The sequence below is a fragment of the Hyperolius riggenbachi genome, chromosome 1 (assembly GCF_040937935.1).
Source record: "Hyperolius riggenbachi isolate aHypRig1 chromosome 1, aHypRig1.pri, whole genome shotgun sequence".
In the NCBI taxonomy this organism is placed as follows: Eukaryota; Metazoa; Chordata; class Amphibia; order Anura; family Hyperoliidae; genus Hyperolius; species Hyperolius riggenbachi.
In genome coordinates, this window is record NC_090646.1 from 12,735,583 (window position 1) to 12,873,750 (window position 138,168).

At 48.8% G+C, this 138,168-nt stretch overlaps 1 protein-coding gene across 1 annotated transcript; it reads left to right on the forward strand.

Annotated features, from left to right (window-relative positions):
- The first annotated feature begins 48,211 nt into the window (after nt 1-48,211).
- On the forward strand, nt 48,212-103,579 carry LOC137544939 (uncharacterized). Its single transcript, XM_068266036.1, has 8 exons — nt 48,212-48,284; nt 67,661-68,461; nt 69,605-70,405; nt 72,089-72,889; nt 75,389-76,189; nt 96,296-97,151; nt 100,862-101,042; nt 102,929-103,579. Exons 1-8 carry the CDS (start codon nt 48,272-48,274, stop codon nt 103,130-103,132), a joined length of 4,458 nt encoding a protein of 1,485 aa, XP_068122137.1. The 5' UTR covers nt 48,212-48,271; the 3' UTR covers nt 103,133-103,579.
- The last annotated feature ends 34,589 nt before the right edge of the window (nt 103,580-138,168 follow it).

Here is a 138,168-nt window from a genome sequence, read left to right on the forward strand (position 1 = left end):
GTATTATTGGTGATACTGCAGATCACCAATAATCTGAAAATCTGTTCTTGCTGACACCAATCGTTACAAAGGATTTCCTCTTTTTTTACTGTAGAAAAATCACTAAAATCAAACCGCGGACAGTGCAATACACATGTTATGTAAGTAGAGCAAGTATTTATCTACTTACATATGTGTTTTTTTTCTGAGACAGTGTAAGAATGGCTGCAGTTTACATTTTCCCAGTGAAATTTGTATTTGTCTCCGCCCCTCTTTTTGGTTATGGGAATAAAAAGTATCCTATACTTTATTCCAGGTAATGTACTATGTGTGTGCCAAATTTCATTCAAATCCGTTCAGCCATTTTTGCATGATCGAGTAACAAACATCCAAACATCCAAACATCCGAACTTTCCCAACCTACTAATATAATAAATGGGAAAGTTCGGATGTTTGGATGTTTGTTACTCGATCACCCAAAAATGGCTGAACGGATTTGAATGAAATTTGGCACACACATAGTACATTACCTGGAATAAAGTATAGGATACTTTTTATTCCCATAACCAAAAAGTGGGTGGAGACAAATACAAATTTCACTGGAAAATGTAAACTGCAGCCATTCTTACACTGTTAATGGCAGGGTTCTCCAACTTTGCACAGTTGGTCGATAAGTGACTAGGAGTACCATTCAGAAAAGTGGGTGGAGACTATAAAAGCCAATCAAAATTTACCTATTGATTTTCAAGGGGAATATTTATGTTGCTGCCATTCTTGCACTGCTAATGGCACAAGCCTCAAACCTGGTACAGTTGATCATTGGGTGACTAGGGTTCAAATTGAGAAAGGGGGGTGGAGCCACAAACAGATTTGTTTTACTCCAATGCAAATTATTGATGCCAAACACTGCAAAGCTCACAAACTTGGTCATTGAGTAATTGATTAATTGAGTGTTAGGGTTAGGAAAGTGGGCACAGCCAACACCAGCCAAATGCATAAGCGGGCAATGCCGGGTCATCAGTGGGTGGAGACTAATACAAATTTTACTGGGAAAATGTAAGCTGCAGCCATTCTTACACTGTTAATTGTAGGGTTCTCAAACTTTGCACAGTTGGTTACTGGCTGACTGGGATTAATATTCAGAAAAGTGGGTGGAGCCTAAAAAAGCCAATCAAAATTCACTTATTGATTTTCAAGGGGAATATGTAATTGCTGCCATTCTTGCACTGTTAATGGCCCCAGCCTTAAACCTGGTACAGTTGGTCATTGGGTGACTGGGGTTTAAATTCAGAAAAAGGGGTGGAGCTACAATTAGCCAATCAGATTTGTTTCATTTTGATGCAAATTATTGACGCCAAAGATCGCCAAGCTCGCAAACTTGGTCATTGAGTAATTGTGTGTTATGGTTATAAAAAGTGCTAAAAGCCAACACCAGCCAAATAGATACCCGACCAATGTCGAGACATCAATGAGTGGAGATAAATACAAATTTCACTGGGAAAATGTAAACTGCAGCCATTCTTACACTGTTAGTGGCAGGGTTCTCAAACTTTGCAGTCTCTGTAGAGCTACAGGTCCCAGCATACACCACAGTCCAGTCTGTCCAGTCTCTGTAGTGCTACAGGTCCCAGCATACACCGCAGTGCTGTCTCTCCAGTCTCTGTAGAGCTACAGGTCCCAGCATACACCGCAGTGCTGCCTATCCAGTCTCTGTAGTGCTACAGGTCCCAGCATACACCGCAGTGCTGTCTCTCCAGTCTCTGTAGAGCTACAGGTCCCAGCATACACTGCAGTGCTGTCTCTCCAGTCTCTGTAGTGCTACAGGTCCCAGCATACACCACAGTCCAGTCTGTCCAGTCTCTGTAGTGCTACAGGTCCCAGCATACACCGCAGTGCTGTCTCTCCAGTCTCTGTAGAGCTACAGGTCCCAGCATACACCGCAGTGCTGCCTATCCAGTCTCTGTAGAGCTACAGGTCCCAGCATACACCACAGTGCTGTCTGTCCAGTCTCTGTAGAACTACAGGTCCCAGCATACACCGCAGTGCTGTCTCTCCAGTCTCTGTAGAGCTGCAGGTCCCAGCATACACCACAGTGCTGTCTCTCCAGTCTCTGTAGAGCTACAGGTCCCAGCATACACCACAGTGCTGTCTGTCCAGTCTCTGTAGAGCTACAGGTCCCAGCATACACCACAGTACTGTCTCTCCAGTCTCTGTAGTGCTACAGGTCCCAGCATACACCGCAGTGCTGTCTCTCCAGTCTCTGTAGAGCTACAGGTCCCAGCATACACCGCAGTGCTGCCTATCCAGTCTCTGTAGAGCTACAGGTCCCAGCATACACCACAGTGCTGTCTGTCCAGTCTCTGTAGAACTACAGGTCCCAGCATACACCGCAGTGCTGTCTCTCCAGTCTCTGTAGAGCTGCAGGTCCCAGCATACACCACAGTGCTGTCTCTCCAGTCTCTGTAGAGCTACAGGTCCCAGCATACACCGCAGTGCTGTCTGTCCAGTCTCTGTAGAGCTACAGGTCCCAGCATACACCACAGTACTGTCTCTCCAGTCTCTGTAGTGCTACAGGTCCCAGCATACACCGCAGTGCTGTCTCTCCAGTCTCTGTAGAGCTACAGGTCCCAGCATACACCGCAGTGCTGGCTGTCCAGTCTCTGTAGTGCTACAGATCCCAGCATATACCACAGTGCTGTCTCTCCAGTCTCTGTAGAGTGGCAGGTCCCAGCATACACCGCAGTGCCATCTCTCCAGTCTCTGTAGAGCTACAGGTCCCAGCATACACCACAGTGCTGTCTGTCCAGTCTCTGTAGAGCTACAGGTCCCAGCATACACCACAGTGCTGTCTCTCCAGTCTCTGTAGAGCTACAGGTCCCAGCATACACCACAGTGCTGTCTGTCCAGTCTCTGTAGAACTACAGGTCCCAGCATACACCACAGTGCTGTCTCTCCAGTCTCTGTAGAGTGGCAGGTCCCAGCATACACCGCAGTGCCATCTCTCCAGTCTCTGTAGAGCTACAGGTCCCAGCATACACCACAGTGCTGTCTGTCCAGTCTCTGTAGTGCTACAGGTCCCAGCATACACCGCAGTGCTGTCTCTCCAGTCTCTGTAGAACTACAGGTCCCAGCATACACCACAGTGCTGTCTCTCCAGTCTCTGTAGAGCTACAGGTCCCAGCATACACCACAGTGCTGTCCCTCCAGTCTCTGTAGAGCTACAGGTCCCAGCATACACCGCAGTGCTGTCTCTCCAGTCTCTGTAGAGCTACAGGTCCCAGCATACACCACAGTCCAGTCTGTCCAGTCTCTGTAGAACTACAGGTCCCAGCATACACCGCAGTGCTGTCTCTCCAGTCTCTGTAGAGCTGCAGGTCCCAGCATACACCACAGTGCTGTCTCTCCAGTCTCTGTAGAGCTACAGGTCCCAGCATACACCGCAGTGCTGTCTGTCCAGTCTCTGTAGAGCTACAGGTCCCAGCATACACCGCAGTGCTGTCTCTCCAGTCTCTGTAGAGCTACAGGTCCCAGCATACACCACAGTGCTGTCTCTCCAGTCTCTGTAGAACTACAGGTCCCAGCATACACCGCAGTGCTGTCTGTCCAGTCTCTGTAGTGCTACAGGTCCCAGCATACACCGCAGTGCTGTCTCTCCAGTCTCTGTAGAACTACAGGTCCCAGCATACACCACAGTGCTGTCTGTCAAGTCTCTGTAGAACTACAGGTCCCAGCATACACCACAGTGCTGTCTCTCCAGTCTCTGTAGAGTGGCAGGTCCCAGCATACACCGCAGTGCCATCTCTCCAGTCTCTGTAGAGCTACAGGTCCCAGCATACACCACAGTGCTGTCTGTCCAGTCTCTGTAGTGCTACAGGTCCCAGCATACACCGCAGTGCTGTCTCTCCAGTCTCTGTAGAACTACAGGTCCCAGCATACACCACAGTGCTGTCTCTCCAGTCTCTGTAGAGCTACAGGTCCCAGCATACACCACAGTGCTGTCCCTCCAGTCTCTGTAGAGCTACAGGTCCCAGCATACACCGCAGTGCTGTCTCTCCAGTCTCTGTAGAGCTACAGGTCCCAGCATACACCGCAGTGCTGTCTCTCCAGTCTCTGTAGAGCTACAGGTCCCAGCATACACCGCAGTGCTGTCTGTCCAGTCTCTGTAGTGCTACAGGTCCCAGCATACACCGCAGTGCTGTCTCTCCAGTCTCTGTAGAACTACAGGTCCCAGCATACACCACAGTGCTGTCTGTCCAGTCTCTGTAGTGCTACAGGTCCCAGCATACACCGCAGTGCTGTCTCTCCAGTCTCTGTAGAACTACAGGTCCCAGCATACACCACAGTGCTGTCTCTCCAGTCTCTGTAGAGCTACAGGTCCCAGCATACACCGCAGTGCTGTCTGTCCAGTCTCTGTAGTGCTACAGGTCCCAGCATACACCACAGTGCTGTCTCTCCAGTCTCTGTAGTGCTACAGGTCCCAGCATACACCGCAGTACTGTCTCTCCAGTCTCTGTAGAGCTACAGGTCCCAGCATACACCACAGTGCTGTCTGTCCAGTCTCTGTAGTGCTACAGGTCCCAGCATACACCGCAGTGCTGTCTGTCCAGTCTCTGTAGTGCTACAGGTCCCAGCATACATCGCAGTGCTGTCTCTCCAGTCTCTGTAGAACTACAGGTCCCAGCATACACCGCAGTGCTGTCTCTCCAGTCTCTGTAGAACTACAGGTCCCAGCATACACCACAGTGCTGTCTCTCCAGTCTCTGTAGAGTGGCAGGTCCCAGCATACACCGCAGTGCCATCTCTCCAGTCTCTGTAGAGCTACAGGTCCCAGCATACACCACAGTGCTGTCTGTCCAGTCTCTGTAGTGCTACAGGTCCCAGCATACACCGCAGTGCTGTCTGTCCAGTCTCTGTAGTGCTACAGGTCCCAGCATACACCGCAGTGCTGTCTCTCCAGTCTCTGTAGAACTACAGGTCCCAGCATACACCACAGTGCTGTCTCTCCAGTCTCTGTAGAACTACAGGTCCCAGCATACACCACAGTGCTGTCTCTCCAGTCTCTGTAGAGCTACAGGTCCCAGCATACACCACAGTGCTGTCCCTCCAGTCTCTGTAGAGCTACAGGTCCCAGCATACACCGCAGTGCTGTCTCTCCAGTTTCTGTAGAGCTACAGGTCCCAGCATACACCGCAGTGCTGTCTCTCCAGTCTCTGTAGAGCTACAGGTCCCAGCATACACCGCAGTGCTGTCTGTCCAGTCTCTGTAGTGCTACAGGTCCCAGCATACACCGCAGTGCTGTCTCTCCAGTCTCTGTAGAACTACAGGTCCCAGCATACACCACAGTGCTGTCTGTCCAGTCTCTGTAGTGCTACAGGTCCCAGCATACACCGCAGTGCTGTCTCTCCAGTCTCTGTAGAACTACAGGTCCCAGCATACACCACAGTGCTGTCTCTCCAGTCTCTGTAGAGCTACAGGTCCCAGCATACACCGCAGTGCTGTCTGTCCAGTCTCTGTAGTGCTACAGGTCCCAGCATACACCACAGTGCTGTCTCTCCAGTCTCTGTAGTGCTACAGGTCCCAGCATACACCGCAGTACTGTCTCTCCAGTCTCTGTAGAGCTACAGGTCCCAGCATACACCACAGTGCTGTCTGTCCAGTCTCTGTAGTGCTACAGGTCCCAGCATACACCGCAGTGCTGTCTGTCCAGTCTCTGTAGTGCTACAGGTCCCAGCATACACCGCAGTGCTGTCTCTCCAGTCTCTGTAGAACTACAGGTCCCAGCATACACCGCAGTGCTGTCTCTCCAGTCTCTGTAGAACTACAGGTCCCAGCATACACCACAGTGCTGTCTCTCCAGTCTCTGTAGAGTGGCAGGTCCCAGCATACACCGCAGTGCCATCTCTCCAGTCTCTGTAGAGATACAGGTCCCAGGATACACCACAGTGCTGTCTGTCCAGTCTCTGTAGTGCTACAGGTCCCAGCATACACCGCAGTGCTGTCTGTCCAGTCTCTGTAGTGCTACAGGTCCCAGCATACACCGCAGTGCTGTCTCTCCAGTCTCTGTAGAACTACAGGTCCCAGCATACACCACAGTGCTTTCTCTCCAGTCTCTGTAGTGCTACAGGTCCCAGCATACACTGCAGTGCCATCTCTCCAGTCTCTGTAGAGCTACAGGTCCCAGCATACACCGCAGTGCTGTCTGTCCAGTCTCTGTAGTGCTACAGGTCCCAGCATACACCGCAGTGCTGTCTCTCCAGTCTCTGTAGAACTACAGATCCCAGCATACACCACAGTGCTGTCTCTCCAGTCTCTGTAGAGCTACAGGTCCCAGCATACACCGCAGTGCTGTCTGTCCAGTCTCTGTAGTGCTACAGGTCCCAGCATACACTGCAGTGCTGTCTCTCCAGTCTCTGTAGAGCTACAGGTCCCAGCATACACCACAGTGCTGTCTCTCCAGTCTCTGTAGTGCTACAGGTCCCAGCATACACCACAGTGCTGTCTGTCCAGTCTCTGTAGTGCTACAGGTCCCAGCATACACCGCAGTGCTGTCTCTCCAGTCTCTGTAGAACTACAGGTCCCAGCATACACTGCAGTGCTGTCTCTCCAGTCTCTGTAGTGCTACAGGTCCCAGCATACACCACAGTGCTGTCTCTCCAGTCTCTGTAGAGCTACAGGTCCCAGCATACACCACAGTGCTGTCTGTCCACTTTCTGTGGAGCTTCAGGTCCCAGCATACACCACAGTGCTGTCTCTCCAGTCTCTGTAGTGCTACAGGTCCCAGCATACACCGCAGTGCCATCTCTCCAGTCTCTGTAGAGCTACAGGTCCCAGCATACACCGCAGTGCTGTCTGTCCAGTCTCTGTAGTGCTACAGGTCCCAGCATACACCACAGTGCTGTCCCTGCAGTATCTGTAGAGCTACAGGTCCCAGCATACACCGCAGTGCTGTCTCTCCAGTCTCTGTAGAGCTACAGGTCCCAGCATACACCACAGTGCTGTCTCTCCAGTCTCTGTAGAACTACAGGTCCCAGCATACACCGCAGTGCTGCCTGTCCAGTCTCTGTAGTGCTACAGATCCCAGCATATACCACAGTCCAGTCTGTCCAGTCTCTGTAGAGCTACAGGACCCAGCATACACCTCAGTGCTGTCTCTCCAGTCTCTGTAGAGCTACAGGTCCCAGCATACACCACAGTGCTGTCTCTCCAGTCTCTGTAGAGCTACAGGTCCCAGCATACACCGCAGTGCTGTCTCTCCAGTCTCTGTAGAGCTACAGGTCCCAGCATACACCACAGTGCTGTCTCTCCAGTCTCTGTAGAACTACAGGTCCCAGCATACACCGCAGTGCTGTCTGTCCAGTCTCTGTAGTGCTACAGGTCCCAGCATACACCGCAGTGCTGTCTCTCCAGTCTCTGTAGAACTACAGGTCCCAGCATACACCACAGTGCTGTCTGTCCAGTCTCTGTAGAACTACAGGTCCCAGCATACACCACAGTGCTGTCTCTCCAGTCTCTGTAGAGTGGCAGGTCCCAGCATACACCGCAGTGCCATCTCTCCAGTCTCTGTAGAGCTACAGGTCCCAGCATACACCACAGTGCTGTCTGTCCAGTCTCTGTAGTGCTACAGGTCCCAGCATACACCGCAGTGCTGTCTCTCCAGTCTCTGTAGAACTACAGGTCCCAGCATACACCACAGTGCTGTCTCTCCAGTCTCTGTAGAGCTACAGGTCCCAGCATACACCACAGTGCTGTCGCTCCAGTCTCTGTAGAGCTACAGGTCCCAGCATACACCGCAGTGCTGTCTCTCCAGTCTCTGTAGAGCTACAGGTCCCAGCATACACCGCAGTGCTGTCTCTCCAGTCTCTGTAGAGCTACAGGTCCCAGCATACACCGCAGTGCTGTCTGTCCAGTCTCTGTAGTGCTACAGGTCCCAGCATACACCGCAGTGCTGTCTCTCCAGTCTCTGTAGAACTACAGGTCCCAGCATACACCACAGTGCTGTCTGTCCAGTCTCTGTAGTGCTACAGGTCCCAGCATACACCGCAGTGCTGTCTCTCCAGTCTCTGTAGAACTACAGGTCCCAGCATACACCACAGTGCTGTCTCTCCAGTCTCTGTAGAGCTACAGGTCCCAGCATACACCGCAGTGCTGTCTGTCCAGTCTCTGTAGTGCTACAGGTCCCAGCATACACCACAGTGCTGTCTCTCCAGTCTCTGTAGTGCTACAGGTCCCAGCATACACCGCAGTACTGTCTCTCCAGTCTCTGTAGAGCTACAGGTCCCAGCATACACCACAGTGCTGTCTGTCCAGTCTCTGTAGTGCTACAGGTCCCAGCATACACCGCAGTGCTGTCTGTCCAGTCTCTGTAGTGCTACAGGTCCCAGCATACATCGCAGTGCTGTCTCTCCAGTCTCTGTAGAACTACAGGTCCCAGCATACACCGCAGTGCTGTCTCTCCAGTCTCTGTAGAACTACAGGTCCCAGCATACACCACAGTGCTGTCTCTCCAGTCTCTGTAGAGTGGCAGGTCCCAGCATACACCGCAGTGCCATCTCTCCAGTCTCTGTAGAGCTACAGGTCCCAGCATACACCACAGTGCTGTCTGTCCAGTCTCTGTAGTGCTACAGGTCCCAGCATACACCGCAGTGCTGTCTGTCCAGTCTCTGTAGTGCTACAGGTCCCAGCATACACCGCAGTGCTGTCTCTCCAGTCTCTGTAGAACTACAGGTCCCAGCATACACCACAGTGCTGTCTCTCCAGTCTCTGTAGAACTACAGGTCCCAGCATACACCACAGTGCTGTCTCTCCAGTCTCTGTAGAGCTACAGGTCCCAGCATACACCACAGTGCTGTCCCTCCAGTCTCTGTAGAGCTACAGGTCCCAGCATACACCGCAGTGCTGTCTCTCCAGTCTCTGTAGAGCTACAGGTCCCAGCATACACCGCAGTGCTGTCTCTCCAGTCTCTGTAGAGCTACAGGTCCCAGCATACACCGCAGTGCTGTCTGTCCAGTCTCTGTAGTGCTACAGGTCCCAGCATACACCGCAGTGCTGTCTCTCCAGTCTCTGTAGAACTACAGGTCCCAGCATACACCACAGTGCTGTCTGTCCAGTCTCTGTAGTGCTACAGGTCCCAGCATACACCGCAGTGCTGTCTCTCCAGTCTCTGTAGAACTACAGGTCCCAGCATACACCACAGTGCTGTCTCTCCAGTCTCTGTAGAGCTACAGGTCCCAGCATACACCGCAGTGCTGTCTGTCCAGTCTCTGTAGTGCTACAGGTCCCAGCATACACCACAGTGCTGTCTCTCCAGTCTCTGTAGTGCTACAGGTCCCAGCATACACCGCAGTACTGTCTCTCCAGTCTCTGTAGAGCTACAGGTCCCAGCATACACCACAGTGCTGTCTGTCCAGTCTCTGTAGTGCTACAGGTCCCAGCATACACCGCAGTGCTGTCTGTCCAGTCTCTGTAGTGCTACAGGTCCCAGCATACACCGCAGTGCTGTCTCTCCAGTCTCTGTAGAACTACAGGTCCCAGCATACACCGCAGTGCTGTCTCTCCAGTCTCTGTAGAACTACAGGTCCCAGCATACACCACAGTGCTGTCTCTCCAGTCTCTGTAGAGTGGCAGGTCCCAGCATACACCGCAGTGCCATCTCTCCAGTCTCTGTAGAGCTACAGGTCCCAGCATACACCACAGTGCTGTCTGTCCAGTCTCTGTAGTGCTACAGGTCCCAGCATACACCGCAGTGCTGTCTGTCCAGTCTCTGTAGTGCTACAGGTCCCAGCATACACCGCAGTGCTGTCTCTCCAGTCTCTGTAGAACTACAGGTCCCAGCATACACCACAGTGCTTTCTCTCCAGTCTCTGTAGTGCTACAGGTCCCAGCATACACCGCAGTGCCATCTCTCCAGTCTCTGTAGAGCTACAGGTCCCAGCATACACCGCAGTGCTGTCTGTCCAGTCTCTGTAGTGCTACAGGTCCCAGCATACACCGCAGTGCTGTCTCTCCAGTCTCTGTAGAACTACAGATCCCAGCATACACCACAGTGCTGTCTCTCCAGTCTCTGTAGAGCTACAGGTCCCAGCATACACCGCAGTGCTGTCTGTCCAGTCTCTGTAGTGCTACAGGTCCCAGCATACACTGCAGTGCTGTCTCTCCAGTCTCTGTAGAGCTACAGGTCCCAGCATACACCACAGTGCTGTCTCTCCAGTCTCTGTAGTGCTACAGGTCCCAGCATACACCACAGTGCTGTCTGTCCAGTCTCTGTAGTGCTACAGGTCCCAGCATACACCGCAGTGCTGTCTCTCCAGTCTCTGTAGAACTACAGGTCCCAGCATACACTGCAGTGCTGTCTCTCCAGTCTCTGTAGTGCTACAGGTCCCAGCATACACCACAGTGCTGTCTCTCCAGTCTCTGTAGAGCTACAGGTCCCAGCATACACCACAGTGCTGTCTGTCCACTTTCTGTGGAGCTTCAGGTCCCAGCATACACCACAGTGCTGTCTCTCCAGTCTCTGTAGTGCTACAGGTCCCAGCATACACCGCAGTGCCATCTCTCCAGTCTCTGTAGAGCTACAGGTCCCAGCATACACCGCAGTGCTGTCTGTCCAGTCTCTGTAGTGCTACAGGTCCCAGCATACACCACAGTGCTGTCCCTGCAGTATCTGTAGAGCTACAGGTCCCAGCATACACTGCAGTGCTGCCTGTCCAGTCTCTGTAGAGCTACAGGTCCCAGCATACACCGCAGTGCTGCCTGTCCAGTCTCTGTAGAGCTACAGGTCCCAGCATACACCGCAGTGCTGCCTGTCCAGTCTCTGTAGTGCTACAGATCCCAGCATATACCACAGTCCAGTCTGTCCAGTCTCTGTAGAGCTACAGGACCCAGCATACACCGCAGTGCTGTCTCTCCAGTCTCTGTAGAGCTACAGGTCCCAGCATACACCACAGTGCTGTCTCTCCAGTCTCTGTAGAGCTACAGGTCCCAGCATACACCGCAGTGCTGTCTCTCCAGTCTCTGTAGAGCTACAGGTCCCAGCATACACCACAGTGCTGTCTCTCCAGTCTCTGTAGAACTACAGGTCCCAGCATACACCGCAGTGCTGTCTGTCTAGTCTCTGTAGTGCTACAGGTCCCAGCATACACCGCAGTGCTGTCTCTCCAGTCTCTGTAGAACTACAGGTCCCAGCATACACCACAGTGCTGTCTGTCCAGTCTCTGTAGAACTACAGGTCCCAGCATACACCACAGTGCTGTCTCTCCAGTCTCTGTAGAGTGGCAGGTCCCAGCATACACCGCAGTGCCATCTCTCCAGTCTCTGTAGAGCTACAGGTCCCAGCATACACCACAGTGCTGTCTGTCCAGTCTCTGTAGTGCTACAGGTCCCAGCATACACCGCAGTGCTGTCTCTCCAGTCTCTGTAGAACTACAGGTCCCAGCATACACCACAGTGCTGTCTCTCCAGTCTCTGTAGAGCTACAGGTCCCAGCATACACCACAGTGCTGTCCCTCCAGTCTCTGTAGAGCTACAGGTCCCAGCATACACCGCAGTGCTGTCTCTCCAGTCTCTGTAGAGCTACAGGTCCCAGCATACACCGCAGTGCTGTCTCTCCAGTCTCTGTAGAGCTACAGGTCCCAGCATACACCGCAGTGCTGTCTGTCCAGTCTCTTTAGTGCTACAGGTCCCAGCATACACCGCAGTGCTGTTTCTCCAGTCTCTGTAGAACTACAGGTCCCAGCATACACGACAGTGCTGTCTCTCCAGTCTCTGTAGAGCTACAGGTCCCAGCATACACCGCAGTGCTGTCTGTCCAGTCTCTGTAGTGCTACAGGTCCCAGCATACACCACAGTGCTGTCTCTCCAGTCTCTGTAGTGCTACAGGTCCCAGCATACACCGCAGTACTGTCTCTCCAGTCTCTGTAGAGCTACAGGTCCCAGCATACACCACAGTGCTGTCTGTCCAGTCTCTGTAGTGCTACAGGTCCCAGCATACACCGCAGTGCTGTCTGTCCAGTCTCTGTAGTGCTACAGGTCCCAGCATACACCGCAGTGCTGTCTCTCCAGTCTCTGTAGAACTACAGGTCCCAGCATACACCGCAGTGCTGTCTCTCCAGTCTCTGTAGAACTACAGGTCCCAGCATACACCACAGTGCTGTCTCTCCAGTCTCTGTAGAGTGGCAGGTCCCAGCATACACCGCAGTGCCATCTCTCCAGTCTCTGTAGAGCTACAGGTCCCAGCATACACCACAGTGCTGTCTGTCCAGTCTCTGTAGTGCTACAGGTCCCAGCATACACCGCAGTGCTGTCTGTCCAGTCTCTGTAGTGCTACAGGTCCCAGCATACACCGCAGTGCTGTCTCTCCAGTCTCTGTAGAACTACAGGTCCCAGCATACACCACAGTGCTTTCTCTCCAGTCTCTGTAGTGCTACAGGTCCCAGCATACACCGCAGTGCCATCTCTCCAGTCTCTGTAGAGCTACAGGTCCCAGCATACACCGCAGTGCTGTCTGTCCAGTCTCTGTAGTGCTACAGGTCCCAGCATACACCGCAGTGCTGTCTCTCCAGTCTCTGTAGAACTACAGGTCCCAGCATACACCACAGTGCTGTCTCTCCAGTCTCTGTAGAGCTACAGGTCCCAGCATACACCGCAGTGCTGTCTGTCCAGTCTCTGTAGTGCTACAGGTCCCAGCATACACTGCAGTGCTGTCTCTCCAGTCTCTGTAGAGCTACAGGTCCCAGCATACACCACAGTGCTGTCTCTCCAGTCTCTGTAGTGCTACAGGTCCCAGCATACACCACAGTGCTGTCTGTCCAGTCTCTGTAGTGCTACAGGTCCCAGCATACACCACAGTGCTGTCTCTCCAGTCTCTGTAGAGCTACAGGTCCCAGCATACACCACAGTGCTGTCCCTCCAGTCTCTGTAGAGCTACAGGTCCCAGCATACACCGCAGTGCTGTCTCTCCAGTCTCTGTAGAGCTACAGGTCCCAGCATACACCGCAGTGCTGTCTCTCCAGTCTCTGTGGAGCTACAGGTCCCAGCATACACCGCAGTGCTGTCTGTCCAGTCTCTGTAGTGCTACAGGTCCCAGCATACACCGCAGTGCTGTCTCTCCAGTCTCTGTAGAACTACAGGTCCCAGCATACACCACAGTGCTGTCTGTCCAGTCTCTGTAGTGCTACAGGTCCCAGCATACACCGCAGTGCTGTCTCTCCAGTCTCTGTAGAACTACAGGTCCCAGCATACACCACAGTGCTGTCTCTCCAGTCTCTGTAGAGCTACAGGTCCCAGCATACACCGCAGTGCTGTCTGTCCAGTCTCTGTAGTGCTACAGGTCCCAGCATACACCACAGTGCTGTCTCTCCAGTCTCTGTAGTGCTACAGGTCCCAGCATACACCGCAGTACTGTCTCTCCAGTCTCTGTAGAGCTACAGGTCCCAGCATACACCACAGTGCTGTCTGTCCAGTCTCTGTAGTGCTACAGGTCCCAGCATACACCGCAGTGCTGTCTGTCCAGTCTCTGTAGTGCTACAGGTCCCAGCATACACCGCAGTGCTGTCTCTCCAGTCTCTGTAGAACTACAGGTCCCAGCATACACCGCAGTGCTGTCTCTCCAGTCTCTGTAGAACTACAGGTCCCAGCATACACCACAGTGCTGTCTCTCCAGTCTCTGTAGAGTGGCAGGTCCCAGCATACACCGCAGTGCCATCTCTCCAGTCTCTGTAGAGCTACAGGTCCCAGCATACACCACAGTGCTGTCTGTCCAGTCTCTGTAGTGCTACAGGTCCCAGCATACACCGCAGTGCTGTCTGTCCAGTCTCTGTAGTGCTACAGGTCCCAGCATACACCGCAGTGCTGTCTCTCCAGTCTCTGTAGAACTACAGGTCCCAGCATACACCACAGTGCTTTCTCTCCAGTCTCTGTAGTGCTACAGGTCCCAGCATACACCGCAGTGCCATCTCTCCAGTCTCTGTAGAGCTACAGGTCCCAGCATACACCGCAGTGCTGTCTGTCCAGTCTCTGTAGTGCTACAGGTCCCAGCATACACCGCAGTGCTGTCTCTCCAGTCTCTGTAGAACTACAGGTCCCAGCATACACCACAGTGCTGTCTGTCCAGTCTCTGTAGAACTACAGGTCCCAGCATACACCACAGTGCTGTCTCTCCAGTCTCTGTAGAGTGGCAGGTCCCAGCATACACCGCAGTGCCATCTCTCCAGTCTCTGTAGAGCTACAGGTCCCAGCATACACCACAGTGCTGTCTGTCCAGTCTCTGTAGTGCTACAGGTCCCAGCATACACCGCAGTGCTGTCTCTCCAGTCTCTGTAGAACTACAGGTCCCAGCATACACCACAGTGCTGTCTCTCCAGTCTCTGTAGAGCTACAGGTCCCAGCATACACCACAGTGCTGTCCCTCCAGTCTCTGTAGAGCTACAGGTCCCAGCATACACCGCAGTGCTGTCTCTCCAGTCTCTGTAGAGCTACAGGTCCCAGCATACACCGCAGTGCTGTCTCTCCAGTCTCTGTAGAGCTACAGGTCCCAGCATACACCGCAGTGCTGTCTGTCCAGTCTCTGTAGTGCTACAGGTCCCAGCATACACCGCAGTGCTGTCTCTCCAGTCTCTGTAGAACTACAGGTCCCAGCATACACCACAGTGCTGTCTGTCCAGTCTCTGTAGTGCTACAGGTCCCAGCATACACCGCAGTGCTGTCTCTCCAGTCTCTGTAGAACTACAGGTCCCAGCATACACCACAGTGCTGTCTCTCCAGTCTCTGTAGAGCTACAGGTCCCAGCATACACCGCAGTGCTGTCTGTCCAGTCTCTGTAGTGCTACAGGTCCCAGCATACACCACAGTGCTGTCTCTCCAGTCTCTGTAGTGCTACAGGTCCCAGCATACACCGCAGTACTGTCTCTCCAGTCTCTGTAGAGCTACAGGTCCCAGCATACACCACAGTGCTGTCTGTCCAGTCTCTGTAGTGCTACAGGTCCCAGCATACACCGCAGTGCTGTCTGTCCAGTCTCTGTAGTGCTACAGGTCCCAGCATACATCGCAGTGCTGTCTCTCCAGTCTCTGTAGAACTACAGGTCCCAGCATACACCGCAGTGCTGTCTCTCCAGTCTCTGTAGAACTACAGGTCCCAGCATACACCACAGTGCTGTCTCTCCAGTCTCTGTAGAGTGGCAGGTCCCAGCATACACCGCAGTGCCATCTCTCCAGTCTCTGTAGAGCTACAGGTCCCAGCATACACCACAGTGCTGTCTGTCCAGTCTCTGTAGTGCTACAGGTCCCAGCATACACCGCAGTGCTGTCTGTCCAGTCTCTGTAGTGCTACAGGTCCCAGCATACACCGCAGTGCTGTCTCTCCAGTCTCTGTAGAACTACAGGTCCCAGCATACACCACAGTGCTGTCTCTCCAGTCTCTGTAGAACTACAGGTCCCAGCATACACCACAGTGCTGTCTCTCCAGTCTCTGTAGAGCTACAGGTCCCAGCATACACCACAGTGCTGTCCCTCCAGTCTCTGTAGAGCTACAGGTCCCAGCATACACCGCAGTGCTGTCTCTCCAGTCTCTGTAGAGCTACAGGTCCCAGCATACACCGCAGTGCTGTCTCTCCAGTCTCTGTAGAGCTACAGGTCCCAGCATACACCGCAGTGCTGTCTGTCCAGTCTCTGTAGTGCTACAGGTCCCAGCATACACCACAGTGCTGTCTCTCCAGTCTCTGTAGAACTACAGGTCCCAGCATACACCACAGTGCTGTCTGTCCAGTCTCTGTAGTGCTACAGGTCCCAGCATACACCGCAGTGCTGTCTCTCCAGTCTCTGTAGAACTACAGGTCCCAGCATACACCACAGTGCTGTCTCTCCAGTCTCTGTAGAGCTACAGGTCCCAGCATACACCGCAGTGCTGTCTGTCCAGTCTCTGTAGTGCTACAGGTCCCAGCATACACCACAGTGCTGTCTCTCCAGTCTCTGTAGTGCTACAGGTCCCAGCATACACCGCAGTACTGTCTCTCCAGTCTCTGTAGAGCTACAGGTCCCAGCATACACCACAGTGCTGTCTGTCCAGTCTCTGTAGTGCTACAGGTCCCAGCATACACCGCAGTGCTGTCTGTCCAGTCTCTGTAGTGCTACAGGTCCCAGCATACACCGCAGTGCTGTCTCTCCAGTCTCTGTAGAACTACAGGTCCCAGCATACACCGCAGTGCTGTCTCTCCAGTCTCTGTAGAACTACAGGTCCCAGCATACACCACAGTGCTGTCTCTCCAGTCTCTGTAGAGTGGCAGGTCCCAGCATACACCGCAGTGCCATCTCTCCAGTCTCTGTAGAGCTACAGGTCCCAGCATACACCACAGTGCTGTCTGTCCAGTCTCTGTAGTGCTACAGGTCCCAGCATACACCGCAGTGCTGTCTGTCCAGTCTCTGTAGTGCTACAGGTCCCAGCATACACCGCAGTGCTGTCTCTCCAGTCTCTGTAGAACTACAGGTCCCAGCATACACCACAGTGCTTTCTCTCCAGTCTCTGTAGTGCTACAGGTCCCAGCATACACCGCAGTGCCATCTCTCCAGTCTCTGTAGAGCTACAGGTCCCAGCATACACCGCAGTGCTGTCTGTCCAGTCTCTGTAGTGCTACAGGTCCCAGCATACACCGCAGTGCTGTCTCTCCAGTCTCTGTAGAACTACAGATCCCAGCATACACCACAGTGCTGTCTCTCCAGTCTCTGTAGAGCTACAGGTCCCAGCATACACTGCAGTGCTGTCTGTCCAGTCTCTGTAGTGCTACAGGTCCCAGCATACACTGCAGTGCTGTCTCTCCAGTCTCTGTAGAGCTACAGGTCCCAGCATACACCACAGTGCTGTCTCTCCAGTCTCTGTAGTGCTACAGGTCCCAGCATACACCACAGTGCTGTCTGTCCAGTCTCTGTAGTGCTACAGGTCCCAGCATACACCGCAGTGCTGTCTCTCCAGTCTCTGTAGAACTACAGGTCCCAGCATACACTGCAGTGCTGTCTCTCCAGTCTCTGTAGTGCTACAGGTCCCAGCATACACCACAGTGCTGTCTCTCCAGTCTCTGTAGAGCTACAGGTCCCAGCATACACCACAGTGCTGTCTGTCCACTTTCTGTGGAGCTTCAGGTCCCAGCATACACCACAGTGCTGTCTCTCCAGTCTCTGTAGTGCTACAGGTCCCAGCATACACCGCAGTGCCATCTCTCCAGTCTCTGTAGAGCTACAGGTCCCAGCATACACCGCAGTGCTGTCTGTCCAGTCTCTGTAGTGCTACAGGTCCCAGCATACACCACAGTGCTGTCCCTGCAGTATCTGTAGAGCTACAGGTCCCAGCATACACTGCAGTGCTGCCTGTCCAGTCTCTGTAGAGCTACAGGTCCCAGCATACACCGCAGTGCTGCCTGTCCAGTCTCTGTAGAGCTACAGGTCCCAGCATACACCGCAGTGCTGCCTGTCCAGTCTCTGTAGTGCTACAGATCCCAGCATATACCACAGTCCAGTCTGTCCAGTCTCTGTAGAGCTACAGGACCCAGCATACACCGCAGTGCTGTCTCTCCAGTCTCTGTAGAGCTACAGGTCCCAGCATACACCACAGTGCTGTCTCTCCAGTCTCTGTAGAGCTACAGGTCCCAGCATACACCGCAGTGCTGTCTCTCCAGTCTCTGTAGAGCTACAGGTCCCAGCATACACCACAGTGCTGTCTCTCCAGTCTCTGTAGAACTACAGGTCCCAGCATACACCGCAGTGCTGTCTGTCTAGTCTCTGTAGTGCTACAGGTCCCAGCATACACCGCAGTGCTGTCTCTCCAGTCTCTGTAGAACTACAGGTCCCAGCATACACCACAGTGCTGTCTGTCCAGTCTCTGTAGAACTACAGGTCCCAGCATACACCACAGTGCTGTCTCTCCAGTCTCTGTAGAGTGGCAGGTCCCAGCATACACCGCAGTGCCATCTCTCCAGTCTCTGTAGAGCTACAGGTCCCAGCATACACCACAGTGCTGTCTGTCCAGTCTCTGTAGTGCTACAGGTCCCAGCATACACCGCAGTGCTGTCTCTCCAGTCTCTGTAGAACTACAGGTCCCAGCATACACCACAGTGCTGTCTCTCCAGTCTCTGTAGAGCTACAGGTCCCAGCATACACCACAGTGCTGTCCCTCCAGTCTCTGTAGAGCTACAGGTCCCAGCATACACCGCAGTGCTGTCTCTCCAGTCTCTGTAGAGCTACAGGTCCCAGCATACACCGCAGTGCTGTCTCTCCAGTCTCTGTAGAGCTACAGGTCCCAGCATACACCGCAGTGCTGTCTGTCCAGTCTCTTTAGTGCTACAGGTCCCAGCATACACCGCAGTGCTGTTTCTCCAGTCTCTGTAGAACTACAGGTCCCAGCATACACGACAGTGCTGTCTCTCCAGTCTCTGTAGAGCTACAGGTCCCAGCATACACCGCAGTGCTGTCTGTCCAGTCTCTGTAGTGCTACAGGTCCCAGCATACACCACAGTGCTGTCTCTCCAGTCTCTGTAGTGCTACAGGTCCCAGCATACACCGCAGTACTGTCTCTCCAGTCTCTGTAGAGCTACAGGTCCCAGCATACACCACAGTGCTGTCTGTCCAGTCTCTGTAGTGCTACAGGTCCCAGCATACACCGCAGTGCTGTCTGTCCAGTCTCTGTAGTGCTACAGGTCCCAGCATACACCGCAGTGCTGTCTCTCCAGTCTCTGTAGAACTACAGGTCCCAGCATACACCGCAGTGCTGTCTCTCCAGTCTCTGTAGAACTACAGGTCCCAGCATACACCACAGTGCTGTCTCTCCAGTCTCTGTAGAGTGGCAGGTCCCAGCATACACCGCAGTGCCATCTCTCCAGTCTCTGTAGAGCTACAGGTCCCAGCATACACCACAGTGCTGTCTGTCCAGTCTCTGTAGTGCTACAGGTCCCAGCATACACCGCAGTGCTGTCTGTCCAGTCTCTGTAGTGCTACAGGTCCCAGCATACACCGCAGTGCTGTCTCTCCAGTCTCTGTAGAACTACAGGTCCCAGCATACACCACAGTGCTTTCTCTCCAGTCTCTGTAGTGCTACAGGTCCCAGCATACACCGCAGTGCCATCTCTCCAGTCTCTGTAGAGCTACAGGTCCCAGCATACACCGCAGTGCTGTCTGTCCAGTCTCTGTAGTGCTACAGGTCCCAGCATACACCGCAGTGCTGTCTCTCCAGTCTCTGTAGAACTACAGGTCCCAGCATACACCACAGTGCTGTCTCTCCAGTCTCTGTAGAGCTACAGGTCCCAGCATACACCGCAGTGCTGTCTGTCCAGTCTCTGTAGTGCTACAGGTCCCAGCATACACTGCAGTGCTGTCTCTCCAGTCTCTGTAGAGCTACAGGTCCCAGCATACACCACAGTGCTGTCTCTCCAGTCTCTGTAGTGCTACAGGTCCCAGCATACACCACAGTGCTGTCTGTCCAGTCTCTGTAGTGCTACAGGTCCCAGCATACACCACAGTGCTGTCTCTCCAGTCTCTGTAGAGCTACAGGTCCCAGCATACACCACAGTGCTGTCCCTCCAGTCTCTGTAGAGCTACAGGTCCCAGCATACACCGCAGTGCTGTCTCTCCAGTCTCTGTAGAGCTACAGGTCCCAGCATACACCGCAGTGCTGTCTCTCCAGTCTCTGTGGAGCTACAGGTCCCAGCATACACCGCAGTGCTGTCTGTCCAGTCTCTGTAGTGCTACAGGTCCCAGCATACACCGCAGTGCTGTCTCTCCAGTCTCTGTAGAACTACAGGTCCCAGCATACACCACAGTGCTGTCTGTCCAGTCTCTGTAGTGCTACAGGTCCCAGCATACACCGCAGTGCTGTCTCTCCAGTCTCTGTAGAACTACAGGTCCCAGCATACACCACAGTGCTGTCTCTCCAGTCTCTGTAGAGCTACAGGTCCCAGCATACACCGCAGTGCTGTCTGTCCAGTCTCTGTAGTGCTACAGGTCCCAGCATACACCACAGTGCTGTCTCTCCAGTCTCTGTAGTGCTACAGGTCCCAGCATACACCGCAGTACTGTCTCTCCAGTCTCTGTAGAGCTACAGGTCCCAGCATACACCACAGTGCTGTCTGTCCAGTCTCTGTAGTGCTACAGGTCCCAGCATACACCGCAGTGCTGTCTGTCCAGTCTCTGTAGTGCTACAGGTCCCAGCATACACCGCAGTGCTGTCTCTCCAGTCTCTGTAGAACTACAGGTCCCAGCATACACCGCAGTGCTGTCTCTCCAGTCTCTGTAGAACTACAGGTCCCAGCATACACCACAGTGCTGTCTCTCCAGTCTCTGTAGAGTGGCAGGTCCCAGCATACACCGCAGTGCCATCTCTCCAGTCTCTGTAGAGCTACAGGTCCCAGCATACACCACAGTGCTGTCTGTCCAGTCTCTGTAGTGCTACAGGTCCCAGCATACACCGCAGTGCTGTCTGTCCAGTCTCTGTAGTGCTACAGGTCCCAGCATACACCGCAGTGCTGTCTCTCCAGTCTCTGTAGAACTACAGGTCCCAGCATACACCACAGTGCTTTCTCTCCAGTCTCTGTAGTGCTACAGGTCCCAGCATACACCGCAGTGCCATCTCTCCAGTCTCTGTAGAGCTACAGGTCCCAGCATACACCGCAGTGCTGTCTGTCCAGTCTCTGTAGTGCTACAGGTCCCAGCATACACCGCAGTGCTGTCTCTCCAGTCTCTGTAGAACTACAGGTCCCAGCATACACCACAGTGCTGTCTGTCCAGTCTCTGTAGAACTACAGGTCCCAGCATACACCACAGTGCTGTCTCTCCAGTCTCTGTAGAGTGGCAGGTCCCAGCATACACCGCAGTGCCATCTCTCCAGTCTCTGTAGAGCTACAGGTCCCAGCATACACCACAGTGCTGTCTGTCCAGTCTCTGTAGTGCTACAGGTCCCAGCATACACCGCAGTGCTGTCTCTCCAGTCTCTGTAGAACTACAGGTCCCAGCATACACCACAGTGCTGTCTCTCCAGTCTCTGTAGAGCTACAGGTCCCAGCATACACCACAGTGCTGTCCCTCCAGTCTCTGTAGAGCTACAGGTCCCAGCATACACCGCAGTGCTGTCTCTCCAGTCTCTGTAGAGCTACAGGTCCCAGCATACACCGCAGTGCTGTCTCTCCAGTCTCTGTAGAGCTACAGGTCCCAGCATACACCGCAGTGCTGTCTGTCCAGTCTCTGTAGTGCTACAGGTCCCAGCATACACCGCAGTGCTGTCTCTCCAGTCTCTGTAGAACTACAGGTCCCAGCATACACCACAGTGCTGTCTGTCCAGTCTCTGTAGTGCTACAGGTCCCAGCATACACCGCAGTGCTGTCTCTCCAGTCTCTGTAGAACTACAGGTCCCAGCATACACCACAGTGCTGTCTCTCCAGTCTCTGTAGAGCTACAGGTCCCAGCATACACCGCAGTGCTGTCTGTCCAGTCTCTGTAGTGCTACAGGTCCCAGCATACACCACAGTGCTGTCTCTCCAGTCTCTGTAGTGCTACAGGTCCCAGCATACACCGCAGTACTGTCTCTCCAGTCTCTGTAGAGCTACAGGTCCCAGCATACACCACAGTGCTGTCTGTCCAGTCTCTGTAGTGCTACAGGTCCCAGCATACACCGCAGTGCTGTCTGTCCAGTCTCTGTAGTGCTACAGGTCCCAGCATACATCGCAGTGCTGTCTCTCCAGTCTCTGTAGAACTACAGGTCCCAGCATACACCGCAGTGCTGTCTCTCCAGTCTCTGTAGAACTACAGGTCCCAGCATACACCACAGTGCTGTCTCTCCAGTCTCTGTAGAGTGGCAGGTCCCAGCATACACCGCAGTGCCATCTCTCCAGTCTCTGTAGAGCTACAGGTCCCAGCATACACCACAGTGCTGTCTGTCCAGTCTCTGTAGTGCTACAGGTCCCAGCATACACCGCAGTGCTGTCTGTCCAGTCTCTGTAGTGCTACAGGTCCCAGCATACACCGCAGTGCTGTCTCTCCAGTCTCTGTAGAACTACAGGTCCCAGCATACACCACAGTGCTGTCTCTCCAGTCTCTGTAGAACTACAGGTCCCAGCATACACCACAGTGCTGTCTCTCCAGTCTCTGTAGAGCTACAGGTCCCAGCATACACCACAGTGCTGTCCCTCCAGTCTCTGTAGAGCTACAGGTCCCAGCATACACCGCAGTGCTGTCTCTCCAGTCTCTGTAGAGCTACAGGTCCCAGCATACACCGCAGTGCTGTCTCTCCAGTCTCTGTAGAGCTACAGGTCCCAGCATACACCGCAGTGCTGTCTGTCCAGTCTCTGTAGTGCTACAGGTCCCAGCATACACCACAGTGCTGTCTCTCCAGTCTCTGTAGAACTACAGGTCCCAGCATACACCACAGTGCTGTCTGTCCAGTCTCTGTAGTGCTACAGGTCCCAGCATACACCGCAGTGCTGTCTCTCCAGTCTCTGTAGAACTACAGGTCCCAGCATACACCACAGTGCTGTCTCTCCAGTCTCTGTAGAGCTACAGGTCCCAGCATACACCGCAGTGCTGTCTGTCCAGTCTCTGTAGTGCTACAGGTCCCAGCATACACCACAGTGCTGTCTCTCCAGTCTCTGTAGTGCTACAGGTCCCAGCATACACCGCAGTACTGTCTCTCCAGTCTCTGTAGAGCTACAGGTCCCAGCATACACCACAGTGCTGTCTGTCCAGTCTCTGTAGTGCTACAGGTCCCAGCATACACCGCAGTGCTGTCTGTCCAGTCTCTGTAGTGCTACAGGTCCCAGCATACACCGCAGTGCTGTCTCTCCAGTCTCTGTAGAACTACAGGTCCCAGCATACACCGCAGTGCTGTCTCTCCAGTCTCTGTAGAACTACAGGTCCCAGCATACACCACAGTGCTGTCTCTCCAGTCTCTGTAGAGTGGCAGGTCCCAGCATACACCGCAGTGCCATCTCTCCAGTCTCTGTAGAGCTACAGGTCCCAGCATACACCACAGTGCTGTCTGTCCAGTCTCTGTAGTGCTACAGGTCCCAGCATACACCGCAGTGCTGTCTGTCCAGTCTCTGTAGTGCTACAGGTCCCAGCATACACCGCAGTGCTGTCTCTCCAGTCTCTGTAGAACTACAGGTCCCAGCATACACCACAGTGCTTTCTCTCCAGTCTCTGTAGTGCTACAGGTCCCAGCATACACCGCAGTGCCATCTCTCCAGTCTCTGTAGAGCTACAGGTCCCAGCATACACCGCAGTGCTGTCTGTCCAGTCTCTGTAGTGCTACAGGTCCCAGCATACACCGCAGTGCTGTCTCTCCAGTCTCTGTAGAACTACAGATCCCAGCATACACCACAGTGCTGTCTCTCCAGTCTCTGTAGAGCTACAGGTCCCAGCATACACTGCAGTGCTGTCTGTCCAGTCTCTGTAGTGCTACAGGTCCCAGCATACACTGCAGTGCTGTCTCTCCAGTCTCTGTAGAGCTACAGGTCCCAGCATACACCACAGTGCTGTCTCTCCAGTCTCTGTAGTGCTACAGGTCCCAGCATACACCACAGTGCTGTCTGTCCAGTCTCTGTAGTGCTACAGGTCCCAGCATACACCGCAGTGCTGTCTCTCCAGTCTCTGTAGAACTACAGGTCCCAGCATACACTGCAGTGCTGTCTCTCCAGTCTCTGTAGTGCTACAGGTCCCAGCATACACCACAGTGCTGTCTCTCCAGTCTCTGTAGAGCTACAGGTCCCAGCATACACCACAGTGCTGTCTGTCCACTTTCTGTGGAGCTTCAGGTCCCAGCATACACCACAGTGCTGTCTCTCCAGTCTCTGTAGTGCTACAGGTCCCAGCATACACCGCAGTGCCATCTCTCCAGTCTCTGTAGAGCTACAGGTCCCAGCATACACCGCAGTGCTGTCTGTCCAGTCTCTGTAGTGCTACAGGTCCCAGCATACACCACAGTGCTGTCCCTGCAGTATCTGTAGAGCTACAGGTCCCAGCATACACTGCAGTGCTGCCTGTCCAGTCTCTGTAGAGCTACAGGTCCCAGCATACACCGCAGTGCTGCCTGTCCAGTCTCTGTAGAGCTACAGGTCCCAGCATACACCACAGTGCTGTCTCTCCAGTCTCTGTAGAGCTACAGGTCCCAGCATACACCGCAGTGCTGTCTCTCCAGTCTCTGTAGAGCTACAGGTCCCAGCATACACCACAGTGCTGTCTCTCCAGTCTCTGTAGAACTACAGGTCCCAGCATACACCGCAGTGCTGTCTGTCCAGTCTCTGAAGTGCTACAGGTCCCAGCATACACCGCAGTGCTGTCTCTCCAGTCTCTGTAGAACTACAGGTCCCAGCATACACCACAGTGCTGTCTGTCCAGTCTCTGTAGAACTACAGGTCCCAGCATACACCACAGTGCTGTCTCTCCAGTCTCTGTAGAGTGGCAGGTCCCAGCATACACCGCAGTGCCATCTCTCCAGTCTCTGTAGAGCTACAGGTCCCAGCATACACCACAGTGCTGTCTGTCCAGTCTCTGTAGTGCTACAGGTCCCAGCATACACCGCAGTGCTGTCTCTCCAGTCTCTGTAGAACTACAGGTCCCAGCATACACCACAGTGCTGTCTCTCCAGTCTCTGTAGAGCTACAGGTCCCAGCATACACCACAGTGCTGTCCCTCCAGTCTCTGTAGAGCTACAGGTCCCAGCATACACCGCAGTGCTGTCTCTCCAGTCTCTGTAGAGCTACAGGTCCCAGCATACACCGCAGTGCTGTCTCTCCAGTCTCTGTAGAGCTACAGGTCCCAGCATACACCGCAGTGCTGTCTGTCCAGTCTCTGTAGTGCTACAGGTCCCAGCATACACCACAGTGCTGTCTGTCCAGTCTCTTTAGTGCTACAGGTCCCAGCATACACCGCAGTGCTGTTTCTCCAGTCTCTGTAGAACTACAGGTCCCAGCATACACGACAGTGCTGTCTCTCCAGTCTCTGTAGAGCTACAGGTCCCAGCATACACCGCAGTGCTGTCTGTCCAGTCTCTGTAGTGCTACAGGTCCCAGCATACACCACAGTGCTGTCTCTCCAGTCTCTGTAGTGCTACAGGTCCCAGCATACACCGCAGTACTGTCTCTCCAGTCTCTGTAGAGCTACAGGTCCCAGCATACACCACAGTGCTGTCTGTCCAGTCTCTGTAGTGCTACAGGTCCCAGCATACACCGCAGTGCTGTCTGTCCAGTCTCTGTAGTGCTACAGGTCCCAGCATACACCGCAGTGCTGTCTCTCCAGTCTCTGTAGAACTACAGGTCCCAGCATACACCGCAGTGCTGTCTCTCCAGTCTCTGTAGAACTACAGGTCCCAGCATACACCACAGTGCTGTCTCTCCAGTCTCTGTAGAGTGGCAGGTCCCAGCATACACCGCAGTGCCATCTCTCCAGTCTCTGTAGAGCTACAGGTCCCAGCATACACCACAGTGCTGTCTGTCCAGTCTCTGTAGTGCTACAGGTCCCAGCATACACCGCAGTGCTGTCTGTCCAGTCTCTGTAGTGCTACAGGTCCCAGCATACACCGCAGTGCTGTCTCTCCAGTCTCTGTAGAACTACAGGTCCCAGCATACACCACAGTGCTTTCTCTCCAGTCTCTGTAGTGCTACAGGTCCCAGCATACACCGCAGTGCCATCTCTCCAGTCTCTGTAGAGCTACAGGTCCCAGCATACACCGCAGTGCTGTCTGTCCAGTCTCTGTAGTGCTACAGGTCCCAGCATACACCGCAGTGCTGTCTCTCCAGTCTCTGTAGAACTACAGGTCCCAGCATACACCACAGTGCTGTCTCTCCAGTCTCTGTAGAGCTACAGGTCCCAGCATACACCACAGTGCTGTCCCTCCAGTCTCTGTAGAGCTACAGGTCCCAGCATACACCGCAGTGCTGTCTCTCCAGTCTCTGTAGAGCTACAGGTCCCAGCATACACCGCAGTGCTGTCTCTCCAGTCTCTGTAGAGCTACAGGTCCCAGCATACACCGCAGTGCTGTCTGTCCAGTCTCTGTAGTGCTACAGGTCCCAGCATACACCGCAGTGCTGTCTCTCCAGTCTCTGTAGAACTACAGGTCCCAGCATACACCACAGTGCTGTCTGTCCAGTCTCTGTAGTGCTACAGGTCCCAGCATACACCGCAGTGCTGTCTCTCCAGTCTCTGTAGAACTACAGGTCCCAGCATACACCACAGTGCTGTCTCTCCAGTCTCTGTAGAGCTACAGGTCCCAGCATACACCGCAGTGCTGTCTGTCCAGTCTCTGTAGTGCTACAGGTCCCAGCATACACCACAGTGCTGTCTCTCCAGTCTCTGTAGTGCTACAGGTCCCAGCATACACCGCAGTACTGTCTCTCCAGTCTCTGTAGAGCTACAGGTCCCAGCATACACCACAGTGCTGTCTGTCCAGTCTCTGTAGTGCTACAGGTCCCAGCATACACCGCAGTGCTGTCTGTCCAGTCTCTGTAGTGCTACAGGTCCCAGCATACATCGCAGTGCTGTCTCTCCAGTCTCTGTAGAACTACAGGTCCCAGCATACACCGCAGTGCTGTCTCTCCAGTCTCTGTAGAACTACAGGTCCCAGCATACACCACAGTGCTGTCTCTCCAGTCTCTGTAGAGTGGCAGGTCCCAGCATACACCGCAGTGCCATCTCTCCAGTCTCTGTAGAGCTACAGGTCCCAGCATACACCACAGTGCTGTCTGTCCAGTCTCTGTAGTGCTACAGGTCCCAGCATACACCGCAGTGCTGTCTGTCCAGTCTCTGTAGTGCTACAGGTCCCAGCATACACCGCAGTGCTGTCTCTCCAGTCTCTGTAGAACTACAGGTCCCAGCATACACCACAGTGCTGTCTCTCCAGTCTCTGTAGAACTACAGGTCCCAGCATACACCACAGTGCTGTCTCTCCAGTCTCTGTAGAGCTACAGGTCCCAGCATACACCACAGTGCTGTCCCTCCAGTCTCTGTAGAGCTACAGGTCCCAGCATACACCGCAGTGCTGTCTCTCCAGTCTCTGTAGAGCTACAGGTCCCAGCATACACCGCAGTGCTGTCTCTCCAGTCTCTGTAGAGCTACAGGTCCCAGCATACACCGCAGTGCTGTCTGTCCAGTCTCTGTAGTGCTACAGGTCCCAGCATACACCACAGTGCTGTCTCTCCAGTCTCTGTAGAACTACAGGTCCCAGCATACACCACAGTGCTGTCTGTCCAGTCTCTGTAGTGCTACAGGTCCCAGCATACACCGCAGTGCTGTCTCTCCAGTCTCTGTAGAACTACAGGTCCCAGCATACACCACAGTGCTGTCTCTCCAGTCTCTGTAGAGCTACAGGTCCCAGCATACACCGCAGTGCTGTCTGTCCAGTCTCTGTAGTGCTACAGGTCCCAGCATACACCACAGTGCTGTCTCTCCAGTCTCTGTAGTGCTACAGGTCCCAGCATACACCGCAGTACTGTCTCTCCAGTCTCTGTAGAGCTACAGGTCCCAGCATACACCACAGTGCTGTCTGTCCAGTCTCTGTAGTGCTACAGGTCCCAGCATACACCGCAGTGCTGTCTGTCCAGTCTCTGTAGTGCTACAGGTCCCAGCATACACCGCAGTGCTGTCTCTCCAGTCTCTGTAGAACTACAGGTCCCAGCATACACCGCAGTGCTGTCTCTCCAGTCTCTGTAGAACTACAGGTCCCAGCATACACCACAGTGCTGTCTCTCCAGTCTCTGTAGAGTGGCAGGTCCCAGCATACACCGCAGTGCCATCTCTCCAGTCTCTGTAGAGCTACAGGTCCCAGCATACACCACAGTGCTGTCTGTCCAGTCTCTGTAGTGCTACAGGTCCCAGCATACACCGCAGTGCTGTCTGTCCAGTCTCTGTAGTGCTACAGGTCCCAGCATACACCGCAGTGCTGTCTCTCCAGTCTCTGTAGAACTACAGGTCCCAGCATACACCACAGTGCTTTCTCTCCAGTCTCTGTAGTGCTACAGGTCCCAGCATACACCGCAGTGCCATCTCTCCAGTCTCTGTAGAGCTACAGGTCCCAGCATACACCGCAGTGCTGTCTGTCCAGTCTCTGTAGTGCTACAGGTCCCAGCATACACCGCAGTGCTGTCTCTCCAGTCTCTGTAGAACTACAGATCCCAGCATACACCACAGTGCTGTCTCTCCAGTCTCTGTAGAGCTACAGGTCCCAGCATACACTGCAGTGCTGTCTGTCCAGTCTCTGTAGTGCTACAGGTCCCAGCATACACTGCAGTGCTGTCTCTCCAGTCTCTGTAGAGCTACAGGTCCCAGCATACACCACAGTGCTGTCTCTCCAGTCTCTGTAGTGCTACAGGTCCCAGCATACACCACAGTGCTGTCTGTCCAGTCTCTGTAGTGCTACAGGTCCCAGCATACACCGCAGTGCTGTCTCTCCAGTCTCTGTAGAACTACAGGTCCCAGCATACACTGCAGTGCTGTCTCTCCAGTCTCTGTAGTGCTACAGGTCCCAGCATACACCACAGTGCTGTCTCTCCAGTCTCTGTAGAGCTACAGGTCCCAGCATACACCACAGTGCTGTCTGTCCACTTTCTGTGGAGCTTCAGGTCCCAGCATACACCACAGTGCTGTCTCTCCAGTCTCTGTAGTGCTACAGGTCCCAGCATACACCGCAGTGCCATCTCTCCAGTCTCTGTAGAGCTACAGGTCCCAGCATACACCGCAGTGCTGTCTGTCCAGTCTCTGTAGTGCTACAGGTCCCAGCATACACCACAGTGCTGTCCCTGCAGTATCTGTAGAGCTACAGGTCCCAGCATACACTGCAGTGCTGCCTGTCCAGTCTCTGTAGAGCTACAGGTCCCAGCATACACCGCAGTGCTGCCTGTCCAGTCTCTGTAGAGCTACAGGTCCCAGCATACACCACAGTGCTGTCTCTCCAGTCTCTGTAGAGCTACAGGTCCCAGCATACACCGCAGTGCTGTCTCTCCAGTCTCTGTAGAGCTACAGGTCCCAGCATACACCACAGTGCTGTCTCTCCAGTCTCTGTAGAACTACAGGTCCCAGCATACACCGCAGTGCTGTCTGTCCAGTCTCTGAAGTGCTACAGGTCCCAGCATACACCGCAGTGCTGTCTCTCCAGTCTCTGTAGAACTACAGGTCCCAGCATACACCACAGTGCTGTCTGTCCAGTCTCTGTAGAACTACAGGTCCCAGCATACACCACAGTGCTGTCTCTCCAGTCTCTGTAGAGTGGCAGGTCCCAGCATACACCGCAGTGCCATCTCTCCAGTCTCTGTAGAGCTACAGGTCCCAGCATACACCACAGTGCTGTCTGTCCAGTCTCTGTAGTGCTACAGGTCCCAGCATACACCGCAGTGCTGTCTCTCCAGTCTCTGTAGAACTACAGGTCCCAGCATACACCACAGTGCTGTCTCTCCAGTCTCTGTAGAGCTACAGGTCCCAGCATACACCACAGTGCTGTCCCTCCAGTCTCTGTAGAGCTACAGGTCCCAGCATACACCGCAGTGCTGTCTCTCCAGTCTCTGTAGAGCTACAGGTCCCAGCATACACCGCAGTGCTGTCTCTCCAGTCTCTGTAGAGCTACAGGTCCCAGCATACACCGCAGTGCTGTCTGTCCAGTCTCTGTAGTGCTACAGGTCCCAGCATACACCACAGTGCTGTCTGTCCAGTCTCTTTAGTGCTACAGGTCCCAGCATACACCGCAGTGCTGTTTCTCCAGTCTCTGTAGAACTACAGGTCCCAGCATACACGACAGTGCTGTCTCTCCAGTCTCTGTAGAGCTACAGGTCCCAGCATACACCGCAGTGCTGTCTGTCCAGTCTCTGTAGTGCTACAGGTCCCAGCATACACCACAGTGCTGTCTCTCCAGTCTCTGTAGTGCTACAGGTCCCAGCATACACCGCAGTACTGTCTCTCCAGTCTCTGTAGAGCTACAGGTCCCAGCATACACCACAGTGCTGTCTGTCCAGTCTCTGTAGTGCTACAGGTCCCAGCATACACCGCAGTGCTGTCTGTCCAGTCTCTGTAGTGCTACAGGTCCCAGCATACACCGCAGTGCTGTCTCTCCAGTCTCTGTAGAACTACAGGTCCCAGCATACACCGCAGTGCTGTCTCTCCAGTCTCTGTAGAACTACAGGTCCCAGCATACACCACAGTGCTGTCTCTCCAGTCTCTGTAGAGTGGCAGGTCCCAGCATACACCGCAGTGCCATCTCTCCAGTCTCTGTAGAGCTACAGGTCCCAGCATACACCACAGTGCTGTCTGTCCAGTCTCTGTAGTGCTACAGGTCCCAGCATACACCGCAGTGCTGTCTGTCCAGTCTCTGTAGTGCTACAGGTCCCAGCATACACCGCAGTGCTGTCTCTCCAGTCTCTGTAGAACTACAGGTCCCAGCATACACCACAGTGCTTTCTCTCCAGTCTCTGTAGTGCTACAGGTCCCAGCATACACCGCAGTGCCATCTCTCCAGTCTCTGTAGAGCTACAGGTCCCAGCATACACCGCAGTGCTGTCTGTCCAGTCTCTGTAGTGCTACAGGTCCCAGCATACACCGCAGTGCTGTCTCTCCAGTCTCTGTAGAACTACAGGTCCCAGCATACACCACAGTGCTGTCTCTCCAGTCTCTGTAGAGCTACAGGTCCCAGCATACACCGCAGTGCTGTCTGTCCAGTCTCTGTAGTGCTACAGGTCCCAGCATACACTGCAGTGCTGTCTCTCCAGTCTCTGTAGAGCTACAGGTCCCAGCATACACCACAGTGCTGTCTCTCCAGTCTCTGTAGTGCTACAGGTCCCAGCATACACCACAGTGCTGTCTGTCCAGTCTCTGTAGTGCTACAGGTCCCAGCATACACCACAGTGCTGTCTCTCCAGTCTCTGTAGAGCTACAGGTCCCAGCATACACCACAGTGCTGTCCCTCCAGTCTCTGTAGAGCTACAGGTCCCAGCATACACCGCAGTGCTGTCTCTCCAGTCTCTGTAGAGCTACAGGTCCCAGCATACACCGCAGTGCTGTCTCTCCAGTCTCTGTAGAGCTACAGGTCCCAGCATACACCGCAGTGCTGTCTGTCCAGTCTCTGTAGTGCTACAGGTCCCAGCATACACCGCAGTGCTGTCTCTCCAGTCTCTGTAGAACTACAGGTCCCAGCATACACCACAGTGCTGTCTGTCCAGTCTCTGTAGTGCTACAGGTCCCAGCATACACCGCAGTGCTGTCTCTCCAGTCTCTGTAGAACTACAGGTCCCAGCATACACCACAGTGCTGTCTCTCCAGTCTCTGTAGAGCTACAGGTCCCAGCATACACCGCAGTGCTGTCTGTCCAGTCTCTGTAGTGCTACAGGTCCCAGCATACACCACAGTGCTGTCTCTCCAGTCTCTGTAGTGCTACAGGTCCCAGCATACACCGCAGTACTGTCTCTCCAGTCTCTGTAGAGCTACAGGTCCCAGCATACACCACAGTGCTGTCTGTCCAGTCTCTGTAGTGCTACAGGTCCCAGCATACACCGCAGTGCTGTCTGTCCAGTCTCTGTAGTGCTACAGGTCCCAGCATACACCGCAGTGCTGTCTCTCCAGTCTCTGTAGAACTACAGGTCCCAGCATACACCGCAGTGCTGTCTCTCCAGTCTCTGTAGAACTACAGGTCCCAGCATACACCACAGTGCTGTCTCTCCAGTCTCTGTAGAGTGGCAGGTCCCAGCATACACCGCAGTGCCATCTCTCCAGTCTCTGTAGAGCTACAGGTCCCAGCATACACCACAGTGCTGTCTGTCCAGTCTCTGTAGTGCTACAGGTCCCAGCATACACCGCAGTGCTGTCTGTCCAGTCTCTGTAGTGCTACAGGTCCCAGCATACACCGCAGTGCTGTCTCTCCAGTCTCTGTAGAACTACAGGTCCCAGCATACACCACAGTGCTTTCTCTCCAGTCTCTGTAGTGCTACAGGTCCCAGCATACACCGCAGTGCCATCTCTCCAGTCTCTGTAGAGCTACAGGTCCCAGCATACACCGCAGTGCTGTCTGTCCAGTCTCTGTAGTGCTACAGGTCCCAGCATACACCGCAGTGCTGTCTCTCCAGTCTCTGTAGAACTACAGGTCCCAGCATACACCACAGTGCTGTCTCTCCAGTCTCTGTAGAGCTACAGGTCCCAGCATACACCGCAGTGCTGTCTGTCCAGTCTCTGTAGTGCTACAGGTCCCAGCATACACTGCAGTGCTGTCTCTCCAGTCTCTGTAGAGCTACAGGTCCCAGCATACACCACAGTGCTGTCTCTCCAGACTCTGTAGTGCTACAGGTCCCAGCATACACCACAGTGCTGTCTGTCCAGTCTCTGTAGTGCTACAGGTCCCAGCATACACCGCAGTGCTGTCTCTCCAGTCTCTGTAGAACTACAGGTCCCAGCATACACTGCAGTGCTGTCTCTCCAGTCTCTGTAGTGCTACAGGTCCCAGCATACACCACAGTGCTGTCTCTCCAGTCTCTGTAGAGCTACAGGTCCCAGCATACACCACAGTGCTGTCTGTCCACTTTCTGTGGAGCTTCAGGTCCCAGCATACACCACAGTGCTGTCTCTCCAGTCTCTGTAGTGCTACAGGTCCCAGCATACACCGCAGTGCCATCTCTCCAGTCTCTGTAGAGCTACAGGTCCCAGCATACACCGCAGTGCTGTCTGTCCAGTCTCTGTAGTGCTACAGGTCCCAGCATACACCACAGTGCTGTCCCTGCAGTATCTGTAGAGCTACAGGTCCCAGCATACACTGCAGTGCTGCCTGTCCAGTCTCTGTAGAGCTACAGGTCCCAGCATACACCGCAGTGCTGCCTGTCCAGTCTCTGTAGAGCTACAGGTCCCAGCATACACCGCAGTGCTGCCTGTCCAGTCTCTGTAGTGCTACAGATCCCAGCATATACCACAGTCCAGTCTGTCCAGTCTCTGTAGAGCTACAGGACCCAGCATACACCGCAGTGCTGTCTCTCCAGTCTCTGTAGAGCTACAGGTCCCAGCATACACCACAGTGCTGTCTCTCCAGTCTCTGTAGAGCTACAGGTCCCAGCATACACCGCAGTGCTGTCTCTCCAGTCTCTGTAGAGCTACAGGTCCCAGCATACACCACAGTGCTGTCTCTCCAGTCTCTGTAGAACTACAGGTCCCAGCATACACCGCAGTGCTGTCTGTCCAGTCTCTGTAGTGCTACAGGTCCCAGCATACACTGCAGTGCTGTCTCTCCAGTCTCTGTAGAACTACAGGTCCCAGCATACACCACAGTGCTGTCTGTCCAGTCTCTGTAGAACTACAGGTCCCAGCATACACCACAGTGCTGTCTCTCCAGTCTCTGTAGAGTGGCAGGTCCCAGCATACACCGCAGTGCCATCTCTCCAGTCTCTGTAGAGCTACAGGTCCCAGCATACACCACAGTGCTGTCTGTCCAGTCTCTGTAGTGCAACAGGTCCCAGCATACACCGCAGTGCTGTCTCTCCAGTCTCTGTAGAACTACAGGTCCCAGCATACACCACAGTGCTGTCTCTCCAGTCTCTGTAGAGCTACAGGTCCCAGCATACACCACAGTGCTGTCCCTCCAGTCTCTGTAGAGCTACAGGTCCCAGCATACACCGCAGTGCTGTCTCTCCAGTCTCTGTAGAGCTACAGGTCCCAGCATACACCGCAGTGCTGTCTCTCCAGTCTCTGTAGAGCTACAGGTCCCAGCATACACCGCAGTGCTGTCTGTCCAGTCTCTGTAGTGCTACAGGTCCCAGCATACACCACAGTGCTGTCTGTCCAGTCTCTTTAGTGCTACAGGTCCCAGCATACACCGCAGTGCTGTCTCTCCAGTCTCTGTAGAACTACAGGTCCCAGCATACACGACAGTGCTGTCTCTCCAGTCTCTGTAGAGCTACAGGTCCCAGCATACACCGCAGTGCTGTCTGTCCAGTCTCTGTAGTGCTACAGGTCCCAGCATACACCACAGTGCTGTCTCTCCAGTCTCTGTAGTGCTACAGGTCCCAGCATACACCGCAGTACTGTCTCTCCAGTCTCTGTAGTGCTACAGGTCCCAGCATACACCGCAGTGCTGTCTGTCCAGTCTCTGTAGTGCTACAGGTCCCAGCATACACCGCAGTGCTGTCTCTCCAGTCTCTGTAGAACTACAGGTCCCAGCATACACCGCAGTGCTGTCTCTCCAGTCTCTGTAGAACTACAGGTCCCAGCATACACCACAGTGCTGTCTCTCCAGTCTCTGTAGAGTGGCAGGTCCCAGCATACACCGCAGTGCCATCTCTCCAGTCTCTGTAGAGCTACAGGTCCCAGCATACACCACAGTGCTGTCTGTCCAGTCTCTGTAGTGCTACAGGTCCCAGCATACACCGCAGTGCTGTCTGTCCAGTCTCTGTAGTGCTACAGGTCCCAGCATACACTGCAGTGCTGTCTCTCCAGTCTCTGTAGAACTACAGGTCCCAGCATACACCACAGTGCTTTCTCTCCAGTCTCTGTAGTGCTACAGGTCCCAGCATACACCGCAGTGCCATCTCTCCAGTCTCTGTAGAGCTACAGGTCCCAGCATACACCGCAGTGCTGTCTGTCCAGTCTCTGTAGTGCTACAGGTCCCAGCATACACCGCAGTGCTGTCTCTCCAGTCTCTGTAGAACTACAGGTCCCAGCATACACCACAGTGCTGTCTCTCCAGTCTCTGTAGAGCTACAGGTCCCAGCATACACCGCAGTGCTGTCTGTCCAGTCTCTGTAGTGCTACAGGTCCCAGCATACACTGCAGTGCTGTCTCTCCAGTCTCTGTAGAGCTACAGGTCCCAGCATACACCACAGTGCTGTCTCTCCAGTCTCTGTAGTGCTACAGGTCCCAGCATACACCACAGTGCTGTCTGTCCAGTCTCTGTAGTGCTACAGGTCCCAGCATACACCGCAGTGCTGTCTCTCCAGTCTCTGTAGAACTACAGGTCCCAGCATACACTGCAGTGCTGTCTCTCCAGTCTCTGTAGTGCTACAGGTCCCAGCATACACCACAGTGCTGTCTCTCCAGTCTCTGTAGAGCTGCAGGTCCCAGCATACACCACAGTGCTGTCTGTCCACTTTCTGTGGAGCTTCAGGTCCCAGCATACACCACAGTGCTGTCTCTCCAGTCTCTGTAGTGCTACAGGTCCCAGCATACACCGCAGTGCCATCTCTCCAGTCTCTGTAGAGCTACAGGTCCCAGCATACACCGCAGTGCTGTCTGTCCAGTCTCTGTAGTGCTACAGGTCCCAGCATACACCGCAGTGCTGTCTCTCCAGTCTCTGTAGTGCTACAGGTCCCAGCATACACCGCAGTGCCATCTCTCCAGTCTCTGTAGAGCTACAGGTCCCAGCATACACCGCAGTGCTGTCTGTCCAGTCTCTGTAGAGCTACAGGTCCCAGCATACACCGCAGTGCTGTCTGTCCAGTCTCTGTAGAGCTACAGGTCCCAGCATACACCGCAGTGCTGTCTGTCCAGTCCCTGTAGAGCTACAGGTCCCAGCATACACCACAGTGCTTTCTCTCCAGTCTCTGTAGAGCTACAGGTCCCAGCATACACCGCTGTGCTGTCTCTCCAGTCTCTGTAGAGCTACAGGTCCCAGCATACACCACAGTGCTGTCTCTCCAGTCTCTGTAGAGCTACAGGTCCCAGCATACACCACAGTGCTTTCTCTCCAGTCTCTGTAGAGCTACAGGTCCGAGCATACACTGCAGTGCTGTCTCTCTAGTCTCTGTAGAGCTACAGGTCCCAGCATACACCGCAGTGCTGTCTCTCCAGTCTCTGTAGAACTACAGGTCCCAGCATACACCACAGTGCTGTCTCTCCAGTCTCTGTAGAGCTACAGGTCCCAGCATACACCGCAGTGCTGTCTCTCCAGTCTCTGTAGAGCTACAGGTCCCAGCATACACCACAGTGCTGTCTCTCCAGTCTCTGTAGAGCTACAGGTCCCAGCATACACCGCAGTGCTGTCTCTCCAGTCTCTGTAGAGCTACACATCCCAGCATACACCGCAGTGCTGTCTCTCCAGTCTCTGTAGTGCTACAGGTCCCAGCATACACCGCAGTGCTGTCTCTCCAGTCTCTGTAGAGCTACAGGTCCCAGCATACACCACAGTGCTGTCTGTCCAGTCTCTGTAGTGCTACAGGTCCCAGCATACACCGCAGTGCTGTCTGTCCAGTCTCTGTAGTGCTACAGGTCCCAGCATACACTGCAGTGCTGTCTCTCCAGTCTCTGTAGAACTACAGGTCCCAGCATACACCACAGTGCTTTCTCTCCAGTCTCTGTAGTGCTACAGGTCCCAGCATACACCGCAGTGCCATCTCTCCAGTCTCTGTAGAGCTACAGGTCCCAGCATACACCGCAGTGCTGTCTGTCCAGTCTCTGTAGTGCTACAGGTCCCAGCATACACCGCAGTGCTGTCTCTCCAGTCTCTGTAGAACTACAGGTCCCAGCATACACCACAGTGCTGTCTCTCCAGTCTCTGTAGAGCTACAGGTCCCAGCATACACCGCAGTGCTGTCTGTCCAGTCTCTGTAGTGCTACAGGTCCCAGCATACACTGCAGTGCTGTCTCTCCAGTCTCTGTAGAGCTACAGGTCCCAGCATACACCACAGTGCTGTCTCTCCAGTCTCTGTAGTGCTACAGGTCCCAGCATACACCACAGTGCTGTCTGTCCAGTCTCTGTAGTGCTACAGGTCCCAGCATACACCGCAGTGCTGTCTCTCCAGTCTCTGTAGAACTACAGGTCCCAGCATACACTGCAGTGCTGTCTCTCCAGTCTCTGTAGTGCTACAGGTCCCAGCATACACCACAGTGCTGTCTCTCCAGTCTCTGTAGAGCTACAGGTCCCAGCATACACCACAGTGCTGTCTCTCCAGTCTCTGTAGTGCTACAGGTCCCAGCATACACCACAGTGCTGTCTGTCCAGTCTCTGTAGTGCTACAGGTCCCAGCATACACCACAGTGCTGTCTCTCCAGTCTCTGTAGTGCTACAGGTCCCAGCATACACCGCAGTACTGTCTCTCCAGTCTCTGTAGTGCTACAGGTCCCAGCATACACCGCAGTGCTGTCTGTCCAGTCTCTGTAGTGCTACAGGTCCCAGCATACACCGCAGTGCTGTCTCTCCAGTCTCTGTAGAACTACAGGTCCCAGCATACACCGCAGTGCTGTCTCTCCAGTCTCTGTAGAACTACAGGTCCCAGCATACACCACAGTGCTGTCTCTCCAGTCTCTGTAGAGTGGCAGGTCCCAGCATACACCGCAGTGCCATCTCTCCAGTCTCTGTAGAGCTACAGGTCCCAGCATACACCACAGTGCTGTCTGTCCAGTCTCTGTAGTGCTACAGGTCCCAGCATACACCGCAGTGCTGTCTGTCCAGTCTCTGTAGTGCTACAGGTCCCAGCATACACTGCAGTGCTGTCTCTCCAGTCTCTGTAGAACTACAGGTCCCAGCATACACCACAGTGCTTTCTCTCCAGTCTCTGTAGTGCTACAGGTCCCAGCATACACCGCAGTGCCATCTCTCCAGTCTCTGTAGAGCTACAGGTCCCAGCATACACCGCAGTGCTGTCTGTCCAGTCTCTGTAGTGCTACAGGTCCCAGCATACACCGCAGTGCTGTCTCTCCAGTCTCTGTAGAACTACAGGTCCCAGCATACACCACAGTGCTGTCTCTCCAGTCTCTGTAGAGCTACAGGTCCCAGCATACACCGCAGTGCTGTCTGTCCAGTCTCTGTAGTGCTACAGGTCCCAGCATACACTGCAGTGCTGTCTCTCCAGTCTCTGTAGAGCTACAGGTCCCAGCATACACCACAGTGCTGTCTCTCCAGTCTCTGTAGTGCTACAGGTCCCAGCATACACCACAGTGCTGTCTGTCCAGTCTCTGTAGTGCTACAGGTCCCAGCATACACCGCAGTGCTGTCTCTCCAGTCTCTGTAGAACTACAGGTCCCAGCATACACTGCAGTGCTGTCTCTCCAGTCTCTGTAGTGCTACAGGTCCCAGCATACACCACAGTGCTGTCTCTCCAGTCTCTGTAGAGCTGCAGGTCCCAGCATACACCACAGTGCTGTCTGTCCACTTTCTGTGGAGCTTCAGGTCCCAGCATACACCACAGTGCTGTCTCTCCAGTCTCTGTAGTGCTACAGGTCCCAGCATACACCGCAGTGCCATCTCTCCAGTCTCTGTAGAGCTACAGGTCCCAGCATACACCGCAGTGCTGTCTGTCCAGTCTCTGTAGTGCTACAGGTCCCAGCATACACCGCAGTGCTGTCTCTCCAGTCTCTGTAGTGCTACAGGTCCCAGCATACACCGCAGTGCCATCTCTCCAGTCTCTGTAGAGCTACAGGTCCCAGCATACACCGCAGTGCTGTCTGTCCAGTCTCTGTAGAGCTACAGGTCCCAGCATACACCGCAGTGCTGTCTGTCCAGTCTCTGTAGAGCTACAGGTCCCAGCATACACCGCAGTGCTGTCTGTCCAGTCCCTGTAGAGCTACAGGTCCCAGCATACACCACAGTGCTTTCTCTCCAGTCTCTGTAGAGCTACAGGTCCCAGCATACACCGCTGTGCTGTCTCTCCAGTCTCTGTAGAGCTACAGGTCCCAGCATACACCACAGTGCTGTCTCTCCAGTCTCTGTAGAGCTACAGGTCCCAGCATACACCACAGTGCTTTCTCTCCAGTCTCTGTAGAGCTACAGGTCCGAGCATACACTGCAGTGCTGTCTCTCTAGTCTCTGTAGAGCTACAGGTCCCAGCATACACCGCAGTGCTGTCTCTCCAGTCTCTGTAGAACTACAGGTCCCAGCATACACCACAGTGCTGTCTCTCCAGTCTCTGTAGAGCTACAGGTCCCAGCATACACCGCAGTGCTGTCTCTCCAGTCTCTGTAGAGCTACAGGTCCCAGCATACACCACAGTGCTGTCTCTCCAGTCTCTGTAGAGCTACAGGTCCCAGCATACACCGCAGTGCTGTCTCTCCAGTCTCTGTAGAGCTACACATCCCAGCATACACCGCAGTGCTGTCTCTCCAGTCTCTGTAGTGCTACAGGTCCCAGCATACACCGCAGTGCTGTCTCTCCAGTCTCTGTAGAGCTACAGGTCCCAGCATACACCACAGTGCTGTCTCTCCAGTCTCTGTAGAGCTACAGGTCCCAGCATACACCGCAGTGCTGTCTCTCCAGTCTCTGTAGAGCTACACATCCCAGCATACACCGCAGTGCTGTCTCTCCAGTCTCTGTAGTGCTACAGGTCCCAGCATACACCGCAGTGCTGTCTCTCCAGTCTCTGTGGAGCTACAGGTCCCAGCATACACCACAGTGCTGTCCAGGGCCGCCATCAGAAATTTTGGGGCCCCTCACAAATCATCAGTCCGGCCCCCCCCCCCCCCCCCCCCCAAAGTGAGAAATGTGCGTAGCCATTACATGTTGGCAGAGCTAGTTGGATGCTTGCTGTCCACAAATTTATCACGAATAACCACGGTGGATACTCGTGATTCAAGTTAGCTCTAATTGCCACAGCTGAGCGGCTAGATGCGGCGGGGTTAATTACCCAGAACGTCGCTCTCCGCCCAGCGTTTCAACGAGGTGCAAGTGTCCGAATGGACGCGTTGCAAGCCTCGATATCGAGCACTTCCTCCTTCAAGCCGGAAGGAGGAAGTGCTCCATCATTTTTTTAGAACCTCCCAGTTTTATTTTCTGTTTAAAAAAGCTAAAAAAGTAGGTTTAATGCTATTGTCTCATATGGTAATGATTCAGCTTTTCCCATAGTCTCGCAGTTAGCAATCATGTGACCCCCAACAAGACAAATTCAGCAATCATGAGGCCCCCAACAAACCATGAGGCCCCCAACAAGACAAATTCAGCAATCATGAGGCCCCCAACAAGACAAATTCAGCAATCTTGAGGCTCCCAACAAATCATGAGGCCCCCAACAAGTAAAAATTCAATCATTGGGCCCCCAACAAGACAAATTCAGCAGTCATGAGGCACATAAATAGACAGCATTTCACATAAATAGGCAGAATGCCCCCTTATTATGGTAGACACCTCTCACCTGGATTCTGACAGGGACCCCCAGGTTAGGTAGTAAGTGACATGGAGCCCTTTTAGGTAGTGAGTGAGTGACAGGGAGCCCCTTTGGGGAGTGAGTGAGTGACAGGGAGCCCCTTTAGGGAGTGAGTGAGTGACAGGGAGCCCCTTTAGGGAGTGAGTGACAGGGAACCCTTTAGGGAGTGAGTGAGTGACAGGGAGCCCCTTTAAGGAGTGAGTGAGTGAGTGACAGGGAGCCCCTTTAGGGAGTGAGTGAGTGACAGGGAGCCCCTTTAGGGAGTGAGTGACAGTGAGGCCCTTTAGGCAGTGAGTGAGTGACAGGGAGCCCCTTTAGGCAGTGAATGAGTGCCAGGGAGCCCCTTTAGCTAGTGAGTGAGTGACAGGGAGCCCCTTTAGGGAGTGAGTGAGTGACAGGGAGCCCCTTTAGGGAGTGAGTGACAGGGAGCCCCTTTAGGGAGTGAGTGACAGGAAGCCCCTTTAGGCAGTGAGTGAGTGCCAGGGAGCCCCTTTAGCTAGTGAGTGAGTGCCAGGGAGCCCCTTTAGCTAGTGAGTGAGTGACAGGGAGCCCCTTTAGGGAGTGAGTGAGTGACAGGGAGCCCCTTTAGGGAGTGAGTGAGTGACAGGGAGCCCCTTTAGGGAGTGAGTGAGTGACAGGGAGCCCCTTTAGGAAGTGAGTGAGTGACAAGGAGCCCCTTTAGGGAGTGAGTGAGTGAGTGACAGGGAGGCCCTTTAGCTAGTGAGTGAGTGCCAGGGAGCCCCTTTAGGAAGTGAGTGACAGGGAGGCCCTTTAGCTAGTGAGTGAGTGACAGGGAGGCCCTTTAGCTAGTGAGTGACAGGGAGGCCTTTTAGCTAGTGAGTGAGTGACAGGGAGGCCCCCCCCAGCCGCCGCCGCTGCTTCCCCTACCTTGCCAGGCTGCCAGCAGCGTCAGACCTCAAGATCAGCGGCGACCCGACCAGTAAGAGCGGCCGCTGGACGCACCTGCTCTATATGCGGAAGTGACGTCACTTCCGCATATCAGTGCGGGCGCTGGGTCCTAGCGCCCGCACTATTGTCGCTGCCTGATCGGGGTCTGATGGGCGGCGGAGGCGGCGGCTAGAGGGATGGAGGGAGGGAGCAGCGGCCAGGGGAGGTTGAGCGGCGGCCGGGCGGCACCCGCCAGGGCCGCGGCGGGGATGGGGCCCCCCTGCAGGCCCTGGGCCCGTGACGGGAGTCACGGATGTACCCCCCTGATGGCGGGCCTGGTGCTGTCTCTCCAGTCTCTGTAGAGCTACAGGTCCCAGCATACACTGCACTAGTACTGTCTCTCCAGTCTCTGTAGAGCTACAGGTCCCAGCATACACCACAGTGCTGTCTCTCCAGTCTCTGTAGTGCTACAGGTCCCGGCATACACCGCAGTGCTGTCTCTCCAGTCTCTGTAGAGCTACAGGTCCCAGCATACACCACAGTGCTGTCTCTCCAGTCTCTGTAGAGCTACAGGTCCCAGCATACACTGCACTAGTACTGTCTCTCCAGTCTCTGTAGAGCTAGAGGTCCCAGCATACACCACAGTGCTGTCTCTCCAGTCTCTGTAGAGCTACAGGTCCCAGCATACACTGCACTAGTACTGTCTCTCCAGTCTCTGTAGAGCTACAGGTCCCAGCATACACCACAGTGCTGTCTCTCCAGTCTCTGTAGAGCTACAGGTCCCAGCATACACTGCACTAGTACTGTCTCTCCAGTCTCTGTAGAGCTACAGGTCCCAGCATACACTGCACTAGTGCTGTCTCTCCAGTCTCTGTAGTGCTACAGGTCCCAGCATATACCACAGTGCTGTCTCTCCAGTCTCTGTAGAGCTACATGTCCCAGCATGCACTGCACTAGTACTGTCTCTCCAGTCTCTGTGGAGCTACAGGTTCCAGCATACACCACAGTGCCGTCTCTCCAGTCTCTGTAGAGCTACAGGTTCCAGCATACACCACAGTGCTGTCTCTCCAGTCTCTGTAGAGCTACAGGTCCCAGCATACACTGCACTAGTACTGTCTCTCCAGTCTCTGTAGAGCTACAGGTCCCAGCATACACTGCACTAGTGCTGTCTCTCCAGTCTCTGTAGTGCTACAGGTCCCAGCATATACCACAGTGCTGTCTCTCCAGTCTCTGTAGAGCTACAGGTCCCAGCATACACTGCACTAGTACTGTCTCTCCAGTCTCTGTGGAGCTACAGGTTCCAGCATACACCACAGTGCTGTCTCTCCAGTCTCTGTAGAGCTACAGGTCCCAGCATACACTGCACTAGTACTGTCTCTCCAGTCTCTGTAGAGCTTCAGGTCCCAGCATACACCGCAGTGCTGTCTCTCCAGTCTGTGTAGAGCTACAGGTCCCAGCATACACCACAGTGCTGTCCGTCCAGTCTCTGTAGAGCTACAGGTCCAAGCATACACCGCAGTACTGTCTGTTCAGTCTTTGTAGAGCTACAGGTCCCAGCATACACCGCAGTACTGCATGTTCACTCTCTGTAGAGCTACAGGTCCTAGCATACACTGCAGTGCTGTCCCTCCAGTCTCTGTGGTGCTACAGGTCAAAGCATACACCACAGTGCTGTCTCTCCAGTCTCTGTAGTGCTACAGGTCCCTGCATACACCGCAGTGCTGTCTCTCCAGTCTCTGTAGAGCTACAGGTCCCAGCATACACTGCACTAGTACTGTCTCTCCAGTCTCTGTGGAGCTACAGGTTCCAGCATACACCACAGTGCCGTCTCTCCAGTCTCTGTAGAGCTTCAGGTCCCAGCATACACCGCAGTGCTGTCTCTCCAGTCTGTGTAGAGCTACAGGTCCCAGCATACACCACAGTGCTGTCCGTCCAGTCTCTGTAGAGCTACAGGTCCCAGCATACACCGCAGTACTGTCTGTTCAGTCTTTGTAGAGCTACAGGTCCCAGCATACACCGTAGTACTGCATGTTCACTCTCTGTAGAGCTACAGGTCCTAGCATACACTGCAGTGCTGTCCCTCCAGTCTCTGTGGTGCTACAGGTCACAGCATACACCACAGTGCTGTCTCTCCAGTCTCTGTAGTGCTACAGGTCCCTGCATACACCACAGTGCTGTCTCTCCAGTCTCTGTAGTGCTACAGGTCCCAGCATATACCACAGTGCTGTCTGTCCAGTCTCTGCAGAGCTACAGGTCCCAGTATACACCGCAGTGCTGTCTCTCCAGTCTCTGTAGTGCTAAAGGTCCCAGCATACACCACAGTGCTGTCTGTACAGTCTCTGTAGTGCTACAGGTCCCAGCATACACTGCAGTGCAGTCTGTCCAGTCTCTGTAGAGCTACAGGTCCCAGCATACACCACAGTACTGTATGTTCAGTCTCTGTAGAGCTACAGGTCCCAGCATACACCGCAGTGCTGTCTGTCCACTCCCTGTAGTGCTACAGGTCCCAGCATACACCACAGTGCTGTCCTTCCACTCCCTGTAGTACTGCAGGTCCCAGCATACACCACAGTGCTGTCTGTCCAGTCTCTGTAGAGCTACAGGTCCTAGCATACACCGTAGTGCTGTCCCTCCAGTCTCTGTAGAGCTACAGGTCCCAGCATACACCACAGTGCTTTCTCTCCAGTCTCTGTAGAACTGCATGTCCCAGCATACACTGCAGTGGTGTCTCTCCAGTCTCTGTAAAACTGCATGTCCCAGCATACACTGCAGTGCTGCCCCTCAAGTCTCTGTAGAGCTACAGGTCCCAGCATACACCACAGACACAGTGCTGTCTCTCCAGCCTCTGTAGTGCTATAGGTCCCAGCATACACCGCAGTGCTGTCTCTCCAGTCTCTGTAGTGCTACAGGTCCCAGCATACACTGCAGTGCTGTCTCTCCAGTCTCTTTAGAGCTACAGGTCCCAGCATACACCACAGTGCTGTCCCTGCAGTATCTGTAGAGCTACAGGTCCCAGCATACACTGCAGTGCTGCCTGTCCAGTCTCTGTAGAGCTACAGGTCCCAGCATACACCGCAGTGCTGTCTCTCCAGTCTCTGTAGAGCTACAGGTCCCAGCATACACCACAGTGCTGTCCCTCCAGTCTCTGTAGAGCTACAGGTCCCAGCATACACCGCAGTGCTTCTCTCCAGTCTCTGTAGAGCTACAGGTCCCAGCATACACTGCAGTGCTGTCTTTCCAGTCTCTGTAGAACTACTGGTCCCAGCATACACCGCAGTGCTGTTTCTCCAGTCACTGTAAAGCTACAGGTCCCAGCATACACCCCAGTGTTGTCTGTCCAGTCTCTGTAGAGCTACATGTCTCAGCATACACCACAGCACTGTCTGTCCAGTCTCTGTAGAGCTACAGGTCCCAGCATACTACACAGTACTGTCTGTCCACTCCCTGTAGTGCTACAGGTCCCAGCATACACTGCAGTGCTGTCTCTCCAGTCTCTGTAGAGCTAACGGTCCCAGCATACACTGCAGTGCTGTCTCTCCAGTCTCTGTAGAACTACAGGTCCCAGCATACACTGCAGTGCTGTCTGTCCAGTCTCTGTAGAACTACAGGTCCCAGCATACACCACAGTGCTGTCTCTCCAGTCTCTGTAGAGCTACAGGTCCCAGCATACACCGCAGTGCTGTCTCTCCAGTCTCTGTAGAGCTACAGGTCCCAGCATACACCGCAGTGCTGTCTGTCCAGTCTCTGTAGAACTACAGGTCCCAGCATACACCGCAGTGCTGTCTCTCCAGTCTCTGTAGAGCTACAGGTCCCAGCATACACCGCAGTGCTGTCTCTCCAGTCTCTGTAGAACTACAGGTCCCAGCATACACCACAGTGCTTTCTCTCCAGTCTCTGTAGAGCTACAGGTCCCAGCATACACCGCAGTGCTGTCTCTCCAGTCTCTGTAGAGCTACAGGTCCCAGCATACACCGCAGTGCTGTCTGTCCAGTCTCCGTAGAACTACAGGTCCCAGCATACACCACAGTGCTGTCTCTCCAGTCTCTGTAGAGCTACAGGTCCCAGCATACACCGCAGTGCTGTCATTCCAGTCTCTGTAGAGCTACAGGTCCCAGCATACACCGCAATGCTGTCTCTCCAGTCTCTGTAGAGCTACAGGTCCCAGCATACACCGCAGTGCTGTCTCTCCAGTCTCTGTAGAACTACAGGTCCCAGCATACACCACAGTGCTTTCTCTCCAGTCTCTGTAGAGCTACAGGTCCCAGCATACACCGCAGTGCTGTCTGTCCAGTCTCTGTAGAGCTACAGGTCCCAGCATACACTGCAGTGCTGTCTCTCCAGTCTCTGTAGAACTACAGGTCCCAGCATACACTGCAGTGCTGTCTGTCCAGTCTCTGTAGAACTACAGGTCCCAGCATACACCACAGTGCTGTCTCTCCAGTCTCTGTAGAGCTACAGGTCCCAGCATACACCGCAGTGCTGTCTCTCCAGTCTCTGTAGAGCTACAGGTCCCAGCATACACCGCAGTGCTGTCTCTCCAGTCTCTGTAGAACTACAGGTCCCAGCATACACCACAGTGTTTTCTCTCCAGTCTCTGTAGAGCTACAGGTCCCAGCATACACCGCAGTGCTGTCTCTCCAGTCTCTGTAGAGCTACAGGTCCCAGCATACACCACAGTGCTGTCTGTCCAGTCTCTGTAGAACTACAGGTCCCAGCATACACCGCAGTGCTGTCTCTCCAGTCTCTGTAGATAGAGTGACCAGACGTCCCGGATTGCCCGGGACACGTCCCGGATTCGGGGTCCGCTGTCCCAGGCTTAATGAGGTCCCGGGAAACGTCCCGCTTTCAGCAGCGGGACGTCCCGGCCTCGGGACTCTGGCCACTCTCTCCTCAATGAACTGGCAGCGGCGTCCATAGACGCCGTGCCAGTTCATTGCCCGCAGCCCCGCTCCAGCCTCCTCTTCCGGTGTCTGTTTCCGACACCGGCAGGCGAGCAGGGCTACGGCAAGATGGCTGCCGAAGCCCTGTACTGGAGACCTATTTGTGTCACTAGTACAGGGCTTCGGGCGCCATCTTGCCGTAGCCCTGTCAGCGCGGGAGAGAAGAGCAGGAGGAGGAAGACGGTCCCGGGACGGAGCAGCGCGCCAGAGGCCGGACACTTCTGCCAGGTGAGTAAATGCTTTCTTTTCCAGGTGAAATGTTTGCCCGCATTGTTTCTTTTCCAGGTGAAATGTTTGCCCGCATTGTTTCTTTTCCAGGTGAAATGTTTGCCCGCATTGTTTCTTTTCCAGGTGAAATGTTTGCCCGCATTGTTTCTTTTCCAGGTGAAATGTTTGCCCGCATTGTTTCTTTTCCAGGTGAAATGTTTGCCCGCATTGTTTCTTTTCCAGGTGAAATGTTTGCCCGCATTGTTTCTTTTCCAGGTGAAATGTTTGCCCGCATTGTTTCTTTTCTGGCGAAATGTTTGCCCGCAGTGCGTTTCTTTTCTGGCGAAATGTTTGCCGCATTGCGTTTCTTTTCTGGTGAAATGTTTGGCCGCAGTGCGTTTCTTTTCTGGTGAAATGTTTGCCCGCAGTGCGTTTCTTTTCTGGCGAAATGTTTGCCCGCATTGCGTTTCTTTTCTGGCGAAATGTTTGCCCGCAGTGCGTTTCTTTTCTGGCGAAATGTTTGCCCGCATTGCGTTTCTTTTCTGGTGAAATGTTTGGCCGCAGTGCGTTTCTTTTCTGGTGAAATGTTTGCCCGCAGTGCGTTTCTTTTCTGGTGAAATGTTTGGCCGCAGTGCGTTTCTTTTCTGGTGAAATGTTTGCCCGCAGTGCGTTTATTTTGTACTGACATGTTGCCCGCATTGTGTTTATTTTGTACTGACATGTTTGCCCGCATTGCATTTATTTTATACTGACATGTTGCCTATTGCGTTTATTTTCTGGTGTCCGGGGTAACTGTTACTGCATTTATTATTTAATGGTCATAGATGGCTATGTTTGCTGCTTTGTGGTTACGGTATACTATTAGCATCACACAGTTTCTGCACACCCATGATACAAAGTCTCGTTTGTCCACATCATGGCGTAAACACTGCTTTCTTATGCCTCGCTGTTACATCATTACCTTAGCTCCGCCCACACAATGTCATGGCCACGCCCATTTTTTCGGCGCGGCGCAGCCCCCCTCCCCCAGTCTTCGCCGCTGCGTGCTCCTCACTCCTTCCCACTTTTCGCCGCGGCGCGCTGCGCGCGCCGCCCCCCCCCCCCCGCGCCCCCCCCCCCCGTCCCAGGTTGGACCCACAAAAATATGGTCACTCTACTGTAGAGCTACTGGTCCCAGCATACACTGCAGTGCTGTCTCTCCAGTCTCTGTAGAACTACAGGTCCCAGCATACACCGCAGTGCTGTCTCTCCAGTCTCTGTAGAGCTACAGGTCCCAGCATACACCGCAGTGCTGTCTCTCCAGTCTCTGTAGAACTACAGGTCCCAGCATACACCCCAGTGCTGTCTCTCCAGTCTCTGTAGAGCTACAGGTCCTAGCATACACCGCAGTGCTGTCATTCCAGTCTCTGTAGAGCTATAGGTCCCAGCATACACCGCAATGCTGTCTCTCCAGTCTCTGTAGAGCTACAGGTCCCAGCATACACCGCAGTGCTGTCTCTCCAGTCTCTGTAGAGCTACAGGTCCCAGCATACACTGCAGTGCTGTCTCTCCAGTCTCTGTAGAGCTACAGATCCCAGCATACACCACAGTGCTGTTTCTCCAGTCTCTGTAGAGCTACAGGTCCCAGCATACACCGCAGAGCTCTCTCTCCAGTCTCTGTAGAGCTACAGGTCCCAGCATACCACGCAAAGCTGTCTCTCCAGTCTCTGTAGAGCTACAGGTCCCAGCATACACCGCAGTGCTGTCTCTCCAGTCTCTGTAGAGCTACAGGTCCCAGCATACACTGCTGTGCTGTCTCTCCAGTCTCTGTAGAGCTACAGGTTCCAGCATACACCGCAGTGCTGTTTGTCCAGTCTCTGTAGAGCTACAGGTCCCAGCATACACCGCAGTGCTGTCTCTCCAGTCTCTGTAGAGCTACAGGTTCCAGCATACACCAAAGTGCTGTCTCTACAGTCTCAGTAACATGTGCTACCATGGAGCCTCTGTGTTTCTGTTCTAAAGTGAGATTCACATTACACCTGAGTGACATTGTCATTGTCACCGCACCCAGCAGACCTGCACTCTGCACCTTGGCTGATCCTGCAGACTCCGCCCCCTGCCCTTTCTTGGTTTTAGTTTGTCAGACCAGCGCGCGGAGTGTGAAGAGGGCAGCGGAGTGCGAGAAGAAGGGACAGCGCTGTCCCCAGCAGTGCAGCTGAGGGGCTGCAGACCTGCAGTATGTGCACAGCAGGTGTGTATTACGGACACTGTGCAGTCACTATAACCTTTTCAGCAGTTGTTTCTGTGTCCTCAGAAGAGTTGTGCTGTGTGTGGCTGCTGCCTCTGTGACATTGTATGCCTCTCTTAATATTGTCAGGACGTCTCGTGAGAAACGCTATGTCTGATTGGGACACATATCTCTCACTAGCTGTCAGTTGTAGCTGAGGAGATTGTGAGGCGGAGATCACCTGCTGTAACAGGAAGCAGCCAGCTCCTCCGACATCTCACCACAGCTGTCAGTGCTGCATTCGTGAATGGCGGGCGTGGCGGTAATTTGAGGCACTATGAGACATGACACAATTCAAGTACCTATAGGTGGAACTCGAAAAATTAGAATAGCGTGCAAAATTACATTTATTTCAGTTATTCAACTTAAAAGGGGAAACTAATATATGAAATAGACTCATTACACACAAAGCGAGATATTTCAAGCCTTTATTTGTTATGATACACGTAAAATGTTGGTGTAATTTAAAAAAACATTTATTAAATGTTGATGATTGTGGCTTACAACTTATGAAAACCCCCAAATCTCAGACCATTGTGAAAATAGTCAATATTGGGCTCTATTGGGCTCTATTCACAAAGGTAAAATATCTCATCCAGTATTTTTTTTTTCCAAATTCACGAAAGATTTCCCCATGAGGCAGAAGTTCGGTAATTTCCTGAACAAACTGCCTCAATCCACTAATCCCTGCTCGGTAAGGGTCTGTTCACACTAGGGGCTCGACTCAGTAAACAGTGCTAACCCAGTTAGCATGCCTAAAGGCTTTGGGCGTGCTAACTAGGGTGCTAAGTAGTTAGCACATACAAACTACTTAGCACCGTAGTTAGCACATGCAAACTTAGCACCATAGTTAGCACATGCAAACTTAGCACCATAGCTAGCACATGCAAACTACCTAGCACCGTAGTTAACACATGCAAACTACTACTTAGCACTGTGCTAACTAGGGTACTAAGCTCCATGGTTAGATACCCCTGGTCTTGCTGATTATGATCTTGTAAAAGATAGAATATTTGGAAATTTAAATTCAATCTGAGCTCTATATATTATGTGATGATCATTATATTATTGTTAACAATACCTCTCATCTTCCACAGTGATAATTGATGCTGAAGCTACTGTTGGACAAGTTAGGAGGCGCACTGCTACACTGCATATTCTGTCATATGGTCCTTTTGTTTGTTGAATAAACACTGATTTTTTTTTTTAAACTAGAGTGCTAAGTAGTTTACATGTGCTAACTACGGTGCTAAGTAGTTTACATGTGCTAACTACGGTGCTAAGTAGTTTGCATGTGCTAACTACTTAGCACGTGCAAAGCATGTTAGCACATGCAAAGTGGCTCTTCACTGGCGTGCTAACACTTAGCACCCTTTTCTGAATCAAGCCCTAGGCGTTTTCTGTCTTTTTTCAAGCGCAGGCGATTTTCAAAATCCCCCACAAAACGCTTGTGCAATGATTCCCTGTGAGAAAGTTCACAGCTGAGCAGTTTGTTTCCAATCCGCTCAGCAAACCGCTGCCTGTACCATTTGTGAGGCGTTTTTGCTACAATGGAAGAGATAGGAAAAACGCAAAACGCTCACAAAATCGCTTTGTGCAGCGATTGCGTTCACATTTTTAAGAATAAATACATTGTATTTATTCATTTCCAGGTCAAAGAGTTCACTTCCTGACTTGCGTCACAGAGCGAATGAAAAAAACCCTCTGAAAAAGTGCTTTTTACAAAAAAACGCAGCACTAAGTGGAGTGTCGGGAGGGGAAAAAAACATCGCACAAAAACGCTAAATGTTTGCGTTTCCGGTTTTAGGAGTGAATGGGGCCTAAGTGGGACTTACCAGCATGTAGCAGGGCTGCAGGCAGGCAGGGGAGCTGTGTATAGGTCTCGGAGGTTTTCCCTGCAGTGCATCCCTGTCATCCCTTTAGATGTGCTGCAGCCACCAGGGGAGTTCTTCTGTATGCTACAATACAAATGAGCACATCTACAGGGATGCAGGGATGCCTTTTGAAAAGTTTCCTCTGCTTTGCTACACTGAAAGTCCCACCCGATTACCCTTCGCTTCAAATCAGCGTGAGAAGCAGGGCTGTGTGGCTCTCTCCCTATTGGCTGTCTGTCTCTCCCCAAAGGCTGGCTATCAAATCCACCACACAGAGACAGCAGGGGGAGAGCCAGTTATTGGCTGCTATGAGCTGGAGAAAATTACCGAACACTTTTGGCCGGTAATCTTTTGGCGGAAATCTTTGTGAATTGACATTTCTTGACATTTGAGGCAATTACTGCACAAGTCGGTAATTTACCTCACTAGTCAGTAATGTTTATTTTCTGTGCGGTGATGGGTTTAGTGAATTGGAATGTGGGAAAGTGATCGGTAAAATCAGCTATTTTCAGCATTACCGAATGCTGTAATGCTTTGTGAATAAAGTCCATTGTAGGCTCAAAGTGTCAGACTCTAATCAGCTACCATAATTAATCCAAAACACCTGCAAAGGCTTCCTATTTCATGTATTGGTTTCACCTTTTAGGCTACTTACACACCAGGACGTTGCGTTTAGGGGATGTTATAGGGCACATATATATAACGTGCCCCTAACGCAAGGCCTGGTGCTCTCTGATGTGGACGTCAGAGTGAGCCGCGTTGTGCAGCTCACTCTGGCGTCCGTGATGCCGTGATGCGTACTCTTGGACGCATGCGGCATCACGTGGTCCCGCCCGGCCAATCGACACACAGAACGGCCGCTCCAGGAAGTAAACACTGCACAAGTCACACCGTGCAGTGAATATTAATTAGCCATGTGCCTGGCCGCTCTCCACTCCTCCTCAACACTACTGAGCATGTGCGCACTGAGCATGTGCGCTTAGCCGCGCATAACGCACAGCATGCAGCATTCTCAACGGATGTGCTGCGTTACAATGTAACGTAACGTGGGCACTGTGAACAGCCCATTGATTTTTCATTACTGTGCGGTGGGGCTGCGTTACAGGCTGCTCTAACGTGCGCCTGTAACGTCTTACTGTGAAAGCAGCCTTAGGCTTCTTTCCCACCAGGACGTTGCGTTTTAGGGGACGTTATAGGTTGTATAACGTGCCCCTAATGCAACGCCTGGTGGTGTTGTAGGAGGACGCTACCAAGAGCCGCGTTATGCAGCCTTTTTTGTGCCATGTGATGCGGAGTCCACGTGATCCGCATCACGTGGTCCCGCCGGCCAATCGCTGCACAGAGCTGCCGCTCCAGGAAGTAAACACTACACGCCACACAGTGCAGTGAATATTAATTAGCCATCTGCCTGGCCGCAGGGGGAGGAGGGGAGACCTCCTCCTCCAACATTACTGAGCATGTGCAAACAGTCTAACGCGGCTTAGCCCAGTATAACGTACAGCATGCTGCACTTTGTTTGAATGTGCTGCGTTACAATGTAACGCAACGTGGGCACTGTGAACAGCCCATTGATTTTTCATTACTGTGAGTTGGGCTGTGTTACAGGCTGCACTAACGTGCGCCTGTAACGTCTCACTGTGAAAGCAGCCTTAAGTTGAATTACTGAAATAAATTGACTTTTGCATGATATTCAAAATTTTTGAGTTTCACCTGTAAACTATGGCTTAACCATTCTAGCCGCTTGGACAATCCCGTCCAAGCGGCTGCTGTTGCGCGCTCCCGTGGACGCCCGCACGCTCCTGTATTGCCCCCCATTAGCCCGGAGATCAATGAATGGGAACATAGTTCCCATTCATTGGTCTAAGTCCCTGGTAGAAAGACCGACAGTAGAGATGGGCCGAACCTTTTAGGTTCGCGAACCGGGTTCGCGAACTTCCGCGGAAGGTTCGGTTCGCGTTAAAGTTCGCAAACCGCAATAGACTTCAATGGGGATGCGAACTTTGAAAAAAAAAATAATTATGCTGGCCACAAAAGTGATGGAAACGATGTTTCAAGGGGTCTAACACCTGGAGGGGGGCATGGCGGAGTGGGATACACGCCAAAAGTCCCCAGGAAAAATCTGGATTTGACGCAAAGCAGCGTTTTAAGGGCAGAAATCATATTGAATGCTAAATGACAGGCCTAAAGTGCTTTAAAACATCTTGCATGTGTATACATCAATCAGGTAGTGTAATTAAGGTACTGCTTCACACTGACACACCAAACTGTTCACTGAACAGAACAGGTATGCAGTGGCGGGTTCACTAAACAGGTATACAGTGGCGGGTCCACTGAACAGAACAGGTATGCAGTGGCGGGTCCACTGAACAGAACTGGTATGCAGTGGTGGGTTCACAGAACAGGTATGCAGTGGTGGGTTCACAGAACAGGTATGCAGTGGCAGGATCACTGAACAGGTATGCAGAGGTGGGTGGGTTCACAGAACAGGTATGCAGTGGCAGGATCACTGAACAGGTATGCAGTGGTGGGTGGGTTCACAGAACAGGTATGCAGTGGTGGGTGGGTTCACAGAACAGGTATGCAGTGGCAGGATCACTGAACAGGTATGCAGTGGTGGGTGGGTTCACAGAACAGGAATGCAGTGGCAGGATCACTGAACAGGTATGCAGTGGTGGGTGGGTTCACAGAACAGGTATGCAGTGGCAGGATCACTGAACAGGTATGCAGTGGTGGGTGGGTTCACAGAACAGGTATGCAGTGGCACAATCACTGAACAGGTATGCAGTGGTGGGTGGGTTCACAGAACAGGTATGCAGTGGCAGGATCACTGAACAGGTATGCAGTGGTGGGTGGGTTCACAGAACAGGTATGCAGTGGCAGGATCACTGAACAGGTATGCAGTGGTGGGTGGGTTCACAGTACAGGTATGCAGTGACAGGATCACTGAACAGGTATGCAGTGGTGAGTTCACAGTACAGGTATGCAGTGGCAGGATCACTGAACAGGTATGCAGTGGTGGGTGGGTTCACAGAACAGGTATGCAGTGGTGGTTTCACAGAACAGGTATGCAGTGGCAGGATCACTGAACAGGTATGCAGTGGTGGGTTCACAGAACAGGTATGCAGTGGCAGGATCACTGAACAGGTATGCAGCCAGGAAAAGCTAAGCCTAACTAATCTTTCCCTATGAGAGACAGACAGCAGCTCGCCCTACTCTCTCTAATGCAGGCACACGAGTGGCCGTAATGGCCGCCGCTGCCTGCCTTATATAAGGGGGGTGGGGCTCCAGGGGCTAGTGTAGCCTAATTGGCTACACTGGGCCTGCTGACTGTGATGTAGAGGGTCAAAGTTGACCCTCATAGAGCATTATGGGGCGAACCGAACTTCCGGAAACGTTCGCCTGCGGGACGCGAACGCGAACCACCGAAGTTCGCCGGGAACCGTTCGGCCCATCTCTAACCGACAGCTTCTTATGAGAAGCCGTGTCTTTCTGAGCAAAAAAAAAAAAGTCCTCCTTATACTTTCAGTAAGCGAGAGTACTTGGATGGAATTAAAAAAAAGATTACTGTGGCCATCTTGTTACCAAATAGTAAAACTACATGTACATACATTTTTTTTCACATAAAACACAATACATTACATTTAAAATTAACTGTTTACCCTCCACACCCAAAAAATACCCAAATAAAATTGTAACTAAAAAAATAAATAAATTACAATTTGAAAAAAACATAAACATAAATAGTTACCTACGGGTCTAAACTATTTTTTTTATGTGTATGTCAAGATATTATATTACTAATGTTTTTTAAATTATAAAATTGTAAATAGTGATGGACGCAAAACTGAAAAAAATGCACCTTTATTTCCAAATAAAATATTGGTGTTATACATTGTGATAGGAACATAATTTAAATGGTGTAATAACCGGGACAAATGGGCAAATAAAATGTGTGGGTTTTAATTATGGCAGCATGTATTATTTTAAAACTATAATGGCCGATAACTGAGAAACAATGAATTTTTTCAATTTTTTTTCTTAATTTTACTGTTAAATTGCATTTAGAAAAAAAACACTTCAGTCAGAGCACCTGATCTGCATGCTTGTTGAGGGGCTGTGGCTAAAAGCATTAGCGATACAGGATCAGTAGTAGAGCCAGGCAACTGGTATTATTTTAAAAGGAAAAATCCATATCCTGCTCAGTTTATGTTCCCTTTAGGGCTCGTTCCCACTATCGCGAATCCGCATGCGTCCAACGCATGCGGATTCGCACATGTAATGCAAGTGGATGGGCCTGTTTCCACTGTAGCGTTGTTGAGGTGCGTTTTTTTCAGCGGTAAAAAAACGCACAAAAGAGCCAACGAATTCGCCTGCGAGTGGAATGCATGCGAATCGCCGCTAATGTATTTAATAGTAAAAATGCATGCGTTTGTTACATGCGTTTTTACCCGCGATTTCGCGTGCGATTTCGCACCTTTTTCAATTTTATTTTGCCCTGGCAGTGTCATGGTTAATTTCGCATGGCACCCTGCCATGCGAAATCGCACGCGAAATCGCGGGTAAAAACGCATGTGGAAACGCATCCGCATGCGTTTTTACAAGCGTCGGAATGCCGGCGAAATCGCGTCGCAACAGTGGAAACAAGCCCTAAAGGTGGCCACACGCCATACCATTCTTTTGTATTCCTTTTCTATTTGAGAAATAGAATAGATTTTTCTGACCCCCAGGTGGTCTTTCTGACTGCTCCCATATGCCTGCATGTTCTGCTCAGCTGCAGTGGCAGGTAGGCCCAGGGGCGTAGCTAGAAATGACTGGGCCCCATAGCAAATTTTTTGTATGGGCCCTCGCCCCGCCGTCCCCACCCCCCATTTCACCAGAAAATAATCGTAAAGTGGGCAGCATTTCACCATAAATTAATCCAGGGCTGTGGAGTCGGTACAAAAATCTTCCGACTGAAACCATGACTCCAACTCCGACTCCAGGTACCCAAAATGGCTCCGACTCCTCGACTCCAACTCCTTAGTCTAATACTTACCAGGGCTGTGGATTTTGTACAGAAATCATCCGACTTCGACGTTTATGAAATCAACGACTCCGACTCCAACTCCGACTCCGGTTGCCCAAAATTGCCCCGACTCAGACTCCTCAGTCCTGAATTAATCGCAAAGAGAGCAGCATTTCACCATAAATTAATCGTAAAGAGAGCAGCATTTCACCCGAAAATAAGCGTTATGCGGGCAGCATTTCACCAGAAATCGTAAAGTGGGCAGTATTTTGCCATAAAATAATCGTAAAGAGAGCAGCATTTCACCAGAAAATAAGCGTTATTAGGGCAGCATTTCACCAGAAATCATAAAGTGGGCAGCATTTCTCCAGAAAATAATCGTCATGCGGGCAGCATTCACCAGAAAATAATCGCTATGTGGGGGGAGCATTCAGCAGACAATAATCGCTATGTGGGGGAGCATCCACCAGACAATAATCGCTATGTGGGGGGAGCATTCACCAGACAATAATTGCTATGTGGGGAGCTTTCACCAGACAAAAAGCGTTTTATGGGGAGCTATCACCAGACAATAATCGCTATGTGGGGGGAACATTCACCAGACAATAATCGCTATGTGGGGGGAACATTCACCAGACAATAATCGCTATGTGGGGGGAGCATTCACCAGACGATAATCGCTATGTGGGGGAAGCATTCACCAGACAATAATCGCTATGTGGGGGAGCATTCACCAGACGATAATCGCTATGTGGGGGGAGCATTCACCAGATGATAATCGCTATGTGGGGAGAGCATTCACCAGACAATAATCGCTATGTGGGGGGAGCATTCACCAGACAATATTCGCTATGTAGGGGGAGCATTCACCAGACAATAATCGCTATGAGGGGGAGCATTCACCAGACAATAATCGCTATGTGGGGAAGCATCCACCAGACAATAATCGCTATGTGGGGGGAGCATTCACCAGACAAAAAGCGTTATATGGGGAGATATCACCAGACAATAATCGCTATGTGGGGGGAGCATTCACCAGACAATAATCGCTATGTGGGGGGAGCATTCACCAGACAATAATCGCTATGTGGGTGGAGCATTCACCAGACAATAATCGCTATGTGGGGGAGCATTCACCAGACAATAATCGCTATGTGGGGGGAGCATTCACCAGACGATAATCGCTATGTGGGGGAGCATTAACCAGACGATAAGCGCTATGTGGGGGAGCATTCACCAGACTATAATCGCTACGTGGGGGAGCATTCACCAGACAATAATCGCTACGTGGGGGAGCATTCACCAGACAATAATCGCTATGTGAATGGAGCATTCACCAGACAATAATTGCTATGTGGGGAACATTCACCAGACAAAAAGCGTTTTATGGGGAGCATTCACCAGAAAATAATCGCTATGTGGGGGGAACATTCACCAGACAATAATCGCTATGTGGGGGGAGCATTCACCAGACGATAATCGCTATGTGGAGGGAGCATTCACCAGACAATAATCGCTATGTGGGGGAGCATTCACCAGAAGATAATCGCTATGTGGGGGGGAGCATTCACCAGACGATAATCGCTATGTGGGGGGGAGCATTCACCAGACAATAATCGCTATGTGGGGGGAGCATTCACCAGAAAATAATCACTATGTGGGGGGAGCATTCACCAGACAATAATCGCTATGAGGGGGAGCATTCACCAGACAATAATCGCTATGTGGGGGAGCATCCACCAGACAATAATCGCTATGTGGGGGGAGCATTCACCAGACAAAAAGCGTTATATGGGGAGCTATCACCAGACAATAATCGCTATGTGGGGGGAGCATTCACCAGACAATAATCGCTATGTGGGGGGAGCATTCACCAGACAATAATCGCTATGTGGGGGGAGCATTCACCAGACGATAATCGCTATGTGGGGGGAGCATTCACCAGACAATAATCGCTATGTGGGGGGAGCATTCACCAGACAATAATCGCTATGTGGGGGGGAGCATTCACCAGACGATAATCGCTATGTGGGGGGAGCATTCACCAGACAATAATCGCTATGTGGGGGGAGCATTCACCAGACAATAATCGCTATGTGGGGGGAGCATTCACCAGACAATAATCGCTATGTGGGGGGAGCATTCACCAGACAATAATCGCTATGTGGGGGAGCATCCACCAGACAATAATCGCTATGTGAGGGGAGCATTCACCAGACAAAAAGCGTTATATGGGGAGCTATCACCAGACAATAATCGCTATGTGGGGGGAGCATTCACCAGACAATAATCGCTATGTGGGGGGAGCATTCACCAGACAATAATCGCTATGTGGGGGGGAGCATTCACCAGACAATAATCGCTATGTGGGGGAGCATTCACCAGACAATATTCGCTATGTGGGGGGAGAATTCACCAGACAATCGCTATGTGGGGAAACATTCACCAGACGATAAGCGCTATGTGTGGGAGCATTCACCAGACTATAATCGCTATGTGGGGGAGCATTCACCAGACAATAATCGCTACGTGGGGGAGCATTCACCAGACAATAATCGCTATGTGAATGGAGCATTCACCAGACGATAATCGCTATGTGGGGGAGCATTCACCAGACGATAAGCGCTATGCGGGGGAGCATTCACCAGACTATAATCGATACGCCGTGGAGCATTCACCAGACAATAATCGCTATGTGAATGGAGCATTCACCAGACGATAATCGCTACGTGGGGGGGGGGGAGCAATCACCAGACCATTATCGCTACGTGGGGGAGCATTCACCAGACAATAATCGCTACGTGGGGGAACATCCACCAGACAATAATCGTTATGTGGGGGAGCATCCACCAGACAATAATCGCTATGTAGGGGAGCATTCACCAGACAATAATCGCTACGTGGGGGAGCATTCACCAGACAATAATCGCTACGTGGGGGAACATCCACCAGACAATAATCGTTATGTGGGGAGCATTCACCAGACAATAATCGCTATGTGGGGGAGCATCCACCAGACAATAATCGCTACGTGGGGGAGCATTCACCAGACAATCATCGCTATGTGGGGGAGCATTCACCAGACAATAATCGCTATGTGGAGGGAGCATTCACCAGACAATAATCGCTATGTGGGGGAGCATCCACCAGAAAATAATCGCTATGTGGGGGTAGCATTCACCAGACAATAATCGCTACGTGGGGGAACATCCACCAGACAATAATCGTTATGTGGGGAGCATTCACCAGAAAATAATCGCTATGTGGGGGGAGCATTCACCAGACAAAAAGCGTTATATGGGGAGCTATCACCAGACAATAATCGCTATGTGGGGGGAGCATTCACCAGAGAATAATCGCTATGTGGGGGGAGCATTCACCAGACAATAATCGCTATGTGGGGGGGAGCATTCACCAGACAATAATCGCTATGTGGGGGAGCATTCACCAGACAATATTCGCTATGTGGGGGGAGAATTCACCAGACAATCGCTATGTGGGGAAACATTCACCAGACGATAAGCGCTATGTGTGGGAGCATTCACCAGACTATAATCGCTATGTGGGGGAGCATTCACCAGACAATAATCGCTACGTGGGGGAGCATTCACCAGACAATAATCGCTATGTGAATGGAGCATTCACCAGACGATAATCGCTATGTGGGGGAGCATTCACCAGACGATAAGCGCTATGCGGGGGAGCATTCACCAGACTATAATCGCTACGCCGTGGAGCATTCACCAGACAATAATCGCTATGTGAATGGAGCATTCACCAGACGATAATCACTACGTGGGGGGGGGGAGCAATCACCAGACCATTATCGCTACGTGGGGGAGCATTCACCAGACAATAATCGCTACGTGGGGGAACATCCACCAGACAATAATCGTTATGTGGGGGAGCATTCACCAGACAATAATCGCTATGTAGGGGAGCATCCACCAGACAATAATCGCTACGTGGGGGAGCATTCACCAGACAATAATCGCTATGTGGGGGAGCATTCACAAGACAATCGCTATGTGGAGGAGCATTCCCCAGATGATAAGCGCTATGTGGGGGAGCATTCACCAGACTATAATCGCTACGTGGGGGAGCATTCACCAGACAGTAATCGCTACGTGGGGGAACATCCACCAGACAATAATCGTTATGTGGAGAGCATTCACCAGACAATAATCGCTATGTGGGGGAGCATTCACCAGAGAATAATCGCTACGTGGGGGAGCATTCACCAGACAATAATCGCTACGTGGGGGAACATCCACCAGACAATAATCGTTATGTGGGGAGCATTCACCAGACAATAATCGCTATGTGGGGGAGCATCCACCAGACAATAATCGCTACGTGGGGGAGCATTCACCAGACAATCATCGCTATGTGGGGGAGCATTCACCAGACAATAATCGCTATGTGGGGGGAGCATTCACCAGACAATAATCGCTATGTGGGGGAGCATCCACCAGAAAATAATCGCTATGTGGGGGGAGCATTCACCATACGATAATCGCTATGTGGGGGAGCATTCACCAGACAATAATCGCTATGTGGGGGTAGCATTCACCAGACAATCGCTATGTGGGGGAGCATTCACCAGACGATAATCGCTATGTGGGGGGAGCATCCACCAGACAATAATCGCTATGTGGGGGGAGCATTCACCAGACGATAATCGCTATGTGGGGGAGCATTCACCAGACGATAATAGCTACGTGGGGGAGCATTCACCAGACAATAATCGCTACGTGAGGAAACATCCACCAGACAATAATCGCTATGTGGGGGAGCATCCACCAGACAATAATCGCTACGTGGGGGAGCATTCACCAGAAAATAAACGTTATGCGGAGAGCAGTCACCAGACAATAATCGCTATGTGGGGGAGCATTCACAAGACAATAATCGCTGTGTGGGGGAGCATCCACCAGACAATAATCGCTATGTGGGGGGAGCATTCACCAGACAAAAAGCGTTATATGGGGAGCTATCACCAGACAATAATCGCTATGTGGGGGGAGCATTCACCAGACAATAATCGCTATGTGGGGGGAGCATTCACCAGACAATAATCGCTATGTGGGGGGAGCATTCACCAGACGATAATCGCTATGTGGGGGGAGCATTCACCAGACAATAATCGCTATGTGGGGGGAGCATTCACCAGACAATAATCGCTATGTGGGGGGGAGCATTCACCAGACGATAATCGCTATGTGGGGGGAGCATTCACCAGACAATAATCGCTATGTGGGGGGAGCATTCACCAGACAATAATCGCTATGTGGGGGGAGCATTCACCAGACAATAATCGCTATGTGGGGGGAGCATTCACCAGACAATAATCGCTATGTGTGGGAGCTATCACCAGACAATAATCGCTATGTGGGGGGAGCATTCACCAGACAAAAAGCGTTATATGGGGAGCTATCACCAGACAATAATCGCTATGTGGGGGGAGCATTCACCAGACAATAATCGCTATGTGGGGGGAGCATTCACCAGACAATAATCGCTATGTGGGGGGGAGCATTCACCAGACAATAATCGCTATGTGGGGGAGCATTCACCAGACAATATTCGCTATGTGGGGGAGAATTCACCAGACAATCGCTATGTGGGGAAACATTCACCAGACGATAAGCACTATGTGTGGGCGCATTCACCAGACTATAATCGCTATGTGGGGGAGCATTTACCAGACAATAATCGCTACGTGGGGGAGCATTCACCAGACAATAATCGCTATGTGAATGGAGCATTCACCAGACGATAATCGCTATGTGGGGGAGCATTCACCAGACGATAAGCGCTATGCGGGGGAGCATTCACCAGACTATAATCGCTACGCCGTGGAGCATTCACCAGACAATAATCGCTATGTGAATGGAGCATTCACCAGACGATAATCGCTACGTGGGGGGGGGGGGGAGCAATCACCAGACCATTATCGCTACGTGGGGGAGCATTCACCAGACAATAATCGCTACGTGGGGGAACATCCACCAGACAATAATCGTTATGTGGGGGAGCATTCACCAGACAATAATCGCTATGTAAGGGAGCATCCACCAGACAATAATCGCTACGTGGGGGAGCATTCACCAGACAATAATCGCTATGTGGGGGAGCATTCACAAGACAATCGCTATGTGGGGGAGCATTCCCCAGATGATAAGCGCTATGTGGGGGAGCATTCACCAGACTTTAATCGCTACGTGGGGGAGCATTCACCAGACAATAATCGCTACGTGGGGGAACATCCACCAGACAATAATCGTTATGTGGGGAGCATTCACCAGACAATAATCGCTATGTGGGGGAGCATTCACCAGACAATAATCGCTACGTGGGGGAGCATTCACCAGACAATAATCGCTACGTGGGGGAACATCCACCAGACAATAATCGTTATGTGGGGAGCATTCACCAGACAATAATCGCTATGTGGGGAAGCATCCACCAGACAATAATCGCTACGTGGGGGAGCATTCACCAGACAATCATCGCTATGTGGGGGAGCATTCACCAGACAATAATCGCTATGTGGGGGGAGCATTCACCAGACAATAATCGCTATGTGGGGGAGCATCCACCAGAAAATAATCGCTATGTGGGGGCAGCATTCACCATACGATAATCGCTATGTGGGGGAGCATTCACCAGACAATAATCGCTATGTGGGGGTAGCATTCACCAGACAATCGCTATGTGGGGGAGCATTCACCAGACGATAATCGCTATGTGGGGGGAGCATCCACCAGACAATAATCGCTATGTGGGGGGAGCATTCACCAGACGATAATCGCTATGTGGGGGAGCATTCACCAGACGATAATAGCTACGTGGGGGAGCATTCACCAGACAATAATCGCTACGTGAGGAAACATCCACCAGACAATAATCGCTATGTGGGGGAGCATCCACCAGACAATAATCGCTACGTGGGGGAGCATTCACCAGAAAATAAACGTTATGCGGAGAGCAGTCACCAGACAATAATCGCTATGTGGGGGAGCATTCACAAGACAATAATCGCTGTGTGGGGGGAGCATCCACCAGACAATCGCTATGTGGGGGGAGCATTCACCAGACGATAATCGCTATGTTGGGGAGCATTCACCAGACAATAATCGCTATGTGGGGGGAGCATTCACCAGACAATCTCTCTGTGGGGGGAGCATTCACCAGACAATAATCGCTATGTGGGGGGAGCATTCACCAGACAATCGCTATGTGGGGAGCATTCACCAGACGATAATCGCTATGTGGGGGAGCATTCACCAGACAATAATCGCTATGTGGGGGGAGCATTCACCAGACAATCGCTATGTGGGGGGAGCATTCACCAGACAATCGCTATGTGGGGGAGCATTCACCAGACAATAATCGCTACGTGGGGGGAGCATTCACCAGACGATAATCGCTACGTGGGGGAGCATTCACCAGACAATAATCGCTATGTGGGGGGGAGCATTCACCAGACAATAATCGCTATGTGGGGGAGCATTCACCAGACGATAATCGCTACGTGGGAGAGCATTCACCAGACAATAATCGCCACGTGGGGGAGCATTCACCAGACAATAATCGCCACGTGCGGGAGCATTCACCAGACAATAATCGCTATGTGGATGGAGCATTCACCAGACGATAATCGCTACGTGGGGGGGAGCATTCACCAGACAATAATCGCTATGTGGGGGAGCATTCACCAGGCGATAATCGCTACGTGGGGGAGCATTCACCAGACGATAATCGCTACGTGTACAGCATTCACCAGACGATAATCGCTACGTGGGGGAACATCCACCAGACAATAATCGCTACGTGGGGGAGCATTCACCAGACAATAATCGCTATGTGGGGGAGCAGTCACCAGACAATAATCGCTATGTGGGGGAGCATCCACCAGACAAGAATCGCTATGGGGGGGAGCATCCACCAGACAATAATCGCTATGTGGGGGAGCATTCACCAGACGATAATCGCTATGTGGGGGAGCATTCACCAGACAATAATCGCTATGTGGGGCGGGGGAGCATTCACCTATGCTGCCTGCAGCTTGCGTGGTGTCAGGATGGGTAACTGGTCGGGTCCGGTCGGTGCTCCGCTCTCCTCGAGTGACGCGCCTCCAGGGCAGCTCCGCCTCCTCCGATCCGGTCCACTGGCTGAGCTGAGGACAGGCAGTGCGGGCAACGGCACGGTGACTATAGCCAGTCCGCGGTCCGCTGACGCTCCCTCCTGGTCGCAAGTCACTCCTCCAACTATTTCTTCCTCCCTGGCTGGCCGGAACTATAGAGTAAGTATCGGGCCCGGCTGCCAGGGAAGATCAATGCGCCGCCAAGTAGTCCCCCTCCTCACTAGCCACCTTATCAGAGGAGGGGGGGCTGGGGAGGGCCTGGGAGAGCCCCGCTCTTCTAAAATTATCAGGGGGGGGGGGGGGCGGACCGGACCATACCATACCGGCATCATTGGTAATAAAAAAAAAGTCCTCTGAGAGGCACGGGCCCCTTGCGGCGTAGGGCTACTAAGGGCCCCATAGCAACGCTATGGTTGCTATACCTAATGCTACGCCACTGGGTAGGCCCACACTGGCCAGGGGGGAAGGGGGGCAATCTCCCCCTAGGCTGCCTTTCATCCAGTGATTTAGGGCTGGTTCAGTGTCTGGTGTATTCAGGTTTGTTGTTGTAAGGCAATGTGAAACTCTAGGCTACCTGATAAAAGTGCAATTAGATGGCAGGCAAGCTGGTAAATATACACAGCATGATGCAGAGCTTGCCTGGAGGGTCTGTGGGCAAACATCTGTCTGGTCTCTCCCTATTGTTATAATGACTGCATGTGTGGATAAGGTGTTATACAAGTTGAAAAGTTTTTGACAGTCCCTAGACTCCAGGAGGGAGTATGAGAGTATGAGAGACTGGCAGGGACAGGAGTCATATTATAGGCAAGTAGCCTCTGGGTAATGTGGGACTGCAATACAGATAAGCTCTCTGCTCCATCTCAGGCTATTCTCAGTCTCTCTCCACTCCTCCTCTCTCCTCCTCTCCTGTACTCCCTCTTCATCCACGCTGCCTGCCTCTATGACCCTGTGCATGTTATTTACACGTAACGTGTGCCGGATGGAGGAGACACAGGCAGCAGGGCTGAAGGCAAAGCACAGGAGGAGGCAGCTGATACAGGTGAGTTATTACAAGGCAGCTGAACTACACATTGGGAGAAGTCTATGCGAGACCACAAGGGGCAGCAGTCGGTTCGGGGGCTGACTTTGCTGGGGGGGGGATGTAGGGGAGCCCCAAGTTACTTTTGCCCCAGGGCCCCCGTGAGGCTTAAACTGGCCGTGGTGTACGGATAGCCGCCCGGAGGCTCCAGAAACCATGCGGAGGCTGCTACAGGACAGGTAATGTACAAATGCACATTGGGGGGGGGGGCACATTTATACATTGCAGCTCGTTCGGAAATCGGCCGCCGTACTGCCGCACACCAGACCAACCAACTTCGGCCCGACATCTTGCGACTTGTGCGATTGACCATGCGACCAATTTTCTTCCCGAAATGGGTCGATTTGTTAATCGGGCATGCACTTGGCAGCGCCAATTTTCATCCAATTCGATTATAATAATCAAATTGGATGGTCGATTGGCTGCCAAGTCGCCTGATGTATGGGCACCTTTACATGAATCAGCCTGTATGAGTGTAACTAAAACAATGTGAGCCTGTGTATGTGCTTGTGTTTACATTTACGTGTGTGCCTGTTCACGTGCATTGTGTGATTGTTAGCTCCTCAGGGCAGCCCAGCTCCCCAGTGCCACACCTTAGGCCCCTTTTACACTGGGGCATTTTCATTGCGTTGTGTTACCCTACAGTACGTTAAGGCAATGAAAAGTCTATAGGGGCACCTTAGAATAGATCCAGGGCACGTGCCACTGATCTTTGGGGCTAGCAACGCCCGTGCCCTGGCTCTATTCTGGGGTGCCCGTATGTCCCCCAGGCAGAGTCAGGCAGTGGGCAGCAGTACTCATCTCTGGCTGCTTGGTCTCCAGATTCTGCAGATATCTCTTCTCCTAGGCTTCTACCCTTAGTGTCTGAGAAGGAATCAGAAGCTAGAGAACATAGCGCCTGATTCTCTGAATCTAGGGGTAGAATCTCCAGCTACAGAAAGGATGTCTCCAGACCTAAAGAGACTCTGTAACAAAATTTTTAGCCTTATTCCTTCTATCCTATATGTTCCTATAGCTGTTCTAATGTGGTCTGTCTTACTGCAGCCTTTCCTACTTGCACAGTGGCTGTATTATCTCTGTTATATGATGTAATCTTCTCTCCTCTTTGAACTCTGTCAGGCTGAGGCAGTCAGGCTGGAATGGGCTGTGCTGCTTGTGATTGGATAGAAGCTATACACACCCTCTCCAGGCCCCCTGCACACTCTGTATGACTCACACATTGAGCTACTCTCAGCCTATCACTTGCTATGTCTTTTGTTTGTAAACACTGCCTAAAACTGGCAATTACAAGCCAGGATTGCAGCAGGGAGTGGCAGAAACAGCACAGGGGGGCCCAGGAGAACATAATGAATAGAATGGTATGCTTTTTGTTGTAAGAATTTTACAGTACAGGCCTTTCACACCCATACAGTGCGATACAATGCCCCGGAAGTGAATTTTTTTGACGCACTGCTGACGCAAGGTAAACAGCGTGCAGAGGGCCGGCCTGCGCGGCGATGTGCAGCAGACCGAAAGTCAATGTCGACGAGTATATTTTAAACAATTGTGTGGTAGTGTTGTGCCGGCGCGCATGCTCGGAACAGTATTTTTTAAATACACTTTTGTACAATTCATTTCTTCAGCCACAGGAAGTGAGTGCTATTGTGCCTTGCTTCTTGCTTAGCTTACGGCCAGAAAGGGGATTACCACGTATTAACGCAGAAATCCCTGAAGATCTTTTTTTTAGTGTTGCGGTGCAATCATCTGATTGCACCGCACCAGCTACTAAGGTCGGCAGTGTGAAACCGGCCTTGAAGAGCCGCCAGTGTTATCAGGAAATGCTACAACTGTTTATATGTTCATGGCTTGGAACTCTATGCCTAAATTAGGAAAGACCTTTTCTGCACTTTGGGCTCAATTCTGGTAGCTGTGCGAGGCGAAGTAATCAGCAGTCAGGAAAATACCTCACTCGTTATTTTTTTTTGCTTTGCCTAATTCTGGTACATTTTCCCACCTGCTGCTTACGGTCGCTAAATTACTGACATGCAGGGGGAAAACAATGAGGTATTTTCCCGACTGCTGGAAGTCCTGGCCAGCCCGCCTCCTGAGGGTCCCAGAGCTGAGGAGGGGGGAACAGCGCTGGAAGGGGGGAAATTGTGCACAGAGCCTAGGGCCCCCCCCCCTTCTGCGCTCCCCCCTCCCTCCAAAAGTGCAGCCAGCCAGCGGCAGCAGTGAGAAATCACTTACCGGCAATGATCAGAGCAATAGTGCTGCGTGCCGCTGGGCTGGTCTCCGTCTCCTGCACTGACCAATCACGCTCTAACAGGAAGTACTGTGAGCGCGTGATAGGTCAGTGCAGGAGACGGAGACCAGCCCAGCGGCACGCAGCACAATTGCTCTGATCATTGCCGGTAAGTGATTTCTCGCTGCTGCCGCTGGCTGCACTTTTGGAGGGAAGGGGGAGCGCAGAAGGGGGGGGGGCCCTAGGCTCTGTGCACAATTTCCCCCCTTCCAGCGCTGTTCCCCCCTCCTCAGCTCTGGGACCCCCACTAACTGGGGAGCTGCCTTTGTAGGGAAATCTGCTGCCAATCTCGTCACATTTGTGGGGAATTCTGCTGCCAATAAGATTGTATTTGTGGGAATATCTGCTGCCAATCTGATTGCATTTTTTGGAGAATCTGCTATCACTTTAATTGCATTTTGTGGTGAAACTGCTGCTAAATTTTTTTTGGGAGTGGGGGTGGGGGGGGGGAGGCCGGCCCTCTGTGCCCGCAAAAGTTGGACAGCACTGCTTCAGAGGATGGGGGTCGTGGGGGGTGGTAGGTCGGAGCACTTTTAGAGGCTGGGGGTCGGGAGGGGGGGGGGGGGTTGGAACACAGAACAAGCTGAAAAGGCTCCATGTTATGTGACAGATATCACAATTCTGTCACAGCACTGCATTTATCATGTGGTAGAGGTAGGTCTAATTATGTGAGGTAAAAGACATGCAAACACGCACCTTATTTCTCTTCAGAATTCAAGTGTGAGGTATTTCACTACTAAATACCACACATTTTTAGTAGAAAATTACCACATGAATTACGTCATGAAATTACAGGAGGTAAAACTTTACCTAAACTACCAGAATTCAAAAGTTGATTTTCCTCATGAGGTAAACCCAATCCCATGAGGTAATTATTTACTAAACGCTACCAGAATTGAGCCCATTGAGTCTGCCAAATTAGAGGTAATTTTTTATCTTAACTTATTTTTCAGGTGGTCTGCTGCTGACCGTAGCGAAGGATTTCACTGCAAGGATTGGTTTACCTCCAGCAGATCCTGATGATAATTACAGCAAAAGGGCTTTAGATTTGGGTAAAGTAAACAATGTCACCAAAGTCACCTGCAGTCCTGATGGAGACCTTTACTGTGTCCGTAATGGGGACCTCTATGTTGGACCAATCTCCCCATCCAGCAATGCTACGGACTGGTTCTCTCAAGCCAGAAGAGTTGGCAAAAATGATTGGGGTAGATTTAAATGTATTTTTTTCCATCCCAACGGAGATCTGTATGTAGCGACTAATGATGGACTCCTCTACAAGGGTCCAAAACCAGAAGATGAAAACATACCCTGGTTGTACAAGCAAACAACAAAGATAGGAAACTGCCGATGGCAATATTTTGAGGCCCTGTTCTTCAGCCCAGATGGCATTCTATATGCAGTGGACAGAAGTGGTAAGCTTGTAAAGGCTCCTCCACCAACAGGGCCAGAAGTAAATTGGATGGGCGAAATCACAACTTGTGAAGCAGGAGGATGGCTTCCACTCACCCACTTCATATCTTTCAGTCCAGATGGGAAACTGTGGTGTGTCGACAAAAACACGGGAACCATCTACAGAGGGGCACCTCCAGATCCAAAACAACAAAAATACCTGGAGACCGCTGAAAAGTTGGGAAGGGATTATAACGTATATAAATTCCTCTGCTTGACCCAGGACAGGATAATTCAAAGAATTACGCCTGAACTGGACAAGAAGATTTCTGACACTCCTGTGGTCGCACAAGAGATCGTAGAAGGTATATTCCGATTAGTCATTAGCCCTTTAAACCATTGTTCATTGACATTACCATGTTGTTCTCCTGGTTTTTGTAATGGTGAGGAAATGCCTGGTTTTAGCACCACTGTGGACCCAGTCTAATTTAGTTTTTGCTTAAAATTTACATGAAAGGGAAAAAAATGGGTACCTTTCTAAGTAGAGGGAAGCCTCTGGCAGCGGGACCATGATATGCATATCTGGGAGGGGCAGGAAGAACAGGAGCTCTGTTTTGTCCAGATATAGCATCAGGAATCTGGCGTACAGCCAGGAGGAGATGGTTGACAGGCAGGAGCAAGGTGATGGTGGTGGTGGAGAGATGCGAGGTGTGGAGGTAGATCTGAATGACCTTTTTATGTATATACTAGCTGATGACCTGGCGTTGCCCGGGTATGTATTTGGCTGCAGTTGGCACTGCCCACTTTTTCTAACCCTAACACACAAACACTCAATGTCCAAGTTTTGGAAAGTTGGGGTCTTTGGCATCAATAAATTGTATATTCCCACAGAAATTAAACAAAACTGATTGGCTGTTTGTGAAAATGGCCAACTGCGAGACCGGTAAAAAGGGCGCCGGATATTTGGGCGCCGCCAAAGACTGTAATGGGAATTATGGCTATAGCGGCGCTCAGTTGGTAACTTGAGTGCCCGCAAGAGGCGGAGCCCAAGGAAACACGGAGCACCGGGAAATTGGCAATAGCAGGGTGAGTCGTTTTTTGGCTTCACCCCACGCCCAAATTTCCCGGGGTCCTTTTTACGTGTATGCAGACACCTCTTCCTAAAAAAAACAGCTTCATGGCAAATTTGAGCGCCATGTTCACAAAAACTGTGCCTTACATGAATCAGCCTGTATGAGTGTAACTAAAACAATCTGTGCCTGTATCGGTGAATACGTTTACATTTGTGTGTGCGTCTGTTCACGCACGTGCCTGATTGTTTGCGATCTTCTTATTGCAGCTCAGTTCCCCAGTGCCACGCCTTACAAAGCCGCCAGTGTTACCAGGAAATGCTACCACTGTTTAAATGTTAATGGCTTGGACCACTAAGGCTAAATTAGGGCTGCCCTTTTCTGCACATTGTGTCTGCCAAATTAGAAATTGATTTATAATCTTAACTTGTTTTTCAGGTGGTCTGCTGCTGACCGTAGCGAAGGATTTCACTGCAAGGATTGGATTACCCCCAGCAGATCCTGGAGATGATTACAGGAAAAGGGCTTTAGGTTTGGGTAAAGTAAGCAATGTCACCAATGTCACCTGCAGTCCTGATGGAGACCTGTACTGTGTCCGTGGTGGGGACCTCTATGTTGGACCAATCTCCCCATCCAGCAATGCTACGGACTGGTTCTCTCAAGCCAGAAGAGTTGGCAAAAATGATTGGGGTAGATTTAAATTTATTTTTTTCCATCCCAACGGAGATCTGTATGTAGCAACTAATGATGGACTCCTCTACAAGGGCCCAAAACCAGAAAATGAAAACATATCGTGGCTGTACAAGCAAGCAACAAAGATTGGAAATTGTCTATGGCAATGTTTTGAGGCCCTGTTCTTCAGTCCAGATGGCATTCTATATGCAGTGAACAGTAGTGGTAGGCTTGTGAAGGCTCCACCACCAACAGGGCCAGAAGTAAATTGGCTGGGCGAGATCACAATTTGTGACACAGAAGAATGGCTTCCGCTCACCCACTTCATATCATTCAGTCCAGATGGAAAACTGTGGTGTGTCGACAAAAACACAGGAACCATCTACAGAGGGTCACCTCCAGATCCAAAACAACAAAAATACCTGGAGACTGCTGAAAAGTTGGGAAAGGATTATAACATATATAAATTCATCTGCTTGACCCAGGACAAGACAGCTCTAAGAATTATGCCTGAACTGGACAAGATGTTTTCTGACATTCCCGTTGTCACAGAAGAGATCGTAGAAGGTAGATTCCCATTAGTCATTAGCCCTGTAAACCAAAGTGCTTATTGACGTTACTGTGTTATCTCCCGGTTTTGGTAATGGTGAGGAAATGCCAGGTTTTAGCACCACTGTGGACCAGGCCTAATCTAGTTTTTGCTTAAAGGATACCCGAAATGACATGTGACATGATGAGATAGACATGTGTTTGTACACTGCCTAGCACACAAATAACTATGCTGTGTTCCTTTTTTTCTTTCTCTGTCTGAAAGAGATAACTATCAGGTATGTAAGTGGCTGACTCAGTCCTGACTCAGACAGGAAGTGACTACAGTGAGACTCTCACTGATACGAAATTCCAACTATAAAGCACTTTCCTAGCAGAAAATGTCTTCTGAGAGCAAGAAAGAGATACAAAGAGGAATTTCTTATCAGTGAAGGTCATACTGTAGTCAATTCCTGTCTGAATAAGGACTGAGTCAGCCACTTACATACCTGATATTTAACTCTTTCGGGCAGAGAAGGAAAAAAGGAACACAGCATAGTTATTTGTGTGGTAGGCACTGTACATACCCATGTCTATCTCATCATGTCACATGTCACTTCAGGTATCCTTTAAAATTAGCATGAAAGGAAAAAAATGTGTACTTTCCTAAGTAGAGGGAAGCCTTTTGGCAGCAGGACCATGATATGCATATCTGGGAGGAGGGCAGATGTGTGGGGCAGGAAGAATAGGAACTCTGTTTTGACCAGATTTAGCATCAGGAATCTGGCAGACAGCCAGGAGGAGACCTTGTCCATGGTGGTGGTGGTGGAGAAATGTGTGTGAAGGTAGATCTGAATGACCTTTTTATGTATATATTTACTAATTTAAACTATTGAAAATAATTTCAGTAACAAGAAGGCCAAATTATATCAACCTTAGCAATAACAGAAGTAACCTTCAATTATGTGCAAATCTGCACGATATCAACATCAATGATAAGAGTGGAAACGCTCAATTATCTGCACTATGTTTATTCTTAGAATGAGAAAACTATTCCATTCCTCCCTTTATAAAGAAGTGAGGATGTACTAATTACAATTGGTTGCTATTGGTGGGCTCCATAAAGTCTGATTGCTTGGCATGGAAACCTGGGAACACTCTATCGGATGTAAAAATAAAATGGCCAACTGCGAGACCGGTAAAAAGGGCGCCGGATATGGCTATAGCGGTGCTCAGAGGGTAACTTGAGTGCCCGCAAGAGGCGGAGCCCAAGGAAACACGGAAATTGGCAATAACAGGGTGAGTCGTTTTTTGGCTTCACGCTGCACCCACATTTCCCAGGGCCCTTTTTACGTGTAAGCAGACACCTCTTCCGTAAACAAATCAGCCTCATGGCAAATTTGAGCGCCATGTTCACAAAAACTGTGCCTTACATGAATCAGCCTGTATGAGTGTAACTAAAACAATCTGTGCCTGTATCGGTGAATACGTTTACATTTGTGTGTGCGTCTGTTCACGCACGTCCCTGATTGTTTGCGATCTTCTTATTGCAGCTCAGTTCCCCAGTGCCACGCCTTACAAAGCCGCCAGTGTTACCAGGAAATGCTACAACTGTTCAAATATTAATGGCTTGGACCACTAAGGCTAAATTAGGGCTGCCCTTTTCTGCACATTGCGTCTGCCAAATTAGAAATTGATTTATAATCTTAACTTGTTTTTCAGGTGGTCTGCTGCTGACCGTAGCGAAGGATTTCACTGCAAGGATTGGGTTACCCCCAGCAGATCCTGATGATGATTACAGCAAAAGGGCTTTAGGTTTGGGTAAAGTAAGCAATGCCACCAATGTCACCTGCAGTCCTGATGGAGACCTGTACTGTGTCCGTGGTGGGGACCTCTATGTTGGACCAATCTCCCCATCCAGCAATGCTACGGACTGGTTCTCTCAAGCCAGAAGGGTTGGCAAAAATGATTGGGATAGATTTAAATTTACTTTTTTCCATCCCAACGGGGATCTGTATGCAGCGACTAATGATGGACTCCTCTACAAGGGTCCAAAACCAGAAAATGAAAACATATCATGGCTGTACAAGCAAGCAACAAAGATCGGAAATTGCGGATGGCAATATTTTGAGGCCCTGTTCTTCAGTCCAGATGGCATTCTATACGCAGTGGACAGTAGTGGTGGGCTTGTGAAGGCTCCTCCACCAACAGGGCCAGAAGTAAATTGGATGGGCGAGATCACAACTTGTGATGCAGGAGAGTGGCGTCCGCTTATCCACTTCATATCTTTCAGTCCAGATGGAAAACTGTGGTGTGTCGACAAAAACACAGGAACCATCTACAGAGGGGCACGTCCAGATCCTAAACAACACAGATACCTGGAGACCGCTGATAGGTTGGGAAAGGATTATAATGTATATAAATTCCTCTGCTTGACCCAGGACAAGACAATTCAAATAATTACGCCTGAACTGGACAAGAAGCTTTCTGACATTCCCGTGGCCACAGAAGAGATCATAGAAGGTAGATTCCCATTAGTCATAAGCCCTGTATACAAAAACACTTTACCGTGCTATCTCCCGGTGTTGGTAATGGTGAGGAAATGCCTGGTTTTAGCACGACTGTGGACGCAGCCTAATCTAGTTTTTGCTCAAAGTTTTCATGAAAGAGAAAAAAGGGTACTGAGGGAAGCCCGTGACAGTGAGACCATGATATGCATGCAGATCTGCAAAGAGGGCAGATGTGTTGGGCAGGAAGAACAGGAGCTCTTTTTTTGTCCAGATTTAGCTTCAGGAACCTGGCGGACATCTAGGAGGAGATGGATAGGAGGCAGGAGACCTTGTCCATGGTGGTGGTGGAGGTAGATCTGAATTACCTCTTTATTATGTATATACTAGCTGATGGCCCGGCGTTGCCCGGGTATGTATTTGGCTGGTGTTGGATCCGCTAACTTTTTCTAATCCTAACACACAATTACTCACTTGCTCAATAACCTAGTTTGTGAGCTTTGTGGTCTTTGGCATTAATAATTTGCATTGAGATTGGCTGTGGCTCCATCCCCTTTTCTGAATTTGAACCCCAGTCACCCAATGTCCAACTGTACCAAGTTTGAGGCTTGTGCCATTAACAGTGCAAGAATGGCAGCAATTACATATTCTGCTTAAAAATCAATAGGTGAATTTTGATTGCCTTTTGTTGGCTCCACCCACTTTTCTGAATATTACCCCTAGTCTTCCAGTGACCAACTGTGCAAAGTTTGAGAACCCTGCCATTAACAGTGTAAGAATGGCTGCAGTTTACATTTTCCTAGTAAAATTTGTATTTATCTCCGCCCACTGATGACCTGGCATTGCCCGGGTATGTATTTGGCTGGTGTTGGCTGTGCCCACTTTTTCTAACCCTAACACACAATTACTCAATGACCAAGTTTGTGAGCTTTGAGGTCTTTGTCATCAATAATTTGCATTGAAATGAAACAAATCTGATTGAATGTTTGTGGCTCCACCCCCTTTTCTGAATTTGAACCCTTGTCACCCAATGATCAACTGTACCAGGTTTGAGCCTTGTGCTATTAACAGTGCAAGAATGGAAGCAATGAAATATTCCCCTTGGAAATCAATAGGTGAATTTTGATTGGATTTTGTAAGCTCCTCCCACCTTTCTGAATATTAATCCCAGTCACCCAGCGACCAACTGTGCAAAGTTTGAGAACCCTACCATTAACTGTGTAAGAATGGCTGCAGTTTACATTTTCCAGTGAAATTTGTATTTGTCTCCGACCCCTTTTTGGTTATGGGAATAAAAAGTATCCTATACTTTATTCCAGGTAATGTACTATGTGTGTGCCAAATTTCATTCAAATCCGTTCAGCCATTTTTGCGTGATCGAGTAACAAACATCCAAACATACAAACATCCAAACATCCGAACTTTCCCATTTATAATATTAGTAGGATTTACTCATTTAAACTTTTGAATATAATTTTAGTAACAAAAAGGCCAAATTATATCAACCTTAACAATAACAGTAGTAACGCTCAATTATGTACAAATCTGCACAATATCAACATTAATTATGAGTAGTAAAACTCAATTATGTGCACAATGTTAAGAAGGAGATGAGAAAAAAGAGGATGAGAAAACCATTCCATTCTTATTTCTTCCCTTCATAAAGAAGTGAGGATGTACTGATTCCAATTGGTTGCTAAGGGTGGGTTCCATATAGTCTGATTGCTTTGCATGGAAACCTGGAAAAACACCATTGGATATAAAGAGGGTCATTTGGGCGCCGCCATAGACTGTTATGGCTAAAGCAACACTCAGAGGGTAATTAAAGCGCTGGCAAGAGGTGGACCCCAAGGAAACACAGAGCATCAGGAAATTGGCAATAGCAGTGTTAGTTGTTTTTGGGCTACACCCTGTGCCCAGATTTCCAGTCACCTTTTTTACATGTATGCGGCCAACTCTTCCTCCCAAAAAATCAACATCATGGCACATTTTGGGCTCTACGTTCATGAAAATTGTTCCTTAGATGAATCGGCCTGAATGAGTGTAATGAAGATAATGTGTGCCTGTGTTTAAATTTACAGTTACGTGTGTGTCTGCTCAGGTGCATGCGTGATTTTGGTCTTCATATTGCAGCTCAGCTCCCCAGTGCCACACCTAACAGAGCTTCTAGTGTTATCAGGAAATGCTACAACTGTTTAAATGTAATTGGCTTGGACCCTTTATGGCTAAATTAGGAATAGGGTTGCCCTGTTTAGGAGAACTCATGGAGAAGCATGTGATCAGTTTGATCAGCTGATAGATTTGTAAGGTTCTGATTCGCTGGTCCTGATCATGTGTTAAACCAGGAAGTCATCACAGCAAATCAGGACCTTACAAATCTATCAGCTGATCAAACTGATCACATGCTTCTCCGTGAGTTCTTCTAAGCAGAGCCATCCCTAATTAGGAATGTCGTTTTCTGCACATTGCATCTGCCAAATTACAAATGGATTTATTATCTTAACTTGTTTTTCAGGTGCTTTGCTGCTGACCATAGCGGAGGATTTCACTGCAAGGATTGGTTTACCCCCAGCAGATCCTGATGATGATTACCGCAAGAGGGCTTTAGATTTGGGTAAATTAAGCAATGTCACCAATGTCACCTGCAGTCCTGATGGAGACCTGTACTGTGTCCGTGGTGGGGACCTCTATGTTGGACCAATCTCCCCATCCAGCAATGCTACGGACTGGTTCTCTCAAGCCAGAAGAGTTGGCAAAAATGATTGGGGTATATTTAAATTTATTTTTTTCCATCCCAACGGAGATCTGTATGTAGCAACTAATGATGGACTCCTCTACAAGGGTCCAAAACCAGAAAATGAACACATACCCTGGCTGTACAAGCAAGCAACAAAGATCGGAAACTGTCTATGGCAATATTTTGAGGCCCTGTTCTTCAGTCCAGATGGCATTCTATACGCAGTGGACAGTAGTGGTGGGCTTGTGAAGGCTCCTCCACCAAAAGGGCCGGAAGTAAATTGGATGGGCGAGATCACAACTTGTGAAGCAGGAGGATGGCTTCCGCTCAACCACTTCATATCTTTCAGTCCAGATGGAAAACTGTGGTGTGTTGACAAAACCACAGGAACCATCTACAGAGGGTTACCTCCAGATCCAAAACAACAAAGATACCTGGAGACCGCTGATAAGTTGGGAAAGGATTATAATGTATATAAATTCCTCTGCTTGACCCAGGACAAGACAGCTCAAAGAATTACGCCTGAACTGGACAAGAAGTTTTCTGACACTCCCGTGGTCACAGAAGAGATCATAGAAGGTATTCACATTAGTCATTAGCCCTGTATGCAAAAGTGCTCATTGGCATTACCGTGCTAGCTCCCGGTGTTGGTAATAGTGAGGAAATGCCCGTTTTTAGCACCACTGTGGACGCAGCCTAATCTAGTTTTTGTTTCTTTTCAATTGCTTGAAGTGCACATGCATATTTGGGAGGGGTGCACATGTGCGGGGCAGGAAAAACAGAAGCTCTGTTTTGTCCAGATTAGACATGCCTCAAACCTCTGATTTTCAGTTCGCGAATTTCCGTGGAAGGTTCGGTTCGCGGAAAAGCTTACGAACTGCAATAGACTTCAATGGGGAGGCGAACTTAAAAATTTAGAATAATTTCTACCGGCTGGAAAAATGATAGAAAACCTGTTTCAAGGGATCTAATACCTGGAGGAAGACATGATTGAGTGAAATACACATCAAAAGTCCCAGGCAAAAATCTAGAATTTACATAAACCCCTATTTTAAGGTCACAAATCTCATTCAATGTTTAATTACAGGCCTACACTGCTTTACAACATCAGACAGTGCATCCCTCTCCTCCCTCCTCCCGGAGGGAGGAGAGTCTCATCTTCCAGGGAATTGTAGAATTTCAAAAGCCAGCTTATATACCTTGGCCGGGAATTGAACCCAGGTCTTGGCCAGGAATTGAACCCAGGTCTGAGTGCTTGGTAGATAGCTCGCTTAACCGCTATACCACCACCAACACTACATGCTGAAGGCAGCCGAGCATGTACCATTATGATATACCCAAGAGAAAAATGAGCTTGCTTAAAGATTTGTAGGCTTTCAAAATCCAGCTTACATACCTACATGCTGAAGTCAGCCTAGCATGTACCATTTGTCACAGGAGCCCTGGTGGCTGGAAGGCGAAATGCCTTCCAAACGGTTCTAGCGCACAGATCGTGCAAACTGTGGTCGCAGTCAATGCGCAGAAACCGTTGGGAATTGGCCGCAGACAAACCAGAAGGGAGCCTTGTGGGTTACGGAAATACATTTTACACACTATTTCAGGGTATATCTGCCACCACCACTGGTATGGGCCAGTAGTCCCTACCGACTGACTGATCCTGCAAATAAAATGGTTAAAACACGCTGTATCCTATCTAGATATCAATAATAGTAGCGACTCCTCAGAGACCTGAGTTCAGTTTCTGTGTATGGCTGTATAGCAGGTGTAGCGGAACAGTAAACGACTTTGATAAAGTCTTTATTTATGTGCAATATAAATAATTAATATATTCAGAAAATTATTAAAATCAACAATTATGGAAACATTTATAGCCAGTATGAAATAAAAAAGGAGAAAATACTTAGATTTGTGGAAAGATGCCCTTTTGTGGGAAAAACTTGTAGAGTTCCTTTTGTTTCAGTTCAAAGTTCAGAGTTCAGACCAGGTGGATGCCAGCATATCCTCAAGCTGGCACAGATGTGATCAAGATGGTGTTTCAAGGTGGAGGACACTTGCGTTTTAGCCTGTCAATAGTTTTATCACCCATCGCTGCGGGGAGTGGCTATGACAGGCACAAGTCCAGCCTCGGGAGGAGGGATCTGGGGCTGTCCCATCCTTACAGACCCTCAGACTGGCAGAATTCTAGTTCGGCCCATCTTGGGGTGCACGTGGGGGCAGTTAAAACCTATACCGCATATTCACACGCAGCATGATTGTACGAATCCTAGGACATGAAATATGACAGGTCTATCATGAGAAACCCATATTGCTATGAGAATTTAGGGGACAGAGTTCTGGGAATTTCACAGAACCAGCACCAGGACTCATGCTACACTTTCCCCATGTTTGACGAAGTTGCCATCTCAGGAACCCCAGAAATATGACAGATATGGGAAGTTATGGATTGTGCTATGAGCCTCAGGTCTAGTGTTGGGCGAACAGTGTTTGCCACTGTTCAAGTTCTGCAGAACATCACCCTGTTCGGGTGATGTTCGAGTTCGGCCGAACACCTTATGGTGTTCGGCCTTTTAGTTCGGGTTCGCCCGAACTGCTCAATGCCCGGCCGAACAGGGCCCTGTTCGGCCGAATACGGCCCCCTTATGGGGTCGCAGGCATAAGGGGGGAGCATGCCCCGATCTCGGGGGGGGGGGGAGGGTCGGAAATTCCCCCCACCCCCTCCGCTAGCGCTCCCCCCTCTGCCCGCTTCCCCATAAAAAAGTTTGCGTAAAGTTAAATAGTACCGGTGGTGGCTGCTGCAGTGGCTGGCTGGCAGTGGTGTGAGTGAGGAGGAGGAGTCCGAGTAGGACGCGTTGAGGCCGGGCAGCGGGCGGTTCAGCGGTAGTACCCTTGTGGTACTTCCGCCCATTCTCTGACCTCACGTCCTCTACGTGATGACGCATACGAGGGTACGCGTCACGCGTACCCTCGTATGCGTCATCACGTAGAGGACGTGAGGTCAGAGAAAGGGCGGAAGTACCACAAGGGTACTACCGCTGATCCGCCCGCTGCCCGGCCTCAACGCGTCCTACTCGGACTCCTCCTCCTCACTCACACCACTGCCAGGCCAGCCAGCCACTGCAGCAGCCACCACCGGTACTATTTAACTTTACGCAAACTTTTTTATGGGGTCACGCGTACCCTCGTATGCGTCATCACGTAGAGGATGTGAGGTCAGAGAAAGGGCGGAAGTACCACAAGGGTACTACCACAATGGTACTACCGCTGAACCGCCCGCTGCCCGGCCTCAACGCGTCCTACTCGGACTCCTCCTCCTCACTCACACCACTGCCAGGCCAGCCAGCCACTGCAGCAGCCACCACCGGTACTATTTAATTTTACGCAAACTTTTTTATGGGGAAGCGGGCAGAGGGGGAGCGCTAGCGGAGGGGGTGGGGGGAATTTCCGACCCCCCCCCGCGATCGGGGCATGGTCCCCCCTTATGCCTTCGACCCCATAGGGGGGCCGTATTGCGGCATGTTCGGGTCCCCATTGACTTGCATTGAGTTCGGGGTTTGGGTCGAACATGCCGAACATCTGGCCCATGTTCGGCCTGTTCGGCTCGAACCCGAACATCCAGGTGTTCGCCCAACACTACTCAGGTCATTCAGGGTGTGTGCTGGCAGCTGGCTTCCCTTTGATCCTCACCAGTGAGCAAGGTGTCAAGATCTCCCGGGGATTCGTAGCCTGCCTGGCTGAATCTAGGCCTCCTTATCAGAGTGGAACAGCTGGCATATCCTCTGAAAGGGACCATTAGCTCTCCTGGGGGCCGGGGAACCAGCTTGTTACAGCTATGTGCTAAACGCAATTAACTACCTTTCCCAGAACTGTCTATCTTAAAACCAAAGTTTGTCATTCTGAGCCCTGCAATAGATGTGCGATCGATTGCGGTGATCAGAAACGACTGCTGGATCTGCGATTTTTGTGCGTTTTGGACGACTGGGCGTCGCCTGGTGTCACACCATTGTGATATATCCAAGAGAAAAATGAGCTTGCTCTCTCTCTCTCTCTAGGACTTGATGGTTTTAAGCTGAAAATTCACTTCAATGGCATCAACGGATACCAGCAGAATTTCACAGGCAATTTCGGAATTCTGCCGGATTGAAAAAGCAATTCCGTCCCGAGCAAACGGAATGGAATGACCAATTTCCCCCCAAAATTGCGGAAAATACAATTCCGTGGAAAGCGGTGACCATCCCTACTAGAGAGAGAGAGAGAGAGAGAGAGAGAGAGAGAGATGAATCTACCTGGCTATCTGGAGTTCTCTTTGGACAACTGTTGAACACAAAAGGCAAGGCCATGCCTGGGTGGGGTTGAACCACCAACCTTTTAGTTAACAGCCAAACACGTTAACCAATTGTGCCACAGAGACTGTGTTCTATTCCTGGCCAATGTAAGCTGGATTTTGAAAGCCTACAAATCTTTAACCCATTCAGGTTCCGTCGTTTTCACTTGAGAAATGTTCACCTCCCATTCATTAGCCTATAACTTTATCACTACTTATCACAATGAACTGATCTATATCTTGTTTTTTCCGCCACCAATTAGGCTTTCTTTGAGGGGTACATTTTGCTAAGAGCCACTTTACTGTAAATGCATTTTAACAGGAAGAATAAGAAAAAAACGGAAAAAATCATTATTTCACAGTTTTCAGCCATTATAGTTTTAAAATAATACATGCCTTCATAATTAAAACTCACGTTTTGTATTTGCCCATATGTACCGGTTATTACACCGTTAAAATTATGTCCCTATCACAATGTATGGCGACAATATTTTATTTGGAAATAAAGGTGCATTTTTTCCGTTTTGCATCCATCACTATTAACAAGTTTAAAATAAAAAAAATAAAGAAATATTTCATCTTTACATTGATATTTAAAAAGTTTAGACCCTTAGGTAAATATTTACATGTTTTTTTTTTTATTGTAATGTTTTTTTTTTTATATTAAACATTTTATTTGGGTATTTTTGGGAGGGTGGGATGTAATGTATAGTTTTATAATGTAATTGTGTGTTATGTTTAACTTTTTTTTAATTTTAGTTGTAGTTTTACTTTTTGGCCACAAGATGGCGGCCATGAGTTTGTTTACATGACGTCACTCTAAGCGTAACACACGCTTAGAGTGGCGCATCGGGGAGGGAACGGCCAGAAAAGGCGCAGCTTCCGAGAGAAGCTGCCGCTTTTTCAGCGGGGGAGAGAAATCAGTGATCGGGCACCATAGCCCGATACATTGATTCCTTGGCTACCGAATCCGCGGCCGGGAGTGCGCGTGCACGCACGCGATCGGCCGCGGGAGTGCGCGGTAGCGCGCATGGTTCCTGGACGTAGTTTCTACGTCCAGGAACCAAAATAGGTTAAGCAAGCTCATTTTTCTCTAGGATATATCATAATGGTACATGCTAGGCTGCCTTCAGCATGTAGTGTTGGTGCTGGTATAGCGGTTCAGAGAGCTATCTACCAAGCACTCCGACCTTTCAGGCCAAGACCTGGGTTCAATTCCCGGCCAAGCTGGCTTTTGAAATTCTACAATTCCCTGGAAGATAAGACCCTTCTCCCTCCGGGAGGAGGGAGGAGGAGGGAGTGAGGAAAGTAATAACAATTAGCTAGGAACAAGCCTATAAGAGCCTAACTAAACTCTCCCTAGCAGAGTCTGTCAGCAGCTGTCCCTTAACTAATTAGTGCAGACAGACTAGTGAGTAAAACAGCACAAGGACCTTGCCTTTTATAAGGGGGTGTGGGGCTCCAGGAGTGAGTGCAGTCTGATCGGCAACAATGTGCCTACTGACTGTGATGTAGAGGGTCAAAGTTCTGCTCAATAGAGCATTATGGGGCGAATCGAACTTCTGGGAAAGTTTGCCTTCGCAGGCGAACGCGAACCACCCGAAGTTCGCCTGGAACCATTCGCCGGCGAACAGTTCGCGACATTTCTAGTCCAGATGTAGCTTCAGGAATCTGGTGGACATTCAGGAGGAGATGGTTGAGAGGCAGGAGAAGACCTTGTCCATGGTGGTGGTGGAGAGATCTGAGGTGTGGAGGTAGATCTGGGTGTCGTCAGCATACAGGTAGTATTTGAATGTCATGGAGAATCCAAATTAAGGAGGTGTATAGGAGGTGTATAGTGATTGTAGTGAATTGTAGCGCCAAGAAAAGTGCTTTGGGAAACACCAGCGGAGAGGGGGGTGATGGTAGTGGAGGAGGCATTGAAGGAGGTTGTTAAGGAGTGATTGAAGAGGTAAGAGGAAAGCCAGGCTAAGGCTAGGCCCAAGACAGCATGCTACAGGTTCCAGCATATAGTCTCAGACATGTTTCCTGTGAATTTTGAATTAGTTTGTAAATTTTGAAATTGAGTTTGGAGGTTCCAAAGACACGACAAGAAAAGTTGTTTAGGTGATAACTGTAATGACTAGCTGTACAGGATATCTTTGCAAGCTTTCGAAACTTTAAGTTTCTTCTTCAGGCATGTTTCAGAACTGGACCAGAACAACACCGAAAAAACTTAAAGTTTTGAAATCTTGCAAAGAAATCTTGTACAGTTAGTTATTAACTACCTGCGGACCGCCGCAGTATAAATCTACGGCGGGCAGGGGGCGCTGCGGTTCTGACCAGACGTAAACGCTACGTCCCATTCACCGCGCGCCCCCGCCCATCCCCGCCGCTGTCGCCGCTCTGTCCCCGCCGCTCATTGCTGCCCTGCCGCCTCTATGACAGCAGAGCACTGTGAGCCGGGCAGGAGCCGTTTTCATTGGCTCCTGGCCCTGTCATTCCTGTAAGCCGTTCCCATTGGCTTACATGGAGTGACAGGGTCAGGAGCCAATGAAAGCGGCTCCTGCCCGGCTCACAGTGCTCTGCTGTCATAGAGGAGGCAGAGAGAGCAGCCTGCGTTGGGGACAGAGCGACGTGACCGGCGGATTTTAGCGGCGATTCGTCTGGAAGCGGCGGTTTTCTGAACCAGCACCCTCTGGTCCTTAAGGGGGCAGAGGGCGCTGGTCCCAAAGTGGTTATAGGCATCGCCTAAACAGCTTTTGTTGTTACGTTTTCAAAATCTCTCCATGACTAATACCGGACCATGTGCAACTGGGTGGAGGTTCGTGAGCTCCTGTTCGTCTTTGGATTTGAAGGGGGTGCCTTTTGAACTATCTTTTTATGTATATAGCTGATGGCCCGGTGTTGCCCGGATATGTATTTGGTTGGTGTTGGCTGCGTCCACTTTTTCTAACCCTAACACACAATTACTCAATGACCAAGTTTGTGAGCTTTGCGGTCTTTGGCATCAATAATTTGCATTGGAATGAAACAAATCTGATTGGCTGTTTGTGACTCCACCCCCTTTTCTGAATTTGAGCCCCCAATGACCAACTGTACCAGGTTGGAAGCTTCAGCCATTTTTGCGTGATTGAGTAACAAACATCCAAACATCCGGACTTTCCCATCCTATCTAACTAATTTTATAAATGGGAAAGTTCAGATGTTTGGCTGAACGGATTTGAATGAAATTTGGCACACACATAGTACATTACCTGGAATAAAGTATAGGATACTTTTTATTCCCATAACCAAAAAGAGGGCGGAGACAAATACAAATTTCACTGAGAAAATGTAAACGGCAGCCTTTCTTACACTGTTAATGGTAGGGTTCTCAACCTTTGCACAGTTGGTCGCTGGGTGGCTAGGATTAATATTCAGAAAAGTGGGTGGAGCCTATAAAAGCCAATCAAAATTCACCTATTGATTTTCAAGGGGAATATTTACATTGCTGCCATTCTTGCACTGTTGATGGCACAAGCCTCAAACCTGGTACAGTTGATCATTGGGTGACTGGGGTTTGAATTGAGAAAGGGGATGGAGCCACAAACAGCCAATCAGATTTGTTTCATTCCAATGCAAATTATTGATGCAAAAGACAGCAAAGCTCACAAACTTGGTAATTGAGTATTTGAGTAATTGTGTGTTAGGGTTAGGAAAGTGGGCACAGCCAACACCAGCCAAATACATAATCGGGCAATGCCGGGTCATCAGTGGGTGGAGACTAATACACATTTCATGGAGAAAATGTAAACTGAAGCCATTCTTACACTGTTAAAGGATTCTCAAACTTTGCACAATTGATCATGGGGTGACTGGGATTAATATTCAGAAAAGTGGGTGGAGCCTAAAAAAGCCAATCAAAATCCACCTATTGATTTTTAAGGGAATATGTAATTGCTGCCATTCTTGCACTGTTAATGGCACAAGCCTTAAACCTGGTACAGTTGGTCATTGGGTGACTGGGGTTAAACATTTAGAAAAGGGGTGGAGCCACAAACAGCCAATCAGATTTGTTTAATCTCAATGAAAATTATTGATGCCAAAGACCACAAAGCTCACAAACTTGGTCATTGAGTAGGTGTGTGTTAGGGTTATAAAAAGTAGGCAGAGCCAACACCAGCCAAATACATACCTGAACAATGTCAGGAAATCAGTGGGTGGAGAAAAATACAAATTTCATTGGGAAAATGTAAACTAAAGTCATTCTTACACTGGTAATGGTAGGGTTCTCAAACTTTGCACAGTTGGTCACTGGGTGACTGGGATTAATAATCAGAAAAAGGGGTGGAGCCTACAAAAGCCAATCAAAATCCCCCTATTTATTTTTAAGGGGAAATTTAATTGCTGCCATTCTTGCACTGTTAATGGCACAAGCCTCACCTGTACCTGGTACAGATGGCCATTGGGCAAAGCTCACAAACGTGGTCATTAAAGAGGAACTCCAGTGAAAATAATGTAATAATGTATAAATGATTAAGTCAGTGTTTGCCCTTTGTAAAATCTTTCCTCTCCCTGATTTACATTCTGACATTTATTACATGGTGACATTTTTACTGTTGGCAGGTGATGTAGCTGCTGCTTGCTTTTTTGGCAGTTGGAAACAGCTGTAAACAGCTATTTCCCACAATGCAACAAGGTTCACAGACAGGAAACTGTCAGGAGTACCACGGTCCTCAGAGTTTCTTGTGGGAGGGGTTTCACCACAATATCAGTCATACAGTGCCCCCTGATGGTCTGTTTGTGAAAAGGAATAGATTTCTCATGTAAAAGGGGGTATCATCTACTGATTGGAATAAAGTTCAATTCTTGGCCGGAGTTTCTCTTTAAGTAATTGTGTGTTAGGGTTAGGAAAAGTGGGCGGGCCAACACTGGCCAAATACATACCCGGGCAATGCCGGGCCACCAGCTAGTTTATAATATTAGTGAGCTTTACTAATTTACAAATACTGAAAATGGTTTCAGTAACAAGAATGCCAAATCACGTCTGTTTCAATATGATTTTATTGCATGAAAAAGTTGAATACAGTCAAAATCCTGAAACATATTATCCTATCCTATACAACAAGACTTTTTCCTTAAAGGGAAGGTTCAGGGAGGGTGCCTAAAAAATAAAAATCAATTTCCACTTACCTGGGGCTTCCTCCAGCTCGTGGCAGGCAGGAGGTGCCCTCGCCGCCGCTCCGCAGGCTCCCGGTGGTCTCCGGTGGCCGACCTGACCTGGCCAGGCCGGCTGCCAGGTCGGGCTCTTCTGCGCTCCAAGGCCCGGCACTTCTGCGTCCCACGCGGGCGCGCTGACGTCATCGGACATCCGCCGGGCTGTACTGCGCAGGCGCAGAACTACTGTGCCTGCGCAGTACAGCCCGGCGGACGCCCGATGTTGTCAGCGCACCCTCCCTGAACCTTCCCTTTAAGAACATCACAGTACATATACAGTATAATGGAGCAAAATGTGTATATTGTACATTAGGTGTTTTATAAAGGATCCGTACTAGTGTTGGGCGAACATCTAGATGTTCGGGTTCGGGCCGAACAGGCCAAACATGGCCGCGATGTTCGGGTGTTCGACCCGAACTCCGAACATAATGGAAGTCAATGGGGACCCAAACTTTTGTGCTTTGTAAAGCCTCCTTACATGCTACATACCCCAAATTTACAGGGTATGTGCACCTTGGGAGTGGGTACAAGAGGAAATTTTTTTTTAGCAAAAAGAGCTTATAGTTTTTGAGAAAATCGATTTTAAAGTTTCAAAGGGAACACAGGTAACATGCTTTTTGTCGGCATGCAGTCATAAATGTAATACATATAAGAGGTTCCAGGAAAAGGGACCGGTAACGCTAACCCAGCAGCAGCACACGTGATGGAACAGGAGGAGGGTGGCGCAGGAGGAGAAGGCCACGCTTTGAGACACAACAACCCAGGCCTTGCATGAAGACAAGAAGCGTGCGGATAGCAATTTGCATTTTGTCGCCATGCAGTCATAAATGTAATACAGATGAGAGGTTCAATAAACAGGGACCGGAAACGCTAACCCATCACAGATGTTCATTGTTCATGTTACTTGGTTGGGGTCCGGGAGTGTTGCGTAGTCGTTTCCAATCCAGGATTGATTCATTTTAATTTGAGTCAGACGGTCTGCATTTTCTGTGGAGAGGCGGATACGCCGCCGATCTGTGACGATGCCTCCGGCAGCACTGAAACAGCGTTCCGACATAACGCTGGCTGCCGGGCAAGCCAGCACCTCTATTGCGTACATTGCCAGTTTGTGCCAGGTGTCTAGCTTCGATACCCAATAGTTGAAGGGTGCAGATGGATTGTTCAACACAGCTATGCCATCTGACATGTAGTCCTTGACCATCTTCTTCAGGCGATCGGTGTTGGAGGTGGATCTGCACGCTTGCTGTTCTGTGTGCTGCTGCATGGGTGTCAGAAAATTTTCCCACTCCAAGGACACTGCCGATACCATTCCCTTTTGGGCACTAGCTGCGGCTTGTGTTGTTTGCTGCCCTCCTGGTCGTCCTGGGTTTTCGGAAGTCAGTCTGTCGGCGTACAACTGGCTAGAGGAGGGGGAGGATGTCAATCTCCTCTCTAAAGTCTCCACAAGGGCCTGCTGGTATTCTTCCATTTTGACCTGTCTGGCTCTTTCTTCAAGCAGTTTTGGAACATTGTGTTTGTACCGTGGATCCAGAAGGGTATAAACCCAGTAATTGGTGTTGTCCAGAATGCGCACAATGCGTGGGTCGCGTTCAATGCAGTCCTAGGCCGAAGAGGTCATAGCCTAGGGTCACAAAACCTGTTTAATTGGGCAATTTCAATGGTGGCCAGTCTGACGTACATAAATCGCAGCAATGGCCGTTAGCAACGTCTGAATCTCACGAAATGTCTCATGCAGGTAGAAGACATATTGTTAGACTTGGGCTCCAAAGATGGGTTCCCTACATCTCTGCAAACCAGAGTTACAGGGCTCCAAATTTGGTAAAATCCCCCATAGGCTTTCATTGGGCCTCCTATTTACAGTTCCAAAATCTCACATCTTTTCAAAGGGCAATTACTCAGCAGTGGCAAATTTTCTAGCATTGTAGGGACCCTTAGGGGGAACATGACTGGTGAGTTTCGGGCCCCTAGGCCAAAGAGGTCATAGCCTAGGGTCACAAAAACCTGTTTATTTGGGCTATTTCAATGGTAGTGATGGTGACGTACATAAATCGCAGCAATGGCCGTTAGCAAAGTCTGAATCTCACGAAATGTCTCATGCAGGTAGAAGACATATTGTTAGACTTGGATTCCAAAGATGGGGTCCCTACATCTCTGCAAACCAGAGTTACAGGGGTCCAAAATTGGTAAAATCCCCCATAGGATTTCATTGCCTCCCTATTTCACTTTCCAAAATCTCACATCTTTTCAAAGGGCAATGGCTCAGCAGTACCAAATTTTCTAGCATTGTAGGGACTCTTAGGGGGAACATGACTGGTGAGTTTCGGGCCCCTAGGCCGAAGAGGTCATAGCCTAGGGTCACAAAAACCTGTTTATTTGGGATATTTCAATGGTAGTGATGGTGGCGTACATAAATCGCAGCAATGGCCGTTAGCAAAGTCTGAATCTCACGAAATGTCTCATGCAGGTAGAAGACATATTGTTAGACTTGGATTCCAAAGATGGGGTCCCTACATCTCTGCAAACCAGAGTTACAGGGGTCCAAAATTGGTAAAATCCCCCATAGGATTTCATTGCCTCCCTATTTCACTTTCCAAAATCTCACATCTTTTCAAAGGGCAATGGCTCAGCAGTACCAAATTTTCTAGCATTGTAGGGACCCTTAGGGGGAACATGACTGGTGAGTTTCGGGCCCCTAGGCCGAAGAGGTCATAGCCTAGGGTCACAAAAACCTGTTTATTTGGGCTATTTCAATGGTAGTGATGGTGGCGTACATAAATCTCAGCCATGGCCGTTAGCAACGTCTGAATCTCACGAAATGTCTCATGCAGGTAGAAGACATATTGTTAGACTTGGATTCCAAAGATGGGGTCCCTACATCTCTGCAAACCAGAGTTACAGGGGTCCAAAATTGGTAAAATCCCCCATAGGATTTCATTGCCTCCCTATTTCACTTTCCAAAATCTCACATCTTTTCAAAGGGCAATGGCTCAGCAGTACCAAATTTTCTAGCATTGTAGGGACCCTTAGGGGGAACATGACTGGTGAGTTTCGGGCCCCTAGGCCGAAGAGGTCATAGCCTAGGGTCACAAAAACCTGTTTATTTGGGCTATTTCAATGGTAGTGATGGTGGCGTACATACCGTATTTTCCGCCGTATAAGACGCACTTTTTCTCCCCTCAAAATGGGGAGAAAAAGTCCCTGCGTCTTATACGGCAAATGCAGGGAATCCCCGACTTCCGAACACCCGCCGATACGAACCGCCGCTATGTCGGGGATTCCCTGCATTCGCTGAGCTGTGTGGTCTGCTCCCCTTGCAATTTGATAGGTGCATAGATGTATGTATATATCCCTGGCTCACCCCGTGTGACCGCTTCCCCTCACGGACTCACTCCCCTGTCCGTGTCCGCTTTCCTCCCGGCATATGTTGCTACATTCCCCCCGCATGTGTGGGCTCCCCTCCCCGCTTGAGTGTGCGCTGCCCCCGGGATCAGTATAGCAGCAGCAGTCTTACTTTACCAGCGGCTCCCCGGATCGCAGACCTGGTCGCCTGTCTCGCCGCTCCTCTAGCGATGGCTTCTGCAATACGCGTCATCAATACAGTCATCACTAGAGGAGCGGCGAGACAGGCGACCAGGTCTGCGATCCGGGGAGCCGCTGGTAAAGTAAGACTGCTGCTGCTATACTGATCCCGGGGGCAGCGCACACTCAAGCGGGGAGGGGAGCCCACACATGCGGGGGGAATGTAGCAACATATGCCGGGAGGAAAGCGGACACGGACAGGGGAGTGAGTCCGTGAGGGGAAGCGGTCACACGGGGTGAGCCAGGGATATATACATACACCTATCAAATTGCAAGGGGAGCAGACCACACAGCTAGCGGGTAAACCTATAGATACATGGGGACACCTGAGGGCACATGGGGACCACACTGGGGACTCCAGAGGACACATGGGGGACACCTGAAGGCACATGGGGACCACATAGGGGACACCTGAGGCCACATGGGGGAACACCTGAAGCCACATGGGGGACACCTGAGGGCACATGGGGACCACACTGGGGACTCCTGAGGGCACATGGGGACCACACAGGGGACTCCTGAGGACACATGGGGGACACCTGGGAGCACCTGAGGGCACATGGAGGACATTAATTGAAGGAGAAGATCTACAAGACGCTCCTGAATATGGACGCACCAGGTTTAGTATTTTTTTTTCTTCCCTGGATTTTGCCCTCTAAACCTGGGTGCGTCTTATATTCCGGAGCGTCTTATACGGCGCGAAATACGGTAAATCTCAGCCATGGCCGTTAGCAACGTCTGAATCTCACGAAATGTCTAATGCAGGTAGAAGACATATTGTTAGACTTGGATTCCAAAGATGGGGTCCCTACATCTCTGCAAACCAGGGTTACAGGGGTCCAAAATTGGTAAAATCCCCCATAGGCTTTCATTGGGCCTCCTATTTACCGTTCCAAAATCTCACACCATTTCAAAGGGCAATGGCTCAGCAGTGGCAAAACTCACCAGTCATGATCCCCCTAAGGGTCCCTACAATGCTAGAAAATTTGGTACTGCTGAGCCATTGCCCTTTGAAAAGATGTGAGATTTTGGAAAGTGAAATAGGGAGGCAATGAAATCCTATGGTGGATTTTACCAATTTTGGACCCCTGTAACTCTGGTTTGCAGAGATGTAGGGACCCCATCTTTGGAATCCAAGTCTAACGATATGTCTTCTACCTGCATGAGACATTTCGTGAGATTCAGACTTTGCTAACGGCCATTGCTGCGATTTATGTACGCCACCATCACTACCATTGAAATAGCCCAAATAAACAGGTTTTTGTGACCCTAGGCTATGACCTCTTCGGCCTAGGGGCCCGAAACTCACCAGTCATGTTCCCCCTAGGGGGCCCTACAATGCTAGAAAATTTGTTACTGCTGAGCCATTGCTCTTTGAAAAGATGTGAGATTTTGGAAAGTGAAATAGGGAGGCAATGAAATCCTATGGGGGATTTTACCAATTTTGGACCCCTGTAACTCTGGTTTGCAGAGATGTAGGGACCCCATCTTTGGAATCCAAGTCTAACAATATGTCTTCTACCTGCATGAGACATTTCGTGAGATACAGACTTTGCTAACGGCCATTGCTGAGATTTATGTACGCCACCATCACTACCATTGAAATAGCCCAAATAAACAGGTTTTTGTGACCCTAGGCTATGACCTCTTCGGCCTAGGGGCCCGAAACTCACCAGTCATGTTCCCCCTAAGGGTCCCTACAATGCTAGAAAATTTGCCACTGCTGAGTAATTGCCCTTTGAAAAGATGTGAGATTTTGGAACTGTAAATAGGAGGCCCAATGAAAGCCTATGGGGGATTTTACCAAATTTGGAGCCCTGTAACTCTGGTTTGCAGAGATGTAGGGAACCCATCTTTGGAGCCCAAGTCTAACAATATGTCTTCTACCTGCATGAGACATTTCGTGAGATTCAGACGTTGCTAACGGCCATTGCTGTGATTTATGTACGTCAGACTCGCCACCATTGAAATTGCCCAAATAAACAGGTTTTGTGACCCTAGGCTATGACCTCTTCGGCCTAGGACTGCATTGAACGCGACCCACGCATTGTGCGCATTCTGGACAACACCAATTACTGGGTTTATACCCTTCTGGATCCACGGTACAAACACAATGTTCCAAAACTGCTTGAAGAAAGAGCCAGACAGGTCAAAATGGAAGAATACCAGCAGGCCCTTGTGGAGACTTTAGAGAGGAGATTGACATCCTCCCCCTCCTCTAGCCAGTTGTACGCCGACAGACTGACTTCCGCAAACCCAGGATGACCAGGAGGGCAGCAAACAACACAAGCCGCAGCTAGTGCCCAAAAGGGAATGGTATCGGCAGCGTTTCCGGTCCCTGTTTATTGAACCTCTCATCTGTATTACATTTATGACTGCATGGCGACAAAATGCAAATTGCTATCCGCACGCTTCTTGTCCTCATGCAAGGCCTGGGTTGTTGTGTCTCAAAGCGTGGCCTTCTCCTCCTGCGCCGCCCTCCTCCTGTTCCATCACGTGTGCTGCTGCTGGGTTAGCATTACCGGTCCCTTTTCCTGGAACCTCTTATATGTATTACATTTATGACTGCATGCCGACAAAAAACATGTTACCTGTGCAAAGAAAACAGACATTTCCCGCATTTAAAAGACAGTTTTCCCTTTGAAACTTTAAAATCGATTTTCTCAAAAACTATAAGCTCTTTTTGCTAATTTTTTTTTCCTCTTGTACCCACTCCCCAAGGTGCACATACCCTGTAAATTTGGGGTATGTAGCATATAAGGAGGCTTTACAAAGCACAAAAGTTCGGGTCCCCATTGACTTCCATTATGTTCGGAGTTCGGCCATGTTCGGCCCGAATCCGAACATCTAGATGTTCGCCCAACACTACACGTGACCCGTTTGGCCAATCACAGCGCTAGCCGAACGTTCGGGTAACGTTCGGCCATGCGCTCTTAGTTCGGCCATATGGCCGAACAGTTTGGCCGAACACCATTAGGTGTTCAGCCGAACCCGAACATCACCCGAACAGGGTGATGTTCTGCAGAACCCGAACAGTGGCGAACACTGTTCGCCCAACACTAATCCGTACTAACAAATTAACTGTAACTCAGTTAGATGAGGACCTTTAGATCCAATGAAAGTAAAAGCAAATGAGAATGAGTAAATGCTTCTTATGGCTCATGTACTGTAGGTCTATCATTGTTTCGTGGACCTCCCTTCCATAGAGCTCTAAGTAGATGTAATGCATCGATAATTGGGATTAAGGTTATAGTCGTTCCATTTTTGTCAGGCCAGTTGATGGATGGCTGCTTATGGAGTTATGCTTGCTGTGTGTCAGTTCCTCCATTTTCTGGGTTTTATTGACCTTACTTATCCACACTTTTATTGTGGGGGAATCTTTTGTTTTCCAGAGGGCAGGTATTGGGCCTCTCTCACTACATTTACAAAATGAGGCGTGACTGAAAGTTTGTAATCCTTATGACTGCAGTTCATGTTATGTAGCAAAATATATCGGGATCGGGTTTCCCAAGATCTTCTGAGTTATGCTATTAATATCCTCCCAGTATGATTTAAAGGACAACTGAAGGGAGAGGGATATGGATGCTGCCATACTCCCTTACTTTTAAAGAAAACCGGAACTGAAAAATAAAAGTCAAAATAAAAATACACATGTCATACTTACCTCCTGTTTGCCCACTGTGATCAATAGAATTCTCTGTCCTCCATTTTGAAAATGGCCATTACCCCATAACAGCTTCCTGGTCAGCACACTGTTAAACTGTAACATCGCCCACTTTAGCCATAGGGAAACATGGACATTGCCTGGCACATCAGTTGTCCTCTCAGCTATAACTGACAGCAACTGATATATTTTAGTTCTGACAAAATGTTGTCAGAACTGGAAGGGATTGTTGTCAGAAGAAAGTGGTGAGCTTCTGAGAGGAACTGATGGCAAGGTAACTATGTAATGTTCATTTGAAGTTACCTCATGTGTTTATTTTAAATAATTTTACACAGTTCAGGTTCCCTTTAAGCAATACCAGTTGCCTGACTATCCTGCTGATCCTACACCTCTAAACCACAGCCCTTGAACAAGCATGCAGCAGATCAGGTGTTTCTGACATTATTGTCAAATCTGACAAGACTAGCTGCATGCTTGTTTCTGGTGTTATTCAGACACTACTGCAGCCAAATAGATCAGCAGGGCTGCCACTGGTATTGTTTAAAAGGAAATAAATATGGCAGCCTCCATATCCCTCTTACTTCAGGTGTCCTTTAAAGGGGAACTGAAGTAAGAGGTATACGGAGGCTGCCATATTTATTTCCTTTTAATCAATACCAGTTGCCTGGCGGCCCTGCTGGTCTATTTCTCTGCAGTAGTATCTGAATAACACCAGAAACAAGCATGCAGCTAGTCTTATCAGATCTGACTTTAAAGTCAGAAACACCTGATCTGCTGTATGCTTGTTCAGGGGCTATGGCTAATAGGATTAGAGGCAGAGGATCAGCAGTGCTGCCAGGCAACTGGTATTGTTTAAAAGAAAATTAACATGGCAGCTTCCATATACCTCTCCCTGCAGTTCCCCTTTAAGTGAGGGACAAGACAAAGACATGTGTAACATCATTCCCCTATCCTTCCCACATCTCCAGCAAGTGTTCAGAATTTTCGAATTGAATTTGTGAAGTATATCAGGACATCTGTACCAGAGCCATTGAAATGTAAAATTCTGCTTCTGTGCCGCGGAGTTCTTTGTGGATTTATGCATGTCAAGTAAAAGAATGTTCCATTGTTGTGTAGGGTTACTCTGAGATAGCATGCCTTCTCACCGTTTATGGTAACCCAGTAGATTATCTGAGTTATTATTTGTAAGCTCGTAAACCCAAGCTAGAAGGTGTTTCTTGGGATTAGTAAATAAACGTTTTTCTTCAAAGACAGTTCTGACCAACTTCAGCGCTTGTTTGGTTTTCAGGGAAGTAATATAATGTTGGATTTGATAATATTGCCTTTTGGGCAGGACTTTTGGACCTGCAAGGGCGTTACTTTGTGCATAGCTAAAGGCCAGTACCCAACACATGATTTTCTCAATTATTTTTTTTAACGACCGGTAATTGTTTCTTGTTTTTTTCCTTTGATCTCACAATGTGGGTACAGGCGCGCGATCACGCAAATTATGTCATGGCGGATTGGCCCATTAAGATCCTTGATGACACTGCACAAAATACTGTAATCGCTTGACTTTCCATTTGCACCCGTCATGTAAGAGGAGTCGTGCAATGTTCATCAATTCGTCAAAGGGACGTCACTGGACCCGTCGGGTGGTGGTACTCAGCTTTAGGGTTTGGTCTTTGTGTCTGAAGTCGCCTACTCATGGGATTGAGTCTACAAGCCTTTCTTTCGGGTTTCCATGCCTGGGATAAAGTTAAGGTTTTGTTTCAGTGGGGTTGATAAAAATCCAAATCCCGAGATTTTGAATTTCTTACAGCAGTAAATAAAGACCTTAACTGTGGGAGTAATAGTCAGGTGGTCGTTAGTTGCCCTAATAGCTTGAGAGGCCTTCCACCATAGTAGGCTTTGTAGGGGAAATTTCACATGAGCATTCTTCAATATTCATCCAATCTCTTGGTGTTAACTTGTCCATCCAATTTATGATCCTGGCCAGGTGGGGGCCAAATAGTATTTTATCAGGTCAGAAAGTCCCATCCCCCACAGTCTTAGGTAAAGTTTTTTTTTTTATGAGTTTCAACCTAGGTCTTTTGCTCTCCCACACAAACTTAGATAAAGCGGACTGTATCCTGTGCAGGTACTAGTTCTTAGGGTCCATTAGGTGCAGGTTCTGAAATAAGTATAAAGACCTTGGTAGAGTGTTCATTTTTATAATTGCCAATTTGCCAAACCAGGACGAGATGGGATCTGACAGGATTTTGGTAAACGGAAGGGGTGGTGGAAATTGAACGCAAAATAAATGTTCATATCAGAAGGAATTTTTATCCCCAGGTAAGTAATAGCCACCTTTTCCAATTTAAGTGGGAAGGAGTCTTTGCAAATCTGGAGTGTGTTTTGTGGTAGTGTGACATTCAGGGCACATGACTTTGTGAAAATGGATTTAAGATTTGAGAGTTGCCCAAATTCTGCAAGGCAACATATCATTGGCAGGTATTTTATTTTCTTTGCCCTGAATGTCCACTCCGTAGGGTGGTCTCTTATAATTTTTAGAAAAGGCTCCAAAGTGAGGATGTTATTAATTGGTGATGGGGACAACCTTGTCTAGTGCCATTGGACAGGGCAAAACTGACAGGTAACATAAAGTTAGCCTTAAAGCGGATCCGAGATGAAAAACTAACTATAACAAGTAAGTTGTCTATATATCTTATCTAAAGTTTAGACAGCTTATACAGCCAATCCAGCTGCAAACAGCCCCAACCGTATATGATTATTTCTTCCTGTGATGCAATGAGAGCAGCCATGTTCTGCTTGTGATCATTACACGGGCAAGCTGCTCTGCATCTCCTCCCCTCAGCCTGTGAAAATGTCACTCCCCTTCCCTCCTCTCTCCTCCCCTCTTCCTCTGAAATCTCTGGATAGTACCCAGACTGGGCTCCCATAAGCCCTTGCTACATGGGTCTCTGAGTGCCTAGGTGCTGGAGGAGCTGTGGGTGAGGCTTGTTTAGTTAATAGGGAATTAGGGTATTAACCTCCTTGGCGGTAATGCCGAGCTGAGCTCGGGGTATGCCGCCGGAGGTCGCCGCTCAGGCCCTGCTGGGCCGATTTGTATTCTGAAAAAAGCAGCACACGCAGCCGGCACTTTGCCAGCCGCGTGTGCTGCCCGATCGCCGCCGCTCCGCGGCGATCCGCCGCGTGCAGCGGCGAAAGAGGGTCCCCCCAGCCGCCCGAGCCCAGCGCAGCCGGAACAAACAGTTCCGGCCGGCGCTAGGGGCTGGATCGGGCGGCTCTGACGTCAGGACGTCGACTGACGTCCATGACGTCACTCCGCTCGTCGCCATGGCGACGAGGAAAGCGAAACAAGATAGGCCGCTCATTGCGGCCTATCTTGTTACTTTCGATTGCCGGAGGCGATCGAAAGTACGCTTCCGGAGCGCCCTCTAGTGGGCTTTCATGCAGCCAACTTTCAGTTGGCTGCATGAAATATTTTTTTTTTAATTTAAAAAAAACCCCATTTCAGCCTCCCTGGCAAAATAAATAAACCGCCAGGGAGGTTAAAACCGTAAAAAAAGTTTTTTGGTTTACGGAAGTCCCTATAAACTATATGTAAGGAACACAATTATGCAAGGAGTAAAAACTTATCTCGGATCCCGGAACAACCGGGGCCCCATACCAAATAGCATGTATTGTCTCATCAATATTGTCCTAGGAGACTCTGTGGAAAGCTTTCTGTATGTGTGCCTTCGCCTGTTCATGTGCAGGAGTTTACATTTACGTGTGTGCCTGTTTACCTGCTTGTGTGATTGTGATCCCCTCAGTGCAGCTCAGCTCCCCATTGCCACACCTTACCAGTGTTATCAGGAAATGCTACAAATGTTCATGGCTTGGACCTCTATGGCTAAATTAGGAATGTCCTTTCTGCACATTGTGTAGGAATTGATTTTTTTCTTAACTTGTTTTTCAGGTGGTCTGCTGCTGACCATAGCGAAGGATTTCACTGCAAGGATTGGTTTACCCCCAGCAGATCCTGGAGATGATTACAGCAAAAGGGCATTAGGTTTGGGTAAATTAAGCAATGTCACCAGTGTCACTTGCAGTCCCGATGGAGACCTGTACTGTGTCCGTGGTGGGGACCTCTATGTTGGACCAATCTCCCCATCCAGCAATGCTACGGACTGGTTCTCTCAAGCCAGAAGAGTTGGCAAAAATGATTGGGGTAGATTTAAATTTATTTTTTTCCATCCCAACGGAGATCTGTATGTAGTGACTAATGATGGACTCCTCTACAAGGGTCCAAAACCAGAAAATGAAAACATACCCTGGCTGTACAAGCAAGCAACAAAGATTGGAAACTGCGGATGGCAATGTTTTGAGGCCCTGTTCTTCAGTCCAGATGGCATTCTATACGCAGTGGACAGTAGTGGTAGGCTTGTGAAGGCTCCTCCACCAACAGGGCCAGAAGTAAATTGGATGGGCGAAATCACAACTTGTGACGCAGGAGGATGGCTTCCACTCACCCACTTCATATCTTTCAGTCCAGATGGAAAACTTTGGTGTGTCGACAAAACCACGGGAACCATCTACAGAGGGTCACCTCCAGATCCAAAACAACAAAAATACTTGGATATTGCTGAAAAGTTGGGAAAGGATTATAACGTATATAAATTCATCTGCTTGACCCAGGACAAGATAATTCAAAGAATTCTTTCTTTTGAGTTCCAGCCTGAAGAGGGCAAGAAGATTTCTGAAGCTCCCATGGTGATAGAAGAAGCCATTTATGACAATCGGAAAAGTGCCTTAAAACTAAAGTACACCTTCTCGTAAGTACTCTATCTGAGCTTTAACACAATATCAATACAGCCGTAGATCTAGAAACAAATTTTAAAACCATATCAGTTGAATCTCAACTTATGTGGCTATACATTTTTTGGGGGTGGTGTGGATTTTATGGGTTTAAGCTCTCCATGCGATAGTCAAGTAGCCACTGTCCTTATCTACACCTTGGCAGAAGCAACTTGCGATATTAGGAGCAGCAGGGGACAAAGTGCTGATTACTACAGTTGGAAAACAGTGGAGAGCAGATGTTGTCCCATTGAAGATGCATTTGTGCAGGTCCAGCAGAAATATTTAACCTTTTAATCCTATCTGGTCAAAATAGGAGCCATGCTAGTCTATCTGGACTCATATCCACATCCAGTGTTGTTGCAGAGGGTGTGTGTGCTCCCTCTGCTCTTTCCAGGCAACACTTACAGGTGATGGATGGGTGAAGGGAAACATGTTCCCCCGAGCCAACCTTAGCCCCTGTGAGTAAATCAACATGCCTCGAAATGACTAGGCATATTGATTCTCAAAAAAAAAATATGAACATAGTATAACAAAAATCAAGCACTTTCTGGTACCTAGTGGCAAAAAAGTACAATTAAAGTAAAAAAAAGTAAATAAATACACTTAATATTAAATAAAACCTTATTAAGCCCCAACCCTCCCTCGTAGCTACCAAAAATGAACACGTAAATAAAAAAGGAAAAAAAAATCACAGTTTAAAAAAAAATATACATACATAGTTACCTTTGGGTCTGAGCTTTTTTAATATGTAGTTAATGAGTATATTACTGTAATTTTAGAAAAGTAAGGGGCTTGTATTTATTGATAGGTTACAAACAGAAAAAATACATGTTTATTCAAATAAAATATTGTCGCCATTCATTGCACTAGGAACATAATTTAATTGTTGTGATAGCCAGGAAAACTGGCCAAATATAATGTGTGGGTTTTAGCTATAGTAGCATTGTTTAAAATAATTTTAAAACTATAGGAGATGGAATTGGAGAAATTGTATATTTTTTCTAATTTTTTTATTCTTGTATTTCCTGATAAAATGCATAGAAAATATATTAATTAGATTGGATTAGTACAAGGGATCTGCTGTGTGAAAATAAAAGGTATGAAAGCAGTGAAAACATGTGCAAGAACCTTGTAAAGACGCTCACTGAGGTTACATAAGTTGAGTAAAGGTTAATAGGTGCAGCCATATGGGGTGGGAGAAGTAGGGGACGCACTTGAGGGTTATTAGTTCTGTCGGCTTTTCTTTTTTTCGAGAGAGAATCTGTTTGGGAGTAACGCCCTTAGGATAGTTGATGCGTGTTTGAGGACAGGAAGTTGCTTGATGGCGATTGGTGAAGATGTGGAGCAAGGACGAGTGACTAATATTAACCACTTAAGGACCGGGCGCTTTTTCCTGATCTGTGCAGCGTGGGCTCTCTAGCCCACAGCACAGATCGGGTTTGCAGCATGGCGATCAGACTCCCCCCCCCCCCTTTTTTTCCCCACTAGGGGGATGTCCTGCTGGGGGGGGGGGGTCTGATCGCCGCTGGCTGCCTGTGATTTGCGGGGGGGGGCTCCTCAAAGCTCCCCTCCACAGCGATTTCCGCCCTCTCTGCCCTTACCTGCTTCTCCTGCAGGCTATGGGTTGCGCAAGACGGATATTCGTCCTGCGCCGTCTAGGATAGGCTTCGGCCTTTCAGAGGCCAGGAATCGCCCATCTCCTTTACGGCGCTGCTGCTCAGCAGCGCAGTATGATGTAAACAACAGCGGGGATTTCTTCCCCGCGTGTTTACATTTAGCCTGCGAGCCGCGATCGGCGGCTCGCAGACTGTTCACGGAAACACCCTCCGTGAACTGACATAAAACGGGCGCTCGTAAGAGCGGCCGGTTCCATGTAAAACCACTAACAACCAGCCGCCGCCTATCGGCGTTAGACGGTCGTTAAGTGGTTAAGGAATTATGAGTGAGGAAATGAATGCATAGGAATAAAATAATAAAATGGAAGTAAGCTATAAATTGCAAAACAGAAACAGTGTGGAGAGAAAGAGTACGAATGCAAGCATGTTATAGACAGGGTGTGTATGAAGAAATAGTTTCAAAGAAAAAAAGAAAGAGTTTCACTTACCAGCCCCCTGCAGACTTCCTGTGTCCATGCACAGTGATGCTCCGGTCCCCGTCGCTGCTCAGAAATCTCGTACTGCGCCTGCGCAGGACGCTCCTGGCAACAAGAGGACGCGCGCAGCCAGGGCCGCACCGGCGCAGTATACATCGACTGGCCAGTCCGTATAAAATGCAACTGCGCCACGGCAAGGGACCGCAGCATCGCTCCAGGACAGCGTGGGCACAGGACGTCTGCAGGGGGGCTGGTAAGAAGCCCCAGGTAAGTGAAAACCAATTTTTTATCATTTGATTTAGGTTCACATTAATCCTTGTCCTGTAGCAGCTGCTTTTTTTTTGTTTTTAATTTTTGCATTAATTTAGTTTACTATGTTGACTATAAAGTGTACTGTATAAAATATTATAAGCATTTCAGACCATGACGATAGCACTGCTCATCTCAAGAGTGCGGCATTTGAATGCGGCGACACCAATAGTTGAGACCCTACTTATGTGTGCTGAGTTTGAAATAAGAAGAAAGAAAAGAAAGTCATTACTGAAACCAAGCATCACCCCAAAAAAGCCTAATTTGTGGCCAAAAAAAAAAGAGATATAGACATGTAGGTACAGTAGGGTATTGTACCTTGTTAGCCATCAGTAAAACACATAGGTGTGATAAGTAGTGATAACGTTATTGGCAAATGAGTGGGAGGAGCACTACAGGAGAAAATTGCTTCCGTCCTTCAGGTGCAACCTGCAGGCTGAAGTGGTTAATACATTTAGGACAGGAGCCTAAGTTCAGTGATAACAAAATCCATGCTATGGGTGCTGTACATCAGTGTTCCATAAAGGTAATACAGCTTGTACCTGTCTATGAAGGATGGCATTTACCAAGTGCCCCCATATGGTGGAGACCATCATCTCGAGCACCGTTAGATACTTATAGTATGTGTTTGTCCCATTTGGGAAAACTTCCCTCACTTTTCTGTTTTGTTATTTTTATTGTTCATTTTCAATATGTAAAACTTTAACCAATACATTACATACAATTCCATGAAATAATCAGCATTTATACAGTCAGACACTAGCTTCATATACCAACGGTTATCTACATACAGTAGTTACTGGATAGTGTAATGGTTAAGGGCTTTGCCTCGGACATTAGGGTTCGAATCTCAGCATTTGTAGTTCAGTAAGCCTGCACCTATTTCATAAGGATACCTTGGGCAAGACTCACTAACACTGCTACTGCCTACTGAATGTGCCCTAGTGGCTGCAGCTCTGGGGCTTTGAGTTCTCCAGGAGGAAAGGGCAATATATATGTTATCTGTCTTGTCTACAGTATGTTACATCAAGAACAGGTCATAACAAGATCACCTAGATGAACCTTGAGTATTTCACCACTCCGTGAAAGCCAGTTCAGCCGCGGAAGGGTTACCAGTAAGGGAGGGACTAGAGCACCAACAGACGTGAGGGAAGATATCTCCAGTGAGGACAAGCGATAAAATGATAAATATGTGCTTAATTCTTTCACACTTTACAAAAACTATGGAGTTGGGCTTTGACTAGTTATCTGTGTGTAACCGGAGAATGTCTTCTTGTTTGACAGGTTCAGTAAGACCATCAGGCAGTCCAGCAGCTTCACCCATAGCCATAACTTTACCTTCCCAACTGGGACGGAAATGTCAGTTACGGCCGGAATTCCATTTATTGCTACAAATGGAACAAAAATTACGATGAACACAAGCTCCTCCCACACCTGGACCCTGAACAAAACCAACGAGACGGAGGTAACTGCTTTTGTAGTTTGGGTTTTTGACATGATGGGCTAAAGATAATATTTAGGGAAGGTCTAGTTATTCCGTGAAATTGATATTTTCTACACCATGGAAAATATACTGAAAACAGACGCAAATTCCACCATGTGGATCAGCCAATAAATCTGAGCTCTTCCTGATGTTTCGGGGAAGCTTCTACCTTGATATTCAATAGTATTCCTTAACGGTGGTCAGAAGCTTTTCAGGGCTTTAAATGGGGAGCACTACAAGAGCTTGCACCAAAGCACCGTAATCGGTGGAGTACTATAATAAGGATAATTATAATAAGAGGAAACCACATAATGGGAATATTTTAATAATTAAGGCAGCACCATAAAGGAGGAACGGAAAAGAGGGAATCAGTATAGAAGGGGTGCTACAAAGGGAAGCCTCCGGAAGGTTCATCTGCTTTAGAGACCCATCTATAGACTCGAATCTGACAAGTCTGTAGTAGGGACCTTTGTTTATTTTGGTAAATTAAGTGTTACTTTAAAGAGACTCTGAAGTCTCATAAAATTCAGGTTTTTTTTTAAAAAATCTCTTTAACATCACAATGCCCTAACTAAAATGCCGCATCCCCGAGGCTGAACACTAACTAAATCACCCCAAACTCCCCAGCAAAAATCCACAACTTTCTTGGTCGTGGATTTTGCTGCTGGAGGAGTCAGAGCTTTTAGCTGCAGCTCTGCCTCCATGCGCGTCAATCCGCGCGTGTCTCCGCCTCTCCCCGCCCCTCTCAGTGAAAGAAGACTGAGAGGGGCGGGCAGTGATCCGCACTGATGGACACTTGTAGAGGCAGAGCTACAGCCCAAAGCTCTGCCTCTTCACGGAAGCGCTCCCCGCACTGTGCCCCGGGGAGTTTGGGGGGATTTCGTTAGTGTGCAGCCGCGGGGATGTGGCGTTTTAGTTAGGGCATTGATATTAACCTCCTTGCCGGTTATCTCGAGCTGAGCTCGGGGTAACCCGCGCAGGAGGATTGCTCAGGCCCCGCTGGGCCGATTTTCACAAATTTTTTTATTGCACGCAACTAGCACTTTGCTAGCTGCGTGCATAACTCGATCGCTGCCGCTCGCCGGCGATTCGCCACTACCCGCCGGCCGCCGCGCCGCGCCAATCAGTGCCAGGCAGCGCTGAAGGGTGGATCGGGACTTACTCTAGCGTCACGACGTCGATGACGTTTGTGAAGTCATCGCGATCGTCACCATGGCGACAGGGGAAGCCAAGCAGGAAATCCCGTTCCCGGAGGCGATCGGAGTGGGTGGGGGGATGCCGCTAGGTTAGCTACATGATTTTAAAAAAATAAAGTAAAAAGTGCTGCGCTGCCCCCTTGCAGCAATAATTGGAACGGCAAGGGGGTTAAAGAGATTTTTAAAATAAAAACCTGAATTTTGAGAGACTTCAGTCTCTCTTTAAAGCCCCTGTCCAGACAATGATTTTATTAACTGGATGTCCTCCTCTCTATTCTAGTAGATTAATAATCTTCATGTTATTAGGAAACAAGCCATACATACCTTGTCTGTTGCTAGTCAGTGAAGTCCTACACTGAAGGTTGGTTTCTCCTTGGAAGACATAGACAGCCTCGTTTTAAAAACTCCTCCCCTCCTCCACTGGCCAATTCACTGATCTCTGTCGGAGGCTGGTTTATTGGCATGATGGCCAAGCTCCCATCCTGTCCTGATTTGGAGGGCTTTGGGTGGCAGCACTTACTCCACCCAGAAAGCAGTGTGAGGTTCCAGAATTTTGTAGTCCTTGAAGTTAGCGCCCATCATGTAACCACTACTAGGCACAACAGCATTAAAGCATTTCGGGCTGCAGCGTTTTTTCATTATCTTACTTACCTACATTCCTCTGCTCCACAGGTCACCTACTCAGCCAGCACACATGCTGAGATACCACCAGGAAAAGCCATACACATGGTGGCCTCTGTTCTCAAAGCAGACCTGACTGTCCCGTATAGGGCCAGAGTCCTCACCGTGTTTGGTCAAGAGGTCATCATCGAAGGCACATGGAATGGACAGTCCCACTTCAATATGATGGTCAAGCAGAAGAACTATGACAATTAAGACAGACAAAGGCAATCCAATGACACAGGAATCATACGTTGGCTGCTTGTACCTCTCCGAGATTCCAGTCTTTGCTCATTTCTTAAGGGAAAATAAGAGAATTTCATATGCACAACTGTGTGCATTCCAGAAAACATTTATTTTATGGAAATTTCTTCTCTTTTAATGAATCAAATTACTCCAATCATACACTAGCAATTGATGCAGTCGTAAATGTAAACTGTTTAGGTGTGTATTGTTGCCAAAATGACCCGATAAGCATGAAAAAAACAACCCCCTTCATTGTTGAGGGATAATTGTTCTAGTTTACACAGATGCAGGGTCATATCTCTCCTGGGGCAAAAGGTTTGTATGCCACAGTCGCCGATTCTCAAGGAGGCCTTTCTGTCCTTACTATAGAACTGCTTCACCCTTTCTGGGAAAGCCGGGGAGATTGATAGCTACTTGAACTTGAGAAACTCTATGAATGGGGGGGGGGGGGGGAGAGACAGAAAGCGATACATTTGGTTACACTGCCGGTGAACTCGGTGCGAGGAGAGCCAAAGTTGTTTGTTTGTTAATGTTTCTTGTTATCTGTCATTAATTGTATGCCTGATAATGCAGTCACAAATATAATCTAATACTGTAAATCAATAATTGAAAGCCAAGATCCCATTTTCTCTCTGCTCCGTATTGATTATAGCTTGTACTGACGTCACCTGGAGTCACATTTGATGTTTTTATTATTAACTAGCTGATTGCCCAGCTTTGTCTGGGTATGTATTTGGCTGGTGTTGGCTCCGCCCCCTTTTCTAACCCTAACACACAATTACTCAATGACCAAGTTTGTGAGCTTTGCAATCTTTGGCATCAATTATTTGCATTGAAATGAAGCAAATCTGATTGACTGTTTCTGGCTCCACCCCCTTTTCTGAATTTGAACCCCAGTTACCCAATGACCAACTGTACCAGGTCTGAGGCTTGTGCCATTAACAGTGCAAGAATGGCAGCAATGTAAATATTCCCCTTGAAAATCAATAGGTGAATTTTGATTGGCTTTTATAGGCTCCACCCACTTTTCTGAATATTAATCCCAGTCACCCAGCGACCAACTGTGCAAAGTTTGAGAGCCCTACCATTAACAGTGTAAGAATGGCTACAGTTTACATTTTCCAGTGAAATTTGTATTTGTCTCCGCCCCTTTTTGGTTATGGGAATAAAAAGTATCCTATACTTTATTCCAGGTAATGTACTATGTGTGTGCCAAATTTCATTCAAATCCGTTCAGCCGTTTTTGCGTGATCGAGTAACAAACATCCAAACATCCGAACTTTCCCATTTATTATATTAGTAGGATTAGTAGGATTCTGTCTGCTTTTTTGGGGATGTTTTTGGTGTAGAAGAAACTTGTAAAGCATTATGTAAAATACTACATTGAATATAGGACATTTTTTTGTTTTGTAAAAGAAATGTCTTGCATAGTTTCATATTTCCCTGGATGATTACAGTGTGACAATAATTGAATGTGGAGCGGGGAGTGTGATTAATTTCTCAGAGACCAATAAACCAGTAACAGCTCATTTACAGAAGCCGTATGATAATAATACTAATAATAATACTAGCAAGGTGATTACCGGGGGGGCTACAATAATTACCGACTCACCTGAGACATCAGCTCTACTGCAACTCTCACACATCATTACACAAATAATCATTATATGAAGCGTAACCTAAAGTGGCCCTGTAACGAGAGAGGCATGAAGGACGCCATGTTTATTCACTATTAAACCATGCCTACTGCTAGCTATGGCCAATGAGGGTCTGAGCATTCTGGTTTGCAGCTAGATTTAATGAGCCAATCAAATTCCCTTCTTAAATGAGTCAATTCGATTTTAAATGGGCCAATTCCAAGCTGTATACAATTTGCAATAATATTTGCATGTGAGGTGGAATTTTTGGCCTGCCATTGACTATCTCTGCACACCAGCCAGTGTGATTGGATGATAACTCAGACCTCCCACACATGTGACCAGAGTCAGAGCTGTCAGCAAGGCACTGGGCAGGGGGTTGGGTCACATAAGCACTGCACTACTTTATGCCATGTTTATTAGGCAGGGCAGTGCTGGACTCAGAGCACTAGCCCTGATGCCTGTTCTTCAAGGGCACCTTAAAGGGGTTCTGTGGGGGGTCACACAGTGTGACTGTGCCTGTCCGGTACCTGTCTGTGTGGGACAGGTGCACATTGTAATACCCATTACTGCATATACCTACCTACCTGTTGTTCACAGTGCACCCACCTACCTACGTGAGTGCACGCAGTGTTACTGTGCCTGTCCGGTACCTGTCTGTGTGTGACAAGTGCACATTGTAATACCCATCACTGCATATACTACCTGTTGAGTTCAGTGCACCCACCTACCTACGTGAGTTTACGCAGTGTGATATACCACTCTGTGCAAACCTGTTAACTGCACCTGTGTGACTGTACATTGTATTGGTCAAGTTAGTGCATACCTTTCACTTCATCCCTCCCAATATAGACAAAACAAAAGGCAGAAGCAGGCCACCTGGCAGGTCTGTTCGAGGTCGTGCTGTCATGATTTCGTGCGGCCCTCGACCAAAGTACAGTGTTCAGAAGAAGGCACGTGCCATCAACCCCCAATATTGTCAGGACGTAGTCACCCCAGGGCTCAGCAGTGTGGACATTTTTTTTATGTGTCTGCCTCAGATGAGAGCAATGCCATCTGTACTCTCTGCCAGCGAAAATTGAGCCGTGGAAAGACCAAGACCCGGGTAGGGACAACTACCTTACGAAGGCACATGATTGCAAAGCACAAACTGCAATAGGATGAACACCTGAGGAAAAGCAGCACACAAAAGCAAAGCCACACACCACAGTGGAAGATACCAGACCGCAATTTTTTCTCAAAAAAGGCGATACCTAAACTGTACCGTGATGTTGAAAGGCAAGTGGTGAAATCTCTGGCACACAGCGTTGGGTCACAGCCAAGATAATAAGGTCGTTGCTTCATTGTGGACAGACCAAATTTGATCAGCTGGACAGTCACTGTTGTTCTATCATTGAGCTGCCACCAGGAATGCTCAAATCCGTATTCGGGAGATCCCCGAATAGTTGTATCCGGATATCTCCCAGTACACCTTTCCGGGGGGGTCAATCTCACCTGACTGACGTCTTCTTGCTCCGTCCCTTGGCACCTCCCACGATGCGGTCCACGCGACTCCAAACACTCCCTCCTTCCGGGTTGAAGGAGGAAGTGTTTGGAGTCACGTGATGCACGTGAACCGCATCGTGGGAGGCGCCGAGGGACGGAGCAAGAAGACGTCAGACAGGTAAGATTGACCCCCCGCCCCACCACAAAGTTGTACTGGGAGATATCTGGATACAACTATCCGGGTATCTCCCGAATACGGATTTGAGCAACCCTGGCTACCACAGCCCGGCGACCATATGGGCTTGAAAACCGCCATGGCCTGCACTCTCACCATGGTGCGCACCAGTCCAGCACGGCCGTCACTACACAAACAGCTGTTTGTGTTGCGTTACACGGTGAGTTTGGTGTGTCAGTGTGAAGCAGTACACTAATTACACTCCCTGATTGATGTATATGTTACGGCCAGAACCCAAAGTTTGGCCACTTCTAGTTCTGACCGGCCACTTCGGGTTCTGGCCGGCCAATGTGCGAAGTGGCCGCTGCGCTGCAGCCAATGTGAGGAATGGAATGATTCATGTAACATTAATGTATCTTCTGGCCCCAGCGCAGCGGCCAAATGTATTGCAACTTAGTTAATTTAATGAAATTAAGCCGGCGGCAATGTAACAGATGAAGCCGCCGGCTTTTGCTCTGCCTCTCTCCCCCCCCCTCCCCGCCTCTCTCTCTCCTTATTTTATTATGGGCAGCACGCAGGATCGGAGGCTCGCAGGCTGTTCATGGAGACACCCTCCGTGAACTGACATGGAAAGTCCATGCAAAATCACTTACGACCTGCCGCTGCCTATCGGCGTTAGGCAGTCGTTAACAACTTCAGGAGGGTCGCACAGGGATGCTAGCTAATTTATGACAAACAGATAAGACCTTTTGTTTGCTAAAACATCACATACCACAGACATCGTAAATCCAGAGTACAAACATAACTTCATGCACTATTATAACCTAAAAAGAATTGTGACAAAAACCCATCTTACCAGCACATAAAATACAACGAATAGCAGCATTAAAAACCATGTTACCAGCATGTGAAATAAAAAAAATAAAAAATAATTGTGGCACTTAAAACCCATCTTACCAGCCCAAGAAGTTGGAATCCTTGTTTAGAACATCTTTTACAGTTTTTAACCAATGTACACATTTTGTCTCTTTGTAACGATTGTGGAATTATCTCCGTGGTCAGCGCACAAGATGTGCGCTGACACTGCGGAAGTCCTCCACAAGCGTATAAAACGACAGAACCCAGCTTTGGTGCAATGCACCTGTAGAGGGGAATTCCCACCGGCAGATGGAGCTGTGGAGTGCAGAGGAGCAAAGCCTCTGCACTGCCACAGATGGCAGATAGGAATTGTACGAGGGGAAGCAATACAGGGCAAGATAGCCCCCAGTGAAAGAGAATGAGCACAGAGATAGAATGTATGTGTGTCCACCAATCTAGTCGCCACCCGGCAACTGTGAACACACAACAGTGGAAACCAAGTGGGAACGCAATCGTAAGAGTGGCGATTACCAACAGTGACACAAGACCGAGTAGCGACAGAGCACAAGTGTAGCGAGAAAGACACAACAAACAACAATGATCAGAACGCCAAGGAAAATAACAAACGCACTCGCTAAGCGCGGTCGCCACGCAAAAAGCGCAACAGCAACAAAACACGCTAATGGTGCAGTCTCCGCACGAAAAGCGCAACAGAGACAAAACGTGCCAACCCTAACTAACCAATAAAACACGAAAATGAATAGAGAATGCGAACGCTTGCTAAACGGTTACCTCACCGAGCCTAGACAAGACAGACAGAAGGAGTAACCAGTAGCAACCGCAGCTCTGGCCTACACGTCCAGACAGAGTGCAGAAGGAACCACCGCCCCTACCGCTAGGGCGAATGCGATCCCAACAGACAAAACGATTTCCTGTCGACCGCCGCTGGTGACAAGACAATCGCAACAGATAGACAGAATGATTCGCTACCGCCAACCGCTGGCGACAGAGCAATCGCAAGAACAAGACACGACAGAATCGGCAGTGCAAATATACACAATCCTGACTGCACTAAACAGGAATGCAAGGAGCACTCCCCAAGGGTAACTACTCTAAGCTAGCAATAATAGCCAACAATGAGCAGAGGGCTGAGACTCCAGGCAAGTTAACAGGAACAAACCATCATGACCAGCAGGGAATTCTGGGAGCAAAAGGTATTTATACTGCAAGCCATCAAAGGAAGCAGCTAAGCAATTTGCATGACAAGTGTATGCAAATTCCTCACCAGCAGAGCAACTCTGAAACTTACAGAGTGAAGACAGGTCTCTTTTCCAGAGACCTGCAGCACTCAGACCTAAACAATGGTCAAACAGCTGTCTGCCTATGCAGACAGCAGCGCGGATCATTACGCTCTTTTTTTAAAGTCTTTCTTTATGTAATTTGAGGCCACCCATTAGTACAGTGACAAGAAGATCACTTAAACTGTGCCCACATAAACAGAGAAGTGTGGGCAATGGGAGATCAGTATATATATATATACTGCGTGAGCATAACGATCGCCGTCGCTACCCGCCGATTTGCTGCTATCCGCCGCACCGCGGCGCCTACCGACCCCCTTCGCTGCCTGGCCAGGCAGCGCTGAGGGGTGGATCGGAGCACCCGGTGATGTCACAACGGCGATGACGTCGGTGATGTCATTGCGATCGTCGCCATGTCGACGGGGTATCCTGTCGGTGGAATGGATGTGTTTACAGGTCTCACACCTTTTCCCTTGGAAAGTGAATGTTCTATATTCAAGGCTCTCTTTATCCCTGGGTAGCCCTAATGCTAAAGGGTGCCCCAGGGTTATGCCACATATGAATGAGGTACATGCAGGTGATTCCACTCAACTTAGATTTTTTGGCTTGGACAAAGTGACCAAAGATAGAAAGGGCAGGGATTGGATAAACAAATTACTTTGTAGAGAAAGTCACTGGATTTATTTTTTTAATGCACTAGGACCTCTAGGCCTCAATGAAAGCAATGATATGTCAGTGTTCTTGTAGTTGCTTTTGATCAAATCTATTTTTTTAACAATATTAGTGTATATTTTTAATTGTTCTACTTTTTTCCTTGATAGTGATTTCTGCTGTAACTGTATATGGACATGCTGGTCTGCCGCTTGCCACGTATCCCATAAAGTCCGTAGGTAAGGGGTGTATCCATGGGATTTAATCCTTTATGGGTTTGTATATCACATGTCTGAGCGCTGTGTGTGTGCGCTCGATGTGTGTGTCATTCGTTGTTTATATTTATTTTGTTTCCTTGGTAATATGATTACGCAGTTTTGTCTGCGTGGTTTGGGTTCCGCCCCGCCTATGATAGCCGATGGATCTCTGGCTATTCTATTGGGGATGTTTTTACATGGCGGAGGCGTGGTTTCCTACCAAGATGCAGTTGTATCCGCCTTTCTCTTTGTTCCCGTATGTCCTGCCCTGATTGGCTAGTCTTCTTCTATGACAACTTCCTGTTTCAGCAGATTGGAACGCAAAAGCTTCCAGGAAGTAATGGACCGCGGGGATCAGAATGTATTTGCAGCATCTGGGCATGTCACCAGATAAATAAAACGATCAATAACCAATCAGCAATGATGATTGGCTATTGATCAGTTTATTTATTGATTTTTATTGTTGTTGATTATTGTGATTATCATTGATCATCTGTGGTCATTCTGGTCATTTTATATGGACCCCTTGTGTGTTTTTTCTGTTTCAGTTGCTCCTGCTTGTATGTGCTTTGCCTGAGGAAGCGGGCTTGTGACCCGTGAAACGCGTTGCAAATTAATTGTTTTGGTTTGGAGTACTAAATTAATTAAAATTTATATTTTTGTACCATACAAAGTTTCTTTTTGGCTTTCTGTAGGGTAGGCAAGTCCACCATTGCCACCCACATTTTAATTGGTTTTAAATTGGTATTATTTTTATTCTGCTGGCACCTCTGTTCTTTCACCAGTGGGACACGGCTCTCTTCCTGGTTCTGCTTGTACTCCAGGAGCTGAGTCCTAGGGACGTTGTTAGCTTTCTTGATTTGGGTCTCAGCCATTAGAGGATTGTATCCCTGTTTAATGAAATTCTTCTTCAGGTAACCCAGGTGTTTGTCTTTGTCATCCTTGTCAGAACAGATCCGATTGCATCATATTCAATGTCTGTAAATTATGGAATTCTTTATATGCTTGGGGCGGAAACTGTCATACCTGAGGTATGTGGGGCAATCTGTCGGTTTGCAGTACATAGATGTTTATAGGCTGTTCTCTCTGATGTATATGGTGGTGTAAAGAAAGCTAATCTCCCTGTGAGAGTAGCTCAGTTTCAGTTTGATTGTGGAATGGAAGGCATTGAATTTCCTGTGGAAATTAATAAGATCCTCCTCACTTGCCGACCAGATGATCAAGATATCGTCTGTAAAACGAAAGTAGGCCAGGGGTTTTATATAACAAATATCAAGGTATTCTTCCTCAGTCTTTGCCATGAAGAGATTTTCATACTGCGGTACAAATCGTGAGCCCATTGCCACTCCCATCTGCTGTAAATAGAGGTCCTGTCTAAAAGACACAAAAACTACAAACAACTAACAACTAGAGCTAAATTTTCCAATCGGGGACGCAAACTTCCCCAAAATGTTTGCGAACATGCAAACCACCGTAGACTTCAATGGGGCGAATTTAAGAACCTATAAAGACCATTTCTGGCCACAAAAGTGATGGAAAATTTGTTTTAAGCGGTCTAATACCTGGACTGTGGCATGCTGGAGGAAGGGGGTCCAATGCCAAAAGTTCCACCAAAAATTACGAAGTTGACACAGAGTCGGGTTTTAATCCGTAAAGGGCAGAAATCACATTACTTTACATTAACTACTTACTGCACCAGGTACAGTATAATCACAGCCTGGGAAAACTTGAAGTCCCAGGGCCGTGAATACACATCCTCCACGGCAGGTGGCTGCCGCTCGTTCCTATGTGCACCTGGGCGTGCTCCCATCACCATCTGTTAGCGGGGAGATGAATGAATGGGAACGCAGTCAATGAACACCGGCATCTACTAGACGCCTGCTTCATTGAATCTTCCTGGAGTTACTGTGCTACGCATTACTTCCGATTCACATACTTACATACGCAAATTGGAAATGATGTATGGGGACATCTTGTGGCCAAATAGTAAATTACATAAAAATGCATTTTTATTTAATAAACATACAAACACTGACATTTAAAATGAACTATTTCCCTCCCACGCTCTCCCACAGTACCCAAACTTTTTTTTTGTATAGAAAAAAAACATTTACATTAAAAAAATACATACATAGTTACCTTAGGGACTGAACTTTTTTAATAGGTATGTCAACAGGGTATATTACTGTTATTTTTTTTAATCTACGGGCTTGTAATTAGTGATGGATGGGAAAAATGAAAAAATGCACCTTTATTTCCAAATAAAATATTGGCACCATACTGTATACTGCTGAAATATTTTAACCGTTGCAATAACTGGGACAAATGAGCAAATAAAATGTGGGGGTTTTATCCACAGTACAATGTTTTATTTTAACACTATAATGGCCGAAAACTGAGAAATAATAATTTTTTTCTTATTATTCCAATTAAAATGCATTTAGAATAAAATAATTCTTAGAATAATGTAGCTCCCAAAGAAAGCCTAATTGGTGGCGAAAAAAAACAAGATCTGATCATTTTGTTGTGATTAGTAGTGATTAAGTTATAGGCAAAAGAATGGGAGGAGCACTGACAGGTGAAAATTGCTCTAGTCCTAAAGGGGTAAAAACTCCTCAGTGGTCAAGTGGTTAATGAGGCAACAACAATAGCAGTAGTGTGCACACAGCTCTGGGTGTCAGTGGGCTGTGGAGTGTCACACAGAGAAATGCAATAGTACTATCAGAATACAGTGACATAATAATGCACTGGAGTGGTTCTGTGCCTGCAACTTAATGTAGCAACAGCAGTATAGAGATGGCCTGAACAGTTCGCCAGCGGACAGTATTCTGCGTACATCAGCTGTTCACATTTGCAGCGAACAGCGAACATTTGTCGTGTTCGATTCACCCCCTAAACATCATCATTGAGCTAATCTTTGACCACTTACCTCACAGTCAGCAGACACATGGCAGCCAATTAGCTAGCTCCCCCTCCTGGATCCCCGCCCCACCCATCAAAAATCAGTTGCAGTGGCCATATTGGATTTATTCTCTGCTGGCTGCTGACTGTTAGTGAGAGCAGGGTCAGACTTGCTGCAGATAGGAAGGGAAAGCATTAGCTAGGCCTGTGTTCAGTATGTAAGTATGGCAGTAACTCGAAGTGGTAATAATCAGCCTGCTAATCATTTCTTATGTATAGAATGCCTTTTGAATTAATTATACCATTCTGTAGTTCAATACATAAGAAATGGTAAAAGGGAACCTGTCTGTGAGAGGAATGTGGAGGCGGCCATGTTTATCCTCTATAATAAAACCCCTGTGTCCCTGTGTCACGCTGTCCCTGTGTAGCTGGGTCCGTGCTTTTTGCTACTGTCCATGTGCGCAGCATGGACCCGGATGGCAGTTGGGACTGGAGGACGGGGCCAGTGAGCTGGGCGGGCAGACGATTGCGTGCGCAAGCGGCGGGTGCTGTAAGTAAAAGAAAACAGACCTAGAGCCCATTTTCAAACAGGCTTGGGTCTACTAGTTCCATTATAAACAATGCCAGTTGCCTGGCTGTCATGCTGAGATTTTGCCTTTAGTTGTGTTTGGGTCACACCTGCAACAAGCATGCAGCCAGCAGAGTCACACCAGAGTCACAGCATCTGATCTGCATGCTCATTCTGGGGGAGTGACTTATAGTATTAGAGGTGGAGCCTCAGCACAGATGTCAGGCAACTAGAGAATGAAGATGGCAGCCTCCACATTCTTCTCACTTTAAGTTCCCTTTAAAGGGGAACTGAAGAGAGAGGTATATGGAGGCTGTCATGTTTATTTCCTTTTAGACAATACCAGTTGCCTGGCAGCCCTGCTGATCCTCTGCCTCTAATACTATTAGCCATAGCCCCTGAACAAGCATGCAGCAGATCAGGTGTTTCAGTGGTTCAGACTTATAAGTCTGATCTGACAAGATTAGCTGCATGCTTGTTTCTGGTTTTAATCAGATACTACTGCAGAGAAAAAGACCAGCAGGGCTGCCAGGCAACTGGTATTGATTAAAAGGAAATAAACATGACAGCCTCCATATACCTCTCTCTTCAGTTCCCCTTTAACAGGCTGACTATAAGTCTTGAGTTATCCAGTCGGATTGAAAGGTTGTATGTGCAATATTTGGGATGTGGTACACCATATTGTTTGTATATATTCACAGGGTTAGTAGGGCACAGACCATTTATATCTGGCTTTTCTCCTGACTGACTCAAAGTGCAATAGCAGTGTAAGGGAGTCTTGCCCAAGGTCTCCTTACAGAATAGGTGCTTGTCCCGGAACAGCCGTGAGAAACTAGAACGCAATCGGTTTATTGCGCCGATCGCCCTGGATGGTAGTCAGGCCAGCGATTTAGAGATTGACATTCCGTGTTTTTTTTAAATAGGAAGTTTTTTTTCCCCTGTTAGCAGCTGGCAGGAAGACTGGCCCTGTGACTGCTGATTAAGCCAGAGGTGTAAACTCAAAGTTTGTCTAAGCTGATCTCACATTCAGATGTTAATTGAAGGAGCCAACAGGGCCTTTCATAGAGGGAGATCCCAAGAAGCAGACACAGCCGGACTCCAGTCAGGCTGACTCCAGCCTTAGCAGGAAGAAATGAATGTACTATATAATCTTTTGCCCATTTACAGATATCCAATAAATAGGGTGGTTATGAGAGCGGTATCATTGGATCCGTAGGGTCATGCTGGATCTCTTGATACCAGTCGAGAGGGGCCCGGGGCCCCTACAACCCAGGTATGAATCTACCCAGGACCCTGATCTGCTGCACTAGCCATGTCGGATATCATATTAATCTGTATTTTCCTCCAAGTATGAAGCTGTTACCCCCCTAAATGTAACGTGTATGGTTCAGGAGTTACAGCAATTCATAAGTTTAGCTCTAAAATCTCTCAGAGGGAATGAACTGTCATTTGCTGGTAGCTCAGAGGGGGCCGGCATTGCCACACCCCCAAACCAGCTTCATCAAAAGCACAGAGCCAGCAGGCGGGCTTGAGTCCTCCACCCTGAAAACATCTTGAACTCATCGGTGCCAGCTTGAGGATATGCTGGCATCCACCTGGTCTGAACTCTGAACTTTGATTGAAACCCAGAACTCTGATTTTTCCCACAAAAAGGACATCTTTCCAGGAACTAAGTATTTTTCTCCCTTCTTTTATTTTTTATACTGGCTATTACTGTTTTAATAATTGTTGATTTTAATAATTGTCTGTATATATTAATTATTTATATTGCTGTGAATAAAAGACTTCCTCCAAGTCATTCACTGTTCCGCTACCCTGCTTATCAGCACACACAGAACTGATCCCGGGTCTCTGAAGATACGCTACTGTTTGTTTGTTGTTGGCTAGACAGAATACCGTGTGTTTAACCGTTTTATTCGCAGGACTAGTCAGTCAGTAAATCGGGTCCACTGGCCCATACCAGTGGTGGTGGCAGATACCGTGGAATCGTGTGTACGTTGTAATTACCCGTGTCTCACAGGCTCCCTTCTGGGCTGTCTGCGGCTAATTCTTAACGGTTCCTGCGCATTGACTGCGACCAGAGTTCGCACGATCTGTGCGCTGGCACCGTTTAGAAGGCTAAGTGCGGTCAGCCACTAGGGCTCCTGTGACAGTGGTAGGCAGTGGTTGGGACCTGTGTTGTGCTAAAAGTATCTAAGATAGCGCTAGCGCTATCAAGAAATGAACTAATTCGTTGGTGTAGCTGGAAGGCAATATATTTTTTATATATACAGAGAGACTGTGTAGCCAGTACCCCTCCCCAAAAGTTTTATTTTATTTGGCGTGGAAATGTCCGGGAACTACAAGACAATGTGCCTGGCGGACCTGCAAAATCTTTGCCAAGAGAGAGGCATTGATGTCGGCCGCAAGAAACAAGGGGACCTGGTAACGGAATTGTTTCAATGGGATACCCAGCAACTGCAGGAGCTGGATGTGTCTGCTGAGGTAGACGCCGACCCATCTGACTCAAGGCAAGGGGAACCAGAGACTGAGACTCCTGACCGTACAGAGGTTGTGCATCCTGAGGGCCCTGCATCAACAGTTACGCAGGAGAATGTCAGCGTGGACCTCAATCCCAGAGTTTCTGAAAGTACTCGCCCGGAACTGGCTAGTGTTGGGCGAACAGTGTTCGCCACTGTTCGGGTTCTGCAGAACATCACCCTGTTCGGGTGATGTTCGGGTTCGGCCGAACACCTGATGGTGTTCGGCCAAACTGTTCAGCCATATGGCCGAACTAAGAGCGCATGGCCGAACGTTACCCGAACGTTCGGCTAGCACTGTGATTGGCCGAACGGGTCACGTGTAGTGTTGGGCGAACATCTAGATGTTCGGGTTCGGGCCGAACATGGCCGAACTCCGAACATAACGGAAGTCAATGGGGACCCGAACTTTCGTGCTTTGTAAAGCCTCCTTATATGCTACATACCCCAAATTTACAGGGTATGTGCACCTTGGGAGTGGGTACAAGAGGAAATTTTTTTTTAGCAAAAAGAGCTTATAGTTTTTGAGAAAATCGATTTTAAAGTTTCAAAGGGAAAACTGTCTTTTAAATGCGGGAAATGTCTGTTTTCTTTGCACAGGTAACATGCTTTTTGTCGGCATGCAGTCATAAATGTAATACATATAAGAGGTTCCAGGAAAAGGGACCGGTAATGCTAACCCAGCAGCAGCACACGTGATGGAACAGGAGGAGGGTGGCGCAGGAGGAGAAGGCCACGCTTTGAGACACAACAACCCAGGCCTTGCATGAGGACAAGAAGCGTGCGGATAGCAATTTGCATTTTGTCGCCATGCAGTCATAAATGTAATACAGATGAGAGGTTCAATAAACAGGGACCGGAAACGCTAACCCATCACAGATGTTCATTGTTCATGTTACTTGGTTGGGGTCCGGGAGTGTTGCGTAGTCGTTTCCAATCCAGGATTGATTCATTTTAATTTGAGTCAGACGGTCTGCATTTTCTGTGGAGAGGCGGATACGCCGCCGATCTGTGACGATGCCTCCGGCAGCACTGAAACAGCGTTCCGACATAACGCTGGCTGCCGGGCAAGCCAGCACCTCTATTGCGTACATTGCCAGTTTGTGCCAGGTGTCTAGCTTCGATACCCAATAGTTGAAGGGTGCAGATGGATTGTTCAACACAGCTACGCCATCTGACATGTAGTCCTTGACCATCTTCTTCAGGCGATCGGTGTTGGAGGTGGATCTGCACGCTTGCTGTTCTGTGTGCTGCTGCATGGGTGTCAGAAAATTTTCCCACTCCAAGGACACTGCCGATACCATTCCCTTTTGGGCACTAGCTGCGGCTTGTGTTGTTTGCTGCCCTCCTGGTCGTCCTGGGTTTGCGGAAGTCAGTCTGTCGGCGTACAACTGGCTAGAGGAGGGGGAGGATGTCAATCTCCTCTCTAAAGTCTCCACAAGGGCCTGCTGGTATTCTTCCATTTTGACCTGTCTGGCTCTTTCTTCAAGCAGTTTTGGAACATTGTGTTTGTACCGTGGATCCAGAAGGGTATAAACCCAGTAATTGGTGTTGTCCAGAATGCGCACAATGCGTGGGTCGCGTTTAATGCAGTCCTAGGCCGAAGAGGTCATAGCCTAGGGTCACAAAACCTGTTTATTTGGGCAATTTCAATGGTGGCGAGTCTGACGTACATAAATCGCAGCAATGGCCGTTAGCAACGTCTGAATCTCACGAAATGTCTCATGCAGGTAGAAGACATATTGTTAGACTTGGGCTCCAAAGATGGGTTCCCTACATCTCTGCAAACCAGAGTTACAGGGCTCCAAATTTGGTAAAATCCCCCATAGGCTTTCATTGGGCCTCCTATTTACAGTTCCAAAATCTCACATCTTTTCAAAGGGCAATTACTCAGCAGTGGCAAATTTTCTAGCATTGTAGGGACCCTTAGGGGGAACATGACTGGTGAGTTTCGGGCCCCTAGGCCAAAGAGGTCATAGCCTATAGGGTCACAAAAACCTGTTTATTTGGGCTATTTCAATGGTAGTGATGGTGACGTACATAAATCGCAGCAATGGCCGTTAGCAAAGTCTGAATCTCACGAAATGTCTCATGCAGGTAGAAGACATATTGTTAGACTTGGATTCCAAAGATGGGGTCCCTACATCTCTGCAAACCAGAGTTACAGGGGTCCAAAATTGGTAAAATCCCCCATAGGATTTCATTGCCTCCCTATTTCACTTTCCAAAATCTCACATCTTTTCAAAGGGCAATGGCTCAGCAGTACCAAATTTTCTAGCATTGTAGGGACCCTTAGGGGGAACATGACTGGTGAGTTTCGGGCCCCTAGGCCGAAGAGGTCATAGCCTAGGGTCACAAAAACCTGTTTATTTGGGCTATTTCAATGGTAGTGATGGTGGCGTACATAAATCTCAGCCATGGCCGTTAGCAACGTCTGAATCTCACGAAATGTCTCATGCAGGTAGAAGACATATTGTTAGACTTGAATTCCAAAGATGGGGTCCCTACATCTCTGCAAACCAGAGTTACAGGGATCCAAAATTGGTAAAATCCCCCATAGGCTTTCATTGGGCCTCCTATTTACCGTTCCAAAATCTCACACCATTTCAAAGGGCAATGGCTCAGCAGTGGCAAAACTCACCAGTCATGATCCCCCTAAGGGTCCCTACAATGCTAGAAAATTTGGTACTGCTGAGCCATTGCCCTTTGAAAAGATGTGAGATTTTGGAAAGTGAAATAGGAAGGCAATGAAATCCTATGGGGGATTTTACCAATTTTGGACCCCTGTAACTCTGGTTTGCAGAGATGTAGGGACCCCATCTTTGGAATCCAAGTCTAACAATATGTCTTCTACCTGCATGAGACATTTCGTGAGATTCAGACTTTGCTAACGGCCATTGCTGCGATTTATGTACGTCACCATCACTACCATTGAAATAGCCCAAATAAACAGGTTTTTGTGACCCTAGGCTATGACCTCTTCGGCCTAGGGGCCCAGAACTCACCAGTCATGTTCCCCCTAAGGGTCCCTACAATGCTAGAAAATTTGGTACTGCTGAGCCATTGCCCTTTGAAAAGATGTGAGATTTTGGAAAGTGAAATAGGGAGGCAATGAAATCCTATGGGGGATTTTACCAATTTTGGACCCCTGTAACTCTGGTTTGCAGAGATGTAGGGACCCCATCTTTAGAATCCAAGTCTAACAATATGTCTTCTACCTGCATGAGACATTTCGTGAGATTCAGACTTTGCTAACGGCCATTGCTGCGATTTATGTACATCACCATCACTACCATTGAAATATCCCAAATAAACAGGTTTTTGTGACCCTAGGCTATGACCTCTTCGGCCTAGGGGCCCGAAACTCACCAGTCATGTTCCCCCTAAGGGTCCCTACAATGCTAGAAAATTTGGTACTGCTGAGCCATTGCCCTTTGAAAAGATGTGAGATTTTGGAAAGTGAAATAGGGAGGCAATGAAATCCTATGGGGGATTTTACCAATTTTGGACCCCTGTAACTCTGGTTTGCAGAGATGTAGGGACCCCATCTTTGGAATCCAAGTCTAACAATATGTCTTCTACCTGCATGAGACATTTCGTGAGATTCAGACTTTGCTAACGGCCATTGCTGCGATTTATGTACGTCACCATCACTACCATTGAAATAGCCCAAATAAACAGGTTTTTGTGACCCTAGGCTATGACCTCTTTGGCCTAGGGGCCCGAAACTCACCAGTCATGTTCCCCCTAAGGGTCCCTACAATGCTAAAAAATTTGCCACTGCTGAGTAATTGCCCTTTGAAAAGATGTGAGATTTTGGAACTGTAAATAGGAGGCCCAATGAAAGCCTATGGGGGATTTTACCAAATTTGGAGCCCTGTAACTCTGGTTTGCAGAGATGTAGGGAACCCATCTTTGGAGCCCAAGTCTAACAATATGTCTTCTACCTGCATGAGACATTTCGTGAGATTCAGACGTTGCTAACGGCCATTGCTGCGATTTATGTACGTCAGACTCGCCACCATTGAAATTGCCCAAATAAACAGGTTTTGTGACCCTAGGCTATGACCTCTTCGGCCTAGGACTGCATTGAACGCGACCCATGCATTGTGCGCATTCTGGACAACACCAATTACTGGGTTTATACCCTTCTGGATCCACGGTACAAACACAATGTTCCAAAACTGCTTGAAGAAAGAGCCAGACAGGTCAAAATGGAAGAATACCAGCAGACCCTTGTGGAGACTTTAGAGAGGAGATTGACATCTTCCCCCTCCTCTAGCCAGTTGTACGCCGACAGACTGACTTCCGCAAACCCAGGACGACCAGGAGGGCAGCAAACAACACAAGCCGCAGCTAGTGCCCAAAAGGGAATGGTATCGGCAGTGTCCTTGGAGTGGGAAAATTTTCTGACACCCATGCAGCAGCACACAGAACAGCAAGCGTGCAGATCCACCTCCAACACCGATCGCCTGGAGAAGATGGTCAAGGACTACATTTCAGATGGCGTAGCTGTGTTGAACAATCCATCTGCACCCTTCAACTATTGGGTATCGAAGCTAGACACCTGGCACAAACTGGCAATGTATGCAATAGAGGTGCTGGCTTGCCCGGCAGCCAGCGTTATGTCGGAACGCTGTTTCAGTGCTGCCGGAGGCATCGTCACAGATCGGCGGCGTATCCGCCTCTCCACAGAAAATGCAGACCGTCTGACTCAAATTAAAATGAATCAATCCTGGATTGGAAACGACTACGCAACACTCCCGGACCCCAACCAAGTAACATGAACAATGAACATCTGTGATGGGTTAGCGTTTCCGGTCCCTGTTTATTGAACCTCTCATCTGTATTACATTTATGACTGCATGGCGACAAAATGCAAATTGCTATCCGCACGCTTCTTGTCCTCATGCAAGGCCTGGGTTGTTGTGTCTCACAAAGCGTGGCCTTCTCCTCCTGCGCCACCCTCCTCCTGTTCCATCACGTGTGCTGCTGCTGGGTTAGCGTTACTGGTCCCTTTTCCTGGAACCTCTTATATGTATTACATTTATGACTGCATGCCGACAAAAAGCATGTTACCTGTGCAAAGAAAACAGACATTTCCCGCATTTAAAAGACAGTTTTCCCTTTGAAACTTTAAAATCGATTTTCTCAAAAACTATAAGCTCTTTTTGCTAAATTTTTTTTCCTTCTTGTACCCACTCCCAAGGTGCACATACCCTGTAAATTTGGGGTATGTAGCATGTAAGGAGGCTTTACAAAGCACAAAAGTTCGGGTCCCCATTGACTTCCATTATGTTCGGAGTTCGGGTCGAACACCCGAACATCGCGGCCATGTTCGGCCTATTCGGCCCGAACCCAAACATCTAGATGTTCGCCCAACACTAGAACTGGCCAGTACTGGACTGTCCGTTTGTACTGATCCGATAATGCAGCAGGCATTACAACAGCTGATGGAGACGGACCTGGAAAAGTACCTGCAGTACATGCGTGAGGAGCGCCAATCTGCTGCTGCTGCTGCAGAACGCTACGCGGAGAGGGATGCCGCTGAGCGAGAACGGGAGCGCCAATCTGCAGAGGCGCGGGAGAGACGACAGCATGAGCTCGACATGGCAAAGGTTCAACAGGCCAGCCGGAGTTCACCGCCCAGCCTCCCTGCTGAAGGAGCTGCAGCACCTGTAAGTGCAAAATTTAAATTTGCTAATATTGAGAAAGACACAGACATTGACTTGTTTTTGCGGTCTTTTGAAAAAGCGTGCCGTCAGTATCGTCTGTCCCAAGACCAGTGGGCCAGACATCTGACACCTTTGCTGCGCTACAAAGCGCTTGATGCCTTCGCAGAATTGCCTGCGGAGAAGGATAATGATTATGCTGCTATAAAAGACGCTATCATTACTAAGTACCAGCTGACGCCAGAAGCCTATCGGAAAAAGTTCAGGGCCTGGCAGAAAAAGTCTTCTGATTCGTACCGAGATGTGGTCAGCAGCTTGCTCACCACACTCCGCCAGTGGACTCTAGGCCTCACCAAAGGGTCTTATGGCGTCCTGGAGGACTTGATAGTCCTCGAACAATTTCTGAACATTTGCCCTGCTGATGTACGACAGTTTGTGTTAGAATCCAGGCCGGCTTCAGCCACTGTCGCTGCAGACCTTGCTGAGACTTTTGCAACTACCCGGGTGGCAGATACCCGCAGAACTGTCCCATCCAGCTGGAGAGGAGGTTAGCCCAATACCTCGGCAGACCCTCCTGCCCCTGTGAGCCGTCAGCCACAGAGGCCATCCAGCACAGCTTCTGCACCCAGGGCTGCAGCCCCTGGAGAGGTCACCTGTCACTACTGCCGCCAGCCTGGACACATGAAATTCGACTGTCCGGAGCGGAGACAGACACCACCAGCACCTGGATCATCTGTATCCCCTGTACCTCACCCACAGCAGAGGCAACCTGCCAGCGAACCACAGCCTGGATCATCGGATTTTGTCCTGTTTGCCCGTGGAAAGGAAATCCGCGACCGAACCGACCAGCAGCAACTTGTTAGAGTGAACGACAAAGTTGTCACCGGATTCAGGGACACCGGAGCTGACATCACGTTAGTTCACTCACACCTTGTGCCAGAGGAGAGCATCAGCTCCAGCCGATCCCTTGCCCTTACTGGAGTAGAGGGCACCCTTTTTCACATAGCCCACGCGAGAGTGAAGCTGGATTGGGGAGGAGGGGTCCATGAAAGGGTTGTTGGGGTTATGAAGGATCTCCCAGTCCCTGTGTTGCTGGGGACTGATTTGGGCAAGCTTGTGTCCTACTATGAACCTGCCACGACCGCCTTGTCGCTCACGGAAGGAGACGGACTCTCCACCCACCACCAGGTACTTTATACACTTTGGGGAGCACCAGGGGGAGGTGGGTTGAATGTGCCCAGTTCAAGGGTACCAGGTTCAATAGTGCCTGCTTCAAAGGCACCTGAGTTTGAGGTACAGACTGTCTGTTGTGATGATGCTGTAACTGTACCTGAGTTTACTGTACAACCTGTCTGTAATGGAAAAATGTCTATACCTGTCAATGTCATTACTGCATGCAATGATGATTTGAGTAATGTCCGTCGGTGCCATTCTGACAGTGTACCTGTGCTAGCAGTACCGCGCAGCTGCACTGCTCAGAACCCGAGCTCAGAACAGGTGGAGGGGGTTCCGGCCTCCTCCCCCTCCTCTGACCGCAGGGATGAGACCTTTCAGCCGCTGGCCTCGTGTGACATGAGCCAGTTGGCTGAAACTGACAGCGCCGTATTCTCAGCCGCACTACAAAGTGACCCAAGCCTGAAGGTGCTCAGGCAGCAAGCCGCTGAGCCCCTCGCAGACGGGGCCACTTTCAAGGTGTACTGGGAAGGTGGGAGACTGTACAGTGAGTCTGTACAGCCCCCTACAGGTAGATCCCACGTGAATACCAAATGGCTTGTGGTCCCGAGTGCGTTCAGGGGACATGTGCTGAAATCCGCACATGGTAATCCTCTGACCGGGCACTTGGGTGTCCGCAAGACACTTGCCGGTATTCGGAACCAGTTTTATTGGCCCCAGATGAACAGGGATGTAGCAAACTACTGCAGGGCATGTGCCACCTGTCAGGAGCTGGGAAGGTCCAGGGATTCCCGCGGGGTTCCCTTAGGTCCACAGCCACTTAGCAGGGGAACCCTGCGTGGTCTGGCTGTTGACCTAACCAACCCACTGCCCGTTGTCAGCAGTCCCGGCAGACACCACGTCCGACAGCAGTGGCGCAAACGCCCTGTCCAGAACGGTCCATGTCGGGTCAACCCTGAGGGTAGCAGACCGCGACCGGTCCAGGGGAACCGAGCCACAGGCTCCAATAGGTTTCCCTGCCGCACCGGCAACCCGAGACCCGTCAGCCAGGTTGGCCGACACCGGAACGCTGATGGGCTGTCCCGGTGTCAGGGGGGACTAGGCCCAACAGCGCCAATGGCTGCTACGACGGATGTCTTGCTGACAACCCTCTACACAGTGTCAGGAAGGGGAGGTGTCACGGAACAGCCGTGAGAAACTAGAACGCAATCGGTTTATTGCGCCGATCGCCCTGGATGGTAGTCAGGCCAGCGATTTAGAGATTGACATTCCGGGTTTTTTTTAAATAGGAAGTTTTTTTTCCCCTGTTAGCAGCTGGCAGGAAGACTGGCCCTGTGACTGCTGATTAAGCCAGAGGTGTAAACTCAAAGTTTGTCTAAGCTGATCTCACATTCAGATGTTAATTGAAGGAGCCAACAGGGCCTTTCATAGACGGAGATCCCAAGAAGCAGACACAGCCGGACTCCAGTCAGGCTGACTCCAGCCTTAGCAGGAAGAAATGAATGTACTATATAATCTTTTGCCCATTTACAGAATACAATAAATAGGGTGGTTATGAGAGCAGTATCATTGGATCCGCAGGGTCATGCTGGATCTCTTGATACCAGTCGAGAGGGGCCCGGGGCCCCTACAACCCAGGTATGAATCTACCCAGGACCCTGATCTGCTGCACTAGCCATGTCGGATATCATATTAATCTGTATTTTCCTCCAAGTATGAAGCTGTTACCCCCCTAAATGTAACGTGTATGGTTCAGGAGTTACAGCAATTCATAAGTTTAGCTCTAAAATCTCTCAGAGGGAATGAACTGTCATTTGCTGGTAGCTCAGAGGGGGCCGGCATTGCCACACCCCCAAACCAGCTTCATCAAAAGCACAGAGCCAGCAGGCGGGCTTGAGTCCTCCACCCTGAAAACATCTTGAACTCATCGGTGCCAGCTTGAGGATATGCTGGCATCCACCTGGTCTGAACTCTGAACTTTGATTGAAACCCAGAACTCTGATTTTTCCCACAAAAAGGACATCTTTCCAGGAACTAAGTATTTTTCTCCCTTCTTTTATTCTTTATACTGGCTATTACTGTTTTAATAATTGTGATTTTAATAATTGTCTGTATATATTAATTATTTATATTGCTGTGAATAAAAGACTTCCTCCAAGTCATTCACTGTTCCGCTACCCTGCTTATCAGCACACACAGAACTGATCCCGGGTCTCTGAAGATATGCTACTGTTTGTTTGTTGTTGGCTAGACAGAATACCGTGTGTTTAACCGTTTTATTCGCAGGACTAGTCAGTCAGTAAATCGGGTCCACTGGCCCATACCAGTGGTGGTGGCAGATACCGTGGAATCGTGTGTACGTTGTAATTACCCGTGTCTCACAGGCTCCCTTCTGGGTTGTCTGTGGCTAATTCTTAACGGTTCCTGCGCATTGACTGCGACCAGAGTTCGCACGATCTGTGCGCTGGCACCGTTTAGAAGGCTAAGTGCGGTCAGCCACTAGGGCTCCTGTGACAGTGCTGGACGGCTTACAGGAAGAGACAAGATTTGAACTCAGTCAAGTCACCTGTGTCAGAGGAAGAGCCCTTAAAGAGACACTGAAGTGAAAAAACGATGATATAATGGATTGTATGTGTAGTACGGATAATAACTAGAACAATAATAGCAAAAAGAATATTCTCATATTTTTATTTTCAGGTATATAGTGTTTTTTATAACATTGCATCATTCTCTAATATTTGCAGTTTACACACTACTCAGCATTCTAAATGAGTTAATAGAGCAGGCAAGTGAACTTTTCAACCCTTCTCTGCAGAAGAAAAAAATTACAGTGACTGACACTTGCGAGATAATAAGCTTCAGAAGACACAGCTCTCTGGGACTTTGAAAGTCGTGGAGCTCAATGGCTCTTTTGCATAGATAACAACTGGAGTTTCTTAACTCTTCCTGTACTGGAAACAATATCAGACTTATGTCTCTGCTCCTAATGTTTTATTTCTTAGCTGCACTACACATACAAATCATTATATCATATATTTTTTTCACTTCAGTGTCTCTTTAACCAGTACACTATCCAGCCAATACCGGGCTTAGCTGTTGATTTTTGCCTTGTTAGTTTAAGTTTTTTTGAATAGATATTGGCACATTCTAAATTCTTTGCTGGATTTTTTTCCCATAACTTCACTTTTTTTTTGCTATGTTTTCCAATATTTAGGGTAAGCTTTGTCTGCTTATTCCAATCCCGGCGAGGTCACTTTCTTGCAGCTGAAATAACTTGTAAAACAATATATAAAATACTACATTGAATACAGGACATTTCTCTGAAGGAAATCTCCTGCATAGTTTTATTCCTCCCTGGATTGTTACATTGTGACAATAATTTAATGTGAAGCTGGGATGATTCGTTTCTCAGAGACCAATAAACAGCTCAATTACAGAAGTCGTATAATGCCAATAATAATAATTATAATAATAATAATGGTAAGGAGGTGAGGAGAGGAGCTTCTGCAATTACCACCGGCCCACCTGAGACTCAGACACATCATTACACAAATATCATTACATGAAGCGTAACCTAACGTTACCCCGCAACGAGAGACACACGCCATGTTTATTCACTATGAAACAATGCATACTGTTAGCTATGGACAATGAGAGCTGCCGGATCATTCTGGCTTCCCTCTACAGATAATGTAACTATATGTAGTTTTACACTGGGTCAATCACAGTCACTTCCTGCCAGAGCAGGGACAAGGTCCTCCAGCACCCAAGGCTGAGACAGCAAAGTGCGCCCCTCCATCCCTGCCACCCGAGCCATCACACACTGATTGCTATTAGACTAAGAGGGCCACAGGGCCCACAACCTCCCCAACACCTTAATATTTAGTTCTCTGGCTTGCAGGCACTGGCATGTATCCCCTTTTATTATTTCTTTCTGCTTCAAACACAATTAGGAATGACAGCTGAATGAATTCTGCGCCTCCTCCTACATTGCGCCCTGAGGCTGGAGCCTCTCCAGCCTATGCCTCGGCCCGGCCCTGCTTCCTGCTGATTTTAAATGGGCCAATTCCAAGTGTCACACAATTTGCATAACATTTGCATGTGAGATAGATCTCTACGCACAACAGCCAGTGTGATTGGATGACATCTCTGCCCGCCCACACATGTGGCCAGTAGTGTTGAGTTTAAATTTCGCGTAATCGCTTTTTCACAATAAAATTCACAGAAGCATGACATCTGAGCGCGCAGCGGCAGCCACGTAGTGCCAGATGACAGCGCGGCTGTAGCAGTAATGCTATGTTGTGTGCCCAACACATGCGTAATTCAGGGATCTGGTGATCTCTCTCTCCGAGTTGCTACGACTTGGAGAGGCAATATTATTTAATGCCCCCCCCCCGGTATTTCATCGACAGCAGGAAGAGCACCCAGCTGACCAGGTGGGGGGAACATATGTACGCAAAATTCACAATGACGATGCAATATCGCAATGCTAAATTTCCATTAAGTTTGTCATTAGTTTTGCACAACTGTCATTTAACGATTACGCACGATTATGTGGAAATTTAAAATTTCATTCTTTAGGAACAAGGTTTGTTTGTTTGTTTGATTTTTTTTTTAAGACCTTGCAGTTTTTGAAAAAGTAGATTTTTAAAATTTCAAATAATCTTTTTTTTTTTAAATCACTCAAATTAAATTTTGCTGTGGTACACTTTAATATCTATAGCGTTCTGTGTACACATTTTAAGAAAAGGACCGTGTGAGTTTTCGCCGTCTAACAGTCTCCGTCATTCAAGCAGAGATGTGTGCGCATCTACGCGCAATCTCCTGCAAAACACATCCCAAGGTCTTCACGCCAATTGGCGTTCAGCGGTCCTGGGGCTTCCGTGGCATTCACGCCAATTGGAGTAGATCGGTCGGCAAATGGTTAACATCCTGAGCGTTACGCCACTTGCAGCCTCAGAGTCCCCAGGATGAATCTAATAATCTCATAGATTTAATGCCTGCAAAAGGTTTAGCTAGCACTAGGCTGTTTGGGGAGGCTGCGCCGATCGCTGGAACCAGGCTGGGTAATGTATAACTGGCTGGATCGGCGGCGATTGGAGGCAATCGGGGGTGCTGGCCACCTATACTAGCTAGCCTAGTGCTAGCTAAATCTTTTGCAGGCATTAAATCTATGCGATTTATCCTAGGAGACTCCTGATGCTAGCAAGCGGTATGCATGACTCAGTGTCGGGCATACCCCTCAGGAGGTTAAAGGATACCTTAGTGCTGAATAGGATTGGAAATGGATGCCCTGTGTGTGTTGGTGGTGTGCATAGGCTTACCGCACCTCCTGTGGCCCGGTGTCTCCTTCCGTTCTTTCATAAACATCCCCTTACAAAAGCCCTGGTTAGCGGGGTCACCTCAAGCACAGTAAGTCCACAAGCAGGGCCGGAGCTATCATGGTAAAAAATGGGCAATTGCCCCAGGGCCCCAGAGCCTGTAGGGGCCCCCAAGGTGCCCCTCCCCCATCTTAACTGCTGCTCCCCAGGGACTCTGCACAGTCTGTTAAGTTGGGAGGTGATTGGGGGAGCATCAGCAGCCAGCTCAGGGGCCCAGGAGGGAAATTTGGCTGCAACAAAGGGCCTCCAATGGCGCTTTTTTGGTCGGGGGATTCTGTTGGGGGGCCCCCAGGCTAATTTTGCCCTAGGGCCCAATTGTTACTTGAACCGGCCCTGTCCACAAGAGTATGAGCACACTCCAACGAGAAGACCAACAGAGAGGAGGCAGGTGGCCCAAACTGTTTGTCCAAACACCGCCCACTAGATTTTGCTGCCTGAATCACGTGATTCGGGAGGCTTCATGGTAGGTCCGCCCCTGTTTTCACTTTTGTGCTCCTACCCTCCACCAGACTAATTTTAGGTAGCCATAATTTCCCCCAGAATTCAGTTGAGGTAGCCATTGCTATGCCCCAGGTAGACTCCAGTATAGGCAACCAAAGGTACCAGTATAGGTAGCCAAAGGCAGTGCCACCAATATCGGTAGCCCCTCAGTACAAGTAGCCAGAGATGATAGGTAGACAGAAGTAGACCTCTCAGCATAGGTAGCCACCTCAGTATAGGAGCCAGAGAGTCCCCGGTAGAGCTAGGCAGTAGGAACCCCCAGAAGTAGACAGAAGCACCCACCAAGTATAGGCACCCAAACAGTCTTGCCCCCAGTATAGGAAGCCAGAAGGACTCCCGTATAGGTAGGCAGAGGCTTCCATCAAGGATAGGTAGTCAGAAGAACCCATCCCCACTATAGGTAGCCAGAAAGACCACCCATAGGTAGGCAGAAGCACACCCCCAAGTATAATTAAGCAGAAAGACCCATCCCCAGGATAGGAGCCAGGACCCCCCATAGGTAGGCAGAAAGACTCCCATGTAGGTACCTTGATGTGACTCCTCCTTCCCATGCAGAGTATCAGCAGCAGGAGCATAAGATAAGTGACTCACCTCCCTAGGTTCCTACAATGATCTATCTTCTTCGGCATTCCCATCTCCATTATAAGAGCATGTCCACTTGTCACGTAATGTGAAGACAGAGGATGCTGTAGTCATAGAGATGGGGACACCGGTAGAGCATAGGTCATCGGTGGAGTCTGGGGAGGTGAGTCATGCTTCCGTGACAATACTCTGCACTTTGGGATGGCACTAAAGGTCTCCACAAAGTACTGCCGAGGAGTACATATTGCCTGGGCGCCACTCAGTTCGCGAATTACCTCTCTCCCTGCTGCTGCTACTCGGAGATGGCATTAAATACTATTCTGCCAGAGCCCCGAATTACTGCTACGTGGGATACTCATCATCGCATTGCTGCTAGGATGGCATCTAGCTTCGGCACACGGTGCTCAGCGCCTCATGCCAAATAACCTACTTCACTGCCGAGGGCCCTGACATTACTGACATAGCCAAATACACCAAGCCCTGCAAGGCTACTGACAATTTGAACAAGGCATCATTTATGGAAGAACTTGAGCCTTATCTTTACTTGCATATAGTAATGTACTGACAATGTAAGCACTGTATACTGCTATCTTGCTCTTGATTGTGAGCTTGAAGTTCTCCTAGACCCAGGTGGTGAGGAGGGATGTGAGAGTTTTAGCAGCCTTCCCAATCTGCATGATGATTTACTCAACAAGGGAAAGGTTATTGGTTAGCGGAGCCCAGATATATGAACTAATGGTCAATATCCAACTCATAGTTGTCAATGGAGTTGACTGGAAAAGCTTTGACATTCTTTTCCTTGACATTGGTCTTCTTAAAGGTGGCCACACACCATACAATGTTTTAAATATCTGTTCAATTTAAGAATTGCAATCAATTTTTCTGACTAATTGTAACATTTCAAAAATATGACCAATGTACCACACACCTATGTTCAATTTTTTCCTCAGTTATGATAAAAATGATTGGAAACTCAGAGAAAATTGCTAGGGTGTGTACAGTATATTAATAAATTAACAATCCAGCACACACCATACAATCTTCAGTAGAGATTAAAGAGAAATATCTGGCATTCCAAAACGATTTAAATAGAAAAAAACGGGAAATCCGATCGGATTTTTCAGTCGAATAAAAAAAAAAGCTTTTGATTTTTTTCGAGAGATACGATCGTTTTTATCGAATTACTGTAAAATCGGATAATTTTATTGTATCGTGTGTGGCCACCTTTAGACTGATGGTCAACCTGAATTCTCTGCATGCCTCGGAACAATTATTCAGGAGGATCTGAAGCTTTTTCTCTGTTTGACTTGTAACCGTCACTTTGTCAGCATTAAACAGCATGTCAATTTTAAGAGTATTTCACACCTTTGGTCTAATGTTTAAAGCATGGCGTACACGATCCAATTTCCCCATCAGATTGACTAGAAATTTCCAGTTTGATAATTTCCAACAGGTCCGATCTGCTTCCCGATCAAGACAGGGATCGACTTTTTAGATACTGCACACAATCAATTGCTTTCTTGATCGAAAGCAGATCAGACATGTTGAAAATTATCGAATTACAGGAAATTTCCTGTCAATCTAATGAAAAAAAATGTATCGTGTGTACCAGGCATTAGTGAATAAGGTTAAAAAGCTTCTAGTCAGACCTTGGGCAGAGACACATTCCCAAGATGTGGAACCAAAGACATAGCAATTTTGAAGAGTACAAAGAATGTTAGAACAAGGATGCAGCCCATTTGGCTCTGTTGGGTAATACGATTCTGATAAACTGCCATTGAACTAGGCTATGTCCTGTATGTTCTCATGGAAGGTTTCAATCATACTTATTCAACAGTATCTAGAAGACTTTCTCTCTACTTGGCAATTCAAATGAGTTAATTCAGTAGAAGCCACGAAGAGGGACTTCTTCTGCATCCTTTCTATGGTTGGAGAAGAGAGAAGATCATGTAAACAGTTGCTCTTGCTCCTTCTCGGAAGCATCAGAAGACGTATCAGAAAGATGCATGGAACCACTAACACTCAGTAGGGAAATGTACTTATAATTGCCTCCTCTGCCACACTAGAATAGAAAGGTTAAAGATAAAATGAAGAGGAAAAAGAATGCCTATAAGGTCTTAAAACAGGAGGGGACAGAGGCTGCACTAAGCAATTATAAGGAGTGCAATAAAAATTGTAAAAAAGAAATTAGGCAGGCAAAGATTGAAGCTGAAAAACAAATCGCTAAGGATATCAAATCTAACCCAAAAAAGTTTTACAAGTACATTAACTCTAAAAAAAGAAAGGTTGACTGTATAGGACTCCTAAAGGATGAGGATGGGAACTCAATGGTGGATGACCAAGGTAAGGCAGAGTTATTAAATGCTTTCTTTGCTTCTGTCTTCACAAAAGAAACAGCACTGTTGCAAACTACAGAGGCGGAAGAGTCTTAATCTTCTAACTGTAATATTAAATACTTAACGCAGGAAGAAGTGAAGGCAAGACTAAATAAATTAAAAATAGACAAGGCACCTGGCCCGGATGGCATGCAATATTCGGGTCCTAAGGGAATTAAGTTCAGTTATAGATAAACCCCTTTATCTTATCTTTTGTGACTCTCTTGCAACTGGCAGAGTCCCAGTGGATTGGCGTACAGCCCACGTTTTCCCATTATTTAAGAAGGGCAAAAAATCTGATCCAGGAAATTATAGACCTGTAAGTTTAACATCAGTTGTATGCAAACTATTTGAGGGGTTACTAAGAGATACTATACATGACTTCATAGTAGAATATAATCTTATTTCTCAGCATCAACATGGGTTTACTAAAGACAGGTCCTGTTTGACTAACATGCTCAGCTTTTATGAGGTAGTGAATGCTAATATGGATATTGGGAATGCTGTAGATGTGATATACTTGGACTTTGCAAAGGCCTTCGACACTGTTCCCCACAAAAGTCTGGTGCAAAAGTTGAGGATGCAAGGACTGGGATGAGTCTGTGTTCATGGATAGGGAACTGGCTAATGGACAGAAAACAAAGAGTTGTGGTCAATGGATCATACTCAAAATGGGAGACTGTTAGCAGTGGGGTCCCACAGGGGTCTGTTCTGGGTCCAGTGCTCTTCAATTTATTTATTAATGACCTAGTAGATGCAGTAGTGAGCAATGTTGCTATTTTTGCAGATGATACAAAATTGTGCAGAATCATTAACTCTCAGGAAGATAGTGTCATATTGCAACAGGATCTGGATAGGATGGCTATATGGGCACATACATGGCAGATGAAATTCAATGTTGACAAATGTAAGGTCATGCATTTTGGACGTACTAATGGTCTAGCACCATACAAAATAAATGGGATACAGTTGGGGACATCAAACTTGGAGAAGGACTTAGGAGTACTCATTGACAACAAGTTAAATAATCGTACTCAATGCCAAGCAGCTGCAGCTAAAGCTAACAAAATTTTGGGATGCATTAAAAGGGAAATAAAAACTCGAGATGCTAGCATAATATTGCCCCTGTTTAACTCTCTAGTAAGGCCACATCTGGAATATGGAATTCAGTTCTGGGCACCACATTACAAAAAAGATATTGCAGTTTTAGAGCAGCTGCAGAGACGAGCAACAAAATTGATGCGTGGGATGGAAGGTCTCACTTATCGAGAAAGGTTAGATAAACTGGGTTTATTTAGTCTAGAGAAAAGACGCCTTAGAGGGGATCTAATTAACATGTATAAATACATCAGAGGGCAATATAATACCTTGGCGGATGAGCTTTTTGTCCCTAGGCCTTCTCAAAGGACTAGAGGACATGATCTGCGCATGGAGGAAAAATGTTTTAGCCATTTATTTAGGAAAGGGTTCTTTACAGTAAGAGTGATTAAGATGTGGAATGCATTGCCACAGGAAGTCGTTATGGCAAACTCTATACCTGCATTTAAAGGGGGCTTAGATGCTTTCCTTGCGTTGAAAGACATCCATGGCTACAATTACTAGGTAATGCCTAATGATGTTGATCCAGGGATTTTATCTGATTGCCATCTGGAGTCGGGAAGGAATTTTTCCCTTTAGGGGCTAATTGGACCATGCCTTGTAAGGGTTTTTTCGCCTTCCTCTGGATCAACAGGGATATGTGAGGGAGCAGGCTGGTGTTGTACTTTATACTGGTTGAACTCGATGGACGTATGTCTTTTTTCAACCAAAATAACTATGTAACTATGTAACTATGTAACTATGAAAGGGTGACAACTTTGGCACCTCTCATATTTCCTCTTGCCAACAGTGACACAATATTTTATACCAGGATTCAGAAGAGTAGTCTTATTTGAGGTGACCAGGACTGGGGGAATTATGTCACTGTCTGGTGCCTTACCTGCAGAGAGATTGACCCAATGACATCCTTCATATGAGCCTTTTTATCGAGTTCAGCCCTGGTGAGCAAGCTCTTGGTGGCAGTGGGGGCAGCTGAAGTGACAGCATTCATTGTGGAGTAAATGTCAGAGTAGTGTGTTCCACACACCTTTCCATTTGTTTACCCCTGCCTGTAACTACCTCTCAAATGGTGGACTTGAAAGGTGCTGTCTTCATCTAACATACCATTATACAACTCTCGAACATCCCTCATTAGTGTTTGAGCTTGGGTGAGTTCTGCGAGCTGCAACCAGGACTTGTTTCTTATGGTCCTGAGGATCTGCAGGTTTCTCTCTTTTGGTAAGGTATTGTTTCTTAAACCTTTCCTCCTGATTCCCCAACGGTGCATGTTTTCCAGGCAACCTCATCTACGCACAGGTCGAGTAATTAGTGTCTCATCTACAGGGAATCCACCTTGCTGGGACACTAATTACCCTAACTTTGCATAGGTGAGGTTGCCTGTGAAACATGCACTTAGAGATGAGCGTAATGACTTAATTACGATTTCGCGAAATTTCGCGTAATTAGTGTAATTACGATTATGGCCGTAAGTACATAATCGTAATGAAGAAGGATTTTGCAAAATTCCGCGTAAGCGTAATTTTCGCATTACAGTGGGTATCGCGAAATTACGTTTGCCTTGCATGCAACCATTTGTAAGCGTAGTTACATAACGTAATTTCGCGATAGTTCATATTACTGTAAGCGTTAATTTTCGCGTCATTTTCGCGTTACGGTGGGTATCGCGAAATTACTTTTGCCTTACATGCAAACGTTTGTAAGCGTAGTTTACACCCTTGAACTGCGCATGCTTAGTTTTTACATTATTTAACGCGAAAAAGCGTTTCTATGCAAAAATGTGTTAGCGTTCATCTGACTACCGCTGATTCGCTTCTGATTGGCTAATGCGAACAAGTAATTTTTTATAGCTAACAAGTAATTACGAAATTCGCGAAATTACAAAGAAATGCGAAATGGTTTAATGCGAAATTACGTTATGGTTTAACGTGAAATTACGTTATGAACGAAACGCGAAATTACGCATTGAAAATTACGCTTACGGTATTTTCAATTACGATTTTAATGGCAATTACTCTACCATAATTTTGCTTCGTAATAGCAAATTTCGCATGCGTAATTATAGTAACAGGAAATTTCAAAAATTTCGGCTCAACCCTACATGCACTGTTGGAGTCGCAAGGACAGGTTTGAGAAACACTGTGGTAGCTCTTGTAGCCAAAGCTACATAGTTTGGTTAACTGATGGGTGTTTTCAAGCTATCTTTGGCCTCAAAGTCAAACCAGTCATTGTTTTTTCTGATCTTTTTCCAAGGTAGCCAGGCCGAACTGTACATTCTTCATTCCCTTCACCTCCTTTGTACTGATAAAATCTCTTGTAGTAGACTGATATAACACCTTCTAGAACACATGGAAAGTTCTGAAACTAGCTTCCATTCATGGACATCTTCCATGATCTGAATTAATTATAACCTTCATAATTTCTTTACAAAACTTTTCCAGACATCTTGGAAATAAAAACCTCATGTGTGACAGGCTATGAAAATTGGTCCCATGTGTGATAGCACTGATAGGTTGTGGAACACGACCCCACGCCTCATGTGTGATAGGCTGACTCCCAGGGACACGAGTCCCCGATCTATGCACCGCTTATAAATCACCACCTCTGTTACTGATCACCTCGAGGAAGATGAGACACTGTGGTTGCTGCTGGACTCTGTGTCTGCCAAGATCTGAGGCCAGCCTGGGTGATCTGATGCCAGCCAGGTATGGGTGATCTGAGGCCAGCCTGGTGATCTGATGCCAGCCAGGTATGGGTGATCTGAGGCCAGCCTGGGTGATCTGATGCCAGTTAGGGATGGGTGATCTGAGGCCAGCCTGGTGATCTGAGGCCAGCCTGGGTGATCTGATGCCAGTTAGGGATGGGTGATCTGAGGCCAGCCTGGTGATCTGATGCCAGCCAGGTATGGGTGATCTGAGGCCAGCCTGGGTGATCTGATGCCAGTTAGGGATGGGTAATCTGAGGCCAGCCTGGGTGATCTGATGCCAGCCAGGTATGGGCCGCAATGAGCGACACTGGAGCAGGTAATTGTGGTAATACTGGTGGAAGAATATGGAGATACATTAGCAATGTGTGATTCTGAGGAGAGAAGTAATAATTGCTGATATTTTATACCCTCTTCACCTTTAGCCATTTCACCATTATTTGTCATTCAATCATTTAAAAAAAAATAAAAAAATTTCTTACTGTAACTCTAAAAATGATTTTCTCAAAAACTACAAGGTCTTTTTGAATTTTTTTCCCTCTTGTTACCAATACTGTCCTTACATGCCTAGCAAATGTGGTGGTTGTAGCATATGTGGGGGCTTTGCTATTAAAGGGGCACTATGGTAAGCTTAATGACAGGAGTGCACACTATGCTGCGGTAGTGCAGCATGGCATGCACTGGTAACTTAAAGGGGCACTATGGCAAAAAATTGTAAAATTTAAAATATGTGCAAACACAGACAAATACGAAGTACGTTTTTTTCCAGAGGAAAATGAGCCATAAATTACTTTTCTCCTATGTTGCTGTCACAGTAGGCAGTAGAAATCTGACAGAAGTGACAGGTTTTGGAGTAGTCCATCTCTTCATAGGGGATTCTCAGCAAGGTTTTTATTCTTTATAAAGATATTTGCTAAAAAGGATATAAACAATGATGCTGGCCAGCTTCCCTGCCCCCTACACATTTTTTTGGCAGTTGGACAGAGCAACTGCCATTCACTAAGTGCTTTTGAAAATAAATAAATCCCTGAGAATCCCCTATGAAGAGATGGACTAGTCCAAAACCTGTCGCTTCTGTCAGATTTCTACTACCTACTGTAAGTGACAGCAACATAGGAGAAAAGTCATTTATGGCTCATTTTACTCTGGAAAAAATACACTTCTTATTTGTCTATGTTTGCACATATTTTAAATTTTACAATTTTTGCCATAGTGCCCCTTAAAATGGCTAAAGTTAAAACCATGGACTTCAATGCAATGTGCGAAACTCTTTAGATGAAAATTCATTAAAACACAGTGTGAGGAAATTCTTGCAGGACTTCCAGAGGTCTTGCATATTTTATAGTTTGCTCTTCATGTGTTTTATATTTTGCATTGTGCCCTTTATGTTTTGTATTATATTTTATTGTGTATCCTTTATGTGTTAGTTTCAGTAACTTAGATAATTTCCATTACTGTGGGAGGAAATGTATAGATTTATAGCATTACATCCTGCATATACTTACTGGGCTTAAAAAACCCATAGTAGTGCAAATACAATCATAAATAATAATATGAATGTATTCCTGACTGCCAGTCTACTTGCTTGAAGTGGGCAGCACGGTGGCGTAGCGGTTAGCGCTCTTGCCTTGCAGCACTGGGTCCCCAGTTTGAATCCGAGCCAGGGCACTATCTGCACAGAGTTTGTATGTTCTCCCTATCTCTGTGGGGGTTCCCCCGGGCACTCCAGTTTCCTCTCACATCCCAAAATTATACAGATAAGTTAATTGGCTTCCCCCTAAATTGGCCCTAGACTATGATACATGCACCACACGATACATATATGACTATGGTAGGGACTAGATTATGAGCTCCTCTGAGGGACAAGACAATATCTTCTGTACAGCGCTCTGGCAGATGTCAGCAATATATTAATACTTATTTTGTTTAAGTATGTATATAGCACTAACAGATTACACAGCACTGTACAGAATATATATAGTCTTGTCACTTACTGTCCCTCTGAGGGGCTCACAATCTAGTCCTATCATAGTCTTATGTCTATGTATGTATCGTGTAATGTATGTATCATAGTCTATGGCCAATTTAGGGGGAAGCCAATTAACTTATCTGTATGATTTTGGGATGTGGGAGGAAACCGGAGTTCCCGGAGAAAAACCACACAGACACAGGGAGAACATACAAACTCTGTGCAGATGGTGCCCTGGCTGAGATTTGAACCAGGGACCCTGCGCTGCAAGGTGAGAGTGCTAACCACTACGCCACCATGCTGTGCAAAACGCAAAACGCAAAACTGAAAACGCAAAATGCTAAATACAAAATACATAATAATAATAATAATAATAATAATAATAATAATAAGTAAGACTCCACTTTCGTTAAGGGAAAAAGCAATCCCTTCACTTGCAGGGATTAGTGGCAAACTGTTTCAGTTACCACATTGTTCCTAGCAGAAACTGCCAGTTATTTCACATCCTGCTGCCAATCACATGATTAGTCCAGGTGTGTGAGGAGAGTAACTGCTTCCTGCTCTGTGCAGATCATTGCTTATATGGAAGATGGGAATTTATGGCCGATCTGTACTCCAAATATAACTCTGATGCGCAGTTTAAATGTTCAGCCAGTTCTGGATATTTATGGCTGTCCCTAATTTGAAACAAAAACATCATTTTTAATAACACTTATTCACAGATTGTGACACATCTAGGTCTATGGGTTTCTTTTAAAGAGACTCTGAAGCGAGAATAAATCTCGCTTCAGAGCTCATAGTTAGCAGGGGCACGTGTGTCCCTGCTAAACCGCCGCTATAGCGCCGCTAAACGGGGGTCCCTTGACCCCCAAACCCCCCACTGCGACACTTGGTCGCAGACTTGGTCGCTCCTGGAGGCAGGGCTAACGGCTGCAGCCCTACCTCCAGTCGCGTCTATCAGCGGCGCATCGCCGCCTCTCCCCCACCCCTCTCAGTGAAGGAAGACTGAGAGGGGCGGGGGAGAGGCGGAGATACGCGCTGACAGACGCGCGTGGGGCAGGGCTGCGGCGGTTAGCCCTGCCCCAACCAGGAAGAGATCCCCGGCTGCACGGAGGGGATTTGGGGGATCAGGGACCCCCGTTAAGCCGCGGGATAGCGACGGTTTAGCAGGGACACACATGCCCCTGCTAACTATGAGGTCTGAA

Excerpts from the sequence above, each read along its gene's own strand:
- LOC137544939 (XM_068266036.1), top strand. Across the intron at positions 70,406-72,088 it reads CACAGAAGAGATCGTAGAAG|GTGGTCTGCTGCTGACCGTA; the intron begins GTAGATTCCCAT and ends CTTGTTTTTCAG. Across the intron at positions 101,043-102,928 it reads ACAAAACCAACGAGACGGAG|GTCACCTACTCAGCCAGCAC; the intron begins GTAACTGCTTTT and ends TCTGCTCCACAG.